The sequence below is a fragment of the Rutilus rutilus genome (genome assembly GCF_951802725.1).
Source record: "Rutilus rutilus genome assembly, chromosome: 6".
Classification (NCBI taxonomy): Eukaryota; Metazoa; Chordata; class Actinopteri; order Cypriniformes; family Leuciscidae; genus Rutilus; species Rutilus rutilus.
In genome coordinates this window covers 19,384,302-19,518,189 of record NC_140214.1, presented here as the reverse complement: position 1 = coordinate 19,518,189, position 133,888 = coordinate 19,384,302, and the positions used below count along the sequence as shown (strand labels likewise).

General features: G+C 37.0%; 6 protein-coding genes across 8 annotated transcripts; 3 read left to right on the top strand and 3 right to left on the bottom strand.

The window, feature by feature from the left end:
• Positions 1-1,864: 1,864 nt before the first annotated feature.
• Positions 1,865-21,037, bottom strand: paxip1 (PAX interacting (with transcription-activation domain) protein 1). Of its 2 annotated transcripts, XM_084411331.1 has the most exons (21): positions 20,875-21,037; positions 20,115-20,249; positions 19,912-19,955; positions 19,683-19,746; positions 19,469-19,579; positions 15,594-16,223; positions 13,673-14,528; positions 13,419-13,513; positions 11,485-11,577; positions 11,170-11,307; positions 9,669-9,790; positions 9,272-9,456; positions 9,112-9,155; positions 8,880-8,947; positions 8,021-8,123; positions 7,425-7,593; positions 5,105-5,205; positions 4,769-4,903; positions 3,775-3,850; positions 2,440-2,500; positions 1,865-2,175 (listed from the first exon to the last, which is right to left on the bottom strand). In XM_084411331.1, the coding sequence occupies exons 1-21, from the start codon at positions 20,953-20,955 to the stop codon at positions 2,160-2,162; spliced, it is 3,327 nt and encodes a 1,108-aa protein (XP_084267457.1). In that variant the 5' UTR covers positions 20,956-21,037; the 3' UTR covers positions 1,865-2,159. The 2 variants fall into 2 exon arrangements, with proteins under 2 accessions (XP_084267457.1, XP_084267456.1); XM_084411330.1 differs by lacking the exon at positions 1,865-2,175 and having other exon boundaries at positions 2,234-2,500.
• A 13,231-nt stretch (positions 21,038-34,268) lies between these two features.
• htr5aa (5-hydroxytryptamine (serotonin) receptor 5A-a) lies at positions 34,269-36,913 on the top strand (the record flags this gene model as incomplete). Its single annotated transcript, XM_084411329.1, has 2 exons — positions 34,269-34,967; positions 36,262-36,913. The coding sequence occupies 2 exons, from the start codon at positions 34,269-34,271 to the stop codon at positions 36,595-36,597; spliced, it is 1,035 nt and encodes a 344-aa protein (XP_084267455.1). The 3' UTR covers positions 36,598-36,913.
• Positions 36,914-57,908: 20,995 nt separating this feature from the next.
• Positions 57,909-61,956, top strand: en2b (engrailed homeobox 2b). Its single transcript, XM_084411851.1, has 2 exons — positions 57,909-58,769; positions 60,617-61,956. Exons 1-2 carry the CDS (start codon positions 58,298-58,300, stop codon positions 60,928-60,930), a joined length of 786 nt encoding a protein of 261 aa, XP_084267977.1. The 5' UTR covers positions 57,909-58,297; the 3' UTR covers positions 60,931-61,956.
• Positions 61,957-65,940: 3,984 nt separating this feature from the next.
• cnpy1 (canopy FGF signaling regulator 1) lies at positions 65,941-76,013 on the bottom strand. The gene is made up of 6 exons (XM_084410508.1): positions 75,746-76,013; positions 74,509-74,617; positions 71,991-72,106; positions 68,310-68,519; positions 67,579-67,675; positions 65,941-66,453 (listed from the first exon to the last, which is right to left on the bottom strand). The coding sequence occupies exons 2-6, from the start codon at positions 74,606-74,608 to the stop codon at positions 66,413-66,415; spliced, it is 564 nt and encodes a 187-aa protein (XP_084266634.1). The 5' UTR covers positions 74,609-74,617; positions 75,746-76,013; the 3' UTR covers positions 65,941-66,412.
• A 1,743-nt stretch (positions 76,014-77,756) lies between these two features.
• Positions 77,757-106,098, top strand: rbm33b (RNA binding motif protein 33b). 2 transcript variants are annotated; one of them, XM_084410506.1, is made up of 12 exons: positions 77,757-77,925; positions 78,021-78,097; positions 78,397-78,445; positions 82,279-82,352; positions 82,714-82,894; positions 92,128-92,245; positions 92,872-93,140; positions 95,716-95,964; positions 96,563-97,171; positions 100,652-100,807; positions 105,675-105,709; positions 105,831-106,098. In XM_084410506.1, exons 2-12 carry the CDS (start codon positions 78,036-78,038, stop codon positions 105,907-105,909), a joined length of 1,881 nt encoding a protein of 626 aa, XP_084266632.1. In that variant the 5' UTR covers positions 77,757-77,925; positions 78,021-78,035; the 3' UTR covers positions 105,910-106,098. The 2 variants fall into 2 exon arrangements, with proteins under 2 accessions (XP_084266632.1, XP_084266633.1); XM_084410507.1 differs by having other exon boundaries at positions 77,759-77,925; positions 92,878-93,140.
• Positions 106,099-109,660: 3,562 nt separating this feature from the next.
• shhb (sonic hedgehog signaling molecule b) lies at positions 109,661-114,106 on the bottom strand. The gene is made up of 3 exons (XM_084410176.1): positions 113,639-114,106; positions 111,737-111,998; positions 109,661-110,920 (listed from the first exon to the last, which is right to left on the bottom strand). Exons 1-3 carry the CDS (start codon positions 113,945-113,947, stop codon positions 110,241-110,243), a joined length of 1,251 nt encoding a protein of 416 aa, XP_084266302.1. The 5' UTR covers positions 113,948-114,106; the 3' UTR covers positions 109,661-110,240.
• Between the last annotated feature and the right edge of the window lie 19,782 nt (positions 114,107-133,888).

Here is a 133,888-nt window from a genome sequence, read left to right as displayed (position 1 = left end):
TTTCAGACCTTTAAGTAACAATTTAAGAAAGGCTATATTGAGATATCAGATAAACTGAAGTGGGGATCTTAAACAAAAGTCTTTAAAAATGGGTTTCAAAAGCCATTTTCGAACTATGCCTATGCCCTTTAGCAGTCATTTCATTATATGAGACGTGAAAGCAATTAATACCTGATTGATGTAAGAGTCATATCTATTATGTGGACAGCAAAACTCCTCTGAGACAAATGATTGGCACATCTATTAATTTGGACTTCTTTGTGCTTAGATATGCATTACTTTTAATGCCAAGTTCAATTCAGTCTTCAAGAATTAATTTAGCATACCTGGTCAGACACATGGTGCAGTTGATCATCAGCTGAGTTGACTGTTTTATTGTTGCCATTCACATACTAAGCACCATGAAATTCACTCAAGGGCATTTGAAATGAATATTAATTTGTATAAATGAATTTTCCGATTTGATCACAGTTTCTCCAAATGGTCATATAGGCACAAACAATCCAATGTCTAATTAGATGTGAAAACACTGTCTGGACAAAGGAGCGCTGCATTTTCATTCCAGGTCCTCCTTTAAATTTGTAATTAGCCAGCTTTAATGAAAGATAATTAGTTCATATGCAAATTTTAGAATGACTGAATCCCTAAGCTTTGCACCATCTAATTAGCATGTAATTTGTATATTATAATACATTTACCATTAAGAAGTGAGGAGACCAAATGCTACAATGCTACAGAGAGGAGGAGAACAAGAGTAATTAAAGCGCAAGTCCTTTTAGCATTTAAGATTAATTATTGTGTCTCCTGATGTTTTATGGTACAAGAGCATCAACATCATAAATCTTCGAGGACATTAACAAACCAACAAGGAACTTGTGTAAGTTAATCAAAGATCTGGTCACTAATTTGCATTTTTAATTCATCGCAATTAACGAGTGTCAGTTGGATAGGAAATTAAGAAGGCTGCAATAGCGGGTCGCTTTCTTTAATGTGCCTCTAGAAAAGGAAGCTCATATTTATGCTTCTCAATATTCTGCTAGAGCTGAATTTACTGCAACATAAGCAGATATTAAGCATCAAACCGATAGTTTAAAAAACATTTTGTCGCCATGGAAACATGAATGATGAATGTTGAGCTAAACAGATAAAAAATATTTCACAACACTCAATTAAAGGCTAAAGAACCATTTCAATGGATTCATGAATGAAACAATTTAGTACAAGTTTGCAAAAGAATATGTAGTTGTATGCATTCCCTGATGCAGTATATTAGACGCCAAAACAAAAGCATTTTGAAGACACTTCGGGTGCAGGTATCGATCTATATTTCCAGACTCCAGGGAGGGTGATCCCCAGCTCTGAGCGAACCACCTATTGTTTCCCCTATTGCATTTCTGGCACATGACCTTGGCTGGTAAGTTTTAATTTATCCCATTTTAGAGGGCATTACTGCCAACTCCTCTCCACAACCCAGCTCAGGAGCTAGGGGATCACCCCAGGCGAACTGTCTGACAGCACACAATTGCCTTCCACCGGTAAGTACTCCAACACTTCATTAGCATTTAATTGAATTTCGTCTATCAGGAATAATGCTTTTAAGAGCAGAATGCCTCAATGAGAACAGAGCACCCTGTGTACTCTCAAAAGCATCGGTCAGGAGAGATGATTGGAAGCCGTTGTGTAAATATGCTTTTTTTTTCTTTTTTTTGTTTAGATAGAATAAAAGATCTGTGATTTAGGAAACTTTATTTTAACCTAGGTTATCTTTTAGAGTTGATATTAACAAATACTAGTCAATGTTCAAGAAGGCTCCAGAAAAGTGTATAAGAATCAAAACAGTCAGATAAATTGACAGACTCATTGGTTAAAAATCACAATCAAATTCAGATTTTATTCCAAAACCATAAAAGGGGCAAACATGTATCACAGTAAAAACAGCTTTGCCTTGATTTAAACAATCATTACAAATAACAGTAATTTATTTAGATTCACTGTTACTTTGTTTACAAAATTGGTAACAAATTATTTATTAATCAAGTAATAAAATACAAACATTGAAATATAACATAACTGTACACTAAAATTTAACAAGTAACCTTTAGCATCAATCCAGAGCAGGGCACCAGCAGTCAAATAATATTCATGTCCTAACAAGGACATCATGTGAATTTATATGTGAGATTGTTAAGGAGCAAAACATACATCCATAATTATTTACAAAAAAAAAAAAAAGATGTTGCAAATGTCTAACTAAATGCCATCATATAACATCAGAAATGATGAGTTTCACAAAGTTTAAGAGCACAAATTCCAATTCACTGAGAGACGTCCGACATCACTGAAAGTAAATACTTGTGGTTCAGTGAATAACAAGAAACCGCTCAAAAGTGATTGTTGCTTATTTGTCTGTTAAATTTAGCTTCTATTTTAAAAGGATATGATTCATAATCCAAGGTTTGAGTCAACACCCCTGTCAATATAAGCTCAGCAGTGTACACATCTGAAATAAAGAAAAGAAATCATTAGATTCTGCTTGATGACTCATGAACAGTCTTTTAAATCTATACACATACTATAGCATGTCATTTTCATACTACAGTGGTTTTATACTCTACAGCAGGGGTCGGCAACCTAACGCGGAGGGTTAATCGCTGGCACACAAGCAAATGCGAGAGAAGTGTATGTATTTCATTCAGATAAAGTAGTCTACCTGCACACAGATCTACATTTTGATGTAATAATTCCTCATAGTAAAAAAAGCTTATTTTATTAAGTTAGGAGTAGAGATGCACCGATTGATCGGCTGGTGACCGGAATTGGCCGATTTTCACGTGATCGGCAACCGGCCGGTCAGTCTGACATATGCCGATTTTATGCCGGTCAAATGCACTCGGGCTCCCCATGATTAACATCGCGCAACATCAGCATCACACGTGCACACGGAACGCACATGTAGGAAACCTCGTGAATTATGGCCGTTTCACGCATATTTTTTCCGCCGTGCATGTTAATCAATGAGTGCATTCACACCGCGAGCAGGAGCAGCGCGTGAGCGCCCAACAGGAGCGTCGCGTGAGCAGCAGGGTTTCGCCGCCGAGTCTATTTTGTCTGCGCTGCTCACGCTCAATTAAAGTGAAAGCACACTTTTGATGGACAAAATAAATATGATTTCAAACAAAAGTGCCCAAAATGCACAGAATGTGCATGTCTAGTGTATTTTAACAAGAACTGGATTAGGTTATGTCAGAAAAGAAAATGAAGACTCAAAAATATTTATATAAAATTTACCCATTTAAACTTGTTTTTATTATTCAGTTTGGGTAAAAGGATATGGTATTTTATAAAAAAATAAATATAGAAAATAAATATTTGTGTGGGCTGTAAAGTGGTTAGAAAAAATGAAATCGGAATCGGCTAAAATCGGTATCGGCAGGTCAAACTCAATGGGAAATCGGAATCGGCCGAGAAAATCTCTAGTTAGGAGTTATAAATACTATTAAATTGTCTATCTAAATCTAAAACAAATTTCAAGAGAAATATTAAAATTTCTGTACTATTTCTGTGTAAGCCATTATGACAATGTAAAATGTTTGTGTATTTATATGAGTGTGTATATATATATATATATATAGGCTATGTGTGTGTTGTGGCACAGTGATGAACTCGGAAACTTAAAAATGGCACTTTATGACAAAAAGGTTGCCGACCCCTGCTCTACAGTGATAAATGTAAATACTAAGATGGGAATTGGACATCAAGGATATGCACTCTTACCAATGTTCTTCAGGAAGTACTCTCGACACATATGCCAGTCATTTTCACAGGTTATCAGAATGATCTCCGGTAAGTTCTAGATCAAACATGGATGAATCCAGAGAGCAATAGTCAGTTACTATTTTACACATACAAACATCAACCGAACAAACTAGTTTTCAATAATGTCTCACATGCACTTCCAGCATGCTAATTTAAAGTTATATAACAGGCCATAGTTATGAGACGTGTCAAAAACTTTTGGTAACACCTTACAATAACTAATAATTATGGCATTTAATAAATATTGTATACACTACTGTTCAAAAGTTCGGGTAAAATGTTATGTTTCTGAAAGTCTCTTACACTCACAAAGGCAGCAATTATTTGATCAAACATATAGTAAAATATTACAATTTATAAGACTTTTCTATTTTAATACATTTTAAACTTGTTTATTTCTGTGATGGTAAAGCAAAATTGTCCGCATCATTACTCCAGACTTCAGTGTCACATGATCCTTCAGAAATCATTCTAATATGCTGATTTGCTGCTCAAGAAACATTTATTATTGTCAATGTTGAAAACAGTTGTGCCGCTTAATGTTTTTATGGTGAATTTCTTCAGGATTCTTTTATAAACAGAAAGTTCAAAAGAAATCTAAATCTTTTGTAACATGATAGATGTCTTTACTGTTGCTTTTGAACAATTTAATGCATTCTTGCTGAATACAAGTATTCATTTCTTTCAAAAAAGGAAAATCTTTTGGAAGTGTATATTAAGTGCTGCCATAATCATGGATACTCCTCTTAAATGTACGTAGTACGTACTTTCAATTTCACATTGTGAGCAATTATTTCAAACACCAAACAAAACAAAAAGAGCACAAAATCTAGAAAACAGCTCTGTTGTGTAGGCTGTAAATAGATGTTCATTAAGTCTGACACAGCATCCTCATCAATACAACAGCCTCGTACACCCCTGTATTGAGGATCTGATTAGCGTAGTAGCGTACCTTGTTTTGCTTGTGCTCCATGATCTTGCGGAAGGAGGGCTGCTTGGAGAGCACTTTCCCTCCGGCACTCTCCACTATAACTTTCATTGTGCTGAGGCTCGGACAGATTCCTGGAGTTATATAGAAATACTTCCCCTGTTAAAAGAAGAGTGAGACGACTGAACACACACCCATCAGTGAAACACATTCTCTGTGATATCCAATTAGGCCACATGTCAGTGCTGAAATGAATAGTTGTTTGGCTTATTGTTATGCACAGTCATAAACAAGTGAACCTGCACAGAATACACTGGGGATGTGATAGTGGATGGACTTTGTGTCCTCAAAGCTCCTCACCTTGAACAGCGGAGCTGCATGAGCTCTCTTCAGTGACTCCTCCAGACTAAAACAGAACAACACCTCTGCCTCTGCATCTCGCAGCATGTAGCTCTGCTCATCTGCAAACAAATCAAATTATCACTAGGGATGCACAATACATCTATGCCTGCTAATATAATGTTCTTAAATGCATAGTTCACCCAAAAATTCAAATTCTGTAAATTACTCAACCACGTTGTTCCACAAATGTACGACTTACTTTCTTCTGCAGAACACCGAAAATATATTTTGAACAGTTTTGGTGACCATTTACTTCAAATGTATGGACAAAAACACTGAGACATTTCTCAAAATACAAGAAATAAAGTCATACATAGGGCTGGGCGATATGGCTGAAAACTGTATCACGATATAAGTGTTTCATATCGGTCGATATCGATAATTATTGAATTTTTTTATAACATATTTAAAATAAGGACAGTTCCAGGAGACAAATATATTACAATTAAAGATTTTTTATTTTAAACTTAACCTACCTCTGATTATAATCCCATCAGTTATAAAGACAGAAATGTCAACACGACCATGGAAAACTCAAAAGTCTAAAATCACAATGAACACTTAACAATTATCTCTTAACATTAAGGTGCAAAATGAAAGAATACGTAAGAAATGCTTTATAAAGGGGTGGGCGATATGGCAAAAATATAATATTACGATTTCTTTCTATAAATTCTATAAATCTATTTTCTATAAATTATACATTGATACTTATTAAAGCTATTAATAAAGTTATTAGTCAAGAGCAGTGAGTGATTTTCTCTTTACATTTTGTTGTTTTATTAACATTAAAGGGATAGTTCTCCTAAAAATTCTAATTTTCATAATTTACTCTCTCACGTTGTTTTAAACTCGAATAAGTTTCTTTCTTCTGTTGAAAATAAAAGTTATTTGGAAGAGTGTGGGTAACCAAACAGTTGATGTACCCCAGTGACTTCCATAGTATATTTTTCTCCTATGGAAGTCAATGGGGACCAGCTACTGTTTGGATACCCACATTCTTCAAAATATTAATATTAGAAAATATTAGAAGGCAATTAATACAGGTTTGGAACAACATTAGAGTGCGTAAATAATGAGATAATTTTTATTTTTGGGTGAACTATCCCTTTAAGGACAAGCGGCAGCGTGTTTACTATTACTACTGTCCCTTTAAGAGCTGCGCGCGACACGTCTATTATACACGGATTTGACAAGCAGATTTTCTCTCAATTTTCTCAAGTTTGCTTTCACTTTAGACATATCCGACTAGTTTATGTAAACCTTGTGTGTATATAACAGTATTAGCAAAATAAGACTCGAAAGATAACTTAGTATTCAGGCGCTGGTAGACAGGCTTTTAGTGCATGTGAGCTTCACATGTATGCGCTGAGAAACGCACACGCTAGAACAGCGCATAAGCACGCGAATAACAGAGAAACTGAGGACGGTCTTGCATAATCTGCAGACGACATTGGTCTGACTACGGTCAGACTTTAAGTCAGGCGAGCTGACTTTTTCTGTTTTATCTAGTTACTAGAGAGTGAGTGCCTTTGTTCATGCAATCAAACTTGCTTTGCTGGTTTCTTCCAACGAAAAAAAAATTATAATAATTATTGAACGTTTTATCGAACGCATTTTTTATTGATATTGATTACGTGTCTATCGCGATACATATCGTTATCGTTTTATCGCCCAGCTCTAGTCATACAGGTTTGGAACCACATGCGGGTGAGTAAATGATGACACGCTGTCAGTTTTTGTGAACTATACTTTTAAATGACAGCCACTGGTGTGACAAACAATATTGTAGGCAGAACGTATCAGGCCTTATTTTTAAAGTACTAAATAAAGGTGCAAACCTAAAAGGTAACAGTATATTCAAAGCTATTTATTGTTTCAAAGTATATTCAATGTTTTAATGCATTTGTTGTAACATTCTAGATTGGAGCTTATGGAAAATACATGACAAGACTGATGATTCCAATATTCATTTGCAAAAAAAACTTCTCTGGTGTCAAAGTTGGCAGTAATACCAAAAATGATAGATACCAAACAAAATTTCCAGCACATTTCTGATGGACTTTACTTTAACAAGAAGCTGAGTTGAGATTGTCATCCATTATTTCTATGGAAACTGCTTGTGAACTTTTCCAATCTATGTTTTCATTACATACCATTAATTTTTGATTTTTTAATCCAAAACCTTTCTTGCTGGGATATGAAGCAAGGCTCCTCAGAGCGTCTACACATCAGTAATAATCGATTGAAACGTAAATTAGACTCCACACAGACTCACCCACAAATTTCTGGCTTTTCCAGCTTTCCTCCAGCCATTCTGGAGTGACTATGTGCTTGACTACGGATACGGCAGTGAGGAACTTCACCGTTCTTGTCACTTTGTTAGCAACCAGATGAGTGCACTTCTGAGTGCTGTCAGCCACTTCCCCTCCAAGATCATACAATTTCTGCAGCCAAGGCGAGAGAGAGAGAGAGAGAGAGAGAGAGAGAGAGAGAGAGAGAGAGAGAGAGAGAGAGAGAGAGAGAGAGAGAGAGAGAGAGAGAGAGAGAGAGAGAGAGAGAGAGAGAGAGAGAGAGAGAGAGAGAGAGAGAGATGAAAAAAGAAAGGATAAAAGGATGCAGGGGAGGGCGAACAGAACACCATGAGGGTTACTTACTGAAGCACATCTGAATGGAGCAATTTTCAATGCTCTCGAACAGTTCAAATGGAATTAGTTCATGACCATTTTTTTACAAACATCATTTTCAGACCTTTCCAGCAGCCTTTGACACATTGTGAATAGAGAAATGTTATGGTACTTCAAACTAGGCCATTGTCATTAATTTGACTAAATGTATCCGCTATCTGCAGGAAGTGAGCATGTGTTTAGATACCTTTATGTACTGTTGAGCTTGCAGAGGTTCAAAGCCTGTGAAAAGCACGTAAGGTGTGGACTCAGGTGGAAGCTTTTTAGTAGGTGTTGGTAACTCCTCTAGCCTGCAAAATAAGAGAGACAATGTTATTTTGTCAAAGATTCAGCTCGGAAAGTTCTCCATGGTTTTTGAACTTCTTGTACTTAATGGAACTTACTTTTAATATGTTATTTATTTATTTTAGCTTTTTTGTCACCTACTCCCTAAGTATATGTCTGTCTTTAGGCGTACGCTAGCGTATATGTACCATGCGTATATGTACCATACCAAATTTCATCATCATTATGGTATGCGTGTACTGTACACACACAGCTCTGTACGCTCAGCTAGCACATGCACCTTGAATTTTTTATGCACTAATCAGTTTGTCCAAAAGCTGTTGTCTCACAGTCAAAAAAGAAATGGAGATGGAACAACAAAAACAACAAAATGCAACAAACAGACAAAAGAGACGCTAAGAGATGTTGTCTAGCTCTTGGGTGAGTGGGTTAAGAGATACGCATAACTCCAGTTTAAATAAAGAATTTCTTATTGGTCATAACTCCTGGAGAGAAATGGGGAAGACACTGGACAAAGATGAATCTTTTGATCATTCATGTGTCGAGTGCCTGTGTTCACACATTGAGTTTACTGTAAAGGCTATGAATTTGGCTGTACTCATGCACTAAGCATTCACGATAAAACTGAAGTACACTTTGGGTTTTACAGGAACATTGAGAGATACAACAGAAAATGATAGGAAGAACAGAATCACCACAATCCAGATTCTGCTATACAGCTCTACCTACAGTTCCAGCAATCTTTCACTGTTTGTACTCACTTGGGCCTCTTGTTGGGCGGCTGCAAGCCGATGTCAGCCTGTTTCTGTTTCAGCTGCAGTCGCAAGGTCTGCGTGAAGAGACAACAAAAAAAGATGACTGAGTCTGCACACATACACCTCTGCCCAGACATGCTGTTACATGTGAATCCACTGAGGACCTTCACTGCAAGACTCAAGCATCACAAACGAGAGAGAGAGCAATCAGAGTGTGTCCATGTGAGAGCCCACTCACCGCCAACGCCTCCGACGAGATCTTCACAGGAATGCGCCAAGCACCTGACCACAAAAATGAGAGCATGTTATATTCTACCTCCTCGATAGCCTGGAAATCTGCCAGCTATAGCATCAAAATAACTTACAATTACATTGCTGAAATTTGAAATAAAACGTACTCAGAAGATTGTGCACAAGATGCGGGTTGGGTGCCAGTGGTTCGGGCAAATTGAACTGAGAATATCTACTGTGCTGGATTTGCCTCAAAGCTTCAAAGTGCCCCAGAAGTATGTCACACAGCCACTGGGCGTTCACACATGGGATCCTCCACTCCTTTGCCTTCTCGTATTTCAGCCCACTCGGCCTGATGGCATTGACAGGGGCATATTAACAATAATTACTAAAAACAAACAGATTGAGTTTCCAGAGAGATATAAAACAATTACTTTTGGTTTAGTTTATATAAAAAAAACTCTACTTTAGATTTTCTACACAAATAAACTTTTAACAGTTGCTAGAAGAAAAAAGTGAGCAACAAGTTGGAAGCAGGCAACAGGAGACTGCATTGGTTCTTACTCTTTACAGATGAGCACAGTGTTGCTTCGACACAGATAGCCTGTGTATCTTGCTCCTGCTAGATAGGCCATGAGCTTCAAATCATCACGGTCACTGTCCACGAATCCAGTCACAGAAATAACCTGAGTTACGACAAGAAACACAAAATCAGATAATGACACTGAAGTTCATGTAAAAGCTACTCAAATGCATGATAAACTGGATAATGGTATATGATTAACATAGGACTGGGTATTTGATTATATTTTATTTGTTTTTTGTATTGATTCAATATCAATGAGTATGGTTCACACACTAAAATGTGTGAACGTTCATGCCCTGGATTAGTATTTTATTATTATTTTCAATAACACAAGTATTTTTATTTAAAATACTAGGATTGTTTAAAATCAGGACATTATTGTTATGGATGTATTGGTCAATAATCAATATTGGCTGATGTTTTTTTTTTTTTTTTTTTACAGCTTATGATCAGGGCTAATTGTATCCTGCTAATCAAAAGGGGGCAGTAAAACAAATAGTACTACAACTCATACTGAGTGTGAAGAAATGTCTTGTGTAGAATTTAAGGCTGTCGAAGTTAAAGCGATAATGTAATAACACAATCTCACTTTAGCACAGTTTAAAAAAAAACAATTGCCGGCATTAGCTCCGGATCTATTTGACCCTATGAATCACAAGTAGTTCAAGTGAGGGTTGCCCACTCCATGGTTTCAAATTCTGTCAATTTCACCACAAAATTCAAGCAATAAATGTCACTTTGACGGTCTTAAATGCGGTGTGAAAAGATCGGTATATTTTCGGCGTTTTTAGTCACAAAATGTTTACATACATATGTTATTTGAGTGTGTGAATTATATCTGAAAACAAATAGCAGTTAAATATAATAGTTTAGGTTTTGCTATTAATTTTAACCTTTCATATAATATAAATGTACAAAATGAGAAGGTTCCCTGTATAGTTTACAGCATTAGTTGGGAGATATGTACTACCTAAAATACATAAAAATGAATCAATATTGAATTGAACTCTGTAATACCATTTACCGTGATATTTTCAGAGATGGTTATCGTAGCATTCGACAGCATAACAAAAGCCTGAGACATAACCACCAAACTATCAGCAGACGTAATTTTGAATAATCGGATATCAGTATAGAGCAGATATTTTGTATCGTGTATCCCTAATTATCAATAATTATTAATAATAATAACAACAACAACAACAACAATAATAAGATATAGGGATTATTTAAAAAACATGCACATATTTTAATTAACCCCAATATATAAATATGATTCATTACTTTAATTAACCCAAATATGTTAATATTATTAATAATAACAATAACAATTACTTCCAAGTAATGACAGTCAGGTATAGTTTAAAAGACTGATGTAATGTAATGAATACACTGCAATTAATCTATAATTTTGATATTTTTACCCAGGCCTAATTTAATATGATTCTGAACCCTTGAAATGAAAGGGCTGGTTCTTACATGTTGCGAGCAGGGCTTGGCCCCTGGAGGGAAGCTGAAGGGAAGATGAAGAGTCCTGTGAGGGGGGACCATCTTCTTCTTCTTGAGGACAGTGTTAAGCCAGTGAGCAGTCACACAACGCTTTCCCTCTCTCAGAGCCTGGCGCAGGAAAAACAGTTTAATAACAGATCATTAGTAAATGTCACGACTGAGTAGCCTAAAAAAAGCACACATAACATTCAGGATGTATTCCCACCAATTAAACCATGAAGTATAAAAGATGGTGGGGATGATGTATAATGTATGTTTCTTTTCAAAGCAAGCTTTTATGTTTACCTGGAGATAGGTGTTGCTGACTTGACTCTCACAAAGTAAATGAGTGCAGCGGCTAAGAGCAGAGTCTACAGTGCCTCCATTTGCCTGAATGATCTGTTTGCAAAATAACAATGTCTTAATTAGATTCTGCCACAAAAACAAAAACAAAAATATCTAAAAGGGTGTTAAGCGATGGGTCGATGCACCTTCTTACAGATGTTCTAAAATACCATTTCATCATGTGCTACTCACATTTAGAATCTAAGAATTTAAGAAACTGATTAATTTTAATAAATTTACAGACACTTGAAAACATCCAATTTGAATTAATTCCTCCCACTAAATGAAGTTTGTTGCACTGGAACTGGGCGGAACTGCTTCATCACCTGTTCTCTGTTATTTTCTGTATATTTAGAAGCACTTTACATTAGGGTTGTGCCGAAGGACGATAGTATCGTGTATCGACGATAGTCAGATATCGCTGATGGCAGATGCCTTTGACGATATCAATACGATAATTGGCTCGTTTTCCCATTACTGTATTAAATTATTATTATATTAATTATTATTATTATTATTATTATTATAAAGCTAGTATTGTTATTAAACTAATATTAGGAACTACAATTCATTTGCCTTGCCTAAATAACGCCATCACCACATAGCCTAACACATCACCGACACGCACGTATGAGGACTCCTCTAAGGAAATGTTTTTAAAACAGACTAAAAAACTACATCCCACATCAAAATTGAATTGCAAGGTGATCCATTCACAAATTGTCAAGTCACAGTGCTTGTTTTAACAGACGCATCATTCTTACACAGATCCGAGATGAAAACGACATCGTTGTTCGTCAGTATTTTGTTTCCATAGCACATTAACAAAACATTTAATAACACTAATAACACTAAAAACAATACAATTTCAAAATATTAATAATAATAATAATAATAATAATAATATCACTAAAATGATATAGGCCTAATAACAGTCTTTAGTTCACGAACACAACACAACCTTTTTTCCACTGTCATTAATGTAGGTCCACAAGAGAAACATTAAGCCAGTAAATTAAGATAGTTGCTATACCGTTATATCCATTGTCGTCTCTGAGAGAATGCGCTGCTAAATGCAGCGACAGATGCCGAAAGCTCAGTCCGTTTCTGCTTTCACTTTCAGGGAATGAGTGCGTTTACATGCACGTTCTTAACCCGATTATGCTGAATAAACTGACAATGCATGAGGTCATGTAAACGCATTAACCCGTTTTCCTTTATCAGAGTCGAGTCATAAGTTGAAGTATAAACCGATCGACTCAGCTAGATTTTTGCCCCTTTTCTCCTGGCATTTAAAACACATTAACCCGCGTTCTTTGGGCTTATTGAAGTGTGCATATGTGAAGTGCATCCAGACATAGAGAGAACTGGTAGGAGGACATATATCACAAACTCCGACTCTTTCTTGACCCAAGAAATTATTCAAACGTGTTCCCATCTCGTGCAGAAGTACAGTCAAAATGCTGCCTCTGTAACAGCATGAGAGGATAATGTGTGTCCGTAAATTTCCCGCTGACATGTTGAAATACTCATGTACAATATACTCAATGATTAGGATCTTTTTTTACCTCACTATACCAGGAAATAACCTGGTTTAGTCTATTAATAAACACTCCACCTTTGCTAACAAAATAGAAAGAAGATTCTCATAAAACAAGCAAATTAATGAGTAAATAAGCAAGTTAATAATTAAATAAGTAAGCCCCGCCCCCCCCCCCACGATAATATTGTGTATCACCGATCTCACAGGCGATATGACAATATGAAAATGGAGCATATCGCCCAACACTTTACATATCACTCTAAACTGTTTTCTAAACAAAAAAAAATAAACAAAAGTTTACAGTTTGGTGTAACTAATTTAGTATTAGCTGAGGTGTGGTGGAGTCACTTGCCCTTTTCCATGTGGCCAGTAACTGTTTATCAGCCATCTGTTCTGGATAGTCAGCAATAGCAAAGATACAGCCAACCAGGAATCCCTCTTCAGGGACTGAAAAAAAAAAATGCATGAAGCTAAATTTATCTGCCATCTTCTCAGTTCATTAAGAAAAAATGTTTAGGCTAGCTAAAATTTGCTGAGACTCAGCATACATCTCAATAGCATATGTATTGTATGTATTTTGTTCACACAAAAAAACAGTGTACTTACTGTCTTGGCCTGGCTCATGCCCAAAGAGTTGGTGCAGCTGTGTAGGCATCACTGGAGGTTGCAGCATGGTCTGGGTCTGATGTGGAGTAACCTGTTGGTTCTGATGCTGCAGAGGCTGCTGGTTCTGCAGATGCTGCTGTTGCATTTGCTGCTGTTGTTGCAGCTGTTGCATGTGCTGCTGTTGGAGTTGTTGTTGTAGGAAATGTTGTTGCTGCTGCTGCAAATGCTGTTGGTGCATCTGCTGCTGGTTTTGCTGCTGCTGCTGCTGTTGTTGTTGTTGTTGTTGCTTCTGCTGCTGCTGTTGTTGTAACTGCAACTGGAGTCTATGCTGCTGTTGCAACTGCTGCAATTGCTGCTGCAATGCATGTTGTTGCTGCTGCTGCTGCAAGGGTGGCCTCTGGAGCTGCTGTGGTCGCATTTGTTGCTGTGGGAATGTGTGTTGCTGCTGCTGCTGCTGTTGTTGTGCATACATCTGCTGATGCATCTGTTGCTGTAAGAACTGATGGGATTGCTGAGGCATTTGAGGAAAGCCCTGCTGCTGCTGCGACTGCGGTTGCTGCTGCTGCTGCGGTTGCTGCTGCTGTTGTTGTTGCGGTTGCTGTTGCTGATGGTGGTGCATCTGCATGACCTGCGGCAGCATTATAGGATGCTGTTGTGCCATCTGTTGTGGGTGCTGTTGTTGATGTTGTGGTAGCTGATGTGACTGCTGCTGCTGCATTAACTGTTGTGCTTCAGGTGGTAGTTGCTGCTGGGTTGTACCTGGATTAAACAGAATCTGGTTGGGAACACCAGACTGGCCTTGGTTTCCCAGGTGCTCCACCACACCTTTAGAGGAGGATGAAAGACCCTGGAGGATCTAAAATTACACACAATTAATTACACACAGAAAATATAAATATAAATCATACCAGCTTCATAAATGTAAAGAAAAGAATCAAACTGAAGAAAAAAAAAAAAACCTTCTTTACATTATTTAATAAAAGTTTTATTACTGAATTAATATTTAATTAAGTAATAAAATAAGCACAAATTACAAATATTTATAAATACAATAGAACAAAGTTACAAATAAAGTAAGGTCTAATTGTAGTACTCAGGTTCAGAAATGTATTAAGTGTAAAATAACACTACACACTGTTCACCGTATAAAATAAATATAGATTTATCTTTCTTAAAGCTGTGATTTGTTGTTTGATTAATGTCATAGAGAGCACGCATTCAATATACTGGCACACATCCGTTTTTTTTTTCTCAACTGTTTACGTACACTTAAGACATAACCGACTGTGTTTAATAGAATGCTTGCAGAGGCGGGTATTTTGAGATAATTTTGTGTCCATTCAAGCACAAGGAGACGTGAAAGAACTCAATTCTGTATTCACGCACTGTCATAAACTTTTTTTTATGAACTTGCATGAAATTCTTTTGACAAAATACATCATTAAATATAACTGGACCTGTGCACGATTTGAGTGTGCACACAGAAAACAGCGTGTGAGTACCGAATTGAGTTATCTTTCTCCTCTTGTACTTAAAAGGTTTAAAAATGGTGAAATGTTTAAATAGGCGAGACTACGATCCGTTACACCCAATTGCCAGCAAATAAATAAGTGTGCTGGTTTCAGAGTAAGGTCATTTACATGCGTGCCGATCACCAAGCCACTCTGAGTCTCACTGAAACACTGTATTTTGAACTTTATGTGTAAATGGCACACTTCAGTCTGAAACCGGTAGCACATACATTTACTTAAATAGGGTAAGTAAGCCTGCGTGATTTGCCAATTGTACTAAGCCATTTCACAAAATCGATTTTTTATATATCGTGCAGCCGAAATAGTGTACTTAACAGAATCTCTACCAATGGATACATCTTTACTGTCACAGAGTACACACGGTCATAGCGCTCAAAACTATTTCTTACATTGGAGGGTCGCGAGGCTTGTTGCGTATCTGCATTGTTAGTAATGTTCCTCAGTGTCCTGGGAGTTGGATTCCATCCACCCATTACCTCAGATCTCTCCACCCCTAGAGGCACACCTCCACCTGTGCCGACCAGCCGAGCATCTGGCGGCCCAAAGCCTCCAGGTACAGGTGGGACATTGGCACACAGATTGATCAAACCCGTTTCTTTGCCAGGCTGTAGTCGACGCTTGGCAGGGCCAGGCTGTGGCACCTCAGCTGGGGTCCAGTTCAGGTTGCGGTCTTCCTTCTCTGGGGACGAGTCATCAGAGTCATCGAACATCAACTCTGATTTGTGCTCATGCTTTGGTGAGGTTGAACGACTACGCCTGCCTACTGGGGAAGCATCACGAGATGATGTAGGGCTGGACCTTCGGCTGTGAGGTGAGCGTCTGTCACTGTAGCTGCCTTCAGAACCTGAGCTTCTCTCATTTTCATACTCGCTGCCATCCTCTTCCGGTGCCTCATATAATGTAAGCCGTGGGTGATATAAATTCTCATCTTTCCTGCTCTTTTCTTTTACAGAGTCCAAAATCCATTCTGGGGTTACTATCTTAATGTTGCTATGCCGCAAAGCACACTCATACTTGGCCTGGAAAAGACAAGAAAAAACAAAACAAATGAAGAGCAAATTTCAGTTGTACTGTAAAATATATTATATTATTTTTTAAATATTCAATTTTATTTTACAGTGAAATATTACAATAGTAATATTCTTCATTTTGTTTAACCCTTTTTTCTGCACCCCCCATTTTGGCAAGTGGGCCATAAATGACATACCCAAAATAAAAAAAAGTTGCCGCTGATAAGTTATTCTGAATAGACATAACTAACTTTTTAAAAAAGCCAACAGTTTCCAGTTAAAGATTTAGAATTAGTCAGATTGTTATTAATATGGAGATCAAACATAAAAACAAATATAAAAATATTTAGAATGTTTTTAAATGTAAAATATTATGTGGCTGTGGTGTAGCAACTTAGAAATACAATGAAGTTGAAGTCACAAGTCTGCTCATGCTTCACTTCAAATCTAAGGATGTTATCTCTAAATATAATTTTTATGTACAGTACCTAGTAATTTTTTTTTAGTACCACCTCAGTTGAGGTTCCAAGCGAGCCGTACTGATACTAAAATTTGATGTATAAAAACTGCAGATCACTGATTGACCAAAGAGAATCGTCACTACCAGCGTTATTGGATTTGAGTCATTTGAATTTGGCGCAACTATAACGATCAGTCTATGATCCAACCCACTTTAAAGCGGTACTAAACTGCAGTGGAAAAGCAAACTAAGCCAAAGTAAAGTGAGCCGAGGAGAGCCATACCATGCAATGGAAAAGCTCCATATGCCTGCTTTGGAGATAACTGCCCCGGAAATATTTATGTTTCTATTGTTCTCACTCGAGAACTCTTTCATACCTCTGCCGGGTATGAGACCTTATCTTCATTACTCTTATTATTCTTTTGCTTTTTATTCAGAGGCTATAAGCTGTTATTCTGGTATTATGGCTTCCCATTCACACTGCTTTGATCCCAATATACAGGGTTCGACATTAAACCTTTTCACGTGCTTGTCCAAATCTGTCATTCACTTTTCTGAGAAAAAAAGTTGCAAAATATAATTTATTCTGAAGCAATATTTTCATCAGTGTTCAGTCAGCTTTGATATATATTTAAATGCATTTATGGCATTTCCCCCCCTAATCTTATTAAATGTATGCTTCATCATTCATTTTAAATTCTTAAATTTGATCAATAAATTAAATTAGAATAATAAGACACCATAGGGATGTTACTCTACTGGTAGGGCTGATCAAATTAAAGAATCTATGTTACATTACATAATGTAATAGAATCAGAATCATTCTCTCATTCTATTGATTCCCTAGGTCTTTTTTTGTTTTTGACGTTTTAATCAGGCTACTTGTCCGGTTGGGCAAGTAAAATTCTCTTCTAATCGTCCCTTCAAAAAAAAAAACGTTAATGTCGAGCCCAGATTTATCCACCTATCATAAAAAACTTTTTTTTATGAACTTGCATGAAATTCTTTTGACAAAATACATCATTTAATATAACTGGACCTGTGCAGCAGGTGCATTAAAGCCACAATTAGCATCAAGCTACATAAGACAATTTATACCATTAATTCAAAACTCCCTTTAAAACACCAACGAGTGTTTGCAAAAATTCCAACTGCGATTTATTTAATATGGATTTTGGTCATATGTTGTTGAAACTTGAAATATGTTATTTATAGCCTTTTATAAGCTGTAATAATAGATTATTAGTGAAACAGATTTGGCAAATGCTCCACAAGTGTTTGTGTTCCACAACTCGAGGGTAAGTAAATGATGGCAGAATTAAATTTTTTGGGTGAACTATCCCTTTAATAAAGGTTATAGATCCAATTAAAAAAAAAAAAACTTTAACCATCGGCGTCACAGAAACAGGGGCGACCCATAATCTGCAGTGAAGGAATGTCAGATGTGATATTTCAAAGAATGGATCTGACCTCTAGCTATTTTCTCATCATTCAATAAAATACGCGTTATATTTGTTGCCGAATATATCGTTTCCCAGGTTACCATCGACAATGGCATTTTCTTCCATCTCTTTGTGTTGTCTCTTTATTTCTAAAGGTTGAAGAATATGAACATTATGAAAAGTTCATTTCTGAATTCTAAGGAAATTCATACAGGCTCGGAACAACTTGAGGGTGAGTAAATGATGACAGAATTTTCATTTTCACCCAAACTATTTTACCCATTGTTCACCCAAACTATCCCTTTAAGGCTAGAGCACCCAGGAACCGGGCATGGGCTCTGTAACCCATTATCTGCATTTTCAGTTAATTGCCAGTTTACAAAAAAAAAAAAAAAAAAAACACTGTTAACAATCTCCGTTTCCAAGTCCTCATTAACCAACGCGACAAAGTCAGGTTTGTTAAAATTCTTGCAGTGGGCGGTGGAAACTTGCGGGTTTGGCTGTGTGGGCCATGAGATGGAAGAGGATGGGAATCACTGGCTATGGCGTACAGTCGACAGAAAATAGGCTATAGTCTGTGAGGCAGCCCTAAAAAATAACAATAATTTTTTTTTTTTTTTTTTAAACATTATTATATAGTCATATAGATATAAAAACAAAATGAACAACAAGAACAACTTAAAAAGCTGTTTTCTGAAATAATTTATGATAAATTACAGCATGATAATGATAAGATTTTGTGTTTGACAGATACACTAATGCCTACTGAATCCACAACCCCAAAAGTCAAAGGAAACAAAGAGATCACATCACTGCAATTACAATATTTTCATGATACTTATCAAAGTACACAGAATATTTCTCAATATTATGAGATTAATCAAAAAGGTTTCAGCATTGCTCACTAGATATTACCTTTTATAGTTTCCTATAAAGGGCAGGCTTTGAAAACCTAGACCGTGAAGATAGGGCAATAAAACTGACCCTTTTTGAATACACCACTCAGACCTCAAAAACAGAGCCAATAAAACCAGACCAGCAATCCAGTCCCATCCCTCAACTGATCCAAGAGAAAACAACCCACAGATGTAAACCTAGACAGTGTCTTGCAGATAGCAGCTGTTAAAGGCACTCTATTAGTCGTAAACTTTAACTGAGCTGCTGAATCTCACACACCTCCCCCACTTTACTATGGAGAGTGTGGACCATAAGACTGTTGATGCACGATGCACACTGTGCCCTATATATTTAGCATTAGTAAACACACACCCTCAATCTGAGTGACATCTAACTAATAATAGCAAACATTACTTGTTATTTGCATTAAGACAAGATGACAGACATGCGCTTACCCCCTTTGGTTCAGGCACAACAAGATGGGTGCACTTCTTGTTGAAGTGGAGCTGACAGTCACCTCCATAGAACGTGATAAAGGCCCAAAGTGTGTTGAGATCCTCTGCCAGCTATAAACAAAGACAAGATTAGTAAACACTAAAATCAACCCTGCAGCCTGATAATGGCAGACAATAATATGTAGATTTTGATGAATATGCATGCATTACTTACATGTGGCAGACAAGCTGTGACACCAAAGAACACTTGTCCTGACTCTGGAGAAAATCCTGTAACTCTGATTTATTAATCGTCAAGATAAAAAAAATTAAACGGTATGATATTCCTCTTTAACTCATTATCAGTTCCAAGGTTGCATGAAGTTGATGGTGACATGTGAACATGGGTGCAAAAACAACAGTAGAACTGAAGATTATCAAACCAGTGAATCTTTAAAGGATACGGTAGCAGGTCTCCACATTTGACAGACAGGATCACCCAGCTTGGCTGAAACATAAATGAATATGCATGTTAAACATTGCAGCACAATTGTATTAGCAACAGTAAGTGATCACATACAATTATAGGCAGGAGATCTGTCCAGAATGTTGCCAACTAAAAATGTCTGACTTCTAAACCCTTCAGTGCAATATTATGTCTGTTTACCTTCACAACAGGCAAGTCAAAGACCTCTCTGGACTCCCCGACCTCTGGATTGTCCCCATCTTCTGCTATAATGTGGGTGGCGAGGGCATTGTAAGACACTTCTTTTCCTTTCCCAGCTTTCAGAAGTTGCACAACCTATAAGCAAATGTCAACAGGCGATCATCACCATGTCAGTCGTAAAACAGATCATTCATAAAAACAAACTCATAATCTGCTTGCTGCAACTGTTAATATATGGACCAGGAACCGTACATACAATCGTGCAAAAACTAACTGTTACACATAATGCCAAAAGATGAGACACTATGATAAACACAGAAGAGGGCTACAGATGCTAGCGTTATAGCGTTTCCTTGACCTCCCATTTAAGATACAAGCTAGCCTTGACAAATATTGTATACACACAGTTCAAGGGCATGATTATTAATTCACTTGCAAGTAAATCGCTGATACAACTAAAAGATTAGTTCAACGTGGGAAGTGTCGCATTGTTGTCACTGATGATGGCTAACATGCTGAAGAAAGGACTTTCGCTAACAGCAGATAAAGGAGTAACGTTACACCATACATACAAAAGAGGGAGTCCTGAATAAATAAACCCTAATATACTCAAGAGTTACATTAAATACAGCTTGTCCAAATGTATCCTCTACTTTTCGCCATGTTATGAGTGTTTATGTGGGTTAGCCTTTATGCTAACACCAGTCAGTAAGACACTATTAGCCAAAAGGCTAAATGAATGTCTTATTACAGTTAATACCTTCTGATCAATGTCTCCCACCACATAGAATTTCACGTCCTTGAAAAGCTCTTCCGGTACTTTTAAGTCGTCTTCCGACATTGTTTTAACTGCTTTAAATTATTTTACAGCGGAAAGTAAGCATTGTGTGGCTGTCAGATTAGCGTACAACTGGCCTCATAGGAAAGAGGAACAGAAGCGCCAAAGAGGATTCGGCGGGCTCTGGGCGCTTACATGTTTTTCATGGGGGGAGATCAATCACTTTACGCAATTACGTCTGGTAAATATATAAAATGCAAGAATAAATTGTACACATTCCATTATTCACTTGCTTATCTTGTTTCGCAAATTGGTTGGTAGACTTAAAATATTTAGTTTTATAAAATCAAATGTACTGTAAATTTCATAACACCCCTATATTTGTCGCATTTGTGGACGGCGCGTCATTTCCTGAGCGCTTATTTACATCAATAAAAGCGCCAAATATGAAACACTTGTGTCTCTGTATTGTGAGCGTTTCATTTTGTTGCACCAAAACATTTTATTTAGGAAGAAATGTAACTTAATGATCGATTCAAATATAAAAGTATCAGTGTGTTGCAACACAGTTCTACACTTTCCTGTATTTGTTTGTTTAACTTGATGTAACTAATATTTTATCATTTTATAGAGCTAACTTATTCAGTTACAGGTCAAACATTTTTAAAGGGCTGTTAATAAGACCTAATATGATGTAACAAGGATGACACATAACCTAATGAAACTTCAAATCGAGTAAAATATTATGTCCACAAAAAATAAAATAAAGAGAGAATAAGTTAAGCATTAAACCTTTTATTTCAATGTATATGCACTGGCTGGCTCCTGGACATGTCAGTCAGAAGACATATTTATGGATAAAGAAAATGAAAAGAAAAATATCTATTAAAAATAAATGTATGTTAAGAAAAATAGCTTATGTTACTATAATGTGTAAATAGCCTGTTACAATAGTTGCAAGGAAAAATGTTGTCCTTTTTCTACTCCCAGTTTCTTTGTGAGTCCAAAACCAAAAAGTCAGCTAAGAGCTACTTTTTCATTCATTCTCCCTTTCTGTAGGCCTACTGTTATGGCTTTGTGAGAACACTTTTGTAAAAAAAAAAAAAAAACCTTTCTCAATTTGAAATGCTCGAAAAGCAGCACAATTATACATTAATGTCGCCTAGATATAACAACAATGTGAGGGTTAGGTTTAGAAACAGCGTACATTTTGAAGCTTATAAGAAAAAAATGTATTGGTGCTTCACTAATATAGCTTCAGCTTGAAGTCTGTGTGCTTGTTTGTTTGCCTTTCACGTTGAAATATCTGCCTCGGTGAATGTGATTTCCCCTGCGTAAAGACTGCAGAAATCTACAATCATGACAAATAAAGGACACAGGGTACAATAAAAAAACATAGACGAGAAAACATATCAGTTTATGTCATTGGGATGTGATATGGTAACCCTTGTATCAATGTGGTCTGCGCCGGTGGCGACTTGAGAAACTGCAGTAGTGCGGTCAGTCACTCCTCTCTTGCACGAGATCCTGACACTCACTCAGGATATTGTTTTCTACCGACTGGGGTGACACTGCCGTCGCTGAAGCAAAATTGTTGTTTCCCAAGGTAAGTGGGAAGGGGACAAAAACAATAAACGGATGTGGAGAGATGCCGCTTGTGTAAATCTGACAGAGCAACGTAATATAGGCTATATGCTACCAATGAATGATGCTGAATTGGCTGAGAAATAACAGTTGAAGTAGCCTAAAATGAATGTCACGTGGAAGTTAGTCTTTCTAATTCGTTAGTGGGCTAAATTGAATTGCATTACGAAATTATAGTGCGAACCATTTACGACTGGCTATTTAAACACTTTGTGGAACTTAATTGTAATCTTAAATGTCTTAAAAATTATTTCTACCAATGAAAAGACAGCGCCAGTGGTCAAGTAAAAAGTGATAGCCTATATTTTAATGACCTATTTCTATGTTTATGACAAGGTCCTATTTCATAGTCGTAATTTCTTTGCACGAACCAATAATGACATGAAATATTTTACAAATGCTTCTGTGAGTCGCGCGATCAGAATTCAGATTTTTTTGCATGAGCATGTACTTAACTTGCATCTGCATATGTTAATTGCTGGGCTGCTTGACAAGTAACATTGATGCTTAGCAGCATATGTAAATCAATGCACAAAAGTAGCCTACCTTCACCGAGCAGTTCAGTGCTGTACCTTTTGATGCAGCTACTTTGGCTAGATCACGGATTTAAAGTGTATGATCATGCACTCATATTGCAAATTGAAACGTTTTTCAAATGAACAGTACAACAAATAATGGTTCTTTATTGGCATTGATAGTCCATGAACCTTTCCTTGGAACCTTACCAGTCCACAAAAGGTTCTTTATAGTGGGAAAAGTATCTTTAAAAGAACTGTGTGAACATGTTTCTTTTCAGAACTGTTCACTGGAAGGTTGTTTTGGAAACCAAAAATTGTTCTTCTATTGCATTGCTATACCTTTATTGGAACCTTTAATTTTAAGAGTGTACACTCAGAAAAAGCTGTTTCATTCTATATGGAGTAGGTCATCTCCTCATGGTCACTGCCATATTGAGATCATGGCAACTTGGCAAGCAGTGTCATGCGTTAAAAATAATAATACATAATAATAATAATATCAGTAATATTGTTTTCTTAAGTGCTTTCACCCAGTGCTCATGGCTGATGGTTTATGAAGAATAAACTTAAAAGTACATATAAACAAAACAGCACATCAAACAATAACAAATATAATGTACATACTACACAAGAACTGAACTGAACTTAGACATGACAGCATGTGCACAATCCACCAGACAGTCCAGACAGGAGTACTTGTGGAAATAGAAAAAGTCCAAACAACCTGTCCCCAATGGAGTGATTAAACAAACTGTGACGACCCGCAGCTCCCATGCCACAGATCAAGGAAAAAAATTAATCCAACACACAGCGACCACAGGGAAGAACTCATGTCCTTCCGATCACAGTGCAGTGCAGCAGCCAGACCTCACAAACCACCAACAACGCACAAAAACGAATTGGGATTGAATCCAATAATGTCTGTCATATAAATGTGTATAGCAGGAGACAGAAAAAAACATGAAGTGGCAAAACAAACTTAATGCATCAACAGCAATAGTGTCAAAAGTTAAAAGGCCAGTGGTTTTCAACCTCTCCTGCAGGGACCCCCTGACAGGCCATGTTTCTGTTTTAACCCTGAAATGGCACACCTGATTCAATTAATGAGTAGTTTTTAGAGTTGGAAGAGTAGGAATTAGTCAATTAATCAATTAGTCAACTACTCATTAAGCCTTAAATTAACTGAATCAGGTGTGCCATTTCAGGGTTAAAACAGAAACATGGCCTGTCAGGGGGTCCCTGCAGGAGAGGTTGAAAACCACTGTAATAGGCTACCCTTTTCACAAGATGTAAAATAAGTCTATGATGTCCCTAGAGTGTGTATATGAAATTTTAGCTCAAAATACCCCACAGATATTTTTATATAGCATGTTAAAAGTGTCACTTTTTGAGGGTGAGCAAGAACGCACCGTTTTTGTGTCTGTCCCTTTAAATGCAAATGCAATCCCTTCACAGAGGGCGGAGCTTCGATTACCTCCTCACACAGACATGCACTGAAAATTTCAAAAACTTTTAGCCTTTTATGTTCAAACCCGAGTCAGACAATGATGGAGAGACTCAAGAAGAAGTGACAACATGTAGAATGCAACAGGACATTTCTGAATGGTTAGTTGATGAATTTATGTAGCTTATGTGTCTATCTTCTAGTCATTGATTAGCAGAGGCGGACAGAGTACACAGCTTCATTACTTGAGTAAAAGTACAGATACCCCTTGCTAAATTTTACTCAAGTACAAGTAAAAGTACTACAGTCAGATGTCTACTTAAGTAAAAATAAGTACTTGTTTTTAAAAGTACTTGAGTATCAAGAGTACATTTTCTAAATATTGCATTACTACTGCCACAGTGCTTACATTGGTAAACACAGCAAACACTTGAAGCGAAAACTATCATTAACTTGTTCAGAAAATTGAAATAGTCTGGCGAGGTGGGGCCACAGGTTGGCACATTCCCGGGATGGACCTGCTGCATCTTCATCCATTGTTTCGTCCATGGTTTCGTCTCTTATCTAAATCTGACCATGGAGTTGACTTTGGCGGAAAGCTGAAGGTGATTGCTGATAGGCTGTCCCAATCAGTGGCGCCTGCACAATCCAATCACGTTTGAGAGGGAACCAACAAATTGAGGGTTTCCGAGAATTATTATTATTTTTATTATTATTTTTTTGAAGAAGTAACGGGTACTCACGGTTATGGATAGAAATGTAGTGGAGTAAAGAGTACAATATTTGCCTCTCAAATGTACTTGAGTAAAGTCATGAGTACTCCCCAAAAATTATACTCGAGTAAAGTACAGATCCCTCAAAATTGTACTTAAGTACTGTACTCAAGTAAATGTACTCCGTTACTGTCCGGCTCTGTTGATTAGCATATTCTGTCATGATAATCTATAAATCACATTCCCTGGGGCGGGATTTATGTACATTTTAGGGTTGGTGATGTCACTTACCCGGGAGGAATGTCCTGTAGTCCCTATACCAGCCATTTGTTGTTGTCCTTAAAAAGCCATCTCTTTAAAAGAAAATATCTCCCTTTGCTTTGAACTTTGAGCGTTGTAACTTTGCAGATGTTGTTTTTGCTCAAACATCAACATTACGCACCAACTAAAGTTGGAAAAGTGAAATCATAATCAACCACCCCTTTAAAACTTACTGAGTGCACCTTGAAAATTGAGAACTATAAGGAAGGGCAATTGGTTTGGCATGTTACATATGCACACAACAACAACAACAACAACAAAGTGTGATTTCTGTGTGGTTTACAAGTACTTGCCAAAACAGTGTAAAGGAGCATTGTGTTACTGAGCAAGTCTGTAAAAGCAGTTAAAAGAACCCTTGTCACCTATTTGAAGGAATCCGCTGTGAAGAGAAGTACCAGTGTGATTAGGATGAGCCCTCTGACGCTGCTCTGTTTTAACTGCCATTAAAGTAATGATTCAAAGAAGAGGACATTAGCTATGTGAGAGCGGATGACACATTTGTTGGATGTCTCATATTTGATTATAGGAAATTATGTGGTTTATGAAAGTCCTAACTTCCCACACATGCATATCATTTCTAAAAGACTGTCTAATACAGCAGTGTGACACTAAAGGCCAATTCACACCGCACCGACAGACAGCAACAGACCCTTCAACGGGGTTTGTCTGATCAGTGTGTTACCCCTGTCGCGGTTGGTCGGCTTTCGTTTTCGGCGAATCAAAATTTTCCAGGTCTTGGAATGTTTGAGAAGTGACGTACTGTAATTGGCTATTGGTAATCGCCTGTCAGTGCAGTGTGAATTAGCCTTGAGCTGGTGTTTGATTTAGGCCACAGACCAAAGAAAAATAATAATAATTATACGCACACGTTCAAGCTTGAGGTGTTCTGAATATTTTAATGTTTCACATACATCAAGCATAGCCTATATTATCCATATACTTATCCTTAAGGCATGGGAAGACTGAAGCTATTTTGGTCACCAATATGCATGTATTTCACCTTTTCTGTTTGAAATGTTTATTGTTTCTGCTTATGAATTTCCCCAAGCCATACATGAATGCTTAATCAGTTTGGCCAGCGTTCACACAGACGTTGTTCAAAAACTCGATTAAGTTTTCGAACAGATTTGATACAGATACTTGAACAGATTCCAGTGGCAGATTCATTATGGAGTCACAAAGCATGATTAAACTAATGTCATGAAGGAATACTTGTTTTAAAATATTGATGTAAGCACCTGTAGTAAAATATGGATTTAAGCTTTTCGCTCACATTAAATATGAATAAATTATCAAAGACTTCATTAGATTTTGCTCCCAGCAAGATATCAAAATGCAAATACTTTGATCATTAAAACAGAGCAGTGGAAGTAGGGATCAGTTAAGAGTCCACAATCCACCCAGAATCCAATTTGTGAAGGAGAAGTGTTACAAGCAGTGCTATAATGGTTGCACAAAATAGTATGTTTCTGAAGCTTCAGACTCAAGAGTATTTGACACTTCTTATACTGATCATGGGCAGATGGGGAAAAAGATCTTCCTTCATTGAGAAAATAACTACAGAACCATATATGTACCTCTCTGCCATTGGGCTATAATGTTTTTACCAAGTTGTTACACAGAATTTGCATGTCAGCAACTTTGACATGTTTTCAGATATTTATTCTACAATGTCAACTGACACGAAGCTGTGGTAAATGTATTTTTCTAGGTCATCTAGAAAATTATTTACACAGCTCTCTGGAATATTCTGATTGGACAATCGCGGTCAGATTCAAGATGTCCTCCCTGCAGCCTGTAGTGCGATGATGAAGACTACTGTTTTAAAGGTGCGTTCGTGCCATGTTGTAATTGCCGTAATTATGTTATTTCAACTTGTAAAAAGTGTTCATGTCCTTGTAGAGTTCGTAATTACAGCTTGTAAGATGGGAATTTTCGGAGAGCCCCTATTTGTACCACATAACCACTGCAGATTAATTTAGGCGTTGATAGTGTTGCCATAGAAATGCACAATTTCAGCTCAGAATAGAATGTCACCTGTTGTAATCTCAAAACTACGGTAATTATGCTGCCTTCATGTGCTATCAAAATGTCCTACTTCCCACTTTACGAGCTCATTGCATTCAAGCGCTCTGTTGTCGGAAAGAACAGGAATCATGGAGGACACCAGGTTTATTCTTGCATATTTATTGGGAAAATCTCATTAAAGCCAAAATGATATTTAGCTTCTCATTAATTGACAACCGAATGAACATTCACCGTGCTATCTAGATCAGTAATGAGCAACTTAAAGGGATAGTTCACCCAAAAATGAAAATTCAGTCAGTAATTACTCACCCTCATGTTGTTCCAACCGCGTAAGACCTTCGTTCATCTTTGGAACACAAATTAAGATATTTTTGATGAAATCTGAGCCTTGTCTCACTCCTCCATAGGCTGCTAGGTGGCCCAAACTTGCTGGCCCAGAAAAGTTATTAAAGAGATCGTTAATATAGTCCAAGTGGCTACAGTGGCTCAATCTTAAGTATATCAAGCGACGAGAATACTTTTTGTGCGCAAAAACAAACAAAAATAACGACTTTATTCTACTATTCATTTCCTTCTCTCTGGACCTCTAGTTGGTTCGCGTAGTGTTTTTGCGCAGCGCGTCTGTGTTACACGTCACCACGTAGGCTCACTATTGGCCGACGCTGGTCATGTGTGTGATGCGTGATGACGTGCAACACAGACGCGCAGCGCAAAAACACTACGAGGCCCAGAGAGAAGGAAATGAATAGTGGAATAAAGTCGTTATTTTTGTTTGTTTTTGCGCACAAAAAGTATTCTCGTCGCTTGATATACTTAAGATTGAGCCACTGGAGTCACTTGGACTATATTAACGATCTCTTTAATAACTTTTCTGGGCCAGCAAGTTTGGGCCACCTAGCAGCCTACGGAGGAGTGAGACAAGGCTCAGATTTCATCAAAAATATCTTAATTTGTGTTCCGAAGATGAACGAAGGTTTTACGCGATTGGAACAACATGAGGGTGAGTAATTACTGACAGAATTTTCATTTTTGGGTGAACTATCCCTTTAAATCCTGGAGGAGCCGGGCCATTGTCCTGCAGAGTTTAGCTCCAACCCTGACAAAAAATCACCTGCCTGTAGCTTTTTAGCAATTCTGAAGACATTGTTCATGTGTTTCTGATTTGGGTTGGAACTCTGCTGGACAGTGGCTCTCCAACACTGAAGTTGCCCATCCCTGATCTATATAGTAAGCTTGCTGGCAACTCTGGAATTTTGAGTCAAATACAGGCTATTTTTGCTGTGTATAAAACATATAATACGCTCCAAATTATGTTTCATGATATATGTAAATATGCACTACTTTAAAGACACGACAAGGCGATGTAACTGTTGTGGAAAAATCTAATAAAGAATACCAGTCACAGTAGCAATCGTTCTTTCCTCCGCTATGTTTATGGCCCGCCCAACTCTGGAACTTGGGTATCAAAATTATCTCTGAGCTTCCCAGTGGTAAATACGAGTTGAGAGGGGGTTCATGTGCAATTTTTAACTAGAAAACTCATATTTACAATTGTAAGGGGATTTACAGTCAAAGACCCAGAACCAGATATGATGATGAATGAGGACCCGTTGTCAGAATTATAATAAATTGAAGAAAAGTTTTACTGAAGATGCAGTTTCATCAGCAGAAGTCAGCTTCAAGACTCACATGGAGTTCGTAGGCCGCCCCGCTTACAGTTGCAGAGATCACAGCAGTTATACCCTTGACTAAGGTCTAAGCTACGTCCTTGCTTCAGGTTGAATGATTCTCAATGGCTAAGAAATAGATAAACAATCATTTTCCACACATAAACAGATAGACTGAAGCATATCTCCATCGATTTTGCAGCTGACACTCTGACCGTCGTGACCTTTCAGGTCGCAGATTTGGGTTGCTGGGCGCCAACATGTTGAGGAAAACAAGTCAGTCAATCCTTTACCCTGTAACCAAAAAGACTAACACACACACAGACACACAGCTTCTTCAAGGTTGGATTTGGCCAGGCTCTAACTATAAACAGGAGAGTGTTCTCACAACATCAAGATAATACGTTCTTTCTCTCAAGGACACTTTAATCTAATGCAGTAAAGTACAGCTTTTAGCTAAGAAATGGTCAAACTATTGGTTCCATTGACCCTTGTGACCTAGTTGTCAGGGTACCCCAGAAAACAGATGTATGTATTGACGTTGAAGATGTTGAAGACCTTTCTCAAACAAAACGACTCCATATTTCATTTCTAGAAGCCGGGCTAAATAAGCAAGCACTGTTACTGTATTCAGATATCAAATACAGACATTAGATAATACATGAAAAGAACATTTCAGTAATCACACTGGTAACTTTTATAACAAAATAAAATCTCTTTATAAAAAGAGAAGTCATTCAAACATCAACAATTTGATATTTAGAAGGAAAAATATTGATTAATACTTTGATTATAATCACCCATCAAATACATTGAAGCAGCAGTGGATACCAGAATCCACCCCCTTCACAATAATTCTGATAGCACATGAAGAGAGCATTATAGGCCATGGCGTGGACACAGCATAAATCCAATACTGTCTGGGTTATGTCTTTCCTGTGTTCGAATTTTACCCTGAGTTGGTTTTGCTCTGGACCATACCATGATGGTTGAACAAACTCACGGTTATTAGTTTCAAGTTGACAAAGCCAAACCAATTCAATCAGGCTTTGTTGATACCATGACGATGATCATCAACTTTCTCTGTCAACAGTAGTGAACAGCAAATCACTTGCCTTGAAACATATAGAAACTCCAAATCAATTCTCACAAGAGAATCATTCATCGCAAGAGATTTTCTCTCTTCTGCCAAAGATTACGAGATTGAAGATTATGAAGTACATAAATGCATTACACAAAAAGAATATAATATCTTGCTATTATATGCAAGTGAAATTTGTGAAGTTAGTTTATATACTTGATGATATATATATATATATCATCAAATATATAAACTAACTTCACAAATTTCACTTGCATATAATAGCAAGATATTTTCTTCTTTTTGTATATATATATACAGTGCTATGCATAAGTTTAGGCAACCATGCTAAAGTTGACTAAAAAGAGGAATAAAAAATCATATTTTGCAAATTTAACTTAATGCCTTATTTTAAAAAATTAGGAAAAATCCAACCTTTAAGGACACCAATTTTCTTTGTGAATGAATAATGTATCGTAAATAAATAAATGTTCTTCCTTAAAAAACAGGGTGCATAAGTTTGGGCACCACTATGTTAAATTCCCATAGAGGCAGGCAGATTTTTATTTTTAAGTATTTTTTTTTTTTTTTTTTTAGGATACTATGCATCCTGATAAAGTTCCCTTGGCCTTTGGAATTAAAATAGCCCCACATCATCACATAGCCTTCACTATACCTAGAGATTGGCATGGAGTACTTTCCATAAGATCATCTCTCAATGCAAATCAAACTAGCTATTAGGCTAACTGAAATAAAACCATGCCAATCTCTAGGTATGGTGAAGGCTATGTGATGATGTGGGGCTATTTTAATTCCAAAGGCCAAGGGAACTTTATCAGGATAAATAGTATCCTAAAAAAAAAAAAAAAAAAATACTTAAAAATAAAAATCTGCCTGCCTCTATGGGAATTTAACATAGTGGTGCCCAAACTTATGCACCCTGTTTTTTAAGGAAGAACATTTATTTATTTACGATACATTATTCATTCACAAAGAAAATTGGTGTCCTTAAAGGTTGGATTTTTCCTAAATTTTTAAAATAAGGCATTAAGTTAAATTTGCAAAATATGATTTTTTATTCCTCTTTTTAGTCAACTTTAGCATGGTTGCCTAAACTTATGCATAGCACTGTATATGTATGTATGTATGTATGTGTGTATATATATATATATATATATGTATGTAAACGATTCCAAATCGTATTTATATTACATATCTATATATTTATGTTCATTTAAACTACATATTTAATAATAGCCTAGTTGTTAAACTAAAATTACTCGTGTATTTGGGTATATCATGTGTATTAGGGGTATCATTATTATTCATATAAAATAATTATAATAAATAATCATCTTTTTTCATCTTTTCAATTTTGTATTTAAAAATCTTTTACCATGTAGTGACCTTTAATTTGGAGCAAGAGAAACTGGGGAGTGACTTTATTTCATCAGAGATGTGTCACTTTGCTCACAGCTGATTAGTCCAGTTTTGGTTTGAGATTTCTTACCTAGAACATAACCTGCCCCGGAGCAGGTTAGCCGCGGAATGTAAGTTACTATGGTGATGAACACCGCTAAAAGCCGAGCCACTTTCATGGTGCCTAAAAAAAACAGGTTTGGCGCAAACTAAACTGAAAGATACCTTGCTATCCACCTAAACCTGCTTCATGGTATAGGCCTCTGTTTTCTGTTTCCTTAGTTCCTTGTTCCCACTTCTGGTTAGTCTACTTGGTTACTCATTGTTTGATTAGTGTTCACACCTTCACTGCATTGATTGGTTTGGTCTGTGTATTTTAGTTTTCCTCAGTTCATTCTTTGTCTGTCTATGTTAGATATCATTGGGTTGTTCTGTTCAAGTATTTGCCAGTTCTACCAGAAAGACTCGGGAGAATTATTTCAGTAAACCGTACATTTATTGACAGCTCAGCAAGCTGATAATATACAAAGTCATTTGGCGTAGGCCCCGTCCGTAGTGCATAATCCGAGGGTATCGGATCTGCAATTCCTGCCTGAAGACGAAGGCAGGGGCGCAGCCGACCCCCCCGGGAGGTATGGACAGGACCATCCTGGTGGTGGTGGGGAGGATGGGGGTAATCGTCGCTTCAGTATCTGCGAACTCAAACATGTGTAAGTACCGAGCTTTTATACAATGAGCATAAGAATATGATTGGATAGAAGTGAAGGCAATAGGTGACGTAGTAATTGAGTCTTCCCGGCAGAACTTATGCTAAAGCTTTAATTTCTAGTATCCTGAGTGTCTTGTTATTTTGATTTTCTGTTTTATTAAAGAATTATATAATAATTATATGTTATGTTCACAGTCAAAGTTTATTTTATTTTTTTGTGTGTGTGTAAGTTTATTTTTCATAAAATATATTTCCGTATATTTCCAACAGCTCATATACCTACAGGATTTTAAATATTTTCTCCAACAACTTATAAAAAATTGAAAAAATTGTTGCACTCTAAATTGACAAAAAAAAAAATAATAATTCCTCAGGTGAGTAGAGCCAAGGGAATATGGAAACCGAGCAAGAAGGTGGCTGGCCGCACACTGGATTCAGTACAGACTACAGAAGTCTATAAAAAAAAAATATATATATATATATATATTTTATGGATTGCATTGTGCAAAAATATGTCATGTATGCTAGCTTCTGTAGTCTGTACTGAATCCAGTGTGTGGCCAGCCACCTTCTTGCTCGTTCTTCAACAACTTATATGCATATAGAATGGTGCATAAAACCAATTCATAAGTAAAAAGGGGTTTAAATAATAAATCTGCTCCATAGTGAATTCCAAGTGATCAAGAGCTCAGTGTATTCCATTTAAACCTTATGCACGATTTCCACCAGTAGTGGGCACTCGTGCAACGTAAGAAATTACTCACATCCGAGTCCACGAGACGGAAGGAAGTTAGCGAGTGATTCACTGCCTATGTTCAGTTCCTGTGTTAGGTTTTGTAATTCTTTTGTAGTCCTTTTGCTGATTGGTTCCCCCTGTTCACTAGTCTTGATTTCTCCCAGGTGTGTCTTGTTGTATTGTTAGCCTTGTGTATTTATACCCCTGTGTTTCCTGTGTTCTTTGTCAGGTCTTGTCCTTTTATGGCTTCATGTTGGTGGTTGTCTCTGTTCCGTTCCATTCCGCTCACAGAAAATGTGAATTTTGACTGTTTCCAATTTTTGTAACTTTTTATTAATAAAACTTGCATACTGCACATGGATCCAGCTCTACCTTATTTCTGAGTTCTCCCAGCAGGACAGTTGTAGCCTACGTTTTATGAACAGTACCTGTTCTGGCTGGTGCAATCTCTTTTAAAGTCACCAAGAAATTAAAATTGACAATTGCTCCTATTTTTTTATTTATTTTTTTACAAATTCATCTGCCCTTATATTTTTAATCAAAATAACTTTCCTCTTGCAGCGACATCTCTTCTCTGATGACGTGTTTACTGGTGCAAAGGCAGGAAACCTGTCACTCACTTGACATCACAGAAATAACAAATGACAACTATCCAATCAATTCCAGAGGTACAAATTTAAGTCCCGCCCTAAAAATGTTTTTACGTCACAAAATGGAAGAAAAGACTGTTGCAACTTCCGTTTCATGCTGACTTTAAGCTTTAATATTTATCACTTTAATTCAAAAAAGGTCAAATATATATTAAAAAATATGACAAATAACAGCTTTATGGTGATTTTGACTGGCTGACAGTACATTACCCCTACATGTCTAAATGGTAAATTGTATAATTTCATAGCAGATTCTACAAGCAAACAATTCAGTTTCCGATGTTGATTAAGCATCACTATTTTTTTTCACAACACAGAATATGTGTAGAAGCTGATTTTTTTACAATCTCTATTTTCTTACTTTTTCTACAGCTGTTGCAGTCCAGTGAAGTTCTTTCTCGCTATTTTGTAAGTGGTGTAAAGTGGACAAAAGCGCACTCAATAACATGGCTGATGTCAGCCATAACAGCTCCTTTAATCAAAGCTCAGAATATGGAAATGTCTACTGCCCACAGACAGTGTTCAGCGTCTTGACGTTCACACTGCTGGCAATGCTTGTGGTGGCTACATTTTTCTGGAACATGCTCGTCCTAGTCACAATCCTCCGAGTCAGAACATTCCACCGTGTGCCCCACAACCTGGTGGCATCCATGGCCATATCTGATGTTATGGTGGCTGCTTTGGTGATGCCTCTCAGTCTGGTCCATGAGCTCAACGGTCGGAGATGGAAGTTGGGCCGAGCTCTCTGCCAAGTCTGGATATCTTTCGACGTCCTGTGCTGTACGGCCAGCATTTGGAACGTGACCGCAATAGCCCTTGACCGTTACTGGTCCATAACGCGCCACCTGGAATACACGCTGAAGACCCGAAAGAAGATCTCTAATGGGATGATTGGCTTGACCTGGCTGCTCTCGTCTGTTATTTCCCTCTCCCCTCTGTTTGGCTGGGGTGAGACCTATTCAGAGATGGACATGGAGTGCCAGGTGAGCCAGGAGCCGTCTTACACCATCTTTTCCACATTCGGGGCCTTCTATCTGCCTCTCTGTGTTGTGCTGTTTGTCTACTGGAAGATATACAAAGCTGCTAAGTTCCGCATTGGATCAAAGAGGACCAACACCATCACTCCAGTTGCAGAGGCTGGAGAGGTATAAATTATACTGTATGTTGTGAAATGCTTTTTCTTAATGCAGCAATAATTTAGGATCTTTATCTGCACACACCAATGTTTTAATTTTGTACAGACTGAACTGCACACAGAACTTCTTTCTCAATATTTAAAAATTCCAGAACGTATTCTATTGATTCAGATCAAACTGTTCATATTCCTCTTCATTATTCTACAGAACGTCACTAGACAGCAATTCAATAGGCAATTGAACCTGAATGTCCCATTAGCTTGCTCTATTACTTTGAAAAGCATGGTATAATCTCTGAGCATGTCACAACACTGTGGCGAATAGTAATCCTGACACCTTTCTTAGATAAGTTCCACATTATTTTCCATTCCATTACAATCCTGTTCTACTTCATTGGGTTTAGGAGTGATTGTCTAAGGTTTGACACAGAAACTTTAAGGGTTTAAAAGCTTATGCTTAAATGGCTATTCTCATGGCCATTCTAATACTGCAGAAGTCCTATGCAATTTCACATTATGTTATCTAGACCCTAGAAGAAATGGCACACAAAACCTACTTGAATGCATGAGTGAGGTCAGCATTTCATGCATTGGATTGGTTTTCTTTGAAGACTATTTTTATCTATATTCTCACTGTAATTAAATCATTTAAGAATTCAACACTATTCAAATATCTGGGATCGGTGCAGTTAATAGTTTTATTCAGCGAGGATGTATTAAATTGATAAAAAGTGACAGCATACCATTTGCTTTGTTATAAAAACTCTACTAATAGAAACTAATTTCTATTAAATGCTGTTCTTTTGATCTTTCTATTCATCAAAGAATCGCCAAAAAATGTGTCACGCTTTCCACAAAAATATTAAGCTGCACAACACTGATAATAAGAAATGTTTCTTGATCATTAAATGAGCATATTAGAATGATTAGAAGGATCATGTAACTCTAAAGACTGAAAATGTGCCATCACATAAATTGCATTTTAATATATTAAAATAGAAAACAAACATTTTAAATTGTAATAATATTTCACAATATTACTGCATATCTTCTGCATACCTTGGTGAACAAGAGATTTCTTTTATTAATTAAAAAAAATCTTACAGACCCCAAACTTTTGAACATTAGTGTAAATATTTAAAAATGTAATATGTAAATTACGTTCATATTCAATTAAATTCACATATATGCTGTATGAGGACACATGGAATATTGAGGACTAGGTTGAAATCTATGTACTGTGGTTTATTTGATCATAATCTATGCTCCTGACTGATCCACTCGAGACACATGTGTTCCCTCAGGTAAAAGAGGCCTCCAGGCAACAGCCTCAGATGGTGTTCACGGTCCGCCATGCAACTGTGACATTTCAGACTGACAGTGAGACGTGGCGAGAACAGAAGGAGAAGCGAGCGGCTCTGATGGTGGGCATCCTCATCGGAGTGTTCGTCCTGTGCTGGATCCCTTTCTTCCTCACCGAGCTCATCACTCCGCTGTGCTCCTGTCACATTCCACCGATATGGAAGAGTGTCTTCCTCTGGCTGGGCTACTCCAACTCCTTCTTCAACCCGCTCATTTACACAGCCTTCAACAAGAACTATAATAACGCTTTCAGGAATCTCTTCTCCCGCCAGCGCTGAGAGATAGCAGAAATCTTGGCCTCGCCACAAATGCCATGTAGTTTAAACCACCCATTTGGGGAAGTGTGGTTATCTGAGCTCTTCAAAAAGCACAGATTTATAAACGGAATGATGTCTGGGCTTTTAATGCCAGGAAAAGTGACCAATTGTGTCTAACAGTGAAGAACACTCTGAAATGTCAGTCTGTTCCCTGCATTAAATGAATATAGACAGCTTCTGGCTTTTGACAGTCAGTTTACATTTACAGTATGACATTACATTCATTAGTTTCAACTGAACTCATTTTAAAACATTATGTGACTTCAGTAGAATGAGTATAAATTGAGTATCTTCATAACACTTTTTTTTTTTTTTTATGTATACTTTTATTCAGCAAGGGTGCTTTAAATCAAAAGTGACAGTAAAGGATCTTAATTATCCAAAATATTTCTATTTCAAATAAATGCTGGTCTTTTGATAGAATCCTGTAAATAAGTAACAGTTTCCACAAAAATATTAAGCTGCACAACTGTTTTAAACATTAATAATCAAGAAATGATTCTTGAGCAGCAAATCAGCATAGAGTGATTTCTGAAGGATCATGTGACACTAAAGACTGGAGTAATGATGCTGAAAATTCAACTTTGCCATCAGGAATAAATTACATTTTAATATATAATAAAATAGAAAATGTTTATTTCACAATATTACTGTTTTTACTGTATTTTTGATCCAATAAATGCCCCCTTGCATTAAAAACATTAAAACTTTTGTACAGACCTCAAACTTTTGAACAGTATATATAAAACTGTTAAAGTAGACATATATAATGTAAGACAGTGAGCGAGAACTATATTTATGTTTTTATATTAACTTGAATAAAAACATGTATTTATTTATTTTGGGGTATCGAATTCAAACTTTCCATTGAATTGTTACGTTTTATGGGATTTAATGAGAGACCCAGGACTATGTGGTAATTGGCATCCCTTTGGTAATTGATGATTTTAACTAAGATCTGTTTTAGGATTTGGTTACATTTTAATTTACAAGCACATTGCACCTTTTGTTTAGGCTATATAATTTTGGACACATTAACCTTTTATGTTATTCATTGTAGATTATTAATAATAATAATAATAATACACACTTGTATAGCGCTTTTCTGGACACTCAAAGACGCTTCACATGGGGAATAAAACAAAAACAAAACAAAAGGGTTTTTTAAGGAAAAGCTAGTTTGAACAGGTGGGTTTTGAGTACTGATTTGAAGTTTGGTAGTGAGTCGGAGTTTCTAATGGATGTAGGGAGTGAGTTCCAGAGGGTGGGGGCGGCGATAGCGAAGGCTCGATCCCCCAAGGTCCGGCGGTTAGTGCGGACGATCGGGGTAAAGGCCAATTTATACTTCTGCGTCGGGTGCGCGTAGAAGGTACGGCGTAGCATACGCATTGACGTGTACCATACGTCGTACCCTTCGCCGTACCCTGACGCACCTCCTCAAAAATGTAACTAAAGGCCTCATTAAGGCCTCATTATACTTCTGCGTCGGACCTACGCCGGAGCCTATACGCCGTAGGCAACGTGTTTTAATTTATACTTCTGTGTCGTTGTCCGCGTTGACGCGCACCTAGGGAGCATGTGAAACCCCGAGGGAGGGGTTCTGGCAGACCAATCACAGCGCTTGTGTCCGCGTAGAATTGACGCGTTGTTACATTTTTTGAGAGGTGCACGTCAGGATACGCCGTAGGGTACGCGCGCTACACACAGCCTACGACGTAGCTACGGCGACAGTTCGACGCAGAAGTATAAATAGGCCTTTATACTTCTGCGTCGGACCTACGCCGGAGCCTATACGCCGTAGGCAACGTGTTGGTTTTAATTTATACTTCTGTGTCGTTGTCCGTGTTGACGCGCACCTAGGGAGCATGTGAAACCCCGAGGGAGGGGTTCTGGCAGACCAATCACAGCGCTTGTGTCCGCGTAGAATTGACGCGTTGTTACATTTTTGGAGAGGTGCACGTCAGGGTACGCCGTAGGGTACGCGCGCTACACACAGCCTACGACGTAGCTACGGCGGCAGTTCGACGCAGAAGTATAAATAGGCCTTACGCGTCGCGGCGACGCGGACCGCAAGATCTGTGATTGGTCGGCTGGATAGCATCGCGTTTCCTCCTACACTCTGCACCGCCCGCCCGCCATTTTTAAATTCCGAAGATCAGTGAAGAGCCATGGAAAAAGACCAAGTGACTGAGAGATTGCTTGAAGAAGTGCGGAAATACAGCCATCTGTATGACTCCTTCAGTCGCCATTGCTCGTAGAAACCTGGTAGGAAGTCCGTAGAGAAGGCTATTGCAGTAGTCAAGTCTTGAAGTTATGAATGCGTGAATGAGGATTTTAGCTGTTGACAGGGTAAGGGAGGGGCGAAAGCGGGCAATGTTGCGGAGGTGGAAGAAGGATAGTTTAGTGATATGGTTGATGTGTGTTCGGTATGAGAGGGTGGAGTCCATTATGATACCAAGGTTTCGGACAGAGAGGGAGGGGGTGACATTATGTCCGTCGATTAGGAGAGTAAAGTTCTGAATAGAAGAGAGGAGAGATTTTGGGCCGGTGATAAGGAGTTCTGTTTTATTGCTGTTGAGTTTAAGAAAGTTATTGTCCATCCAGGTTTTAATGTCGGAAATGCAATTGGTAATGGTGGAGAGGATAGCCGGGGTGATGGATTTGGTGGACATGTAGAGTTGGGTATCATCGGCGTAACAGTGAAAATGGAGTCCATGGTGGCGGATGATCAGACCGAGGGGAAGCATGTAGATGGTGAAGAGGAGGGGGCCGAGCACGGAACCTTGGGGGACACCATGGTCAACCATGGACACCATGGATCCATATTATTGTTCCCAATTACAATGCAGCCATATTCAGACACAAATGAGTGGTACAGATGTATTTCTGTTACCGTTGTGTGTTAATCTGAAAGATATAGCTTGTTAAAATTAATAAAATAAGTTTGACATACTGTCTCTGTTTTGATTGAATATGGAAATTATTTTACAGCTCCACTGATAATATTTATGAACTGTTATTTGATTCTCATGTTCTCATCAATTTTAGCTGATGACCAAGCCAGAACCTTTCCAACTGTGAAGTGAGTAGCTGTGTAATTTAGACTTTGACTGAAGTCATCTCTGCTTTTAGAATTTTAAAATGGTGGATCAACAGCACTTATTTCCCCTGTAATGTCTGTGCAAATTATATTGGGCCACTTGACATCTGTAAAGAGCCTGGATTTTCATTCAGTCCCATCTGTGTCTGAAGCTCCCACTTGTAAATGAAGTGCTCATCATTACGGGCGGAAATAGCAATGTAAATACAAGCAATCTTGATCAAAATACTACAGAACAGATGAAGGGCTATAGATATTGTCTAATATTTGGGCCTTAAAGAAAATAATTCAGCCATTGAAAGGTATTCAGATCTAATACTATGCCCTCATTCACCTTCAATAAAGATGCTTCTGGCTGTGAGTATTCATATTAAGATATGTGCATGGGAATCAACTGTATCTTATTTAGCTGTTCGGTCTATCTTGCTGCACTTACACATTAGAGAATGTGTTTTGAAATCCATGAGACAAGAGATTGACAGACCAAAGGCTCAGATGGCTGCAAATGGAGCTTTGTAGAGTGCTTTTGAGATTGCAACACACTGCGACAAAAAAAAGAGACGTTTTTAGGGCTAATTGAAGTGAAGTGTCAGGTAAGAAAATTGTTGGTGGCGTGGGAGACATGAATAATGGATGTGACACCTGCCTAAATGGCACCTTCCCCTTTAGCAGAGATGGAAGGGATGGTAAAACATCTGACTCACTGAGGAAATAAACAGATACATGATCCTTTTTTTGCAGGTATTCAGGTATGAAATAATAATTTGATCAGTGTGTGGCTCAAATATTCGAATGCCCTCATTATTTTCTACCTGAGGAGGGAAAAAACAAGCAGATCAGAATGAAATGAGCTGCATGTAAAATACGGATCTATTTTTGAACCACTGGTGTGGGATAATATTTATTGGCAAAATCTTGTTCCTTTACCAAGGACAGATGCATCTAAACAATTTGTCTTTTAGTGGATGACAGAACACATCTTTTTTTTTTTCTTTTTTTTTTTTCAGAGAGCTCTGTCGTGATTTCAGATCAGTGAGCTGGGACTCATGGAATTCAGAAATGAACTTTTTTAATAATGTTCAGATTCTTCAGCCTTTAGAAAGAGACAACACAAAGAGATGGAAGAAAATGGCATTGTTGATGGTAACCTGGGAAACGACATCTTCGCCAACAAATATAAATATTTTATTGAATGATGAGAAAAAAGCTAGAGGTCAGATCCATTCTTTGAAATATCACATCTGAGATTCCTTCACTGAAGATTATGGGTCGCCACTTTTTCTGTGACGCCTATGGCTAAATGTTTTTTTTTTTTTTTAATGGGATCTATAACCTTTATTAAAGGAATAGTTCACCGAAAAATGAAAATGCTGCCATCATTTACTCACCCTCGAGTTGTTCCAAACCTGTATGATTTCTTTCTTCTGCTGAACACCAAAGAAGATTTTTAGAAGAATGTATAGGTAACCAAACAGTAGTCACCCAACTGACTTTCAGAAATTCATACAGGTTTGGAACAACTTGAGGGTGGTGAAATGATGGCAGAATTGTCCTTTTAGTGTGAACTATCCCTTAAATTCAGGTTTTGCACATATTTTCTGTGTTTTGCATTGATTTTTCTTTTACAATATAATCTGACTGCATAAAAATCTTGAAACAGACCGCAACTGAATTGCTTATTGCTATATAAAGACATTCAATAATACAGGTTAGTCATGCATAAACATTTGAGACTTTTTATTGTCACACAGCAAGGCATGTTTTACACGATGCTCAATAAAAATATCACAGGAATCATAAAGAGCAGAACTGGAAGTAGTGCAAAAAGTAGTGCATAATATAATTTTGTTTCTGACACAAAACTCATATTCTATTGTGTTCTATGAGGTTTATTAAACTGGATCTGGTTTGAATATATCATTCCCGATAGTGACAGTTGCATCAGCTGAATGTGTTTTTTGGGAAATTTCTGCACTTAAATTGCTGTTCAATTATATTCTGATTTGGCTGTGTTTGTGTATTATTTAAAATGGCATTACAATATTGGTGCAAAGATAAATGCAAAACGAGACATAATGCTAGATTTTCTCATTTTCTCAATTACATGTGTATGAGATGGAAAATACCAGTAAGAAACTAAAAAATAGATTACACAAAAAAGCATTTCGGTCGAGAGGAATCAAGCAATGCAGACTTTTTTTTTTTTTTGTTCTCAATCTAACTGCAATGTCATTAATATATTGCAAAGTGTTATCTCCCTGCAGATATTAAGCAATTAATTTTTCAATTATTATCAAAGCATTCTTTCACAATAATTTTTGATATTATATAGCTTGATTAATGAGAAAGATTGTCTAGGTTTTAAATTCAAACAAGAACAATGTAATTGATAATTTTTTACTCCCATCTATTGCTCAACTGCCACTTGATTGAATTTTTAACTACTCTGCAGAACTTTAATAAGTAAATGATGTATAATTGTGTGACAATCACAAAATTGATTCCCTGTGAATGTACCCATAAATGCAACATTCATCGACTCGCTATCAATAACTTTGACTGGGACATGACTGTAAATGTGCAATGGACACATTCTGACTATTAATGTATGTATCTTTGATTGTTTTTTATTTGCAAGGCCTTTATTACAACTTTGTTTGGCTGCTGTGTTATGCAAACCTGCCCCCTGGTGTACATACATGGGAAACACATTGCCTGAGGATTAAAGAGTCTCTATTCGTCAAGAATACAGCACAGCCAGCAAAGTGGTTATGTGCAGTTCAATACATAGTATTATCTAAAGAAAAACATACATATATGCACTATGATGTTGAAAACCGATTTTGCTGCTTCATATTTTTGTTATAGCCTATATTTCTTTCAGGATTCCTTGATAAATAGAAAGATCAAAAGAACAGCATTTCTTTGAAATCTAAATCTTTTGTAACGTCTTGAATAATTAAAAAAATAAAAATAAAAAATCTGTTTTACAGACTATTGAATGGTAGGCCTATCATGTTTTCCACAAAAAGGATCATGTGTAACCGAAGAGTGGAGAAATGCCTTGTAAAATATATATGTAGCTAGGTGTTTAAAACCAACAAACAAAATCAAAATCGTACAATTACTGAGATATTATAAGCCTTGTGACAACTTACCCATAGGACAATCAGCCCTGGTCACACCTACGGTAGAATTTTTTCTGTGGAAACTTTGAATAGAGATAACTCTGAGCATGGTGAACCTTCATACACTGAAGGTGGAATATACCAGCATGTTCTGTAAACGTTAATCAGCCTGATGCCCCAAAGCTGTTGTGTAATTATCACCTGTTGTCTCCTTTTTGTCCAGGTGAGGGCACACTAGACAGCAAAACAACACACTCCCTCCATTACGTGAAACAATAAGCCTATCACAGACTTGATCAACTGCTTACGGCAATATTATAAGTGCACATACATGGCATGGCCTACCGTTTATGTTTGGTAGAGGTATATTTCCTATTTTTATCTCAACGAGTCCATATAATCATACGAATAGTTGTCACATGATCAAAGACATCAACATTAACAGACCTTGACAAACTCTGAAACGCATCCAATCGGAAGCATAATTAGATCATTTAATTGACAGCTAGATTCAGTGCAGGGATGGGACCTTGTGACCTGAGAGAATTAGGTTTTGACATCCCTTTACCTGACTGTCTGACACAGCGTGACAGACTGATTAAGACCAATTTTACCCATGTGGTCACATTTTGCCACTTGCTTTTCAGGTGTAGCCATCACATCTGTGAACAAGCTTTGATTTCTGGAATACAGGCCACATTTTACAATTGGTGTGAAGGTTTTCATTAATTTATAGGCAAACATCCTGAGAAAATTTCAGAATCTTTCATTTTATATCGTGAAACGGGCAGTTGATGTCATATTCCACTTAAACAGGATCCTTGGGAAATCGAATCTAGCTCCAGAGCCTCCATCAGCACAAATTAGTCATGATTAAAGTTTAACATCTAACGAAGGACAGATCAAATCACTTGGCAACACAGCAGAATATAACACACTATGACATGATGAATTAATTCTGATTCAGATTAGGCTATAGGCCTATACTCATTGAGAGGTGTTATACAACTCTGACGGCCAATAATAGGCCTATGCTGATATTTCAAGCAGAATAGTAGCCTAGCCTATATGATGAAATCATTACTGCCAAAAGCCATTTGCTCACACTTTCCATGACAGAGTTGATCTGTTTTGGCTTGTGAAGCAAAGTTGTTAATTCAATATATTTTGATTTCAATGACGACATTCATATTACAGAATTTGGAAGCAATCCTTGCTCGGTTCAGCTGCTTTGGTATTGAAATAGGCCTATGTAAATATGTTTAATAAGTAGGCCTATAGCCTTATTAAGGTGCGGTCAAATTGGCGATATTTCAGCGAAATTTCGCGGGCAAAATAGGCCCGTAATGATCACTGATGTAGGCTAGTCCTTGTGATGTAGCCCATAAAACACTGCGCATACAGAAGTCACTTTCAACCCAAATTCTCGCGGGACCCATTTAAACATGAACGAAATCTTCATGGAGAACTTTTCCGTCCTCAAGCAAAACTCTTGAATGCGCGGATTCCTATTGAAATGACTGGATTTCGCTCGCTAAACTTCGCAGACCGCCTCTCTATGGAATACTCGATTCTGATTGGTCAATCGTGCAATCCCACGTTCTGACATTTCCTAATATTCATGGTCGTCAAAGCGACGGCTTATAGACCTTAGGCGCTACTCTCTCCTATCACAAGAAGAGATTGAATTATTAAGAAACCATAAATGTAAAAAAATATATATCACTAATTCACAACTTTACTATTTATTTGGCAAAAAATAAAGTTATTTCAGAGTAACGTACAAATATCCCTATACAAAACAAAATCAAAGTATTGTCTACAGTTTCACAGAGGATGACCAACTAGCCCTTGACTGCATTTCACCTTCTCACTTAGGCGACTTCTTTACAGGCTTACCTTATCAAATTACTGTGGATTCCTCCTGCCAGAAAGTATTTATGTAATCAATACAGATATATTGTCATTGGTCTCTCTCCCCCTCACTTAAGTTACTCTCATTCTATTTTTCTCCCTCCCTCCTTTTCTCTATCTTGTTAGAGCACATACAGAGAAGCTGGCATACATCCAGCTCTCTTAGTGTGCCCAGACTGCTGCTGGGATGAGCGCAGTAACCTTCAAGGAAATGTATTCCGGTGTCATTGGCCGGACTCCGTGCTTCTGTTTGCAGATAGAATACAGAGGTTCCCATTCTCCGGCATCATGGGAACTCCTTCCATCCCTTGCATCTGTGCCTGCACCCACCACCAACCAATTATGAGCGAAAACAAAAAGCATGGCGAAGAAATGAGGCACTGCACCCTCTGAGGAATGAGTCTCTTCATTTCAATATCAGAGCCAGAGGATGAGCAAGTTGGCACATTCAGACCAGGAGGCCAGCATTCAGTATTCTGCCTATTATCGAATATTATCTCGGTCAACCAGATCACTAAATGTTGATTTAAACTCTTGATATGCTGCCATCAGCTTTATGTTGAAAGTGTGACAAGCTGGACATGATATTAATATTTATGATAATTAAAAAAGATCTTAAATAATTAACATTTTGGAATCTTTACCATCATCCTGTATTACTTAATTACTTTGCTTTTGGCATCACCGACTGCTAAACAGAAGAGAGATTTATGATATTCTGACATCATTTAAATCAGAAAGGAATGCAGCAAAATTGGACTTGGAATGAAACCACTTTCATCCCTAAAGCATTTATGCATAAAATATTCATTTCTTGGCATTCATGTGATATTGCTATGAATAACTAGACACAAAGCAATAAAAACAAGTGGCATATCAGGGGATTTGACAAACAACAATTACATCAAATTGACTTTAATTAAAAACTGATGAAAATATCATGTGATGTACGACTGTGTGTGTGTGTGTGTCTGTTGATTTTCCTTGAACAGAAGTGAAAGCTATCTTACCCAAAGAAGAATTGCACATCTCAGTATTTATTTATTTATCCATTACTTTATTTATTTAAAAATGCCATTTTTATATTTTTCTGTAGTGCTGACCTAATGTTTTGTAGAACGTTTACATCTGTGCATTTCATTGTGCAAACATCATGCTTGTCAATAAATTTGAATAATATTTTATTCAGGAACTGTGGTGCTATGGAAATGACATGTGTGTCTGATTGTCATTGCTGTGAAACACCATCGCCCACATACCTCCCATTTTCCCTGTCCCGTCCCTCACAGGCCAGACACTGTTCTATCTATTTGCACACTGTCAGTCTCAAAAGCAAGTGGCCCTCTCCTTCTCCTTCTGGGCAAGTCCCTCCTGAGAGGCGGCCATTCCTGCCTGCTGGGATACTGACAGTTAACCTTTCGCTCAGAGATTTCTGGGAGCTCTGCCAGATTTTCCCACCCTGAATAGCTTTTTAAGAAAAAGCTGCAAACTTAACAGATCCCACATCCCGAGCTGTACTACCTCTGCTACATTAGCTTATACCTACAGAGCCTGTTACAAACCTCTGGTGGAGTGAACAAAGCTCATGACCTCTCCATGTGCAGCGTCTTGTTGTTCTTTAAACTTCTAAATACCCCACGCAAGGTATTCCACATCTGAGGTCATCATAGTTGACGTCATTGGCAAATTATACAGTTGCATGAAACAAGACTGAACATTGCACATGGTATTGAGGTAATGAAAAAATATAAGTACGCTCATCTCTTTTCTCCTACACACAGAATCAGTACAATAGCATTACAATGTCAATGGACACAAATGAATATCCTGTCATTTATGGCATACATCATAAGACATCTCTGAACTTTTGATCCTCTCCAAGTCTTGAGAGATCTATTGTTAACCCAAAGACTTAGTGAACAATAGTGTTTGACACGGGGAATCTGGGGTACAGTACGGGTGTCTCTCGTCCAATCTGGTAATTAAGTGGGGTGAGAGCCAGGAGGGGCTCAGCAGGGGCGATGCCTGGATGGTAGGGGTGCTTAAGTCACTGCAGGGTATGTAGGAGATCACAGAGAGCCAGAGACAGACACCCCACCAGGATACCAGGCTGCCTTTTGACATGCCAGGAGTGTGGAGGTGTCACCATGCTTGTGTGCAGATTTGGGATTGTGTCTCTAATTCATGGAGCCGAATGAAATGAGTTCCGCCACTATATACTATACTATACTATACTATACTATACTATACTATACTATACTATACTATACTATACTATACTATACTATACTATACTATACTATACAATAATGGGGCAAAGGAGTGAGAATAGTTTGGTCTTACCATTGTAAAATTCTCAAATTTTGTTATATATTGTTAGTTGAAAGGCTCTTACATAGCAAAACACAGGATAATGAATCTGTACTAATTACCAATGCTTGCAGAGTTGTCTTAAATTTCTCACAATACAGCTGTGAAAAAGTACACAGCATGAGCCACAGCTAATTAATTAAAATAATATTACAGAGATTACTATCCACAGCAATTATGAGCCATTAGGTCAGTTTAGCAATGCAATTCTCAGTCAGCCCTAATGATAGCAAACCATTAAGTCCATTGTTCATAGGCCATTTATATATATATATTACTGAGAGCCTCTTTCGCTTTCCTCTTTTTTTTTTGTAAGACTCTGTAAGGCAAGTTTACATTTGCCACAACAAAGAGCTTTTAAAAATCTGAAAACCTGTCCTGCACATAAATATAAAAAACTGTAATTGGATATGAAAACATTCTCCCTTTGTATAAAATGAAAACGAATTTATCAAACATCATTTAGGGAAAAATTATACAGGGTCTTTAGGTTCAACAGTTTTTGAAAATTAAATCAAGGGCTTGCTCCCCAAAGAAATTGAGATCATATCATTACGACTATTATACTTTAATAATATGACATTAATTGAAAACCAAAGAGTGACCTGCTGGAACACACTTTTTCTCAGCAGTGCCTCTTACAAAAAATGCCCCTTGGGTTCATTTACAGTAGTACTTACATTGGGAGCTAATAAGTAGAGTTAAATGAAAAAACGGGACAAGGTTTTTAATTAGGGCAGTCATCCCTAAGAACAACATACTTCAAGTTGATGAGTGAGATTTTCATACCCATACTGCAAGGTATTATGCTGGTTTTGACCTACAAAAATGACTCAATATAAGGTCAAGGTCGAGAATCATCATGTCCTGCTGAGTGTCAAAATTAGAATGATTTGGAAGAACATAGAGCAAGTTGTCCTAATTTGACACACAATTACAATCAAAAGCCATTTAATCAATTTAAAACTATTTTAAACAGCATTTTGCTAATTATTATGCATGTAAGCTTTAATTAGTTAATATTAATTGAGAGGCTACTTGTAAAAATCCATTTGCCACAATGAAGGATCAAATGAACAATTAAAAGAAAAAGAAGATGAGGAATGGTAAAAGGACATTAAAGATATAGGTACACTTTAAAGATTGATTAAACACACACACACACACACACACACACACACACACACACACACACACACAAACACACACAGTATACCAATAACAACACTTTCTACACTTAAATCATTTGAACAGCGGGCAACTTTTTGTCACTAAAACATTTGCAGAGGGCCATTACCCAAATCCTCAATTGAGAGGGTTCTTAAGGAGCTTAAGGGTCTTGAATCTCATAAGAGAGCAGTCTAAAGAGGCGCGTTCAGCTCCGCTGAGCCTTTAATAAGTGAGATACATCCCTGTCCCTCTGTGCACCTCTCTTTAGCTCACATTTCAGTCAGGACTTCAGCGGATGGCACTACTGAAAGTAGGGTGAAAAGGTCTCCTTTTCTTTGTACACAGATGATTTTTTGGTCAGTTCAGTGTCATTCCAAACTGCATAAAACAAAGTAAATGTAGTTGCTGTACACACAGCTGAGGTCACTGATCTTTTGCTATAAAGACGCGATTATATTCAACCGTTTAGGTATACGTTTAAATGTTATTAATTCAAATTTTCAAAACCTTCTACATTCGTATTACAGAATGGAACTAATTTAGCAGCAATTTACCCAAGTTTGACATGTTTTGACATCATGTTAATCTAACAGGTGAAATTAATAGAAATGGGTCTGTCTTTATAATTTCACGAGGATTACAGGCAGAGAATTTACATTAATTGCCTATTAGTGCTTTCACAAGTTTCTTTCTTTTTCTTTTTTTCTCCCGGACGGCAAAAACACGAGCTCATATTCAGAACACGGCGTAATTTGAGATTTGGGGTTTACAGATGAGAACATCGACACATATGGTCTTGAACCACCAATGAACATGGCTACATCCCTAAATGCATAATGTCATTTTACAACAAAGGAAAATGAAGCCGACGCACCGCTGATGCGTTTCCCTGCAGCTGGCAAATATCATGCTTACTGAAGTCACCGAAGTTACGCTGTGTAATCACGCTAATTAGGCTGAAAAGCTAAATTTTACATTTGTCCTCTTTTAAAACTAAATGAAACTTTATATCAAAAGTTAAAAATGATAAACATTCAATGAAATTATTTAAAATGTGGAGTATTTAGATGAAATAGGCTATGATGTGGATTGGAAAGACTTTTTTTGAAGATTTTTATTTAACCTATAGAGTAAAAAAAAAAAAAACAATAAAGATTACAACTAGAACAAAAAAAGAAAGAAGAAAAGAACTGATTCCATATGAAACCATTTTTATATAGCCTATAGGCCATGGGGGGAAAAGTTGGTGTGAAATTTTTAAAATAGCCTATATTTCCATATAATAGCCAGAATTCGATAAGTTGATCGCAAGAAACATTAAGCAAGAACATTTTAAATATAAAGAACCAGGAAAATCAAGAACTCAACAATAGTTATTGGTTTGAAGATGGTTCCTTGAACACAAAGCGCAGGGGAAAAAAACACTGAACAACTTTACATAAATAAGTTTTGTTGATTTAATGAGACGATTCACAAAAAAAAAGAAAGTCTGTTCCACAAGTAGATCATTCTCTTATGGATTCCCACCATAAAAACAAACATAGCAGAATCTAGCTGTCAACTTTTGGATGAATAAATCAGCGATGTGGAACTTTTGCTCCAAAACCTGTCATCAACATTGTTTTACAGGGTTATTTTACATCTGAGTGATAAGTTTAATTTCATTCGCAAGCTTAATATCCAATTTAAATGCATATGGTATTACAAGTGACACCGTTTTGCATACACTTTAAACATTAGGTGTAATGAGGTTTTTGTGATCTCGGAAAATTTGATAAAAGTTTAAATAAATATTAATCGTGAATGAGATGAAAATGTATTTCCTGTAGGCTAATTTTGGCACTTTGGCGACAGGTAGGCCTGATCAAACGGCTTCATATCTTTGATGAATTATTTAAAAAAAGAGAATCAGAAGTAATTATTAAACTCACCCAAAAAAACAAATAGCCTATTGCAAGGAAAACAATTATTGGTCTGTTGTCGCTCTTTGTTTTGCCTGTTGTAGGTGTTTCAATAATCCTTCCCAAGAGATGCCCAATGAGTTTGTTTTTTTTTTGTTTTTTTTTTATTAAAACTTGAAAATCAAACAGACACAAAAAGACATAACTGAAGACACGGCCAGCGTTGTCATAATGCAAAATTACAACTAAAAAGCATTTCCTATTTAATACGATTTTATCCTCATGATGCAGTTCTATCCTGTGTGTTTGCTGGTTTGTTCTCAGCCTCAGCTCCGCCTTTTGTAGGCTATTAGCACAAGGGTCTTTTACAGTACAGCAGTTTATCCGTCAAAGTTTGAAAATTTCTGACTAAAACGGCTGAATAGAGCTCTTCCAGCCATGCAGCAGAGTTTTACGGAGACATGTTAAGACTACTGGGATTACTTTAATGGTGGTTTGTGATGTCACAGTGCAACATCCAATTAAAGCTCGTCCCCAATGACATTCTGACAGTGCCAAACCTTGCATGGCATCCTAGGTAAATTAGGTGAAATGTGGTTAATTTACCATTTTTTTATATACGGTATAAAATAATTACAAGCCTCTATATTACAACACATTATTTTGCTGGATATAATGATTATGTGGGTTCTGTCAGCGACGTTAACGACGAGCAAAAGAGCTGCATATTAACCATTATCAAAAAGCATTGAATAACTAAACTTGCATCAATAGTTTAACAGAAGAAAAACCACAATATATTATGCCACATCTTTTTTTATTTCAGGAGAATTATTATTACGTCAAACATGAGAGGACATCATGAATAATGTAATCTACAGTTCAAGTATAGCGAGCTGACCCCAACGACATGACCTCTCTATTCTCAAAGTTTCACTTGCATAATGATATTTTGCCAATTTAGTTTACAAATAAGAAAAAAAAAAGAAAAGAAAAAAATCATTTTATATGGGTTATAAGCTATACAACTTTTTTGTTCATGTAACAACCATGTAAAAAAAAAAAAAAAAAAATGATAAACAGAAAATAAAAACTTACGAACTTTTGAAGCAACTCAGTCGGTTTGTTCTGGTGGTCACAGATGAAATCGAAATGTTTGTCAGAGGCTTCGTGTCATAGAATGACACTGGTGTGATGTTGTATGAATGACATGACCATGTCATTTCCTCCCCATTGAGACTCGCTGAGTCCTTTCACCAATATTATTAGCATCTGGGTCAGTCATTATTGTAGTCTATACAGAACAAAACGAACGAGGGGGTGAAGGAGACAGAGCATTTCCTCTCCTTGTGAGCTTTTCTGAATATTGATCTGAAATACATTAATATAGATGTTCGAGTTGTAGTCTATATAGGCTAGCATAAGATGCATTTGTATCCCGCATCAAGATCAAATGACTGTCAAGGCGTATAGTGGATATCCGAAAACGTCCGTAATAATATAGCTTAAATGTCACATATTTTTATGACTTTAAACTTGGGTAATAGAGAACGTAACAAAAACACAGCTTTTGACTGGCTGGAACTTTCTATTTTATGTGCTCACAAAGCGTTACCGCTATTGTGCAGCAGTCGGTTATGCCTGACCTCAGATTCACAATGACAAACTTTTACAAAACAATAACGAGAAAGGATTTCGAGGCGCCCAGTTTTACTCTTACGGTCTTTTCACGCTGCCCTTTCTCTCCGTCGTGCTCTTTATTTCTCCAAAATAGGCTACATGCACACGAGGGGGGGGGAAAAATAAAAAATAAAAATCGAAAAGATTCTGAGGGAAAACAAAGGGCAATACTTGCACGGATAATGGTGAAGTGAAAGAAACATTTCAGTTTCAAAAACTATACAATATTATTTTACGTTGGTTATGTTTCGTTATTCTTTATTCGTTATGATGTTTTCATAAATTCAAGGGTGCGCGCAAGACTTTGAACTTTTAGGAAAAACTCAAATATTTAGAACAAGATATCATAAAAACTCAATAGCCTATGTCAATATATATATATAAGCTCTCTCTCTCTCTCTCTCTCTCTCTCTATATATATATAGGCCTATATATATATATATATATATATATATATCATATGTATAACATTTTTTAGAATAAGATATCATAATAAACTCAATAGGCTATGTGAAAATAATATATAGCCTATAAATTGAGTTTTATGGAGAAAAAAATAATATCTATATTTTTTTTTCATAAAACTCAATATAGGCTATATATTTCACATAACCTATTGAGTTTATTATGATATCTTTTTCTCAAAAATGTTTATACATATTATGTAGACCCACATGTAGCCTACCATTTAGATTTCTATACAAAGCACATGCCTTAAACATTGTACCGGAGGTCTATAGTAGGCTGTTTCGTTTTGTTATTGCAGAACTACTTTTGACAAATTATTACAATCTATGGATGCGGTTAATTAAACGAAACCATGCAACAGAAGTTAGACACATAGCTGATTTTAAAATGATATTTCATTTTTTATTCAGCCCAATTTTCTTGACGTGCATATGTCAAACCCCAATATGAAATTATTTCTTGAAAAAAATCAGTTTAAATCATTCTCAGCTTGTTTTAACTGACCTCTTAAACTACGGTCTGACGAACAATTAGCAAAACAGTGTCTTTCTATTTCATCTGTGATTGGCGGCTCAGGCAAGTCCAAGTGTGCTGCAACAAACAGCATATTGAAGAGATTTTAGTTCGTTTTCATGTTTATTGCAAATGCTCTCATAATTTCGGCTAACCTGAAATTGATCTCAAGATATTTGTGGATCTTTAAGGCATGCAAATGTTCAGTAGGTCACTTGAGGGTGAGGAATAAATATGGCTTATGCGATGTTAGCATAGGCTATCCTATAAACTAAGATTATTAGGTAGAAAGTTTGACACGGCATAACCTTTCATTGCTGAAAATAAATAGCCTAAACCAAAACAGCATTGAGAACTGTGCGCAAAGTGATCGTTTTCGACATTGGTGATGTGAGATTTGGAGAACTAAATGAACCGCATCCGATGTACACCTGTTGCACAAGTCGCTTATATCTGAGGGACCCGAACAGCTGTCCCCTTCCACGTCATCCCGCGAGGCTTAAGACATCTGAAGTTGGCCAGCTAACTGAGAATCGACTGTGCATGGCTTCCATTTGGGATTTGTTATTTAATGTGAGTTGCCTATAAAGTGCTTTGTAAGTTATTTGTTTACAACAAAGTTGTAATCGTTTTTTCATAAATTCAAACTTATCCCAAGAGCCCGGAACATGTGAAAACAAGTTAGTTCATAAAAGTTTGATCTATATGATGCAGGCCAACTAATGAAGCCACTTATAGCGTCATACGTCTAACTATGGGACATCCGATATTCGATGTGCTATTAATCATCAATAGCAATCGATTCGGTAATATTTCAAAACACAAAATTATTCACATTAGAATAAACACTCACTTAAACTTGTTAATTTGATGAGCCACTTTTTTTGTGTGTGTTGAATTGGGGATTTTAGACCGTCTTTACCCAACCTACATACATGCATAGGCCTACACACACACACACACACACACACACACACACACACACATATAGCCTATATAAGGTCATTACATTGTTTGGAGCATAAGAAACAAACTGAAAACATTTTTGGAAAAATATATTTTATTTAATATTGTATTCCTAAGGACACCAGGACCCATTTATTAATAAAACTAAAAGACATGAAACATGAAAAGACATGAATAGGCAAAAACATTGAAACATGAATAGGTTTGTTTTTTCATTCATCAATCCATTTTTAGGTTTCAAGTAAAAAAAAAAAAATCCAAACTGTGAATAAAGAAGATTCTCAGCTGTTATAAAATATATAACAATGATCTGATATACAATTTTACTGCTATATTCGTGTAAACATTGTCATAAATGCCATTCCCATTCTATGCAATGCACACTGTATCTAATTTGCATAATATTCTCTTGGGGCAATAATGGGGAAAAAAACCTGTAATAATGGGAGTAATTTGGAATGTTTTCATATATCTCATATTTCATAATGCCAAATATACAAAATGCCTTATAAACATAAGTCCTGGTGTCCTCTACTGAGGTCATGATGCCCTGTTTCGTACAGCCTAACAGAAAGTATATTCTGATTTAAAACCCCATAACGTTTTCCTGAGATGTTGATTTCTGACAAACAAGTTGAAAATAAGTCAGATTTAAATGATAATTACAAAATATGATCATATTTCCATAAGTGTGCTACATTTGACCATTCAGTTATTTTTATAGACCAAGGAGAGGGAGTAGTCATGGTTACACCTCCAAACATTTGGTATCACTGCAGAGCCCTGAATGTGCTCTTTACAGGACATCCATCCATGACTTAAAACCGTGACTTGTATGTTGTCAGAGAAATTATAATGTCCTCTACAGAGAAAAAACTCCATTGCTGGGTCTCAGGAGGATGTGATGAACAGATTTAAAAGCTCAATACAAACATTAAAACCAGTGGAAATACCGGAACATAACAATAGAATTATATGAATATGTATCAGAAGTTCACAGTCTGAAACAGGAAATGGTCAGTAACCTTTATCTTCATCCTCTGAGTCCCTCAAGGTTTTCCCCCCTATTTCTTCAGTTTGTTTTCAAAAGGCCAACAGGAAGCAGGGGGATCCCGTGTGACCCCAGCATTGTTCTAGGCCCGATATCACATCCATTGACTGGGTCACATCTGTGCTGATCTGAGCTCTATGATCTGTGAGCTGGCAAAAGCCCTTGCACGCATTCACAAATCCCTCTTTGCTTCTGCGACCTTTTGTAATGGGGAAAAACAGAAACTAGACTTTCGTAAATGTTTCGGAAACCCCAAAAAGGACCGCATTCTAAAGACAACGCTTATCAAAGCTACAATTAAACTAAAGCGTACTATTCTACTTACTATTCAAGTATAGGCTACTATATATTTGTTCGACTTTTAATAGGCATTATTAAATTAGATTAATTACAATTAATTAATTACACTAAAGACACATGAAGATTTAAAGTATGTTCATGTTAAAGTCTCGAGGACTCAACCCTGAATATTAACTGGAGATGCTGCATTTAATAGTCTTCGAATAAGCTTTTATTCTCTGTTTTGTGAAATGGAAAAAAAAATTTTAGCGGGCTGTAGGCTAGCCACCACCAAGACAACGCGATTCAAGAGTGTTAATCCTCAAGGCTTTCTCTAGGATAAAAAAGGTGCATCAAATTACTCAGAGCCGCAATATAACAGCTTTTAAAAGTGTTGTGTTTCTGTAACAATCTTTGTTATGACTGGCCTGGGAAAGCGACAAATGTCACATTTTAGGCTTACCATTTTACTTTCAAAAATGACTTAAAACCTCAATTTAGAAGTAAACATTCTTCATTTATCAGCGTTTTCCTGTCTTTACAAAACAAACATAGTTTTAATACCTTATAAACATCATATTTAACTCGTATAGCCTATTGTCAGTAAACGAAAACTAAATTTGAATGCACATGTAGCCTACAACTTAACAGGGAAATAACCAAGAACAGTTCACCCTTATTATTTTTCATATGGTTTTACATTACTGACTTTATTCTTGACAAAATTTGAAAATATTTGAAAACAAGTATTGGAGGGGGTATTTATGTTCATAAATTGGAGAGAGCGCGAGAAGGCAATAACAGCTAGTTATTGCCACTTACAACACGCATGCACATAACATGCATTAGGGTATTATCATAACTGAAATTTTTTTTAAAAAAATTTCAAACGTGCCTCATAGCCCAGAGTCTGTGTGTACATAATATAATATAAAGAATTTTAACAAAACATAGCCTATTTACTCAAAACACACTACAGCAAATACAAGTTTTTGCAAGTGCCCTATAACAGGTCTCTGCATAACTTAAAATAGGTTTAAAAATGTAATAAGATTAATAAAATACTTGCAATTATGCTAACTGAAGATCTTATCAGTATAGCATAGCCACATGGGCTAAACAAAATGAGCGCAATATCTATTCATTCATCCAATGTACACAAAGTACCCAGAAATTAAAGGCTACACTTTTGATCTTTAAGTGTTATGCATCAACTAGGCTATATAAAAGTCTCTTTTATTCTAACGCCTTCTCTTTGGTGGCCAATGATGACCTCACAGATAATGCTCACCGTGATCGAACACCTAACATTCAGACGTCACACCAAGTCAGCAACTTCTTCTGATGCACACACGATTCTAAACAAGAAGTATTATGTCAATTTTCCATTCAAAGACTGAGTGTTGCATTCATGTTTTCATAAATGTATCTGTTATCACATGAATGATTGTGTCATGTAAACTGTCTATGTAGCCTACATTGAACAGTGTGTAGGCCTAGATAGACTTGACATAGATTTATCTAAACTTACTGTGATGAAATAAAGCCGAGGGTCCCGTAAAGTAAAAAATGAAAACGAAAAGCTAGTCCACAATTCTCCAGGGACGAAAAGAAAAAGGTGAGCACGAGAGTGAGGGAATATAGGCTACCTTAGCTCTACTAATACTCTGTAGGCTATAGCTTAGCTAAATACCACAATATGGGCCATGCGTCTTTTTGTTAGTCAATTTGATTTTCAACACGGCCAACAACCTGTCCTGAAACTTCCCAATAAGCTCACTTCCAAAGTGGTCGCTGGTTTCATTTTGACTCTCCAGGACACAACGCACGCTCCAGAGATCACTGTTGGTTTGCTTCGCTAGTTTCTTTTGAAGCGCCACAGCTATTTAGCCTACTCCTATTTAAAACTACTGGAGTGAATTTCTTTTCGTCATTATGTTCCACGAAACAGATGAAATAAAGCGATTGATTTAACGAAATATTTTGGACACGAATAGCCTACCCTTGTTTAAAAGATACAAGAACATTAACAAACGCCAGACCAATAGGGACGTTGCACAGCCTACTAACATTTCAAATGATGGCGGTTTGTTTTAGGCTATATTGATAACGAGAAATATAAAGCCTAATGTAGGCCTAAAACTTTAATTCTGACAAAATAAACGGACGGTCAATCAAAATATTTGTTTTAAGTGATGATGGATGAGCGTAATTAAATTTAATTAGACTTAAATACACAGTTATAGGTAGGATACTTATATAGGCTAGGACTAGGCTTCTGACTTTACCGTGATGCACAGCAATTCATAATGTAGAATAATGTGGCTACGAAATTATGAAATTGGACAGAGTGTGACCTACTACCACCGAATTACGTGTAGAACTGAACACACCCCTCCCCCAGTGCGATCTAAACGATAGTTTCACGAGACTGCTCAAAAAGATAGCGATTCCACACACAGGCAAATAAACGTGTGGTCAAATAATTCGTTGCTCGGGACTGGAGTTAGTGATTTGAAAATGCAAAATATTGGAATGCTAACCATTTCTGGGCAATAAAGTAGCTACTATCGCTTTAAGTATTGAGAATAAGGCGAGGTTGGATGCTGTCATTTACTCGAGAGTCACTGGGTCATGTGATAAAATTTCGCTCCATTTATTGGACAAAGGCACGTGTCTAGGATACCGGACTGCGACGTCACCCGGGGGACTCGTATTAAAAATAAGAACAAAAATCCGTAGTGAAAGTATTCCAGAGCCAGTTTGCGTTTCCTTGTTTACTAGAGCAGGTCTACTGCTTTGATACTGCATATATTAAATTGCCTGTATGTTTTATAAAGTAGATATAAAGACAACTGCAAGGGGCACACTGTGGGATTAATTTTTAAAACTATGTTTTTTCTTTCTACGCACACAAGGCGGTTTCGTCGTACTTAACCGACAAAAGAATCTGAAAAAAGGATTTGTCCTTTTTTCCTGTTTGTTTCTCTTTGCAGTGAGACAAAAAAAAAAAAAAGGAAAATATAGGCTACAACAAAAACTGGAACACAAACATACGTGTGTGTGTGTGTGTGCGCGCGAGAGAGAAAGGGGTTAAAAAGAACATTTGGAGAGTTTCACTATGGAAGAAAATGATCAAAGCAACAGAGATGTGGAGCGTCAGGATTCGGGCGATGAGTCCAATAGGGCTATTCTACCCCTGTTGCAGGCTCCTGGAAACCTACTCCCTCACAGAATCACCAACTTTTACATCGACAACATTTTAAGACCAGACTTTGGTCGCAGGAAAGAAGGAACCAGACGCGACGAAATTAATATAGTTGAAAGAGAGAACCGTTGTCCATCGGCTCCCGGATCAGGACAGGTAGGAGCTCCAGTGTCCGGGGAAGGAACCTCGAGCCCTCACCCAGTAAGCGCGTCTAAAAAAACTGATATTACTGCAGACGCATCTCTGAAAGCCCGTGCAGAGACTGTAGATCAATGTTTAAGCTCAGATTCGGATTGCTCCCAAAGTAACGCTGGGCAGACGAACAAACCAATGCTTTGGCCTGCTTGGGTATATTGCACAAGATATTCAGACAGACCTTCATCAGGTAAGAATATATTTTATTATTTATTTTTTGTTCAAAGTTATTTTTATGTAGCCTTCTCAAAAAGTGCGCACCTGTTTTGTCTCGAAAGTGAACAAATAACAATAAAAAAAGTTTTGTTTGTAAACTATTACAGACATTTTGTCGATTAAAATGGGGCACTTAAACGAAGAGCAAATGTTCTTTATGTAGCCTATGTGAAACGGCCCGCCAAGAGTCAGGGAGTTCTCTTTTGTAGAATCTATTCTCTTTTAAATAAACAGGAATAACTCCATTTTTATTATGATTTCAAATCTAATATTTACAAACATTTTAAATAGACACAAAAATATTTGCTGCAGTAGTCTATGTGTAGGCTACAACTATTTTATTTTATTACTAGCCTACTATTATAGTAGGCTATTTGTTTTTCACCGTAATTATCATCCGAATTATGATTATTATTATTTATTATTTTAGAGGCGTAGTTTTATGTAATCACTTGAAAACCCTAAAAACAACAATGTTAGTTTCATGGTGCAATATAGCCATTCGTTTATGTTCGACTTAACATTTCTTGAGTTGTTAAATAAAAGGGAGAAATAGGCCTAATAAAATAATACAGTATTAAGATAGGTAGTTATGGTAAATTAGTGCCTTTATTTATTTATTTTAAATATAACGGGTAGTTTTGCGCCATTGTTACTTCGATGTCTTTGTTGATATTTAATTAGCATATTTTTGACAATGGAGTTGGACGCACCACGGAAGCTAAATGCTAAATCAGATCTCTTCAAAACTAGCTCCTGAAATAAATATAGCCGAGGTATTATTACCGCACTAACCGGCACAAGATAGATCCAAATTTCGTATGATTTTAGACAATATTAATAATTTTCTTTTTGATTTTCGATCAACTAATTTCAAATGAAGTTCAAATGGCGCACAAAACGGCCTTCCGAAAAAGTAGCAAAGCAAGTTGTCACGGCGAAACTTATCTTATTAATAGGCCTATTCTACAATAATCTGGCACGAATAATCTTAAAACATTTCAAATATGCAATCCGGAAACACAATTTGACCAAAGTTTTTAGACAACGAAACCGACTACTCATAGCCTAGGCCTACTTAGTGGTGAATATTTGGACAGGTCACACTAACTTGGTGTAGCCTATAACCCTCTTGGCATGTTGAGAGTATAGGCTATAGCCTACGTTTAATGCGAAGGCTATACTTAAATAGATTTTCGATCATACGACGTGAAAAGATTAATATTATATCATGGCAGTCGAAATATACGATATAGAAATCAGTTTAAGCTTAATAAAAGGTGCAAAAAAAATAGGGTGCGAGCAAGGGCTCATCTCATAGGCTGCAGATCAATCTATTGTCAGCATTCATGCCACGCGGAACGCGGGTGTATTGGAGTAGCCTAGCTTATCCAATAATTAACTAAAAATGGAATATATGGAGTGGGGAAGCTACTAGCATTAAACGAAAGGTGCTACTCTTGTAGCAAGTTTATAAAAAACGTTCTCTTATAAACGTAGTTCCTATGGCAACAGAGAGAGGGAAAAACCTCTTTCACCCCTCCTTTTCTGGCAGTCACCCCCACCCTCACCACTACACCATGCTCCCATAGTAAAACTAGAGCAGACTCCTTGAAACATTCGATCTGAAAGAATAGGCATACTTGCTCCCATTATAACTTTAAACAACACTTTATTATTAGACAGCATTATGTATTATTGCAGCCTATTTTTTAGGCTATTAGGCAATTAGGCTACTGATAATAGGCTAATACATCATTAATATGTGCATTTTACGGCACGATCGAAACGTAATCTCTTTCATTATATTCTGAAATGCAGGACCAAGATCCCGCAAACCAAAGAAGAAAAATCCAACCAAGGAAGACAAGCGTCCAAGAACAGCCTTCACTGCGGAGCAACTCCAGAGACTCAAGAATGAATTCCAGAATAACCGTTACCTGACGGAGCAAAGGAGGCAAGCTTTGGCCCAGGAACTCGGCCTCAACGAGTCTCAAATCAAAATCTGGTTCCAGAACAAAAGAGCGAAGATTAAAAAAGCTACGGGGAGCAAAAACTCACTTGCATTACACCTGATGGCACAGGGACTATACAATCACGCCACAAATAAGGACGACAAATCAGACAGCGATTAACGTGAAGGACAGGACATCTAAAATGCAATAATTCTAAACAAGGGCCAGTGTACAAAATACCAGCATTAAACGAATGAAAACTATATGTATGAGATCATATGATTCTGCAATATTATATGTATATATACTTTATGTGTACGGTGGTGTAAAACCTTTTCAATTAATATCACTGCTGTACACTGACTGAAACTTCAGATAGTGCGCAAGGAAAAGGACGCTTCTTTATTTAAAAAAGGGGAGCGATTTGATTGACACTTGACGTTGAGCCACATGTGAACGTGTTTAATCCATGCTGAAGTCCAAAGATTTTTCCTGCTGCATTCAGGCAACTGTGATTTAAAATAAATGGTAAAAAAAAAAAAAAAAAAAAAAAATGTTTTATCTGACCTAGATGTTTGTTTCCATGTATATTTTTATTAGTCCTGAATGAATGTTTTACTTTGACTTGAGTTGTTATGACATAAGACAACATTGCATAACATCATATCATGCTTAAAATAATTCAGTATATTGTATTTAAAAGATCTATGGTCTAAAATATATCCGTCAAGGATGGTAGCCTACACATCAAATGTCCTCACATTTTCAGGAAATAGTTCAGACGTCTGAATGCATATGAGTCAGCAAACCTCAAAACTACTTCTAATCCAAGTACTTGACTTAATTTGCTGTCTGTTCATTTAGCTGGGAATGTTCAATAAAAGTTCTCTCATATTCTTTTCCCAAATGGATATCCGGCAAGTTTTTCGTTTGATGGAGCATCCCTGACTTTTATTTTTATTTTAAGCTTCGCATGGAATTTTAATCATTACTTGGCTGAAAAATAAAAATAAATTCCTAAGTAAAATAAGTTGAATATTACCATTTAAAATGTTGACAGCGGTGAATATATTAAGAAAGTCTGCAACTGTCGTTTTTTCTTCTTTTTCGTTCTTTTACTTAAAAAAAGGCTAATTTACATATTGTGAAAACGAAGGATCATCATCAGCATTGTCAGCCTCCACAATACGTTTCAATAACGTTTTGTAAATTAAACACTCTTGATTTAGAAAAAAAGAAGATCTGAACTTTAGCAAAGCGCGAGAGTAAGAATTTTAAACAACCATATCTCTAAAAGATAAATAATCTGCAGTAGGCCCTATATGCATGTATGAAAAGTAAAGAGACCATTTCATTTCTTCCCCCCCATCTTTATTTCATATCAGTTTCAATATTTAGTGTAGCATTAAACAGAGGTAGATCATTTGTAGCCTACATCGTTTATTTGTGTAAGAGTTTCAAAAGAGAACTGGAAGGCACTACAATTTATTGTAGAAGCTTTTAAATGTTTTCAAATGGAAAGAAATATCTGAAAAGAAGTCAAGTAGCAGGCATTAACTACATTGCATTAATGACCAAAAGCATAAACTTAACTTTAAATGGTGATTTGTACTTTTCACTAAATCAAATTCAGATGCTAAAAGTAGGCGGGGCATATAGACCACGAGGTTCTTTACCCATCTCTAAATGTTAAGGTAAAATAGACCTAGGGCCTACAGTGGGATGCAACAATGAGTATACCTGTACAACCAAAAGAGTTGTCCTTGATTCTCCAATAATTTGTTTGAATCGCTCTGCACAAGCACGAATAAAATTCACGTTGGCACAACTCAACTGCGTATCCAACACGATGATGCTATCGGTAGCCTACAACATTTTAGAAAAGTAAACGATGAAAACTTTTAGCAATTAGTCTTTAAAAAGTTTGCAAAATTATGTAGTCTAAAACAAAAAAGTAAAAGTTCGTATGATGGTATAGCATAAAGTTTATAGCGCAAAACATAGTGAAACCCGAAAAAAGTTTTGATATAGATTATTATGGGACATGATACACATCTGGTTTTGCCCCATATTTGTTTAGTTGCAACAAAATATCTAAACTATAGGCTACTGTCTAAAAAGCCAACTTTAGTCCAAATGTCGACACTTGGGGGAGTTCAAATGCTGCTACATGTAACTTCAGTCATACAATTCATAAAAGTATAATATATAAATATAAAAGCCTAACTATTCAGACAAAAAAAAAAAAAAAAAAAAAACCTTCGAGGAGAACTCTTATAGGCCTATAATAGTTTAACACAGACTTTAAAAACTGTGACACGTTTTGGTTCAACAACGTCTAATTTAGACTTCAAGAATTCAATGATCACCTCTTAAATGACAAAGTTACCCAAAGCGTCCAAAAAGTAAATCTATGCATAATTTTGTGCAAATAGGCCTATGCTCCAAAGTAAAATTTATTTGAAATGCTATCGGTATTGATTTAAACTCTGCAAATAACGCACGGGGTTTCGTTGGTATGGTTGCGTTTGTAAACCTTACAATAAACTTTACACATATAATTCAGTGTTAGGCTACCTGATGTCACGAAAACATTTCAAGAAAAGTCGTATTAGTAAAAAAGGTCCTACACAAAAGGCGAGCTATCTCTGAGAACCATTCCCAGCATTGACCTGTTCATCAATGCCAGAGAATCTCATCTGCATTTCTATTCTTGCCAAGCTTGTATGTGGAAGTAACGCCCAACGGCCACTGACTTGATGAGCTTCACTGGGAAGAAAAAGGCAGTTGCCGCTCAGACGCGCAGCGAGGCTCCTGAATAAAGTCTGTGGCCGGGAGACCCCGTTGAAGGTCAAAGCCTCCTGTCACAGCTGCAGGTGGCTCGTTTCACTTCGCCTACATTTCATCACCTCTGAAATCTGCACGGATATTTCTTAAAGGGATGGCATTAATTGGTTTCATTTCAAACACCAACAGAACGTTTCTGCAACCCAAGTTGAGATGAAATGGTGTGAGGAGATTAGAAGATCTCACATCCAGCTCTGCATCTAGGATGCAGGAAAATCTCAGGATCTCTCTCACCCTTCCTCAAGCTGTTTTGTCCAAAAAGTCATACCACCAACTTTTGGCTGCTTGTCTGGACAGACAGAATATGAAGCTCAAAAGGCCAGCTTAAAAGTGTGAGGTCCATCCCAGTTCCCAATATAGATATAACAGTACCTCAGAGGCCCTGCTTTGGATATTAATTCTTCAAAGATTTGTCTTTGATAACACACAATTTTCCTCTCCCTAAACAGGTCTTTCCAAAGTCTGAACGGCTTGGGTTCCTGGGGCCAGTCACTCTTTAAAAAACAAACAAAAAAACACAGACCAGTGCAGCTGATCTCCCTTGTCTGCGTATCACAGAAAGGCCTATCTTGTTCCCATTCCAAAGAAGTCATATATCTATAGTTTTTGAATGCATCCTAGTCAAACTTGAATATGCAATGAAGAGCTGGGGCTTTGTGGCGGAAATATAATTAAGGCAGTGAAAGATGTAGAGGGTGAAGAATGGGGATGACATCAGGCCAATTTCACACTTGGCACTCGGATGGCCAAGCCAAAGCCAGGCTCTTGCCACGCAACACAGATCAAAGCACACTGCCAGTTCAGAAAAAGCAAAAAAGGATTTAAGTATGCTAATCTCCAGGACAAATATATTTTAATCTTGTTAGAATACAAGTTAACGCCACAGCTCAGCGGTTGAACTTTATAGCGAATTTAAGGGAGAGATCAAATTTCACTTACATTTTTTTCAATGTGTAGAACTTCTGGTCCATTCTGACTTGGGGGTAATTTTACAAAATGGTTAATCATCCAGTTGATGTGATCAGCAAAAAAACCCATTGCGTTCAGTGAGGACGTCTCCACTCTAGGGCAGGCAAGTCATTCAAGCTAGCAAAGCATTTTGATTGCATGGGAAATTGATGTTTACTTGTCCAGTTCCCTTTGTTTGGAGTCATAGCCCACTGCACCTTAGTAACACTTGATCTGTCAAACTTAAGCTCAAAGCACATACACAGAACTGGATAAACACAATTGAAGTAAGCTACTTTGTAAGGTCACAACCAACTTTTTAAGCGGCAAGCAGTTTCTTGAAGGGGGCCAGTTACATCCACATCAAATTTAAGTTTAGCATGAAAAAAAGAGAAAGAAAAACTAATGATCTGAACATTTTAAATCTTCCAAGAACAGCAAAATTCATCTGACGGTTAATAGTCTTCAACCACCAGATAACTTTGAACTTTCCATTTGATGCCGTTTCTTTACAAATTTCACAAGCTGATCTAGCATTTTTGGGACCCAAAACTTTTTTTCTTTTTTTTTTAAGCCTTTTAGCCATTTAATCCCGAGGTTACTAGTAATTAAATAAAATTTTATTTAGAATTTTAGCATTAAATTAAAATGTAGAAATATAATTTATTTTATAAATTATATTCTTTGGTTTTCAAAAAAAGTTTTCAAAGTTCTTTTCTTAAGATTATTAAATCTAGGCTGACTAAAAACTGACTGATTTTGCTTAAATTCGCAGAATTACAGTTTTATAAATTGTAGAAAACAGTACAATAATTGCATTATTCATTCACGTAAACTGATCAAATACAAAACACCCAAGTATTATATTTCCCAAAAGAAACCGAAATCATTGCAGATTCCTGAACATTTTCTTCTGATATCTATCATTTTCCGACTGTGCGTAGGGAGCAGACTTGTGTTAAACAATGCAACATTATCAGAGAAAGCAGGGAGTATTGTCATTTTCCCCCTCAGTGATTTGGCTGACACCCATATCCAGGCTAACTCACAGAGCTAAGCAATCATGGCGTCTCTTGCTCCTTTACTCTCCCAAAACAGGACCTGCCCCTGTGCTGCTGCCACAGTGGCGCATGCGTAGTTCTGCATGGAGGGAGCTGTGAGGGAAGGGTGCGAAAGGCATGCCATCATGCTTACCCAGCGGCCATGTTCAAAAGCTCGACTAGGACAGACATGGGACATCAGAACCAAACAAGCAGACTGTGCTGTGAAATGATTTGGGATGATAAAGCTTATGGGTTTACTGTCACACCTAACCTGCCAGTTAACAATTCTTCAGACAAATCATTCTGAATTAGGAAAAGTGTGCCAAGTATAAAAACAAATGACTCATTTCACCACTGTATTTGAAACATTTTATTTCCTTTTATCAAGAATGAACCCATCACAAATTACACCAGAATACCATAGTGACTGCTATGTCAAGTCCACTGAAACTAGATAGAGGTTAAAAATATTTGATAATGGAATTAAACATATAAATGACATGCCATTAGAAGGCAATCAGTTTAACAAATTTAGTTTTCACACACATATTAAATGTGTGTGTGTGTGTGTGTGTGTGTGTGTGTGTGTGTATGTATAAAAAGGTGATTTCAGGTATAAATACAGGTAATTTAGGTTTACAGGTAAAGTGGAAGAGGGTGTCCACTACTCAGCAGTGAAAACTCATTCATTTGTAATAAATTTTATTATAATACTAATATAAAATCATTTTTATTATCAAAATTTTCCATACTTAAGGAACATTTTTGTGTCTCCATTTTTGGTCCGTGTTTTGTAGTGTTCTTCAGCAGACACTGATGTGAAACTAAAGTTCACCGTGCTGAAAAACAGAGCTCTTGCAGTGACCTGGATATGCAAAGAAAACAACAAGGCATAAAATTAATGAAGCAATTACATACACGTTTACTTAGCTATCTAAATGGGGATATTCCATAGGCGTAATGGTTTTTATACTATAAAAACTGTATATTATATCCCCTTTACACTAACCCTACCCCTAAAACTACCCATCACACAAAACTTTCTGCATTTAAAAAAAAAAAAACCTGTTACTTTATACCAGATTTACAAAAGAGGATGTCCCTAAAGGGAGGTTTTGGTCATTTCTGGGTATAAATGTCCCAAAAATATAGTTAAGTAGACACACTTCTGAAATACTATTTCAGAGTGACTTCTTATTCTTATAAAACTACTTGCATAACCAGATCAACATTACTCCAAGATTTAAAATCTGGATTTAAATTTGGCAGGTGCAAGGCTGATTTTTTACATTTTTTATAACAGCATCTAAAAATGATGCATTACATTTAAATTTACTAAATGCATTGAAGCAATAAATTAATATTAGATACATAGCCTAGCTAAGAAAACGAAATTTCAGCATAGTGCATATCAATTTAACATGAATTTCTGTACACTTTCCCATTCTTTAGCTAACAATAATAGTGATATTTCAGATAGCTACATATTTTAAAAAAATCGCCTTCTACATTTAGTTTCATTCTAGCAAAATGTCTTTTTACACTATTCCACTTAGACTCTAAGTACTTTTAGTAGATTTAGATTTAAAATCTAGTAGATTTTAGTTTTTATGAAGTTTGTGAATTGCAGATTTTACAGGAAATCAGTGAATATTGTGTGGAAAAGCCTACATTTAGATAATACATCTCATAGGGTTAAAAGTCTGCAATCTGATTTAAAAATAAAATAAAAAATAAATACAAAAAACAGTTGTGAAATAATCGTTTAAACAAAAAAATTTAATAAGTTCAATGTCAAGCACACAGAGAAAAAAACAAAAAAACACTTTACACACTGCATTAATATTTGCATGCAGAAAATCACAAAGTGTAAAGCAAAATCTGGAAAACAATGCACAATGCAAAGCAAGTCACCAGTATGGTTCAGGTTTTCTGCATTAACATGCTTAATAGTGAACAAAAGAAGGTATATCACATCATACATAAATACCTGATACTTTACTGCACAATGTCTTAGCCACACGGTCTGCCTCACTGGCGAAGAGAGAGATGATATCATCTTCCAACTCTTCCACAATGCTTTCACACTGCAATATACATTTCAAAAATATAGTTAGCATTCTATGAGCATGTTGACAGAAAGGAAGCAGAAATCATTCACAACAGTAAAAACACATGAACAGGCAGCCATCTTTAGTGCTATAGTGTTAGCAAGGTCTGCCATCTTGGACGGTTCACGGGGCAACTTGCAGGCAAATGGTATGAAGTCATTTTACTCTGGTCTATAATTTCAGTCATCTTGTATATAAAAAATAAAATAAAAAACCAAAATGAAACAATTCCAAAATGAAAGCTTATACATCGCATGTCCTATAGACCTTGATTATTTGTATTTAATTAAAAAATAACAGCAAATATAACAAAACGTAAAATAAATAAATAAATAAAATATCAAAAAAAATTATTGTAGAGCCATCTCATTTTGTTTAGGAAAAAGACAGGTATTAATGATTCATGCAATACGTTAAGTTTTCAAAGGATTTTCAGAAAAAAAACCCTGTTTAATACAATATGATTTGTAACTGTTATAGGATAAAAAAAACTAATATTAACGTAATTTACATGGAAATTGGATGATGAACTGGGAAACGCACTTATTTTCGTTATATCAAACATAAATACAAATCTATACAATGAAAAACATATAAAATTGATACTCACAGCAAACTTCAAGGCACTGGAACTCTCTGGACCATCAAACTTAAAATTTTTGAAATCCGGAAAATTCCCGGCATCATTTCCTCTGGGTGCAAACCTCTTGTAGCTCTTCTCTTTGGTGTCCGGGTCCTCATAGAGAGCATAATCGCTCATGCTATTGCAAACTTCCTCCAGCAGTTCAGTTAAGTGAGTTTCGGACCTAGCAAGAGGAACCTATCGGAAAAAGATTTCAGAATAATAATAAATAAATAAAAATGTAGAAAAAGTTGACCAAGTTATCAAATCGGCCCTTCTTCTTTCTTTTTAAACAACAATAAAAAATAATAAAAATCTTGAAAAAAATAACAGGGCGCTGAGGTCACTTAGATGACCTTTTTCTTCCGTTCCCATTTAAACACATCCCCTGTGCCACGACGCTGACTTTTAACCTGCATCTCCAAAGTTGCAAAAGTAGATCCCCTTGCCTTGGCAACAGAACAAAAACACACTGTGGTGTCTAGACAGGTCAAGGTGCACCCTGCTCCCGCCCCTTTGGCCTCCCCCGGAAGGAGAAAGGGGAAAGGGTGACGGGGGGCGGAGAAAGTGAAAGGGCTGGAGAGCGGGGGGTAAGCAGTGGGGAGGGGAGTTGTCAACAGCAGCCAAGTGCAGGGTAAACAGTGGAGTCCCATCCTTTGGTTCTCTTGGGCAGCTCATCTCTTCCACCCTCCAATGATCAAAGCAGGAAGTCTTCCTTGTCAGGCCAGTCAAAGGCTGGCGGGGTTGGGGGCGAGGGGGTTATTGGAAAGAGGACAGGTTGCAGATGAGCTGGATTTTCTTGCGATGTAGATATATCCCTGACCCCATTGTCCCCTTTCAGACACAGTATGGACCCTTCCGGTCTCACTGATTACATTATGAGGGTGTCTCTACCCCCTCCACTCTTGTGAGGCTCTGTGACATAAAGAGGCTTCCGTGGCTCGCTGCCATCTGGTCACAAATAAGATAAAAGGTCCCATGGAAGGACAGCAACCTATCCACACATCCCCCATCTTTTTAATTAAAAAGCTGAATGCGGATGGATGGACCGCAAGATAAGACAATTTATGAACAACTATGGGTGCAAAAATCTTTGAAGGAAGGAGCCGATCGCTTGACTATCGATGCAGGGTCATGAAAAAATGCAATATTGTTCACCAGGGCTTTTAACCCGAGCATTATTAAACAATGAGGGTGTAATGTCATCCTCAGCATAAAAATGGATTGTCATATTTGAGATCTACACCAATTACACTTTTAAATTCAACTCATTAAACTTTAGGACACTTTAGGCTAACCATCAGAGAACAATAAGAGAGATTCTTTCATGCACAAAAGTCCAAAAGCAATAAAAATCTCGCCTTTGGATCTAGCAGAGGATGGCTTGTGTGCCGCATCCTCTGCCGAGTCCTTATCATGCAATCCTGAAAATGGTGGGGAATTAAATTCCTCCCCGTAACAGTCTGAAGGGTTTGAATAGAAGCTGTCAATAAAGAATTTCTGTAGGAATAAAGAGAGGGGGGGGAGCTAGGCGGCCCAGGCAGAGAAAAGGCTTCTCAGGGATGCCATCCTTCACTGAATTCCCATTGGAGAGCCAGGCATCATTGTAGTATTGGGACACAGGGCATTTTTGCTGCCTTAATTCCCTAATTTTATTTTTATTTTTTTACATCTGAACATGCACACACACACACACACACACAAAAAAGCATATAGATTAGATATAGGACCCAATCAAAAGTTTTCGTAATTATTTATACATAAAATGACCTTTTAGCAAAAGCCGTCGAAGGTTATCTTTGGTGAATCTGCAAAAAACATGGGGGCACATCGCAGGGGTTCACCTACAGCTTCTGGGCAAGTGAACCAAGCCAAGTATGAAAAGAGAAACAGGGAGGGATTTGGGGAGCTTTAATTAGCATTTATTTTTAAGTGAAGCCACTCTCAGGGAACAGTGAGCGAGTTCTGCTACACTGCTTCTGCTTTGCTTCCTTATTATTGAAGAGAGATGGGATAATCAGGAACCAAAGACCAAAGCAGTCAGATGGAAGAAGTTGACAAGGATTGTGCATCATTTTCCGGCACCTCATGGTGGTTATGTGCGATAAGTAAACATGCTTGACGTTTAACTTGGCATGGACATGTGGAGTGCAAAACGGTTTCACTCTTTACATTTATCACTTGTTTACAGCGGCAGCTTTACTGTCAGTTAAGGCTCTCTCTGGACTCGTCACATATGGCTACACGGTTCTAGAGTCTCACCCTTAGCTTTCCACTTGATCTGGAATGAAAGATTAAAACTTGATATTGACCAAAATCATGATGTTACAGCTCCCTGAGCAGCAATTTAAAGCATAATATGCAATTAAAACCCAAATTCCTGACTTCACCTCAATGAGCTGATAAATGACAAATTAAGAAAAAAGACAGATGCATGAAACAAAAAATGAAGTACCTCATTAATCAACTGTTTCAACTGCACTGAAGCAAGACACAAAATATTTAACAGGTTTTCTTTCTAATCCCTAACAATACCTGTATGTTAGTTTTTGTTTTTACCCAGACAGTGTACATGAATCCATATTAAAATTCAGGCTCGATGAAGTTCTATCATCATTTGGGGCAGAGCATTACTTGCGTTAACGTTTCGCATCATACAGGCTGACAAACATTTTACTCACAGTTGAAATAGCTTGAGAGGTGAGGGGAAAAGTCAGAACTGAACAAACACTTGTTATTAGGCAGCGGTTACAATCAAAAAGGGATTAACCCCTAATCAATAGTGGAGTCAGGGACCTAATGACAGTCCCTGGATACCAGGGGTCAGGGCTTAGAGTTCATTGGGTCTGACCTTTACATATTGACACCACTGTTGAGAAGGAAACAGTGAAAATGGCTCCCTTTACTCAAGTAAACAGAACAAGCTTTTAAACACCAGGAAATATTAAAGAGCTAAGAAAAGCAACTAAGCACTAAATAAATACACAAATCTCGAAGATAAATACAATTAAGTACTTAAGGAAAAAGGAAAACTAAGTATAATCGTAGAATACTTTCAAACATTTATTCGTCAGAGTTTTAATAAAAATAGCTCATTATAAATGTAGTGGTGGTGAAGACTACAGAAGCAAAACTGGGGCACCAGCAGGAAGGACACAAGCTCTATCCTAGGGACAGTTAAAACTTTTCACAATTTATCACCATCAATGTTGTGCTCTTGAGCAAGACAAACCCCATCTGCATTACCCTGAACGAAGAGCAAATGTTGAGGACAAAACAACTAAGCATTACTCTTTTGCAACTGATTCAGACACTATTAAAAGTTGTTTTGTTGATAATTGTAACTATTTTTGTCATTTATTTAGGATTTTCTAAACTTTATACTTAAGAAAATGTCTCCTGCATGATAATATTTACATACAGACAAGGTGATCGGTCTTCTTAAATCTATTTGCATCCTGAATAACGATTGGCCTTGTCTCTTTCATTTGTGCCTTCATCCGGCACAGTGATTGATTCTTATGTGCAGAGCACAACACAGAACCCAAGTGTAAAACCTAAATGTTTCAACAACTTTTCAGTGCAAGCACTGAAATGTCAATCAGAAAAACTAGTTCGCTTCGAAACTGGATGCAGCATTGGTTGTGAGCAATTAACACTGAATCACACCTTTTTGTCTGTAAGACTTCCGTCGGGTTTAAGTCTGAATCCACCAACATTAATCATCTTTTTTGGATCAGTTTGACTGATTGAATAGTTTAGCTCCTCTGCAATCGCCACACAGGCTAGAAAAGAAAGAAAGAAAAAAATTAATTGCAATCATTCTATAATCATTTAAACCTCAATGGTAGACAAAAAGATACAAAATAAAAAAAAGGCTTATTTTTTTTAACTAACAAAACAAACACAATATCTTGTATCTTGGAAAAATACTTCAAGTCAAAATATTTCCAGCAGGAATGAACCTTAACTTTGTATAATAGAAACTTCGTATACGCACTGCAATAAATATGTCTAAATCACAATTTTAAAGCAGTATTTATATCAGTAAATACAGCAACATTACTATGCTTGTACTACTATGCCTACTTGTACAATTAATGAACTTAGGTTATGAATCATGGCTCGTAGTTAATCTGAACTAGAATCAATTTTGTATCAATGAATAAAATTGTTTACCTGCGTGCACGTTTTTTAATGGAAAAAATAGCAATGACAAAAAAAAAACAACAATGCACTAGCTATGGTTCTGGTAAAATCTTGAGTTTGCTGGTGCTTAGTCATGCTTGCTATATTTCCATGGCAACTGTCAAACCTGGGCGGAGCTTAAAGTAGGCTTTATCTGAGCCAAGCTTTGCACCCCTTGACTTTCCAAAAAAGCTTGGTTCTAGCACAAGTTTTATTATTTCGCAATACAAGTAATATTTTATATTATGAACCAGCATGGCTTTTTTGAAATAATCTTAGTCTTTCCATGTGACCAGAATGGAATACACATCTAAATTGTACATTCACCAAACAAATTAACTTCGGAATCCTCTGAAAGTAAGAAATGAAATCTATTCGCATACAAGACAGTAGAAATAGATTGTTTCAGTGTTGGTTTCATGTTGGCCTTTCAAAAGATTTCTACATGACATTTATATTTATGATTAATCTGAAAAATTTGTCAACAAAATTAACCAATTAAACATATTCGCTTGACTAAATTTAGAACAACGGTTTAGGTTGGAAAAGAAGTAAAAAAAAAAGTGAAATAATCAAATACATGTTTCAAATTAATATGTGGAAAAGATAATACAGTAAAAGAACATCCATCGACTAAAGACTTGTACTGAAGATAATATTCATACTGTCAAGTAATTACAACTATAATCTAAATCAGCTTGGAACAAACAACTGAAACTTGCACAAAACAATAATGCAATTTAGCCCTTAAATATGACGACACTTATGTTGAGTTTTATTGTTTTAAAAAACTGCAAGTAATTTGTGAAACCAAAACATAGCTAATAAAGTAAATAATGCTGCAAGTTGTGATAAAACATACACATACATATTGTAATTAACACATTATGGAAGAGACCAAAGTATGGACTATTTTAAAAAAAGTGACCTTGATCTACTCCAATTTAAAACAATATAAAATATTACTTTATTATTTAGAGCTCACTCCAAGGACTTTGATTATATCAAAGTCAAGCTGACAAACGCACTAAAATCGTTATACAATTTTAAACAAATTTTTCCACGATGAGATAAAGGAAATCAATAGTACTCTTAATTATAACAATACATTTAACTTCATGCAGCAGATATTTTAAGTGTTTAAACAAGTGGTGTAACGTAGGTCACACATGAATAAAAACTGCTCTACTTACTGAAAGTTTAACTCAGCAGGCTTAACAGTTCATCTCAAAGTAGAGGCTATTTTTTGCAGACATACTTTTTAAACAAGCATAATCAGTTGGCAATGAGCATGTGGTTGTTTGCCGTAAAATATATATTTTTAATTAAAACATAGGGAAGGATTTGAACTGTTTACAGGGCATTTTAGTCAGTGAAAAAAAAAAAGTAAACCTGAACGAAACAACATTGTTGTACATGTTGCACAAGGAGAAACACAAATAAGTTTCACCCTGTTCAGTTTATGGCCTCACTTTGAACTTCAGAGAAGAGATTTAGTAAATTTGCTATTTAGCAAGCCATTGTTTGTCTTTCCAAAAGGTCAAAGATTTTCATGGATAAATTAAGTGAAGAATTGCTCAATAAGAATCATGGGGGGTTGGACAGAACAGAACCATTTATAAAAAATATTGCTGAATATAATTATGTGAATTAAGTAATTATGGGAAAAGACACTAAGAAAATAGAAATATGTACGGCTAGCCTAACTATTACTGCTTGATCAAACTACTTCATGATTCTGAATAAACTAGCATGTATTGCACATGCTCCCATTTATCTGCTCTAATGTCACAAAATGCTTAAAATCATGGTGATGACAGTTTAAAAGAGAGTGGAAATTAAATGTATTTAAGTAATAAATGTTTAATAGGAAAAAATAAAAACCAGCTCACTCATCACCTGCATTACAGGTCGTGTGTGTGTGTGTGTGTGTGTGTGTGTGTGTGTGTGTGTGTGTGTGTGTGTGTGTGTGTGGAAAGGCCACATAACATTAACTCACCTGAACAGTACAATGCTTCATCTTTCTTTGACTCTGTTGAACTGGGCAACATGAACACTGCCACAAGAACAAGGCAAACCTGTTTAATCCATGGTGACATGCTGGTCTCCTGAATTAGGAAAACATGGATTAATGGGAATTGCATTAATCCATTATATAGACACTCACATTCTGAGAAATTGTACTGAAAGTACATCACAAACAGAAAAAACTGTATAATTGTGTAAAATATCTAACTTTCACTCAGCTATTATACAAATATATCCAAATTGGCATACACAAGATAGCCAACGGTTTGGGTCTATCAGCTTTGCATATATTAAAGCTAGTGTCTGGTGTTCAGAGGGTCGTTTGGACAAAAATATGGGATATATTGCATGGCGTAAAACATCAGTGGTCTACTAAGGATAACAAATCTATGAAATGCCACAATTACAATTAGTACACATTTGAAATATCTTTTTAAACAAACAAGTTTCTCTGACAACAATGAGTGTCAACATTACTAAATTCTTTGAATGGAAATAACAATGGTCTAAAAAAGTATGTGGCATCTCGCTCAAGAGAGAATTAAAAAAATACACAAGCATTTTTAGTAATGGTTGGACTGGTGAACACCCAGAAAACGTAGGCTATAATGCTATAACATACCTCCACCTCACTGTATTATTTAAAATGTCAAGTTTTCAAGCTATAGCCTTCAAAAGTTTTTTTTTTTTTTTTTTTTAACATTGTTTTTAAGGTGTATTCTATGCATATTGGTCTTGAAGTTCTACAATCTGTTGACTTTACAATCTTTAAAAAAAAAAAAAAAATCTGAATGAACTGGCGCCTCCAATTGATCAACACTATAATTTTTTCGTCCATCAACTACGTAATTTCCTTTTTAAAACGAATGTGCTGCTAACCAAAACAGTGACGCATCACAATATATACCCCTCTGTCATTTAAAAGAGTTATTAGGATGCTAGTCTAAATGAGAGTCATCTTAATAGTGGCTCTGAATACTCCGAGTAAAACTTGGTGCACAAAAACTGTTCATGTGTTCTGCCAGCTGCACCTGTTTCATGTGTGTGAGAATAAATTAGCAGCTCCTCCAAAAAAAAAAACGAAAATAAAGAACTAAAATGGCTTAACGTTACATGTTTAGGACTGGATAGGGTAGTGGCCAACCTGTCATTTTACATTCATTATCTCAAGACATCATGAACAGTCGATTAAGTGTTTCCTGTCTTACCTGAGACGTGAGAACAACAAGAGGTGAGTGAGGTAACAACTTAATGGTAAAAGTTTTCGTTGCTACAAAAAAAAAAGAACAAACTGAGGCGAACTAGGGTACAAGTTAGACACGAGGTAGCGTACACAAAAGCTCAACAATCCGTCTGAAAATGAATTACAAACGCTCTTCCTATACAAAAAGCAAAGACTATCTACGTGCCGGTCCGTCGTGCTGCCACGACCAGCAACCTTGCTGGTCACAATGAGAATTGACAGCCGCGGCATCCAATGAAATCACAGAATTCTGACTTTTATCCAATGAGAGCAAAGAGTGCCTAGACATCAAATACCCGGATGAGAAAGTTCCCAGACGCCACTCGACTAGATATCAATAGTCAAGTGTCAATCAAGCATTGGTAGCAATCATCTGTTTTTAGTACCTGTTAGTTATGTGAATAATTCCATGAAAGAAACTAATATTCGGTTTTCAGTAAAAAAAAAAAAAAAAAAAACACCTAAAATACTTAATTTGTTGCAGTTAATTAACAATTGCATGTGCTAAAATAGTAACAAAATATAATATTGTTTTCTATTAGGTAAACAGAGACAAGATCATGGTTAAGCTGTATGGGAGGTAGTTAATAAGTTAACATAGTTCTATAAATTAATAAATTAAATCTAAATATTGTTGGAAATTATCCCTTCTTTTTTGTGAAAACTACAATAAAAAGTTTGTTTTATGTACATTTGCATGGCAATGGCATAGATGAACAAAGTTACAGAACATTTAAAATACATGAGTATATATATATATATATCCAGTACCGGTCAAAAGTTTCGAAACATTACTATTTTTAATGTTTTTGAAAGAAACTCAAAAGCCTGCATTTATTTGATCAAAACTACAGAAAAATAATATTAATAAAAATAATAATAATTATATATATATATATATATATATATATATATATGTGTGTGTGTGTGTGTGTGTGTGTGTATGTATGTATATATATATATATATATATATATATATATATATATATATATAATATATATATATTATGCTGATGTATTATCAATGTTGGAAACAGTTGTGATGTTTAATATTTTTTATTAACCTGTGAAACATTTTTCAGGATTAATTAAAGAAAATTAAAAAAAGAATTAGAACATAATTTATTTAAAAAATAAATATTGTTTAACAATATAGCCTACACTACCATTCAAAAGTTTGGGGTCAGAATTTTTTGTTTCTTTTTTTTTTTGTTGAAAGAAATTAATACTTTTATTCAGCAAGGATGTGTTAAATTGATCAAAAGTGGTAGTAAAGATTTACATTGTTAGAAAAGATTTCTATTTCAAATAAATGCTGTTCTTTTTAACTTTTTATTCATCACTGAAACCTATGAAAACGTATCACAGGTTACAATATATATATATATTAAGCAGCACAACTCTGTTTCCAACATTGATGATATCAAATCAGCATATTATGATTTCTGAAGGATCATGTGACACTGAAGACTATAAGTAATGATGCTGAAAATTCAGTTTTGCATCACATAAATACATTATATTTTAAAGTAAATTAAAGACCAGTATACACACACACACACACACACACACACAATTTTAAATGTGTGTTTTCAAAAATTGTAGTTTACATTTTTTACCCACAATCCCTTGCATATCTCCCTTTTTTATTTTCATTACTTTTCACATTTGTACATCAGGTCAGGCAGGCTGTGTATCATCTATTATGGAAAATATTCAAGGTAGGCAAATTGTCATTGGGTTCCTCGTCTAAAACCACACTATATTATTATTATTACTGTACAAGGTTTCGTAGGTGGTTCACGGTGCTCGAGTCGTTAGTCACGTAAGTGCTGAACATTGCTCTTCCGTGTTTCTTGACACTTTCAACTGACAAACAATAAATAAATAAATAAAGTGCAACGCTCAAAACATTAACTGGAACGAAAACGGGATTTAAAAAAAACTCTCAAAATGAGTACTGCGAGAGTGCGCATGCGCAACGGAAATTTATGTTCTGTGTCAAGCGTGTATCATTTTACTGCCAAAATATTGCACGTTTATGTTTTCTTAAACACTTGGGGCTTATATATTTCTGAAATAGACAGTATTATGTGTGCAGAAAGGCATTATTAGTAGGCCTATTCCTGCATTGCACGTTCTCTGGTACATTTTCTTGTATTAAAACCACACTTGGTGTGCCACGGCACGCACCTTAATTTTAGTTCAAACAAAAATAAACTGATTTGTTCTCTTCACAGAGAAAAATTAGGGTTATGACAAACCTGGCAGAGAGAGGTCCTTCAGAGGGAAGTATCAAGTTCCAGATAATGAACAGGTATTGCTGCTATAATTAATTTTGAGTTAAACGGGGCTTCCCCAATGGACTGTGTGTTATCCAAGCTGTGATAAAAAACATAGCCTAATGACTATCTAGAAATAAAAATGTCTAGTATTATACATGAACATGGTAGAGCATGTACACATTGATGTATGTATACATTTCAAAGTGTTTAATAATTGTGCTTTTTAGGTAAAGCTCGTTTATTTCTGAATATGGATGAATAGTTGACAGCATGATCACTATATGTTTCTTAATGGCTCTTTGGTCTTGCTGTATCTTTTTTACTTTCAAAGTGATTCAGAAGAAGGCGTTCTTGTGGATGACTGGCTGACATCCAAACAAGTGAGTGCTTACTGCACATCCAGAACACTGCTTATATTTGAATAGATTTAAGTCACTTGGACCTCTGAATCTTGTCTTGAAGATCATCATGTGAAGTGATTGCATTCTCAGAGCACAGTATGACATGCTCATAAACAGCAGTAAATATCTGTTAAGATGCCAGGTCTCAGGTGATGGTGTCACATTCTGCCTCAGGATTGTGACAGGTGGTTTCTTCACAGGGCCAGCTGTCCTATTTTTTTTGCAGCTAATGGTATATTATCTGCTAAATGTGTCCTACGGCACAAATACAAGGTGTTCTGCGGATAAAGGGACCTTGCTACTAGAAATAGCCTTAACTGAGACAGGTTTGAGGTCTCTTGAGGATTGACCAGATCTTAAGTGAATGGAACTGCAAAGTCTTCACATTGCTTTAATAACTGAGAAGACTAGCTGAATAGAAAATTGCAAAAAGATTTTTTTAGTGCATCAATATTTTTCTTGTACCTATTGAGGACTGAATCTATTCTTTGGCATTTATCTTCCGTGTTGGGCTTAACAATATACTTTAGATCAAGGATGGGCAACATCGGCCCTGGAGTGCAGGCTGTCCTGTAGAGTTTAGCTCCTCCAACCATGCTAAAAAAAATCTCACCTACCTGTAGCCTTAGTAATCCTGAAGACATTGATTAGTTTGTTCAGGTGTGTTTGATTAGGGTTGAAGCTAAACTCTGCAGGGCAGCGGCACTCCATGGGTGCTTCTCAATTTGTATTTGTGCATCCTAGTTTCTTTTCCTCGCTTCCTTTCCTCGCGTCTCAGCTCCACCCCCTGTAGGATGCGAGGGAAGGCTGCAAGGAAAGAAAATGAGGACGGAGGAATCGAATTAAAGCTTTTTTATACATTGGAGTACTTTATCACTCGAGCATCACTTCATAGCGTCATCAACTGCACTCAAAGGATCTGCACTTATGTTGTATTAGTTTGGTTATTTAAGAAATTCATAATAATATAGCAAGATAGATACCCTGTTGAAATATGTGATATGTGTGGTTTATATAAACTGCAAAGGTAAAGTATAAATGAAAATGATTGACCATGAAGTGTGAAGGGGGAGGAGAATTTATATGTGCGTCACGTTTAGTCAATAAAGCTCTACCGCAAAGGATACACCTGTGTATCATCGCTCATAACTCCTCAGGAAGCCTCCTCACTCCTCACCGTCTCACGGTGCAATTAGAGAATTGAGATGTCCTTCAAGATGGCTGAGCTTGATCGGTTTCCAGGTCATAGGATGGTGGACGGAGGAGCGAGGAGGGATATTGAGAAGCACCCCAGGGCCGACGATGCCTACCCCTGCTTCAGATTATTAACCTTCTGAGCATGCTGTATTCCACAGATGTGAGATTTATTTAAAAATGCCAATAAGTATTCAATTGGATTAATTGACAGTATTTATCATTTTGCCAATAATTGTAATAATTCAGTGAGATTTTTCACCATCATCGAGTCTGTCTGTGATTTACATGAAGAAGTAGAAAAACTGAGACAATCAAAATCCAGAAGAACTGCGGCAATGTCTCTTGACGCTTTAAGAAAACTACCTGCAAAGCTACCTGAAAAACTATATGCAAGCGTATTTGGACAAAAGCTGTTTAAAACGCAAAGGGTGGTCACCCCAAATATTGATTTGATTTAGTTAATAGAAGTTAACTGATGTATAAAATATATTTATGACATTATTTTTGAAAGCATCCTCACTTTACAGCGTTTTTACAGAAGTGCCTAAAACTTTTCACAGTACTGTAGCTGTGAAGGTAGGTTTTTTAAGCGTATTGGAGACGTTGCCACAGTTCTTCTGGATTTTTTCTGTTTCTTCATAATCCCAAATGGACTCGATGATGGTGAGATCAGGGGTCCGTTCTTCGGACGTCGCTAACTCAGTTAGCTGGATTTGATTGTTTGACGATTTGGCATGATCTTGGATTGTTTGGTTCTTCGATGCTCATCTTGGACTTGCTGTCATAGCAACATGTCCGTAAGCTAAACCTGCTCGGGAGCAGGCTTATTTCATGTAAACAAGGTTAGATTGCCTCTTTTTAAGCGGCGTTGATACTTAAAATATGTCCCAGCCACTGCTACTTTATTACAAGAGTTCCTTACTAAACCAGCAATTATAATTTAAAATAATAATATAAAATGTTGTGTAGTCTATATACTATAGACACAGCCAGTTTTACTGATTGAGAGATTTATTCGTGATGGAATAATTACTTTATAATTTTATTTGGAGTTTTACACATGCTGTACAGTTAATCTGAGCCGTGCAATAGTTTGAGTGACGGATATTATGGGAGTGGCTTGATGCAGCGCAGGCCAAGGGATGCAGATAACTTGGTCTTGACCATTTAGAAACTTTAATTAATGCTGTCACATAAATCTGCTTCAAAGATAAAATTAAATGAATTGCTAATTAGAACATTAAACAAAATTAAATGTAAAGCCTATACAAATACTAGAAATTGGGAATCATGTAAAAAAAAAAAAAAAACAGTACAGATCTATTATAACTTTTATATCCTTTTGGTTGCTTTCCTCATAAAGGTCCAGAAATTCGTCAAGTTTTTCGTCAGGTGTCTTTTTTTAAATATATGATGTCATTACGTAGCTGTCTTGCTGCCAGCCAATCACTGCATTGCTGATCATGGTTTCGAGTATCGATATTTATGTGCCCTCTTCAGGGAACACGAGAACGTGCAGTAATCTCAGACAACTTAATCCAGATATTTTAATAAAATCCACAAATTCGTTTGAAGAACCAAATTAGCCAGAGATCAGTTATCACGATTAGAAGCTCTGGCATCTGTCGAATCATCTCAGAGATGTATTAAGCGAGGGACCCCAGATGTCCTTGTGGATCATATAGACTTGTTTTGGTTGTCAGACTCTTTCACAATTTCACTGGATTATTACAATTAATGGCAAAAGGAACATTTGGAAATGTAAACTGATATTTCCTACTGACACTCTACAGCAAAATATATAACTATCTTAAAGTTTCAGTAAGCGATTCTTGAAAAACGCTGTTGAAAAGTGGATCGGACCAAGCACCAAAACACACTTGTAGTCAATCAGCCAATCACCAATCAATACACTCATGATGGGGAGGAGAGAGAGAGCTAAGTGCACAAGAAAGACATTAGCAGAATGACTACAGAAAGAGAGAGATGGCAGAGAAAGTAGGAAATGGCCATGGGAATATAACTTTAAAAAGAACTCCTAAAATATGTTTTTTCTTTTGTTTCCCCTTTTAGTGATTGCTATAACTCCTTAATCTTGTCACAATTGTGATATATTAGTTACTTGGACTATCGTGTTATGTAGGGAGCTGTTCATGAAAACGGTGTTTGTTTTTTGGGATGGAAGGGATGAACATAGTAACACAAATTGTGTTCACTCATTGATGACATCATACCCTTGGGCGGCAGGTACAGCAGATCCCGCCATAGTCGTTGCCTGTGTTGCATAGCGTGTTTGTGAATGTGGGGGTGGAGGCATCAACATAGGGGTGTGATTGTTGTGGTGATTTCAAACATCATCAGCGTTTTACCAGAAATTGCTTACTGCACCTTTAAAACCATTTTTTGTGTGAAAATACTAATGTCCCATAGACTTTTACACAGTACTGGTAGATGTGAAATATTACCACAAAATAGATTGGTAAACCAATATAATAAGATATGTCTATATTACAGAAGTTGGATAAGTTCTTGTTAGTTCAACAGCTTCCATTTTCAAATGAATGACTCATTAAGTGTTGGTTGGAACATGCTTAAATTGAAGATGTATTTATCAGGATCTCTTGGATACATCAGATGAAGAGCTGAACGATGACCTTTTGCGTACCGATGATGAGAACGAAACTATGAGGTAGGGTGAACTTTTCCTCTTCCTGTAGCAACCTGGTCTATAGGTGAACTGTTGGATAAAGGTTGATTTTTGATGCGCCCCAGAGCCTTTGTTTCGACTAAGCTCTGCTCAGAGCAAACACTGTCGAAGCACATTGCACATAATGGGAATGTTGTTTCAGAATGCCCTTATCTTGCTCCTTTTTTTTTCCATCTGGCAAATTTCCAAACAAGAATTACGATGCTGTACTTGGAGAATACTGATTTCCTGACATGGCCAATAATCTTAATACTTCATTAAAATGGACATGTATCAATAAATGTTTTTGAACATGGTTATATTTGCATTGTGGGACATTTGACAGGTTGTGTTTTCTTTTCAGATGTCACGATGAAAGTGTTTCTAAACAAAAAGTGCAGGCGATTGCAAAACCTTACCTTGTGTGCGAAACTCCACACCTTGCTGAAGACCAAACCATATGTCCTAAAGAAGAGCAAAGAGAGGTGGACCCTGGTGAAGTTTTAGACATCGAAATCAATGCTCCTTCTGGAGATGAATTTCAAGTGAGTTACCCCTTTATCTCTTTAGATAGCATTGGTTTGTCGTTTTAATTTTTTTCCTTCTCCTCCTTAAGCTCTTTCGGTGCTTTGGAATCGTCTCCCTTGAGGGAGGGAGGGAGTGACAGGGAGGTGAAATTAGATCTATTATCACTCTCTAGCAGTTTATTTGTCTGTGCCCTGACAAAGTTAGTGCTGACAGCTTGTTTGGTGGAAGGTAATGCCCCCCTGTTGTCTCCATGGCAGAACTGAGCTCTGACCTTGAGGCCCGCATCCCTGCGGAAAAGAACTCTTTGTGTTGTAGGAGAGACTCCCCGCCAATTATCAGCCTCAGATAATGCATAGGCTTCTATCAAGCCTTAAACCAAATCTGATAACGTCCTGTGTAGGTGAAAAGATTATTGACCCTTTAAAAGATATCTGTGTGACTTAAATATGGAGGGTATAACTGATACTCTTCTCTTGTTTTCCTGTCCACCAGAGAAAGAGATTATCCTTAATAATGGTGTGATACGTGTTGTGAAGTCAATGTATCATTATTTCAAGGACGTCTAAGACATTGCTGAATAAAGGCTTGCCTTTCATTGTAGGAGGAGATACAATCTTTTCATAAGTGATTGAGAGCAATACAAAATAAGGTCAAATAAGCTGTCACTGGATAACCCAGAGTGAGTAATTCAATGGTAATACTATTGAATATGTTAATTAGGTACAGGGACAGCTCTATCCAAATGTCAGCTGATTAGATGTTCAGATGATTGATCAATAAAACATAAAGCCTATGATGAAACACTGTTATGTGTTTTTAGCAGGACGTTGGTGACTACAGTGACCATCAGCAGGCCAACTTAAAGATGGATGGTTTTGTCCAGTTTACACATTAGGGCTCAACGCTAAGGTTTTTTTTTTTTTTACTGGTCCGAAGGACCTACCAAGATTTTCACTGGACCCACCGCAAAAAAAGTAATAAATAAATAAACTAAGTTAAAATAGTTATTGTTTTCTTTGTGTTTGACCCATTAAACCTTAATAAATAATGTTTTGACACCAGATTTTAGATACCAGTGAAATTTCACAATTCTCAATTCCAATTTTGATATCACAGCAAAAACTACTTTCCTAACCAATATACATTTCATAAATTAATAAAGAAAAGCAAACAGTCAGTAATAAAATAAGAAAGAATAATAGCAATAGCACAAATAAATACAATAGAACATAAAACATACAAATGAATTTAAATAGTGCTTCTCAGGTAGGTCTAAAGTCTCACACACCGTGCAAACACACCATATTTAGTTCTCTTTAGTGTCTTCTTGCACTTGAATATTTATACTGGCAAGGCTTAAAAATGTGCAAATGATAAACTTTTGTGATGTTGCAGCACTGGTCCAATCAGGCAACTATCATTGACGCTGGCCCCGGGCCATCGGGCAGTACTTATTGTCGAGCCCTGCTCGTGCAGGAGTAAAAAGAGTTATTTTATGTTTTGGTATTTCAAAAGAGAAGGTGAATTTAAAGTACACAGGCGGCAGGCCTACAAATGACAAAATTGATAATTTGCCGAAAAAAGAAAAAAAAATGGATCCAAAGTTTGTGGTCTAGTCAGTAATTTTTTTTTTGTTGTTGTTGAAAGAAATTGTATTCAACAAGCATGCATTAAATGTATCAAAAGTGACAAAGACTTTTACATTGTTACAAAAGATTTTTATTTCAAAATTTCTTTGCATTCATCAAAGAATCCTGAAAAAAAAGCATTACAGTTTCCACAAAAATATTAAGCGGCACAACTGTTTTCAACTTTGAGAATCAAAAGAAAAGTTTCTTGAGGACCAAATCAGCATATTAGATTGATCCGTGAAGGATCATGTGACACTGAAAACTGGAATAATGATGCTGAAAATTCAGTTTTGTCATCAGAGGGATACATTACATTTTAAATTATATTAAAATACAAAACAGGCAATTTAAATTGTAATCTTACTTCACAATATTACTATTTTTACTGTATTTTTGTTCAAATGAGTGCAGTCTTGATGACCCTTGCAAGAGGCTTCTTTAAAAAGCATAAAAAAATGTTACTGACCCCAAACTTTTGAATGGTAGTAGTGTTGTTGTTGTTGTTTTTTTGTTTTGTTTTTTGCAAAGGATTGTATTTCACACTTGAAATCTGCATGTTAAAGGTGCAAAGTAATATCTCCACTTAATAAAGTTTAAACCTATTGAAATTACCTACCTTGTGGTGGCCGCCATATTGAGCATCACATGACAAGCTTGCTAACTTTATCTTTGTAACCCCATATTAGCTGACACTTTCATTAGTAATGGGTCTCAAGTACACCTGTGGGTAAATAAGGTATTTTTGTTATGATATTGACAAGCAAAAACTTTTAGCGCTTTTGCCAGTATAAAGTCCAAGTCCACTGTTGTAACAAACCAAAAATGTTGGATATGCTAACAGTTTCCTTGTAGGATACAGAAACTTGGTATCCATCTTGTTATCTGCCAGCCTAACCATTTAGTTTGCTAAATAGATGCTGATATCTTAAATCTTCAGCTAATTGGATCCGTCTGTCACCTTTGACCTACCGCTCTATGTAATGGCAAGAGGCTGTTAGCCTAGACTGTAAACATAAACATACACCTGCAGTACAGATGGTGTCTGCTGTTAGGTTTACAGTCTCTGTGCATAGAGTGTTAGCCTCCAATTGTGGCTCTGAGCTGCATTGTTTGTGTCAGGAGTAGAGACACAAAAGGGACCGGGGGGCTTTTTTTTTTTAAGTTAAGAAGGGGTTGTGCTTGTGGGGGCTGGGATTCCCATCGGCACTCTGGTCACTTCTCAGTTTCGATATGCAAGCTGACATAATTTTAGCTCTGGAGCCTATTCAGCAGTTTGCTTTAATGCTTGGTCATGCGCTATTCTAGCGTTACGGAGTAAGGTAATCCAATAGAAAGTTATGTTGTTTCCTGTTAATTTTGTTATTATTTTGTAAAAAATAAATCAGGGCTTCATTTTTTTTTTTTTTGAGTGCTTTGTTGGCCAAAACTGTAAAAAAAACTCATAGCGTTGTCATTTTGGAAGCGATAAAGAGAACCTAACCTTTACAACTTTCAGATGTAGGAAACAGAAAATGAATAAATGGTTTTAAAACAACCATTTCACTCGCACCATTCGACTCTTGATCTAGTGCACACCATGCACTGTACATTTCCAAGTATAAAAACCTTAGGGGCAGCTCTAGCAAAGCTCAATTGACATTTCAGTTTATGTTACAAATGTAATTTGCATTTTGTCAGAAGTTATGACCCTGTGCAGCACCCTATTTCCATTAAAAGGATGTGCTCCCTACCTACTGATTGGAGATGTCACCCGAAACCATTCTGTTACGCAGAGCAGTGAAATTGATTGTGACACATAGTGTGAAGGAAATAATTGCTGATTCATAGCCTGTTGAGAGGGAAGACAGGTTAAAATGGAGGGTTCGATATGATGCTTGTTGTATAGATTTCACAACCGCCATTGCTGACCGTTAGTGCGGCAATGGCTCGGGTTTTCAGTGCTGGTCAAGTTCTTCAGCAGTTTATGTACAGTTTTGTCACCGTTCATTTTATGGCAGCGGTGATCTGTGAGCGATCTACATCACATCAGGATGTTTTCTATAGGTTCTTTTTCTTCATGTTTTGTGGTTGAGAATAATGCAGAGTGGAACCGATCGACTTGAAGCAGGACTGCTTTGGTAAACAGGGATCTTATGCTTTGGAATGAAAGACCTTGGGGTTAATAGAGAGACAAGAGTATGGGGGATTGATACACACTCCATACTAACATAATCAACACACCCCCAGTCCCAGCAGACCAGCACTCAATGGGAATTTATGAATTTATTAAACATAAAATGCTTATCCTGCCAACTATTTGCATGTATTAACTTTAGTACATGTAATTGTGCAATTTCATTGGGAACTGCAAGAATGAGCGTATGTATGTATGTATGTATGCATGTATAGTTTAAAAAAATGCTTTGGTCTTTTTGTCATGCAAGTACGTGAGCTTGGTGAGTTTGCTTTACGAAATTATTTCAATCATCAAGGGTTGTTGCTCCTCTTACTGTTGTTGATATTTGGATTATGCAAAATAACTTGGCAGGTTTCCACTTTGAGTCGATCATGCGAAATTAGCTTTGTGTTTTGCTTTGGATTTAGCATCTCTCATGTGGTAAAAACATCTTTGCATTAGACAATTACTGTAAAGCCCTATATAATATATAATTAATGCAAAAGACAGTGGTTGCACATTCTGATAGCGCTGCGGTATTGTTCTAAACATGTCCTTCTAATTGTTTAATTGATGATGAAGAGAACCCTTTCCCTCTTCCTCTCGACTCCATGACGAATGCTGAATGAAGCGTTGCTGGTGTCGGATCGGCTGAAACTGCTCATTTAACATGTCAGGAGTGAGTAGAGTGTGTGTAAATTATGCATAGCTCCACATTAGCATAATGTCATCTGTAAAAAGCTGACTGGAGTTGCAGATGTCTTCATTCGCTCTAACGTAAACTCCTCTATAGTGTCTCAAAACGGCACACCTGATGCTGATTTTTATATCTTATAAGGGTGCCTTTTGAGATGGCCTTATAAATATTGCTACACATTAACATGCATATTAAATGGACAGATATGTAATAATACAATATCTCCGTTTTTAATATTTTGCATTTGTTTTTGTTTTATTTTATTTAGAAAAAGTGAAGCCACAGAAGGTTATGAAATATAATTTGAATGATAAAATAATATAAATACGAAATGCATGCTTAAGTTAGTATAAATGAATCTATTTTTCGAATCATGCTCTGTTCATTTTATTGGCTGTTGCTCTTTGAGCTGTTCCCCTCTGACACATTTGTATTTGTCTGTAAAAATGTTTCAGGTGGTTGCTCACACCAGAGGTTTTAAGTATTAAGGCCCTCTCTTTGTCTTTCCCTTTCTGTCTCTCTTTCCATGTTCCTCTCATCCCCTGCTCTTTCTGTCCTGAAGTCACGGTAATCTGTGATCATGGCATTAATAGACACAGACAGGCGGAGGCGAGGTATCACAGCCCCTCCTTCCTCTCTCTGCAGAACGAGTGGCAGCCCTATTGTCTGCTGGCGTCGTTGGAGTAAAGTCCTGAATTGCCCGGCTTTATTCAAATGATATCACATTTGATAAAGTCATCTCTCAAAGAAGAACATCATATAGCTCTGACCCTATTGTAACAGGTATACAGTATCATTAAACTCTGCTTTTAGAAGATGTGATCAAACGTGGTCTTTTTGCTCTCGCTCGCACCCCTCGGGCAAGTACGTTCCACCCACAGACCAAACCCTTCAGAGTCCTGAGTCACACCCTAGCTCTCTCTCTCTTTCTGAGCCCCCACAACACTTCGAGCCAATCGGCACCTTCCCCAGGACCAGAAGAGCCCTCTTTCGGCAAGGTCAGTCTCAGGCCTGCAGCCGCTTTCTGCCTGAGGGCTTCGCAAATTTACTTTCATTTCATCAAGCTGTTATTGCTGTGAATGGAATAATGAGCTGATAAATATTGCTGTGGATTTAGATTTTTGGTTTGCCATTTCGTCTCAACATTTATTGACTTTTTCTAAATTAGGGGTATTAATAATATTAATATTAATAATGCAGTTTAATAAATTAATTGACATTATTATTATTTATACAATATGTATGTTTATTTTATTGTGTTATTATTGATAATAATAATAATAATAATGCTATTTTTAAATATTTTAATGATTTATTATTCCAGAATACATCATACTTTAATAATAATAGTAATAATAATTCATTATTATTATAAATATAAATCATTATTATTGTTGTTTTTGTCAATAATACAAATTCCCAAATACATTAATAATAATAATAATAATAATAATGTTAAAATATTTATTATTTTATTATTGTCAATAATAATACAATTCCAGATTACATTATGTATTTTAATAATAATATTCTCAAATATTCTAGTCATTACAGTAAATTACTGATTACTGATAAGCTCCTTTTTAAGTGGAATGTTCTTTAATAGCTTGTAAGTCCATTTCCTGTCTTTAATGGAAGTTAAGGTGTCTGTACCAAAATAAGTGTCAAATAGGCATTATCCTTTTCTATTGCAGTGCCCTTGATGTCTATACAAAGCCTGGCCCGGCCTGCTGTGGTTCCCTTGAGCATCCAAGGGAGTAGCAGCTGCTCGCTCAGTGTGTGTGTGTGTGTGTGTGTGTGCGCTCACAGACGGTGCTCTGTATATGTTTTCTACTGCTATTAATCATGAGTGCCCTGGCTAAACACTGTTTGAGTTGAATCTGTAAACATTGATAGGCGTCCTTGTGCAACTGGAAAGGTTTGATATGGGCTTTAGGCACATGTTTATTTCATTTCTAGGGAGGAGGGGGACTTAATGCTCAATAGGATGTGAGGTCACGGGCTTGGTACATATGCCCCAGCATCAACATTTCTATTCAGTTGAAGTCTAATATGTCAAAATATCATTCCTAAATATCTTCTCCTCAAATTAGTTCTGCTCTACACATTAGATGTCAAGAAATGAGTTTATATCAATTAACCTGAACCTGTAATCCTGTTTTCTTTTAATCAATCAACTTGCTACTTTCCATGAAGTCCAAAATCATTGGTCATAAATGGCTTCATAAATGTGCACATTTGACATGATTGCATGGGCTGATTTTTTTTTAGAAAAGGAGGAGAAAATTATCGTCCGTTTCTAGCTGCAAGGTCTGGGTGTTTGACCAAGCACACTTGTCTGCTCTTCAAAAATTGTTTTCCAAGCCGGTTATGTTCATGTGCTCTGGGTTCCCATGATGTGGTGGTGTGTATTTTTCCACTCACAAATGTGAATCTCAATCGAGTGCTGCACTTCAGAGAGCAACTCAGCCTAAACCAATCAGCAGTGTCGTCGAGCCAAGGCTTGGTATGATGCCGTTTAGAATGCAAGTGACAAAATGCCCCCCGGAAACTTCCATTTGCCAGTGGGCATCTTATTAATCACGATTATCATACCATTATCATACAATCACACCCTAATCGTACATGCAGGGTCCCATCTGTGGTGTGCGCGTGTGTGTGCATGGAATATTTTCTGTGTAGAAAGGTGCTTAAATATTAATCCTGTCTATCATTTTAAACTTCATTTTACAACTGCATTGAGTATTCCATTGAATCGAAATGGATGAATTGCCTCCAGTGAAAGATCTAATTAATTCCATTAATTGCAGCAGAGAATGGGTTGGCTGCTGTTTGTTTGCACTGGCTGAATGACAGCTCTGATAGTGAGTGAGGCAGATAAAGGCTCTTTGCTATGGATCAGTGGATTGCCCGCAAGTTTTTAATTCAGTGATGTCAGAAGTCACTTAAATGGCTGTTTGTGAAAAGGAAAATATCAGACCGCTGTCTTGTTAAAACGCATCACAAATAATCCAGGTCATAGAAGTTCAGTTTAGACAATGATGCACTTTCTATTCAGCTCCGTTTTGATTTTGGCTGCAGGTATATATATATATATTTTTTTTTTGCATATTATAATATTTAGATTATTAAATGGTTACCTATCCTGCAATAAATTATGCTGAAAACTCCGAAATTATTTTTTAAGTGAATAATTTTGCCCTCGTTTGACCTTCTTCAGCAGTAGCCCTACAGCACTTTTTAATTTAGAGTGCACTGAATACAAACATCCCTCTTATGACTCTCTGATTCCACAACAGCATCTCTCCTTCAGGAAAGAGGCCCAGCGGCATGACCGTCTTCCCTCTCTGTCGGTGCGGTTTCAATGGCAATTCTAATACTGAGAGTGGAAGACAACAGGCAGAGCATGATTCTAATGAAACATCCTCCCATTGTCCTCTTAATCATCTCCGTTATTGAATGCAGTGCAATCCACACCTGGCTCCAACCCTGGAGAGATTCGGCTGCCTCTATCTCTCCCTCTCCCTCCTGCTCCGTTGCTCTCTCTTTCTCTCTCTCTCTCTCTGTAAATGCAGGATTAGCCATTGAAAGAGCATGCTTGGTTATCAAATTCATACAAACGGCTTTTGCTTTTGTGTAGTGCTTTTAATTAAATCCTACTGGGGGGCTGGAACTGACCTTTTGAGTGGAGAACTGATTAAGTGCACAATGGCCAGTTATTTCTGAACCACAGTCTGTTGCATAGAGCTACTGATTAACTTTCTGTTTAGGATGACTTGGCTTGAATCTCATTCACACACAGGCCAAGGAGAGGAGAAAAAAAAAGGAGTAATCAATTCTGGTTTGGAATGTAGATTAAGAACGATAGCATCAGGTAATTAACACGGGTAAGAGTGGCATTTTTGTATGTGAAGTACAGTGAAAAGGGCTTATTTGAGAACCGAGATGGATATTTAAGAGGATAAATGTGAAATCAGGGTGGTTAGCTTTTATTTGAAAGGATTCATTTGATTTATATGATTTATATTGAGGAAATATGATTGTTATCATGCCCCTGAAAAGCTCGGTGCAATTATGTCAGATGTGCGTAATTATAATGGCAAGGGTGCCAGCAAAGTTTCCTCTAACATTTTAAATCTCTCCTTAAATGTGAGCATACTAAAGACAATCATTGTATATATTGTCTTGCCAAAAAAACAAAAAAAAAACATAAAAGGACATTTACCATTATTTTACTCTTCAATGCCACATGATCTCTTAGAAATCAGTCTAAATGCTGATTTGGTGCATTATGAAACTTTTTTTTTTTTTTTTGATAAATTTATTTATTTGCAAATAGAAATATTTTGTAGCATTATAAATGTCTTTTATGTCTTAATGTCACTTTTTCAACGATTTAATGCATCCTGTTTAAATAAAATAATTAATCTATTTGAAAACAATATATATATATACTGTTTCTCTATTTTATTTATTTATAATATTAAAAAAAAAATCTATTATTTTAAATATAAATTCTTATTTTATCCTTTATTTTCCTCTTCCTTAATTTGCTTTAGAGGTGATAAAATGACAAAGAAACCTGCAGAATAATTTCGTTTTATTTTCTTCATAGTGTCTTAAAGTAAATGCCAGAGATTTAAAGATATTGATGTACTACTGTCATTTATTTTTTCATGCACTGTGGTCTACATGGATTGTTTATTCAAATAAAATGTCAGAATATGTGTTTTTCGGTGCTCAGTTGTTGGTGTTTGTCTGTATTAGGTTGGATCTGACTTGCGAGAGGTTCTCTCTCCTCGACCCTCTGGGCGTCATCTTAAACACTCCTGCAAGGGACAGCTTGCCCCAGCGGAGACACTCACCAGACCCTGTCGCAGTCCTGGTGAGACCACATATCCCAACTGCATACAGTGCTCCAGACGGTTGAGCAAACACATCCGGTCTCGGAAGGTGTAGCCTATGCTTAGATGTGCACACTCTTTTTTCTTTTCTTTTTTTCTAACCAAACCATCTGTTACTGTGCTGCTCTTACAGTTGGGACACTTTAGGACCCTGTAACCTAGATGTATACACTACACTAGTGTTTAAAAGTTTGGGGTCAGTATGATTTAAAAAATATATATATTTAGCAAGGGCACATTAAATTAATGAAACGTATCAAAGACATTTATAATATTACAAAAGATTTCTATTTCAAATAAATTTTGTTCTTTTAAATTTACTATTCATCAAAGAATCTTAAAAAAAAGTATCATGGGTCCAACAAAAATACTAAGCAGCGCAGAATGTGAATTAGATATATGCATTTACAATGTTTTGAATTACATAGAAATGTCTATTTGCCTCTTTGACCTTTGCTCCATCCTCAGCACCTGCTGTATGCAGTCAGACACCCAAGGTGGAAACAGAAGTAGAGATGTCACATTAGATCAGCGGAAATATGGCAATATGGCACCCGCATGTTCACTTCCCCTCTTTTTTTGTCTTTGTTTCACCCCTCCTTCAAAGAGCCAGTGTTCCCAGGACAGCATATGTTTGATCAACAACACTCTGCTTCAGTCTTGGACACTAATCCGCTCCTCGCTGGACCTGCTCCCATGGGCTCCATTCATCCTCCAGGATATGAGAGTGACCCCTGGAGGCCCAGTCCAGCTTTGCAGGGTCCCACGGATCTGTCAAAGCCTGGGTCTCCCCATCGTGGCCACTACTCTCTCCCGAAAAATCCATCAGCTCTGTCTGGCTGTCCCTTTTCTGCTCCCTCTGGACCACAAGCACAGGTAATATTAAAGGATGTAGCATAACGACCACTCAAATCTATGAGACGACTCTGGCAATTGTGATTTGACAGGGTTAATGTACGACTTATAGAGGCTATTTAACCTCTTGTGATGCTTAAGGTATTTTGCCCCATAAACACTCTTTAGATCCTTTACTTTATCTGTAGGTGTAGTGTACTTCCCCTAATTAAATACCAAGTGCCTATTTGCCCTGTTTATAAGTTCTGTTGGAGCTGTGGCCTAGAGGTTAGTTCACATTACTTCCACTTATTAAGCTGTGGTGCTTATACATGCACCATGAGTTTGAATTTGGTTTGTGTGAAAAATGGCATAAAAAACCCCTGCTAATATCATGTAAATACAATTTTTAATGTCTACTCTAAATACATGAATGCACTTGTATAAATTTGGATGAATAAGGGTAAGCCTGTTTGTTCTCATGGACAGATGGACCCATAGGCTACGCTGCCCTCTAGTGTTTTTAGGCAGTTTTGGGCAATTACTCTGTTTCCAGTTTGGCTTCATTAGGCTGAGGCTGAGCTGGATCATTCCTAAATCAAGGTCATTACATTTTGCTTTCTGTTGGCCTTTTTCTTAAACGTATCTATACACACACTTTTAAGATGACCCCAGTATTATGTGTCATCCTTGAATCTTTATTTATTTGTACACCATTGAGTTGTGGATCTGGCCATGTTTATATGATATTTGATTCTCACATTGAGTCTTGTAGCTAATTTTACAGATTTTATTTCTATTTTAATCGTCAAGTTTCTTTGTCAAAGTAAGCCGTAATTCAATTGAATTGTCATCAAACAACAGCTCTTAGATTGGAAGTAGGCTACTATGCCCTTAGTTTTAAACTCTACCTCTGCATGTCAATCAAAGAAAAAACATCCTCAGTGTGGCCAATCACAAAGCAAATCACAGTGTCAATCTGCCCACATCAGTAGTGCCAGGGAATTTTGTTGCTTAAAGCTGAAACTCATTTAGTTTAAATTTTAGTTAGATGTATAAAGCATTAAATGACTACAAATTTGAGTTTTTTAATGCTGCACTTGACTAAGATGTTTAGGAAGAGATTCTGTAAAGGAATATAGTTTTTGATCTTTTTTGACGTTGCTGTTAAAAAGTTTGGGGTCATCATTTATTTGTTAAAAAATATAGTAAAAACAGCAATACTGTAAAATATTTAGGGCTGGGGGAATTAACGCGTTAATCTTTGCGATTAATTTGAGATGTTTAACGCATTAAATAAAAATAACGCAATTGACGCAGCACCTTTTTTTGCCTGGTTTTAATGACTTCCTGTTGCGGCTTCAATTGAAAAGGCCGAAAATATGCCGTCCCGCCCCTCCGTGGTCGGCGATCATGTTTCATTTTCGCGCAGCTTGTTTAGTAACTTCACGAGCTGGTCTTTTCCGCTCCGTGTGTGCGCCGCGCTCTGCGTTCCGCGTTCCGTGTGTGTCGGCACGCTGCGCTCTCTGCTCAATGTTCCGCTCCGTGTTTGCGCTGCGCGTTCTGCTCTGTCGTTAATGGCCCAAACGCTCCAATCATGTACCGATCACGCACTGGAAAAGCAAAGTTCGCTCAAATAACGTGAAATTTCTCAGTAGTAGACTTCTGTTTGCTGAGCTGGTATAGCCATGCTGGCCAAAAATGGTAAAATTACCTGCTCTGATCACATGCTCTGGTAATAATAGCTTTGTATGACTATACTTTATTTTGATAATTAGTCAAAAAATAAATCTGTATGTTGCATAGAACTGAATGAAGAATAATATATTGATATATTGATGTTTAATATTTTAACATAGGGCTATTTTTTGTCCAATTTGTGGGGACATTTTTCTTTTCTTTTTTACCCTTTTTTTGTGTGTTGTTTAATTTAATTAGTGATTCTATGTTTAAATATTGATAATTACAAGTTTGGGGGAAATGCGATTAATTGCGATTAATCACAGCAAATTGTGCGATTAATTAGTTTTTTTTTTTTTATATAGATTCCCAGCCCTAAAAATATAAAAAATGTATATGTAATAATAATAATAATAATAATTATTATTATTATATATATATTTGGTTTAAGGTAATCTGTTCATGTGATGGCAAAGCACATCAATTATTTCAGTCTTCAGAGTCACATGATCCTTCACAAACCATTCTAATACGCTGATTTGTCATTCAAAAACATTTCTTATTATTATCAATGTTAAAAACATTTGTACTGCATAATTTCTTTGTGGAAACTGTTCAATTTTCTTCAGGATTCTTTGATGAATAGAACATTCAAATGAACAACATTTATTTAAGATGGAAATCTTTTCTCACATTATAAATGTCTCTAATGACACTTTTGATCATTTTATTGCATTTAATGCAACTTTTGAAATGTAGTGTGCTTCTAAGATGTATATTTTTTTGGTAACGGTCATCTTCCCATTAATTCACTCATCGTTTCTCTACATGTAAAATTTTGATATAACTTTACTAATCCAGCAAGCCTCACTGGCTGAGCTTGTATTACCAACTGCAGCACATATCCATCTCTAATAACGGCCTCCATCCTACTCAGAAACCTGCTGTGCTGGTAAGAGCTGTTGCCAGGATGGTGCAGAGTGCCAAGCCAATGGCTGTTGCCAGGGGGATGCCCATTGCTGCAAGGCAGCCAGCAAGTGCCAAGTCTAAGATATCTGCCAAAACTCCACCAGCACCAGGGGTGGTGGGAAGAAATGTGGGTCAGAAGGTCAAGGTGAAGCCCCAAACTCCTCCAGCTACTCAAAAACGTCCCGCAAAGCCGCTAAACATGACAAACAACAAAGAGGTCAGTGTGATGTTTGTGACAGTCACAACTTTATTAAATGAAAACCTTGTTGAATAAGACATTAGCTGTGTTGTACTGTTTAGCATCATTTCACAGTTTTTGAATCAATGTGTTTGAAGGCTAGGAGTCTCTCTCTCATTTTCTCTGGACTTTGATATAAATGTGTGTGGTAATAGAGCCTTTCACCCCCATGCTCAAGGTCAGGCAGTCTGTGTGAAAGCTGTTCATTAGACCAATTATTACCTCTAACAATGCAGTCAGGAGGAAATCAATAGCCACTGTCAGGGCTGTTTCAAAGCCTTGCTCTGAAAATCAATCAGTCTAGCTTCTATCTGCATTCTCCTCCTTCAGTCATGTTCAGACAGCAGACATTTGCCAATATCAGCAAGGATTTTTGTTTGAAAAAATGCTTTAATTATATTTAGCAGAATGTCTGCGCCTAAAGCAATAACAGCAGAGCAAGTTACATCTTATAATGATTTTCTTTTTAATGAAGTGTTCATTATGAAAAAAAAGTACTAATAAATGTTTAAGCTTGCTGTGATTATAGCATTGAGTTGTTTATTTGCTTAACTGGTGTGTTTTATTTTATCCTCAGCATGATGAGGTGTTCTACAGGCAGAGGCTCCAGAAGCAGATGCGACTGAGGGAGCAGGTTATCAAACATAAGGAATGGATGCGATCTTTGAGGGCCATAAACAAGAAGCATCTGCTTCTGGAGCGCCTCCAAACTGATAGTTCCACTGGACACTGGAACAACAACCAAAATCAACAGAAACAGCCGTGCATTCTGAATTCTTGCCCTCGAAAGGTTTCGCACCAGCAGCCCTTCCATAATCCCCCTCGCTGTCTCGTTCCGGAGCGCCAACCGGAATTCCAGTCTCTGCCTCCACAGCAGCACCAGTACCAGCTTTTAGCACCCGCACTTCAGCCACCATGGCAACGAGCTCCACCGGCTCGAGGGAATCCATCAAGCCGTGCAACAGAGATGCAGCATAATCAGCCTCATCAGCGGGGCACAGACAGGGTGATGTTACAGGGGATGGAGCAAATCCCAAATCAGATGAACCAACATTACAGTAATGACGAGGCCCATGCAGCAGATCCACAGGTAGTTCGGCAAGGAGGCAAGAGGATATTGGAGCAGACAACTTCTGAGGGGCCTGTTCCCAACAAAATTACAGTGGTCAAACACTTCAGCCCAGATGTAAGTACTATACTTCCACATGAATTACCACATATAACTGCTACTTAGGAATTAATTAGTCAAAATCTCAAATAACTCTCACAAGTGCTGTGACATGATTCGAGATTTACAGATATTGGCCTTATTATAGGCTGTTACAATACAGTTTATTTTGAAGTGTCTGGTTACTGATTACTTACAGAACCGATTTTAAATATTTATTATTATATTACAGTGACACAATAATAACTAAATAAACATTAAACCACAAAAAGTATGCATTATGAATGTTTTGATGATGATAATGATGATATATTTATTGTTTTTGTTGTTAACAACAATAATTTACAATGCATGTTTTTATTTTAATGTGATTATTATTATCATTGTTATTATTATCATTCATGATGTTATTACTATAATTATTATTGTTATTATAACTATTATTAAAATATTGATAATGCATATGTTTTTATTTCTGTAGTCTAATCATTTTTATTTAGCTTATCATGCTGTACTGTATGTCCAGCATTTCTGTAACAAAAGCATAAATGGCTGTTATGTAAAGTTAATTAAGTTAATTTTTGCAAACAACACATTCAAATATTAAACATGTTTACATGTTCAGTGAATTAAATAAAATCCGTAATTTCCAAACTGAATTAAGAAATAAAATCAAATAAATTTAATATATTAAGTATTGAAATAATCGCTCTCCTCCTCTTCCAGTTTTAACTTTTTTTCAACTTTTTAGCATGTTAATACATTTTGGTGCCGTTTCCACAGTATGAATTGTATGTCCATATATTATTGTATGACAACATGCACATGCATGCATAAACAAAAATGTCCCTTCTACCATTCCTCCTTCCAAAACAATCTCCTTAATTCACCCCATATATGAATTCAATCTTCCCCAGGCATGCAACATCACACAACGTTCTCCTTTCATTTCTGTCTTTCCTGTGTAGCCGCCCTTTCTCTCCCTTCTTTCCTTTCCATAACCTGTCCTGAGACGAGAGGCACGCAAGCTTTGGAGGCCGATGAAGATAACAGGGTGTCAGTCTTAATAGAGGTTGTGGTGGTGAGAGAGGGAGGGGGAGGGGGGTTCTTTGCGGAGAAATATCTGCGGACAGCCGAATCGATGAGGTTGCATTTGACAGAGTGGTGCGGGCCTGCTGAAAGACAGATCAGCAAGATGCTACCCAGGGACATTGTTCCGCTGTCAGTCTCATCCGCGCTGACAATGTTATCTCTCTCCCTCTCTCCAGTATCAAGTATCTTTCAGGTGTTCAGAGTTGGATGTCACCCCCTGAAGACGTTCAATTAATCTTTGGTGTGTGTTTGCTGGCATTAAATGTGTGTGTGTGTGTGTGGGCACATTCTCTTAATACCTGTAAATAGAGAGTTGCTAGTATGGCGGATTTGGATTGAAGAGCTTAGCCACAGATAAGGGAAATTAATTTTTCATCAGGAATAATAGCAGGCGTGCCAACAGGGAACACAAAGCAGGAGTGAAGGCGAGTGGGGAATTTGTCAAGTGTTGTCACCCCGGGATAATACTGCTTAGTCTGTGATTGGTGTAATGGAGGGCTGTGATTTCTATGGAGGGGGATTAATCACTTAACACTGTGCTGAGAGCAGCGGAATACAGATAGCGCTGTTTCACTGCGTCAGGTTGTGCTTCTTTGATTCGGGATGTCCTTGGGACATGTTTATAGCATAATATGGTCTAAAGTCGTATTCACACTCAATGCATCAAAACAGTGTGCTCCAGAGCAAGTAAACCCCTTTAACTAAGTATCAGCGAATTTACTGGCCAATAATGTCTAATTTCACTGGTCCTCATACATTCGGAGTTATAATTATTTTGGATGAAAACCTCTGTTCAGTGGAACTTCTAACCATTTGCATTTCTCACTGATGTGCCACTCTTCTCTCCTCTATTGGTCATTCAACTCAAACTGGGCCCTTAAACTTCAGCTTTGAACTTAAACTTCCAACTTGGAAAACTGCTGAACTCCTTGGCTCAAAAGTGGTTTCACTGGTTAATTTATCCCACCCAAATCAGCTAAAAGATTAAATTTAGAGATAAGAGATAAAAAAAATTAAAGAAGCTATGCGTTTGTATGGATTAACACTGGGGACAAAACATTTTTTTTCCTTTAGTTCACACCATTTGGAGGCGCTAACATACTTAAACTGTTTTGCATTATACAGTTTGTATTGCATGAATAAACTACGGTTCAGGAGTTTGGGGTCAGTAAGATTTTTTTTTATGACGAGTGATGAGAAAAATCATAAGAAATGTTTCTTTAGCACCAAATCAGCATATTAGAATGATTTCAATTTTTTGTAATCGAATTAATTGCATGATATGGCAAATATATCAATATTTGCTAAGAAAAAAAAGAAAAGATTTTCCCCCAAATTAACTAATTCAAAGACATTACATTATAGTGGCAGCAAAGTTAATAGTTCATAGTTAATTACAAGAACCTTGCATTTTGTTCCATTCTGTTGTGCTTCATCGAACTGTTGTTAAATGTGTCTTGTGTGGGCGGCTGTTTACACATTCTGTATTGGCTGCTCTCAGTAGGTGTTGTTTGGCAGTAGTAGTAGCTGAAGAAGAAATTGATGGTGGTTAAAACCTGAATTGCTCTAATTATTCAAATTATTTGCTCTAATATTGTTTTTTGGTATTTTTATTCTGTGTTTGTGTTATGTATATATTGACAACCCTAATACATTGTCTGATAATACCACAGACTGTCTCATAGACCATGTGGGAAAAATCAATTATGTCCAGGTCTGTTGTCCTGCAGGAAATGTTGTGATGCTCTGACTAACATCATAACATAGTCTGTGGGAGTTCCATTGTTGTACATCACTGTAGGCCAGTTGTTCTGACTGTAGGCCTGGGGATGCCCACTGCTTTCACAGCAGTGTAGTGGTCAGGTGTGACATTGAGGCCCAGCCAGCCGAGAGAGGTGCGGAACTTGAAGCAGAGAGAGTCGCAGGGAATCCTGATTTGTTTATGCTCATTAAGCTCTGAGGTGGGAGGTGGGACACTCGACAGGATGACAGGAAGGTGGATGCAGCATGGGAAGGTCAGGAAGACACGTGGAAGTGGACTAAAAATACACAGAGTGTTCAAGTCCATCCTTAGGCCTGCATTCCACCATTAGTGGTGAAAAAAGTGCATTTATGTAATTGTTTATTTCAGAAATGTTGAATTTCCTCTTAAATGTGTTTTTATATAGTTTTAGTCAAGTGGAATGTTTCTGTTGATTTTTCTATCAGAATAAAACTTTGGATAAGAAAAACTTTTCACACAAAACAAATGAAAATGACATGTTTAAGACACTATTTTAAGAATATTATGTTGGTACAGATGTATTTGATGCATGTGATCCTGTACATTTTTAACATTCCTATTCTTTTGTTGTTGTTGTTGTTGTAGACTATAAATGGAGTACAAGTTCTGATCTCTCTTCACAGATGAGTGAAGAGACTAAAGCGGTGACTGATACAAAGGCCAGAATTGTCACCCTCAGTATGCCTGATTCATTTCCACCTTCATTTCTACAATACGGGCTTAAGCTAAACCATCCCAATGAGAAGAGAGGATCTGGCCCTAACCAGCCCCATGACAAGGTAAATGTGTCTCGGCCCTTATCCTGTTGTAAACGTGGGCAAGTGCTGCACTTTATTCTTCGTCCTTCTGGCTCCTTATTTCTGTTAAGTATGCCTGTGGAACTTAATCTCGTGTTTTAAGGGGAATTTTAAGGTGCTGTCACATTCGCAAAATTTTGGCAATATTTTGCAGGCCAAAGAGGTCAATTGTCCATTTTCGATAGTTTATTGATACATGAAGCCCAGAAGTCACACTCAAACCAAACAGTTTTCTCTTGGTCAATGCAGCAAATTTGCGTTACCAAACTGAACACTTGCTGAACACAATTTATTCACTCTTTTGTGTGGATTCCTATTGAAATAACTGGATTTTGCAGCACCTTTAATCAGGGTAGACGCCATATTTAATTTGATGCCAGTGAAAGGTCTTTTGGATTGTGTGTTTGACAAAACATAAACATTGTCTTTCCAAAAAAATCTGGAAAAAATTGTTTGTAAAATTTTGATGTCTTGGTGACCTAAGACAATAGACCTTAGTCAGGGTAGCGTCATATTTAATAGTTTTGACAGGAATGAAAGCGCGGCTGTGAGGGAATGTGCAGTGGATACTGTTGTTCATCAGCATGCCAAATGTCTAATGAAACATATTACAAAAAAAAAAACTCATAACAGTTTTGAAAGTTGTGAGTTTTGAAAATGACATGTGACCTAACGCACGGTAATGAAAAACCTGGAAAAGTCATGGAATTTTAATATGCAATTTTCAGGTCTGGAAAAGTTTTGGAAAAATAAATAAACCCAGAAAGTTTTGGAAAAGTCACGGAAATTTGTTCACAAATATCTGTAAAATAGAATATGTTTTGTTGATAATATTGGTTAAACAAATGACAATACTTGGCATTCGGGCAATCAGTCACGTGACGTTTGCGTGGAGTAACATCTGGCACAGTCGCAGCTTGTACTTATGATTAAAACAAATTGCAAGCAAACAAATAGCATTAATAGTTATTCATTTTAGTAATGCTATGATATGATACATTTGAACATGGATTTTTATTGTTTTACATTAATACATAGACTTTCATGGAACATTAGGTCATGAATGTTTGCCGGGAAAGTCATGGAAATTTAGTGGTAAAAATGTGTATGAATCCTGTTTATGCAGTGCATGCCATTGTAATAACACAATCTCGTTTTCATCTTCAAAAAAATCAGTATGGCGCCTACTCCCTGACTAAGGTCTTTAAGATCCATTGACCACACTGTATGTCCTTTCCTTACAGCCTCATTTCCATTAGTGTAAAATTCAATATGGCATCTAACCTCACAAAGGTCTATTCTTTTGTTAGTCAATAGAGTAAAAAACATTGAGGCATCTCATTCGTATTGAAATATCAGCAGACGCCAGAAGGGCAAACTAAATTGGTCGTCCCGGCGTGCGCCTGGCGCTCGCTGCAGGTTGTTGTTCAGGGGCGAGGTATAGTCGAAGAGGGCCAGATGGGCAGTGCCCACTTGGTGCCTGGCAAACAGACGAGCGGTAGAGCGGGAAGAGGGGGGAGAGGATGGGCAAGGCTGCAGACCTGGTGTCAGTTGAAGGGCTTTCTTCATCAACCGCTGGGGTCCATCTGAAAAACCTGCTGATGTCAGTAAGACCCATTCAGGTAGGTCAAATCCCCGCTCCCCTCCCAACTCCACCACTCACTGTCAGGCCCGTCTACTCACCCTGGAAAGCTGATACGATCAGTGCAATTTACTGTGAAACAGCTTAACCCCTTTGTGAAAGTTAGTGCGCTTAATGACACGCTGTCAGTACAGTATCGTAAGATTGGCACTGCATTCTTCTGCCCTTGGTGTTTGTCTCCTTGTCTTCTAAAATTTGTCCAATTTTTAAATGCTCTTTTATTTCTTATTTTGTAAATTCTGTTTTATCTCTACCTTAATTGACGTATTTTGTTAAAACTTTAGGTTCAATTTGTAATATGTTAGGTATCACGCACTAACCATGAACAATACTTTTACAGCATTTAGTAACCTTGGTTATTGTTGATCTCTGCATACTAATATATTAGTTATTGTATGATCAACAAACATGAATTAACAATGACCAATAGTACACTATCAATCAAAAATTTTGGGTCAGTAAGTTTTTATATATATATATATATATATATATATATATATATATATATATATATATACTGTACATACATACATACGTATATATATATATATATATATATATATATATATATATATATATATATATATATATACATACATACATACATACACACACACACACACACACACACACACATATATATATATATATATGAATACATTTTTTTAAGTCGAATGCAACAAATACAGAAAAAAGTATAATTGTTAAATATTATTACAATTTAAAATAGCTGTTTTCTATTTTAATATATTTAAATCCTGTGATGGCAAAGCTGATTTTTCAGTAGCTATTGTGTCATGATCCTTCAGAAATCATTCTAATATATGCTGTGAATGAGCATTTCTTATTATTGTCAGTGTTAAAAAAAGTTGTACTGTTGGTTTTGTGTAAACTCATAATTTTTTTAGGATTCGTGAACAAAAAGTTCAAAAGAAAAGCCTTTATTTGAAATAATAGAAATCTTTTGCCACATTGTAAACGTCTGACACTTTAGATTAATTTAATGCATCCTTGCTGAATAAGTATTAATTTGTAAAAAAAAAAAATAACACTCACTGACCTCAAACTTTTAAATGGTAGGCTAGTGTATATTTATAAATTAGAATCACCCTTTATTAATTAAATGCTGTTATTGTTGTTCATTGTAAGAAGTAAGAACAAAAAGTAAGAAAGACAAGTGAGGAAAGACAGGTACGATGTAGCCACACGTGAGATTAAACTCGAAAGAAGCAGAGACAGAAACAATGTCACTATCAGAATGAAACAATAATACATTTTTAGAAAGGAAGTTGATGTGGAGACCGTCTGATAAAGTTTCTCGTTTGACCTGACAGTGTGTAGCATCTTCTCTACTGGATCTGACTTCTGCTTGTGTTTTGAGAAAACAGAATAAATGTTTGGCTTTGCTATGTAATTCTTCGTAATGCACAAGCCCCTCAGATGACTGAGCAGGAAGTAGGAAGCTCTGAGGATGAAGTATTCCCCCATAGTTCCCCATCCTTACTGCAGCCAATCACCTGCTGTTGCCTGGTCTGTTGATGTGCCTGTCAGCACAGTATGACTCTATCCCTGGTGTACGCGGATCTAAAGGCTTGACGGGGTTGAGAGGCGTTCGGCTGTCATGTCGTGCATTACTGCACAGAGAGTGAGAGGTGATTGTTCACTCGCTGACACAGAGGCATCATAGCACTGCCTTGAGCAATGCTTGCATGGCAGTCATCTGAATCACAGCTTTCATATGTGTTTTGTATGTAGGAGTAGGTGTGTTTTCTTTCTTCCAGATTAAGCCATTTTGTCCCCCCTGTGGCTGTCACTATGCATTATATTTGGTTAGCTGATAAACTACTTGGCTGTTCGTTTAATTAAATAAAAATATAATTATAAAATGAGGATTAAGAAATTAGTTTTGAATGAAAGTAGAAATTACGCTATCACTTATCATGGTGTTATTACATAAGATGGTAATCCTATCATTACTAGGATTAGTGTTCATAATGTTCTTTTTCACTTATCTTAACATTTTGTGATTGGAATAGTCATTATGAATTGAAGGCATATTGCCGTTCCCGATGCTGCGTATCCTAGTTAATTTCATAATTTCATAAAGCTCCGCTAGAGGGCAGTCTTAGTCGACTTGTTGAGGTCTAGGTAAGGCTGAATACAGAAAGGTCAAGACGGACAATTTACTATGCTATTAGTTATGGGTGTGGATATTTGATGAGTTACTTTAAAACAATTATTTTGAATTGTTTGTTTATTGTAAACCTTTTCAGAGCTGAAATTAATTTTAAAATATTTCTTACAAACTATAGTAAAGCAAGTGACCTGAAAATTTCTGAATGGCACTTAAAAAAAAAAACTTTCAGCTGCACTGCATTTATTTGATTGAAAATACAGTAAAAACAGCAATACTGTGAAATAATAGTTTAAAAATACTTTTTATTTCTATTTTTATACTTTTCTAATATGCTTATTTGGTGCTCTAGAAACATTTATTATTATTATCAATGTTGAAAAGTTTTATATAAATATATATATATATATATATATATATATATATATATTTATATAATATGTATATATTATATTATATATGCTATATATTTTCAATCTTTGATAAATAGAAAATTCAAAGAACAGCATAAATTTTTCATAACATTATCAAAGTCTCTGCTGTCTCTTTTGATCAATTTAATCCATCCTTTCTAAAGTATTCCTTTATTTTGAAAAATAAAGTAAAAATTTGAGTTTTAGAGTAGCCAATGTATTTAGCATTCACTTGTTTGAATCCATTGTAGATGTGATCAATGAAACAATCTGTGCGTGATTCATTTAGCAACATCCGTGGTGACAGGATGGGATCTACACAAAAGTCGTTTTCAAGTATTTGCTAGATGTTAAGATCTATACCACCCACAGCGTCCTGCAGTGACCAAACGGCTACCTGGAATGTTAAAACGAGCGGCTATTACATGCAACATTGATTCTCAGTGGCTTCTAATGAGCTGGCGGTTTTATGATGTCACAAGCATTACAACAACACCACTGACCCTGACAAGCAGCAGGCCCACTGTCACCCTATTAAAATGGACCGAGTACACTACTGGAAGGGGATAATGGGCGCCAGCCCGACATCATTACTTTTTAATGAGTGTCCCACAGGGGTCATACCTTTGATCTGACCTTTATAACCTTCTTTTGACACAGGTGGCTGTCAGGGGAAACGAACGCAGTGCTTTCATGTAAGTAGACTCCATATTAGTTTCCCAGCATGTTCTCGTTTCAATCATATTTGTTTATGTGGTATTGGGTACTATATACCATGATGCTCTTTTTTTTCTCCTTTTGTCCTGGATATTATAGACCCTTAAGTTCCGGTGTGAGAACAGAGCCTGTTACTGCTCAAACCTGTGTCAACTTCATAGTAAGACTGAACCGCTAAATCTCTCGGAGACCAACATTATCCAACAACATGTTGAGTAGAATATTTTCAGTTTTCTCCCAGTTTTGGCAACATTTTTGTTAGGATGTGATATTTGCCTTTTTTTGTGATTGTTGAAGACAGTGGTTTGGCAATTGTTTACATTTTGCTCCTGGTTTTCCATTAAAAACAAACACTACTTGCATGGTCCTGGGTGGCTGTTCATCTAATTTAGCAGAAAATGCAAGATATAAGATACAGTTATATTGAGTAACTTTTGTGCAGTCACTCTTACTTATGCATTATTCCTCATAAATGTTTTAAAATGTAGTGACGCTATGTGTCTGTGGAAATCGCAGATAAAAATGACCTATAAAAACAAAGGTGCATCGTGATGTAGAGAATAGCCTGTTGAAAACTGCCAGTAATGGCAAAACGCCTGTTTTCTATTTCCCCCCCAACAATATTAGCTAAAGCACTGAATTTGAGACAGGCACAGTGGTGTTTTTCATCTAGGGACCCCACAAGATCATTTAAAATCCAAAAATCCTGATTGGTTGATAGACAAAAGTTTATGAACATGTACGTTTATGTAGATACTGTGTCAGTTGTTCTCTGATGAAAGTTTCCAAAAGTTTTGACCGAATACAAATTCAAAGTCTTTTGAAATAAGTATGTATTTGTCTAATAAAGTAGAGTCGCCCCCTTTCAACAAGGGACCACGAATGCAGACAGAAAGATTGAAGAAATATGTCAATGGTGGTGAGATAATTACAGCCACCAATTTGAAAAACAATAGTTCTATATGATCAGGACCCAACAATTGAATATCATATGTTTTTTATCTTTCTGATAAAAGCCTGCCTATGCCACATTGTTTGACTCATGCAGCTGTCTAGCACCATCTAGTGGCCAAATTGATTGATCTTTTTTCAGTCCATTAATCAATTGTGCTTTAATTTTTACATTTTTAGAGCATTTGAAGATATTTTAAGCAGTTGCAATTTTGTTTATAACTTCTCTAAATATATTCAAGCAGGCTGTTAATAATTAGTTTAGATTTTTAAATAGTTATGTTTGATGAGCTTCATGCTCTGTGTATCAATAAATTATTTCTTAGGTGATTGTGGTTTGAAAATTGTAGGCTAAGTTCTTGTTTAATCCTATTCCTTAGACATTTTGAGAATTCGGTTTTTAATAAATTCAGTTATGTTTTCAAACACTGATGGAGCTGTTGATTTAACTTCACAAAAAAAAGAACGAACGAACGAATACCTTCCATCTGAAATCACACAGACCACTGAAAGAATACGTGGTTCACTGCTTCTTAGATACAACAAGACCGCCTCATCTATTGTGCTCCGCCTTTTGCTTGCAACAAATGTTTCATTCTGAAATATTTTCCAAGACTCTAACGTCTTGTCTTAGGGAATGTCAACATTTGCAGAGAGTGGCCCTGCTCTAATCCGGCAGACTGTGGGATAGAGGGAGGATTAGGGGCTAGTTTGTTTTCCTGGTCCCCTGGAATGTTCCTTTAGCAGTGCTTTTGTACCTGGGCCGGGCCCAAGGTCATCCCTCTGTCTCCACGCAGCTCCTTTTGTGTCTTCCAGCAAGTCTCAACCACACAGAGTCAACACCGCTCCCTCCTCAAAAGCAGAATGTGAGTGGAATTTCAATCCTTCTCGCAACACTCTTTAAATGTTACTTACTTTTCTCATTAAGCAATTTGAGTCCCCCTCCCCACCACTACCACCGATGTTGTTTGACTAAAATGTTGAGGGGAAAAGATCAGCATACCAGTGTATCTCCCAGCCTGTCTGCATCATTCATCACAGGTTTTGTGCCTGGTGTCTGATTGAAGTCTGATGGATTAACTGACTCAGGTGGGCAGTGTTATTGAGCTAGTCACTGCTTGAACTTGTGCCAAAGTTGAGCTTCGTTGCTTTCAATTATTTTAGAGCTTTACGTGAATGAGCCTTTTCACATCTCTACGTAAGCTCTTGTATAATGAGTTGAATGGCCTTTGAATCATCTCCATTCCCACATAATGCCTTGCATGTTATCAGAAATCGACCAATATGTGCAGTTAAAACGGTGGTGTTTTTTTTTCTTCACTAAGCCTTTTTGTGGCTATTTTCTGAACTAAAACAGTCTCAGACTTCTTGATATTTCTTCCAAGATTGTTCAGGACTTTTTAGGAATATGTTGGTCATGTTGAGCTTGATTTTACTATACCAGGGAGCCTTCAAAGTTATTGATTTTTTTTTTTTTTTTAAGGCATATTTGGTGCTGCCCTAACATCTGTCAGGCTAACTGCCATGGAAATGCACTAACAATCATGTCAAAGGTTACATAAGGATTAACATTTCAATTAGGCTAACTGCTTTATTCTTGTTATGCACAAGGTGTTCTTTTGTTTTTTTTCTTTTAGCTACAGATCTGCATAGTAGTTAATGTATCTATCGTGTTGGCTTTTTCATTCAATATGCAAACTTGACCAACCCAAAGGAGTGTATACACTCTTAAAAATAATGGTTATTTATCGGCACATCCACTGAACCTTTCCACAAAAGGGTCTTTAGTGGAGGTTCTTTAGATTATTAAAATGTTTTACACAAAGGAAACCAACTGTTCACTGTAAGGTTCTCTGGGAAACCAAAAATGGTTGTTCTGTGGCATCCCTACAATATTCCCTTTTGGAACCTTTCTTTTAAAAAGTGTAATAGTAGCCTATGTGTGAGTATTATTATTAATATAGGCCCACTTCATGTTGGGTGGTGACTTTAAATATTAAAAAAAGCTTCAAATGCAATGTCTCAAAACATTTCAAACCTAAGGATAAACTTCCTCTGTTGCTCGAGAAAAGATGCGCTGATGTTGCCTGTCGTCATAGGGAAACCTGGAGCACACAGTGTGTCAGAGCCGTAAAGACCCAGTAGATGTCGCACTACATACGCCTTACACACAAGCATTATGTGCAAAATGCATATTTTGTAGGTAGTCTATAGCCTATCGAATTCCTGTTATAGTGCAACAGAAATTATTGGTTATCAGAATGGTGACTACACTAATTATAAGGCTTTGAAATTGTTGATTGGGTTTTTACCTTAAGAAATTAATAGACATAGGCCAAGGCTATTTGTGAAATTAGTCTTTTTAAATAAGCCTATACTGCAGCATTTACGGGTTTGCAGTCCTATTCGAGATTTTGCTTTTCCAAAAATATGAGCCCAAACCGAACTTAATGCGCTTGTTTATTGAACCCCTCAAACAAAAAAACACAGATTAGTCAGTGGAAAAATAAAACATACGTCTAACGTTAATCGAAATTCTGCATTGTCTTTTCAATTCCTAAAACATTTAAAAGTGAAAAATAATTTACCACTGTTTGCGCGGGAGCGAATTATGGAGAGGTTGATGAAGGGAGGGGACCTATTTTTACATACAAGTAAACAGCGTTTTCAAGCGATTTAGTAAAGTTAGATTACAAGTTAGTCAGAGCAAAGTGCACGAAGTAGTCGGCAGCGAACTAAAGTCGCGCTCCCCCCAGGGGTAACCATAGCAACAGAAGGCTGCTCGAGCGGTTTCCTTTTCACTTTGTTAAATATAGTAGGCTAGCCTATAGGCTATTTCAAGAAAATAACACAAATATTAGCATTTTTAGTTTTAGTTGTTTAAAATATCTTTAAAATATTTAATGGTATAAGATAACTTTAGCGTAAAAAGACATTTTAACCCCAAATTAAAAGTCATAGGCCTGAAGGTCGTTTAATAATTTACACTTCGTACCATGAATTTATTTTGAGTACTTTTGTCAAGAAATGTACATTTAAACCAAAAACTGTTAGTGGAACAGTGGTCAAAACAATGACACGTGACATAATCGGCATAATAACATGAACAGTTCGTTGATACATCGCAACTGTTTAAATAAATTTACCACGCTTCCGTACTTTGCACTATTTCAAATAACGAAATATGATTCTGTAAATACTTTTAGATCCGTCAAAAATCTAATAATATACAAATCTGTGTATAAAAATATAATTTTTGAGCGCCATCCTATGCATAGCCTATCCAATATAACAGAACAGTCGGTTGCACACTCACTGCACAGTCCTGTAATTTCAATGCTTTCTCTTATTTCCTATAATCTCTTGTATGTTTCACAAAATGCACAAAAAACGGTCACATGCTTGAATTGGCGTTTAGCCTACGTTTTCAGAAACAGATAATCCAATACAAATAAATTATTGAGTGAACACTTTAAGGCTTTTCTTACAGAAAATAAAGATAGGCTACATTTGAGTCTGATGTCCACATAGTGATACACTGTAGCTATAGCTGCAGTCTCAACTTAAATCTGAAATCCCGAGTGGATGGAAAGAGTCTCTGTCCAGCAGCCACGATCCGATGTGAAACAGCATATTTGAGTACCAGTGGATGCCGTCCTCCTGAAAAGTGACGTTTGAATCACGAGCCGGAAAAAGCCACGTCATCAGCTTGTGACTTAACCTGACCGGTACAAAAGCCCAATGTGCCCATGTGTGGCTCTCAATAACCGCGTAGCACGAAGCCAGCACCTGATTCACTATTATAGTTCCGTGGGCTGTGACTGGCGCGTAAGAGCCCTCGTGCTCTTCATTGTAAATCCTCTTCACGGTAACGCTCTTGAGGGTCTTGCGTGTGCCATCCGACACCAAAACCTTATCTCCAGGCTTCACGTTGCTGGCAAATGTTGCTGTTACACCCAAACTAGCTGAAGCGTTCCCGATGAAGACTAGGTGCGCGGCTGTGAGGGTGAGCTTTGTAAAAGGCTCTGACGTCTCGATGACGACGAATTGCCTTCTCGTTTTCGGATCGTGGTCCATGAACATAATGAAGTCGCTAAATAAGACATTTCCTCTCTCGTCGGATGCTAAAACCCGGTCTCCCACTTTAAGATCTCTGATATGTTTCCTCCTCCCGTCTGCAAGTGTCACTGTACCCGATCCAGGAAAGCATCCCCCTGATTTAGCAGCGACCGAATTTTCTGCGATAAAAGTAAAAATAGACAATTTAGGAATGTATTTGTAAAGCTTCAAAAAAAAAAAAAAAAAAAAGAAGAAGATGAAAAAAAAAATCATTGAAAACGGTTTTGATATGGAAATAAATCCAAACTCGTGTAGACTAAAGAAGCAAGGGTTGAAACGCTTGTCTTGTGATTCTGGCTCCTGAATTAACACAACAGTGATCAGACATTGTCATTTAAATTGAGCCTACAGACTTTGCTTTTCCTTGATCCCTTTAGTTTTGTATAACTGTTTGCACAGGTGCAGAGATCCCAACGTGCCAATTCGCGCAGTAAAAATTTAACTTAATGCAGTTAAATGCTTACAATTAGCAGCATTTAACACTTCTTGTAGGCTAAGGGTTTGTCATTATTTCAGTTATTTCAGCTGCTTTCGGTTAGAAAACAATTAATTTATTGATGTGTTAACGATAATTGGTTTCATATTAGGATATTTTTTTCCATATTCACAAATTATTACCCTGTAAAAATGAAAAGATGTATGGCACCATTTGGAATTTTTGATATAAGATCTCAAAATAACTTGGAAATATTAATTTCCTTGAGTAGCCTATACAGGCTGTTTGAGGTAACAGAGTGCCAAGAGGTTCTCCAATGTGGCAATCTGAGGAACCCCAAATGATCATCTTTTCAGGCTATTTGCTGAAGTTCTTGGATATGTTTTTCAAATTATACACATTAGCACAGAAATAGACTGAGATATTTAAATTATGCATCTATATAGCATAAGCTGCATGTATTATGTCAGCTATAGGCCTATGGTGGCATTGCTCTCACCTGCTTTGACGGAGCAGTGTATGTGGGCTTTAGATTCGTAATAGACCCAGTCGAATCCTGCCTCCACTGCAAGCCTAGATAGCATCCCATACTTGCTTTTATCCCTGTCTGAGGTAGTTATGTCCACTGCGCGTCCCTCGTAGTGCAAAGATTCTTCGGAATGGTGACCATCCTCATCCCAGCCTTCAGTGACGCGCAGTTTCACGCCCGGCCAATGGTTCATAACGGATATCGCCAACGAATTTAACTTGTCCTTACAGCGCTGAATGAGTGAGAGAGGAAGGTTGTCAATACTCACAATACACAAGTGTATACACAATACACTTTTAAAGTGTCAGAAGATTTACTGAATGTTTAGAGATAAAAATATGAATAAATAAAAAGTAGGCTATGCTCAAATGGGTCTTTCGGTCCTCCTCTCCAAGTCATCACAGCAACTTATCCAAAATGTATTTATTTATTTTTGCATACGACTAGCCTATACAGTGACCTTTATGTTGTTTCTGTGTGTTTAAAACAAATGTTATTACAAAATGCTAAATATACATCTAAAAAGGAATTACTGGTCAATTGATGCAATCATTTCAGAATTAGATTGATTTTAAATAACTGCCAGTCAGCCACAGTTAACATCAGTTTGTGCGAAGGAGAGATCGTTTATTGCCATAGGTCAAGAGCGCAGACTCCAGACCGACCGATCGATAACCGAGAGGAGTTGAAAATTCAAGTTCTTTCTCTCAGCATGTGCAGCAGTAATCAATTACAGAGACGTTGCCACCAATGAGTCGCTTAAATGCTGATGCTGCTGAAATTAAATGCTAGTATCTTCTATGGCACTGTGGACATGTGCATTTTTGTACTGGGGCAAGTTGCTTACTTTGATGCTGGAGATTGCGAGAGAAAACGTTTTGTAATTGGCTTCAAGTAATTATCCTAAAACATTTTAATCAGAGAAAGCAGTCGAGCAGCTGAGTGGAATGCAACAAAACGCGCTCGCCACAGGAGCCGGTATTATCCATACTACGCGCAACATCAGTGGCAAAGATCACGTCTGACCCACATTTTCTATTAAGTAGACAATAAAAGCAGGTCATGAGATTTATTCATAAACAGACACGCAGAAGTGATCTTGAGGGAACGAATTAATTGAGCGGACAGACCAGAGGAAAAAAAAGATTACGCAATGCTTACGATGTATGGAGGCGGGGTGTTTCGTGCATTTAATTATGTTATGAACTGGCATAAGCCTTGCTTGATAAGAAAAGAAAAGAAAAACTTATGCTCAGCAAATGTTTTTGACCACTAACACTAAATTATCCAACGGTGCTTATTTTGCACTAATGTCAAAGATAGACTATCATGCTCATTTCCAGGGCAACGAATACTCACTTTGATTTAATATGAATATTTAAGTAAAAAAAAATAAAAAAATAAAAATAAAGCTTGCGCGTTCCATGTAAAGTCATGTTCATATTGAGAATATCACTTAAGCCCAGCTGCCTGGTGAAAATGTTATAGCCTACACTGCTGTGTCGGATTGTCAACAGTTAAAGTTTTAGTTTTACCGCGCGCTGTCAAAGTGTCTGGAAACCTAAATAAAGGTTCTGATACAAATTTGTACAGCCTGATGCAATATAAGAACTTATTAAAGTTACACCAATAACTTTTTATTCTCTAGTTATGCAATAAAACATCCCTGCTCTGTTCTGGTGCGTTAAAGAACACAAAAACCAATTTGCTGATCTAAAGAATCCATAATGCAACATCAATGTGTGTTTTTTTTAACAATCTCCAAAAAGCCATATCGGAAATTCAATTTTTTTTTTTTTTAACAGCCAAAAATTTAGATCCATTATTTATGATAGTGTGCGTTTGGGTAATTACGCACGCATGAGTCCATACCTTGGTCATCAGTCTGTCAGCGTTTGTGTTTTCCTCGTCTTTAAAGATGATATCGGGATTATAATTCGGAATCAGCTCATTAAATCTCTCTGAATCCTTTGTGATTTTGCCTTCGTATTTGCCGCTGGCCCCAAGCGTTTTCTCGGCGACGTTGGGAATGAATTGCTTGTAAGACAACGGGGTTAATTTCTTTGGGTGTCTTCGGTTTCCATACCCTCTACCAGGACCACAGGCTAATCCAAAAGGCGTCAGAAGCAGGCTGATAAAACACAGACAAGCGATTTGCTTCAGATGCAGCCTTACGTCCATGACGTTAAATGATCTCTTCGGATCTCTAAAGTTTAGTCACTCACAGGGTCTTCTCGCGCGTGCCGGATGGATGCTACCCAACGACCACTACCGAAGCAGGTGCAATAACGACCGCTCTCGATAGCCACTGACTGAGCACATTGGAGGTTGGCTGTCACTGCTAAGTGGGAGACGAAAGAGCGACTTAGTTTGACGGGAGGTAGGGTCAGACGCTTATGAGTAGAGGCAGTCTACCCATATGAATTACAGAGCAAATCTATGGCAGGGGGAGGGAGTCTATTGACTTGACGGAGTGCCGTCCAACTATGATGCCATCCGCGCAAAGACTGTCTCCATACCTCCCTCATTTCTGCTGAAATGACACAAACGTATTCTCACGTTGCCATGGTAAACTCTAGTTTTAATGTCAATGAAATTGTTATTAGAAGTGGTTTCAAATAACAAATGGTTATAAAAATGATATTTTAAAGAAACAAAAATATAATCAGAATTGCATTATTTTAAATCAGCCCTTTAAAATACCTTTTACCCCTCTTTTCAAAACAGTGTGTCATAAATCAAGGTCACTGCATCCTGCTTCTTAACAGATTATTATGGTTGTTTGATTACAGGTTAATGTACAAAAGTTGACATACTTGGACATGGTCATGATTTTAAGAAGAATTGTTTAGATCTGAAAAATAAAAAAAAATTCTTGTGCTGTCTCTTCATTCCTTTATAACAGGGGTTCTCAAACCTGGAGGGCCACTGTCCTGCACAGTTTAGCTCCAACCCTGATCAAACACACCTGAGCAAGCTAATCAATGTCTTCAGGATCACATAGAAACTCACAGCAAGGTGTGTTTGATCAGGGTTGGAGCTAAACTGTGCAGGACAGTGGCCCTCCAGGACCGAGTTTGAGAAACCCTGCTTTATAATGACTGTCTAATTTTATTATTATTATTATTATTATTATTATTATTTAGTCAGACTTCTCTTCAAGGCTGGTGTAGACTTCATGAAGTCCCAGCACAGCGAAGTGTAAGTCACTCGCAGTTCCAAAAGCCAAGCAACACTGTTGGCCGTTTTCTGTTTGTCTTTGGTAGGGAATAATCAGGGCATCCAAAGTCTAATCATTTATTCCTGTCCTAAAGTTTAGATCCTGCATACCATCTTAGACTGTGGGCTAACCCACTCCTCCTATTTACTATTTTGCCTTTATAAACTATGTCTACCTCATTATGCTAATAGAGAATCTTGTAATAAAGTACAAGTTGCCATCATCAAGATGATCATAAAGCACTTTTGACTGCTGAAAAGTTTCTTGTGTGTTGAGTTTGATTGTTAATATGCGCTGTTGTCTGTGCTGATTTAGTAAAAATATCAGCATCTTATATTCTTTGTGACTCTTATTGAAGGGGTTTTGTTTTGTGGAGGGGGTTTGTTTCCTTATAGGCAAAATGAATAAATGGTGCATCTCTGAATTTATAACACCTACCTGGTTTGGCCTTTCAAGAGCTTCTGAAAATTGGCATGTGAGTGAGCAAAAACTCACCCTCTTGCCACTCTGTGTGGTTTGACCCACAGATGACTCAGCCACACTAAACGCTAAACCTTCATTTGCTAAAACAAAATTTATTTATGTGACATGAATATATAGCTATACACAATTTTGTATACAAAAATAAGGATTTGTTAACAGGATATCTCAGACTATGACATTCGTTCTGCAACAGGTGTCCCATGATAGAGTAAAGTGGCCATTTAATCTCTTCAGTCAGAAATATATATAAATATATATACAAATAAATAATTTAGATTTTTTTATGATGTTTAGATGTTCAGCTTAAAAGATAAACCAACATTTTGTTTAGAATCCAGTACACAGCCAGACACATTTATACTCTTCAGTGAACTCTTTACACAAAATATATAGTCCTGCAATCACTCTTAAAAGGCTGAGGTGACCTTAACTCAAAAAAAATTCAATTTGTGAGATGAAACCATTCTTGTTTTTGATTTAGATGGGATGATGGTGGAACAGGATGTCCTTGCATCATTTGGCTGTTCTGGCAACAAGTGCTGTCAATCCTGAAAGCTCTCAATGAGACATGCTTTAATGAGCAGACTGTCTCTTCAATGTTAGGACTGAATTCTCAGCTCCCTCTGATAAAGACAAACTTTTTCACATTGCAGTAAGTACAGACATTCACATTAACAAGTGAGGCTAAGTAGGCCAGTCCATTAAATCGGACAATATTTTATTACATATTACCTGTTTGGCCAATCAGTTCTGTTAATTAGGGCATACTCACACTAGGCATTGTTGCCAGTACATGCGTACTACGCCCGAGCCTACCTCTTCAAGCAGGCCATGCAGGGCATGGTATGGCGAGATCACACTTGTCAAACGAACCAGACTTTTGGGGTCAAATGTGCTCGGGCACAGTTCAGATCGCCTAGTGTCAGTACACCCTTCGTCCCTTGTGTCAGAATTGAATAAATACTGGATTCATTTAATATAATTTCATATATGTGCAAACTTATGAACAGAACTGTGTGTGTATGTGTGTATATATATATATATACATATATACAGTGCCCTCCACAATTATTGAACCCCCTGGTAAATATGATCAAAATTGGCTGTAAAAAATAAATCTGCATCGATTATCCTTGTGATCTTTCATTCAAAAAATGTGAAAAATTCTAACCTTTCATTGAAGTAAAAGAATTGAAAGTGGGGGGAAATCACATTATGAAATAAATGTTTTTCTCCAAAACACGTTGGCCACAATTATTGAAACCCTTTTATTAAATACTTTTTGCAATCTCCTTTTGCCAAGATAACAGCTCTGAGTCTTCTTCTATAATGCCTGATGAGTTTGGAGAATAACTGACAAGACATCAGAGACCATTCCTCCGTACAGAATCTCTCCAGATCCTTCAGATTCCCAGATCCATGTTGGTGCTTCTCCTCTTCAGTTCAGCCCACTCATCAGGTCAGGGGACTGAGACGGTCATGGCAGAAGCTTCATTTTGTGCTCCACAACAAATTTTTGTTTTGATTTTGATGTTTGTTTTGGATCGTTGTCCTGATGGAAGATCCAACCACGGCATATTATAAGATTTCTAGCAGAAGGCGTCAGGTTTTGATTTTTTATCTGTTGATATTTGATAGAATCCACAATGCCATGTATCTGAACAAGAAGTCCAGGACCTCCAGCAGAAAAATATGCCCACAACATTAAAGATCCAATGGTATATTAAATTGTACACATGGGGTACTTTTTATCCTTGTGTTCACCAAACCCATCTAGTGTGTTTGCTGCCAAAAAGCTCTGTTTTAGTCTCATCTGACCACAGAACCCTGTGTTGTTTGAAGATCCAGTCGTGTCTGACAATTAAATTTGCTGGAATTTGTTTTTGGATGAGCGAGGAGGTTTTTTTTAAACCCTCCCAAACAACATGTGGGGATGTAGGGGTTGTTTGATAAATTTTTTTTTTAGGCTTTCTGACCCTAAGACTCAACTAATCTCTGCAATTCTCCATCTGTGATCCTTGGAGAGTCTTTGGCCACTCAAACTTTCATACTCGCCGTGCATTAAGACAGTATAGACACACGTCCTTTTCCTGGCAGATTCATAACATCTTTAGTTGGTTATAACTTCTTAATTATTGCCCTGATGGTCAAAATGGGGATTTTCAATTCTTTAGCTATTGTCTTACAGCCACTTTCTAGTTTGTGATGCTCAACAATCTTTTGCTACGCATCAGAACTATATTCTGTGGTTTTACTCATTGTGATGGATGATTAAGGGGATTTGGCCTTTGTGTTTCCTCATATTTAAACTTCTGTGAAACACGAAGTCATAGCTGGACAGTTTCATGTTCCTAGTCACCCTGGTGTGCTAAAAAAGGTAAATATTAATGGGAATATACTTCAGAGATATTTTACTCGTAAAAAATTCTAGGGGTTTCAATAATTGTGGCCAACATGTTTTGGAGAAAAACATTTATTTCATAATGTGATTTCCCCCCACTTTCAATTCTTTTACATCAATGAAAGGTTAGAATTTTGCACATTTTTTGAATGAAAGATCACAAGGATAATCGATGCAGATTTATTTTTTACAGCCAATTTTGATCATATTTACCAGGGGGTTCAATAATTGTGGAGGGCACTGTATATATATACTGTATGGCCAAAAGTTTACATACACCTTGCAGAATCTCCAAAATGTTAACTATTGTAACAGTATAAGAAGGATAATACAAAATGCATATCATTTTTTATTTAGTACTGTCCTGAATAAGATATTTTACATAGAATACATTTACATATAGTCCACAATACAAAATAAAAGTTGCATTTATAAAAATGACCCCATTCAAAAGTTTACATACATTTGATTCTTAATACTGTCGTGTTAATGGATGATCCACAACTTTTCTGTTTTCTTTTTTGATGGTTGTTCACCCTTTCCAGCAGTGACTGTATGATTTTGAGATCCATCTTTTCATACTGAGGACAACTGAGGGACTCATCATACATGACTATTACAGAGGGTGAAAACAATCACTGATGCTCCAGAAGGAAACTTGATGCATTAAGAGCCGGGGGTGAAAACCTTTGAACAGGATGAAGATGTGTACAATTTTCTTATTTTGTTTAAAGATCTTTTCTTTTTCTTTTTCTTTTTTTTTTTTTTTTTAGTACTGCCCCTCATAAGCTACAGAAGATGCTTGTTTCACAGAAGACAAAAATAAGTACAATTTACCCTGATCTTCAAATTCAAAAAGTTTACACCACCTGGTTCTAAATGCATCATGTTTCCTTCTGGAGCTTCAGTGAATGTTTTCACCTTTTGTAATAGTATATTGTAATTTGAATTATCGTATCGTATATCGTAATTATTGTATTATTTGTATCTCAAAGTCATACATTCACTGCTGGAAAGGGTTCAAATATGCAAAAGATGCTGGAAAACTGAAGAATTTGCAGGACCTGGAGGATTTTTATGAAGAACATTAGGCAGTTTAACTGCTCAGGACAAACAACGAACTCATGAACAACCATCACAAAACATAAAAACAGTTGATGATCATCCAGGTAACAATTCACAGCATTAAGATTCAAGGGTATGCCAACTTTTGAATTATTAATTATTCAGTTATTTTTTTGTTTTGTGGACTATATGTCAACATCTGTTATGTTAAACAGCTTATTCAGGACAGTACGAAATAAAAAATAGCATGCACTTTTTATGATCCCTTTTTATGATCCCTCTTATTTATATATATATATATAAATAAGAGGCAAATTTTGTAACATATAGTCCACAAAACAAAATATATATATATATGAAGAGTTCAGATGCAAAAGCTTCTAAGTGCCATCTGAAATTTTCTTCTAGAATGATCATTTTTATCAAGCTCGTTTATTTAAATTCAGTAATTTCACTTAAATGGCAATGAATCATTGCCATTTAAGTGAAATTACTGAACTTAAATATACTAAATATATTTTTTATTTACAACATATATTAAATATATGTTGACTACTGGATATATATATATGCTATGTTGTTGCTTGCAATGCAAATTGCATTGCGCTGTATAGTATTTTAATTTTTCTGCATCACAATATGAACAAGGATTAGCAGTTTGCTATAATAACTGTTGAAACCACTATAAGTTGAGTATTCAACCCTCTGGCCTTTGAAAATGCTGGATTTTTTTAGCCCTGCCTCAGTTTTAGTTGTTTCATGGTTTATGTAAATTCTCAGTGCCGACCATCCATCTGGTCAGGTCTGAAAGACATACTTGAAACCAGTCTTTTTAGTCCTTTAAAATACCTGTGGACAGATGGGTCACTGGACCAGTTAAGCTGTTTCAGATAGGTATGGTTTATTCTTGTCGGCCAAAAGGCCATTCACATCCACAGGAAATACCTGGCTTTACTAATGGGAGGCCTCCGTTTTAAGTTTTGACGGACCCTTGTAAATGTTATGGCCTTCCAATATCTGGTTGTGAGACTTGTAGTGGTTTCTGAAAATGGTTACAGAGTTATACAGGGACCTCTTGAATGTTGCAGAGCAATGTGACAAAGCAATGTCATTCTCATAGTAATGCTCGAAGATTTTCATCCTCATTTTGCAAGGTTGCGTGACTTGAACCCATGCATGATTTCTTTCTTAACTATCTGAAGTTTTGATCAGTTGCTTTCTTTTTATTCCATCATCTACAAATATTCAGTACCTACCACATTTAAATGAACAGTCCACTATCTTTGTCAGGTAGGGATAAGGAGGGGCCATTGTGAAAGAGTTTTGGGACAGTTAACAGTAGGGATGCGCCATATATCTGTACCATATCAATTATTGGCCAGTGTTGACTGACAGAGTGACTGATCAATTTTAGATATTTATTTGTGCATGCTCATTTCAGCTATTTATGCTTTTAGATTACCTTTGCTGTCATCTAACCCTCACTTAAAGTTAATCTTTAAAAAAGATTAATAATTTAATAAGACTATTAAATGTCATCTTTAGCAAATCTTAAAGTGAATATCCATATTTCATACCGTACAATAAAATTATATATTAATTTGGTTAAATAATTTATAAGTGTTGCCTATTCACTTTTAGCATTCAAAATTATTTGTTTTAGTTTTTAATGCTTTACTTTTGAATAATTTTAGTCTTTTACTTTAGTGTTTTACTATTGAATTATTTAGACAAAATATGTATTATTTTGCCCATTATCAGTTAATATAACTGCATTGTATTCCAGCAAAAAATGTGTATGAATTTCTAGAAGTTACGAAGCAGTATCATTTTACATTTTCAGCTGTTAGATGTAAAAATAAATACATTTTTAAAGTAATTTTAATGGAAAATATAAATTTATTTCAGACACAGATAACCCCCATTGCAAATCTGGTTTATTTGCCAGATTTACAGACTTTCAGCTGTTTGTAATGAACAAATCAAACAAAAGTAATTGAAATAGCTCAACACAACAAATGCTTCAAGTGGTTTCCCCAAATTCAACTGAAAATGCAACTTCTCAAAATGATCCAACCCTCTGAATAGAATCCTTCACAACAGCACAAATCTGCAAAACAGGTGTTGTCTCAAACACACCTGATGCAACTAATCAAGGGCTTCATTAGTTGCTCCAGAACACATAAAATATTTGAACTGGCTAGGTTTGTTGAGTGTCATGTTTGACTGCATGTTAGAAATATGGTCAAAAGAATGGTCCAAAAAGTTAAGAGAAGATATCACCACCCTTCACAAACAAAGAACGGGATACAAAAAGATAGCAAAGGTACAAAATGTTCCTAGAGACACCGTTGGAAGCATAGTTCACAAGTTCAAAGTTAAAGGAACAGTGGTTACACTACCTGGCCAGGGTAGAAAAAGGAAGCTTTCAACGGCTGCAACCAGATTTCTGAGAAGGCAGAACCCAGAAAAACCCTTGGGTGACGGCAGAAGACCTGCAGCAAGACTTGGTGGCAACAGGCACTGAGGTTTCAGCTTGCACAGTAAGGCGTGTACTAAACTCATGCCAGTGATAATGACATGCAGCGTGTGGAAGGCAAGATGGATTCATTAAAGTATCAGGTAATCCAAGGAGAAAACGTTGTGCTGTCAGTGAGTAAGCTGAAGCTTGGGCGTCATTGGACCTTCCAACTGGACAATGAAAGCACACCTCAAATTCCACCAAAGCTTGGTTTCAGAAGAAGTCCTGGAAGATTCTACAGTGACCATCACAGTCACCTGACTTGAACACCATAGAAAATCTCTGGTGGGATTTGAAGAAGGAGGTTGCGGCACGCAAACCCAAGAATATTACTGAGCTGGAGGCCATTGCTCATGAGGAATAGGCTAAAATTCCTCAGAAACGCTGCCAGAAGCTCGTGTCTGGTTCTACATCTCGTTTGCAACAGGTCATAACAGCAAAAGGGTGTTCTACTAAGTTCTGAAGATGCTTGCCATGAAGGGGTTGAATAATTTTGAGACTGCAGAAGTCATTAAAAGTTGCATTTTTAGTTGAATTTGGGGAAACCACTTGAAACATTTGTAGTGTTGAGCTATTTCAATTACTTTGTTTTTGTTTGTTGCAAACAGCTGAAAGTCTGTATATTTTGCCAATAAACCTGATTTGCAATGGGGGTTGAATAATTTTGATTACAACTGTACAAGATTTTGTCATGAAGCCAGTGAAAAAATTGGCACGGTATGTAAAAATCTGAATTTCTGACCTAACTAGCATAAAAATCATTAACTAATGAGTTCCTAATAAGTGATTTCCTCCAGAATTGCAGTATGTTTGTGAAATGGAAGCACTGAAACTGAATTTCTGTTGGTGAATCAGCATAATATCAATTCATTTATTCACCTGGCACACAGGCTCACTGTTCTCTCTGCCAAAGCGGGTCTTACCACTAATGAATGCTCTAATGCCAATAAAGCCCTCTAATTCACTCATCTTCCTACCAGCATCGCCCGGGTGACTCAGTAACATAAAGTATGGGCAGAGATGACCTGGAACTGCTGCGTTATCCTACCATTTTCTTAGTCCTAAATTAGATTTGCTTTGTAACTTTATTTGCATGTTTTCATAAGAACACAAGAATAATGATGAAATACGAGTTACATTTTTGGATGTGATCATATATGACTATTATATGATTGACACAATACAAAAACAATTATGAGGCCGTCTTTATCTATGTCAGGATTTTTGCATAAAGAAATTTTCCTTCTTGAGGAAAAATATATATATTCCACGCCGCCTCCTGTTTCCATCCTTTCATGGTTTATTAAATGAAGAATACAATCAAATACTAGGATTGAGGTGCTATCTGAGAATTTCCTCTCCGCCCCTCAGGCCTGAGGTTCCTGGAGTTTAAGTTTGTACAGGAAAGCAGTTACCATATTCACATGTCTCAGTAATTGAGAACACTGCTTGGCAGCCCATAGTGGACTTTTAGACAAATGTGTCCAATACTCCCTAATTAGTTGGTGAGACAACGGGCAATCTATACTTAGAATGTGAACCGAATGAAAACCTCAAGAAACAGTAGGCCTCTTTGCCGCAAATTTTGTCTTTTTTTTACGCTCAACAATGAACAGAGGTTTTGTTCCACTGGATATGCTGTCGCTCCCTTCCTGCAATAATTATCAGGACCTTTTGATAAATAAACTTGACCCCAGTGTCCTTCACATTCAGTGCGTATTGTACAGCACTTGCTTTCAGACCTTCCTTTGCTAAATTAAATGGAGACAGAGGTGAGCTCACTATACTGTAAAAAAAAAGTTTAGCCTTAAGTACAATCAACTTGGATGTTAAAGTAATTTCAAATTAAGTTACATTAAACTGACTTAAAAAATAAGCTGAATCTTGTATAACATAAAAACAGTTGAAAATTGCTTAACTTATTTTGATTAGTTATAGCCATGTAAAACATATTGACATAACTTATTGATCATATCATTTTTTACAGTGTAGATTCGGTCTATGGTAAAGGCACAGAGAAAGTTTTAATTGAATTGACACTTGTTCTTGTTCCTTTACCTCCATTAAATTTGAGAATCATGTTAATTTTGTGTGTTTAAAAAAAAAAATGTTTTAATTTTTTTACCTAACCTTCCATGGTATTCTAATAATTCACAGAGCAGATAGGATGGATGAGCAAGTAAATACGGTGGTCTGTTTCATTTATAGAAGAGTAGACTTTCCATTAGCTGCCATTTTTATCAATCAGTACCTCGGGTGTGAAGTGGATCAATGGTCTGTCGCTATGGCAACTGGCACAAAGTGATGGGTAATTCCACAAGGTGAGGGGAAGGATCCTGTGAGGTGGCAAAGACAGACAGGATCGATAAGGCCCAAGATAATGAGTGTGAATGCTCAATCCTGCCAGCCCTGAATCCTGTCTCTCTCAAGATAGCTGCTTCAAATTGTGACAGACAAATAAACGCAAATTATCTAATGTTGTTTTTAAAAAACATTTTAGTATGTATATTCTGATATTGATGATCCTTCAGAAATCATTCTAAATTGTTGATTTGATGCTCAAGAAACATTATTATCATTGTTGAAAACAGATGTGATACATTCTGTGATGCATTCTGTTCACAATTCTTTGATGAATAGAAAGTTCAAAAGAACAGTATTTGAAATAGAACTGAGGCCCTAATCCAAAGTGTGTTGTGAGTTGGTATTGATAAATCCCAAATGTATATAGGTTTCTGGTTGAAAAACTTTTCTTTCGGTGTACGCTTTTACTTTTGGCAAAGAAAATTAGCTACAGATCTCCTGACCTCTCCAGATTAATACTGTGTTTTCAGTCTAATTACAAGCAACTATGAAAGAAGATTACAACTGGAGGAGGAATGCTAGAAATTCTCCCGTTTGAGGTTAAACCAATGCGTTAAGCCTTTGCGGTGTGATGCTTTTGCTTTTTTTACACCAACAGTGAATTCAGTTGAGGTTTGCTACCAAAGATGTCATGCATTTTAGCACATGCAGTTTGATTGAACAGTACCTGCCTACCTGTACGGTTACTGGATACCACAAACTTACAGTTTAGGTTTTCACCACATGCTAATACTGTAAATAAATTAACTAGTGCGGTCAGTCGATTTAATTTTTTTTTTACTAATTAATCTCACATTTTTCTTAAATTAATCGCACCTAACATTGAAGTTTTTAATACATTTTTATATTATAATAATTTCACATTTAATCTTCAGATTAATGTAGAAAGAACATTAAGACAGCAGCCTATATTTGAAATATTTATTTATTTAAATACATTTTTATTTTTATTTATTACTTTTATTATCCTTAAAGAGATAGTTCACCCAAAAATGAAAATTCTGTCATTAATTACTCACCCTCATGTCATCCTAAACCCGTAAGACTTTCGTTCATCTTCGGAACATAAATTAAGATCTTTTTGATGAAATCTGAGAGCTTTCTGTACTGTCCATTTGCTATGCAACTGCTTCAAAAAGTTCGATCAGTTCGAAAAGAGATAAAAAAATGAACCCATATGAATTGAGCAGTTTAGTCCAAATTTTCTGAAGAGACACGATCCCTTTATATGATTAAATTATTGAATTAAGGCTTTGATTCACTTATAAACATTCATTAACTCACACATCAGTTGTGGTAAATGGAAGCTCAAGCATGTTCGCTTAAATTGCGAGAACCAATTAGGTTCATTCTCGTGTTTACGCAGTATGTTTGAGCTTCCACGAGGACCAATGAGGTTCATTCTCATGTGTTACGTTTGAGCTTCCACAAGAACCAATGAGGTTTGTTCTTGTGCGTCAAGCAGGTTCGGTTGGGCTTCTGATTATGTTTGCTGATCAATGTTTTAATGTGAATAAGCATTCAACCAACTGAGAGGACTTGCACCACTGGCCAGAGCGGTCCACATACACCTTTAACACCTTTACACCCCAAACAGGGCAAAGCAAATGGAGCCTAAATAACGTTGACAAACCTTTGGGGGCATAACCAGGCCTGGATCGCAGAAACACCTTCACCAGACCTGGGGCAAACTCCATGCAAATCCCACTCACAGAAAGAGCCTGCAGATCCCCCACACTTTTGAGAGAAGCTAATGCTAACCAAAGCGCCAATTTGACAGTCAGAATCCGGTCAGGAACTGACTTCAAAGGTTCAAAGGAGGTTCCAATAACCCCTCCAAAACAACCAACAAATTCCAGGTGGGGACACTAACAGGACGCGCAGGCCTCAATCATCTAACTCCACGCATAAATGAAGGGACCAGACGGAGTCTAACTAAGGGGACCTTGTCTGACTCCCGACATGCAGCGATAGCCACGAAGTAAACCCTCAAAGTAATCGCAGCTGCTCTGGCTGCAAACTTATCATGCAGGAATTCCAGCACTGAACCAACTGGGCAGCTGACTGGATCCACTGCGCCAACATACACCTTTACTGGTGTACGACTTGAGCTGTACACCAAGACTCAAAGACGTATCACTTAGAAAAACAGCCATCTAGTAGAAGGCGCACAAGCGTTTTCAATGGTCTCCCAAACATTAAAAATCCGGCCATGGATGAGCAAAGGCATCTATCCCCAGAGGCGCCGGATGAGACAGGGAGAACCACAGGGGGTGCGGAGTCGAGTCTTGCAACACAAAGAGGTCCACCTACCGCCTCACCGAAAAGGCTCCAAATCTGCAGCATCCACTCCCCGACCTGTCAACAGGAAGTTCTCCTGCAAGGTTTAAGGCTCCTGGAACGTGAACTGCTGTCAGTGAAGGGAACCTGTCTTGAGCCCAAAGGAGGAGGCGGCACGCATGCTTGTTCAGGGTGCATGACCGCGAACCTCTCTGGCGATTTATGTGGGACACCACTGCCACGTTGTCCATCCTGACAATAAAATGACAGCCTGTCAGGGCCGGAAGGAAGTGATCCAGAGCCAGAGAGACGGCTCGCAACTCTAGGCAGTTTATGTGCCACAAGAGCAGCTCGCCCGTCCAAACGCCGTTTTAAGCCGGTCTGTCCTCGAAGGCAGCACCCCAACCAGTCAGGGAGGCGTCTGTCGTGATAACCTGACGGCAGCAGACCGTGCCCATCTTGACGCAAAAAGAGAGGGTCTTTCCATGTCCAGAGAGCAAGAAGGCAACTGTGCGATACTCTTAGCAGACGGAAAGCTGACCAAGAAGGGTGAATGCCCCTGAGTTTCATCAAGCAGTGGCCTCATATGAAGCAGACCCAAATGCAGCACAGGAGAAGCTTCTGCCATGAGCTCCAGAAGTCTGTGACGTGCCCACCACGACATGATGGCCAAGCCTGAAACGGGCCAAGCACGCACGGAGACTAGAAACTCGAGCAGGGGCCAAGCAGGCCTGCATTGAGAGAGAATCGAGCAGGACACCAAAGAAAATGGTCCGCTGAGAAGGTGTTAAGACGCTCTTCTGAGCATTCAGCCTGAGACCAAGAGACCGGAGGTGGTGGAGAAGGACGTCCCTGTGATGACACACTAACTCTCTGGATTGAGCCATAATGAGACTTTTGTCTAGGTAATTTAGTACACGAATGCCCTAGAGACTCAATGGGGCCGCAGCTGCATCCATGCGCTTGGAAGCGTCCATGGAGCCAAAGCCATTCAGACGACAAATTCAGACGGTGTAGGTTCCATATGGGGCGCAGACCCCTGTCCTTCTTCGGAACAAAGTAGCGGCTGAAAAGGCAGCAGTTCTATCGCTCACTTCAGCAGGAGCGACATCACTTCCAGCTGTAGAACAGAAGCCTCTAGGGCACTGTTCGTAACCATGGGATGAACCCTGTCAAAGCAAGGAGGATTGCAATAGAACTGGAGAGTTTATCCAAATTGGATCATGTGGTGAACCAGTGCGAAACACCTGGCAGAAGCCTGCACGCTTCTGGTAAGGTCACTGAGCTGACCGCTTTTCCAAATAAACCTAACTGGGAGATAGGGGCGTCCAGTAGGAAGACTTTCTCCTTTTCACGAATGTCAGTGAGATTCAACCAAAGATTCGATATGTGGCAACAGCCACCAAACCCACCATTGTGCACCCAACCGCATGTGCAGTGTGCTTAGTCGCACACAGTGGCAGGTCAGTAGCTCTGCAGAGCTCCTTGACTGATTCCGGTGACAGGCCCCCGCCCTCGTCTATTTCCTTAAGGACGTCCGCTTGGTAGGCCTGAAGAATGGCCTAGGCATGAAGCGCCAAATCTGCCTGGCCAGCCGCCATGTAGGATTTGGAAGTGGTCCTACAGGGCTTAGAAGGGACCTTAGACTTTAGACTTCCGAGACGGAGAGGAATTTTTTTTTAAAGTTTTTCGTAATGTGTGTGGCCAACGTGTCCTTAAAGGAGTAGTTCACTTTAAAATGAAGCCATCCTAGGTGTATATGACTTTTTTCTTTCAGACGAATACAATCGGAGTTATATTAATAAACACCCTGACGCTTCCGAGCTTTTTAATGGCAGTGAATTTCAACTGTCAGTATGAACCTCAAAAAAGTTGTGGTTGTATTGTATTCGTTTGAAAGAAGAAAGTCATATGCACCTAGGATGGCTTGAGGGTGAGTAAATCATGGGGTAATTTTCATTTTAAAGTAAACTACTCCTCCTACTCCGTAAACTACTACTGCTTCCAGGATCTTGAGATCTCGTAATGATGATCACTGAAAAATGGCAACTTCCTTCCAATGGGGTGTGAATTAGATTGGCCACGCAGAAAACGCTCGTAGAGCTTGGAGGACTGAAAATAGCGAGGCTAGTAGGCATTCAATGTTGAGCTTCTCAGTAGCACGGGTTATCACGTCCATGAGCTCAGTGTAGGCCGCAGAAGGCCTCGCTTTTTAGCCTCTAGGCGGGAGAGTGTCAGCCGCGAGCCCAAAATCCTCTTAATCAGATGCCGCGGTGAAAAAAATAGAGCATGCAACAGGCTGAGGCATTTCACACACTTACCGTGCGGGTCGTCGCTTGCAATGAAGCGAGAGCACTGTGGCTGGCAACGACGCAGATCCTTTGTGCTTCACCGAGAGGTGAACGAAGCAAGTTCCACTATATGTGTTCGCCGAAGCACAAAGAGAGAACATCCAAAACTAAATAGTTTAACTAGCATGGGCCAGCTAAACCGCTTCTTCGCCATTAAAATAAGTCTTTATTAATCCATTATCCGCCCCGTAATCATAATTTAGTATGAAAAGGATTAAAAATGCTTGCTGTAATTACTGCCTCTAGTGTTCATTTCTGTTGGAAACTGCAGTGATATGTATGTGTTGGTACATATTTTGCGTTTTTCAGAAATGTTGCCACAGGTACTTTTTTCCAATGAGCCTGTTTTGCAGCGCTCTCAGATTTAATCAAAAAGATCTTAATTTGTGTTCCGAAGATGAACAAAAGTCTTTCGGGTTTGGAACGACATGAGGGTGAGTAAATAATGACAGAATTTTCATTTTTGGGTGAACTATCCCTTTAATTACAGACAGAAGCAGGTTGGCTGCTGTCACTTTAAGACCTGCCACACATGATGTGAATCTGACACTCCAATTTTCTCACAAATCTTTACGTTCATTTAACTCATTTAAGACTGTGCTTGCGAGGATACTCGACAAAATGGGCATTTTGGCATAATTTTGTGTGTGTTTGTCCTTTCAAGTGCTGTCTGAAGCAGCTTTCTGTGTGCATGTCGTGTGTGTGTCACACAGACAGAAGATTCACAGAAGTGCACCAGTACTGTGTTCTCTTTTCTGTCTGATCACTCTTGCATGAATAAGAGTGTGGTCACATATAAATGTAATGCCAGCCAAAGGACGACAGAAAAAACAGATGCTGCATTAAATATTTTATGCTTTAAAATGAAAAAAATAATTGCATGCATTTTTTTTAACAGCCCTAAAATCAACAGTCACAGAAACTTCCATTTAAAGATTTTAAACAGAGTTCTCTTATATTGTCATCCACCACAACTTTAGAGCCATGTTGAGTCTTGCCTCTGTCTATCTGGGTCAGAAGGCAGAATTGTAGCCTAAGAAATTACAATCAAACTATCTTAAGGAAGAAAGAGGGATAGTTAATGTCAAGGGACATGGTTTTCTCCTCAATTACTGAATTTATTAATGATGGTTATTTCATTAAGAAAAATGAAAAATTATTATTATGCATGCACATTTGCTTAGTGTATTTTAAAATAAGCTTAATTTGTGCAATATTCACCAATTCACCACGCCTGGGGTCAAGGGCCTCATCAAACTTCCAGGGAGCTGCAGGATAACTTAAAAAATATATATATTAAATAATAAAAAAGTATTTAATAAATTATTAATAATTAAAATAACATTTATTTCCCCCCCATCTTACTAACTTTTGTAATAATGTTCTTATTGAGGAACATTTGGTTGGACAGAAGCAGCCTTATAACCTATAATTTGGGTTGGTTGTGTTGGACAATGGGTGATCTTTGGGTCAAGAAGGTTGAGAATCTGACTTATGATGTTATGTAAGGTATAATATTTGCATGGTGAGATGCCTGCCTAGAGATCACTTTTCCTTGGAATAATTTCATGTGGTAGTGAGCTACTTACTGTTTTGCAGAGTCAAGCCAACAAAAACAACAGCAAAGCAAAATTATATAGCAAAGTTAATATAATTATTTTATGGGTTCAGAAGGAAAACATAAGGAAAAACTGAGTGTGCATGTTTAAAGATGTGTCAGGGATGATTCATTCCAAAACGCTCCCGATAAACATCTTCACAGTGTGAAACATTTCCTTGATATATTGTATTGTGGTCTAGTAATAATGGTGAAAAATCATTTAGGATCAAACAATATAGTTCCTAAAGGGTGTCTAATGTTTAGACTGCTGAACAAAAAGTGTTACAGAAAGGATGTTTTCAATGTTCAAGAGGGAATCTCAGGGGATCGATGGTTGTGGTTTTCAGACGTGACCTCAGGGCTACAAGATAAGAATGTAATAAATGATAAAGAATGCAGTTAAAAGCTTCTGTCTTCTTAACTGCATAAATAAGCCTGCCTCCAAAATAACTGCTGAATTTGTCAGAAGCACGATCATGTCCCCTATTTATTGTTCGAATGCACGTCTTAAAAAGAGAAGTGACAAAGCAATCTGAGCAACATAATTTAAAACTGCACAATGTACCAAAGTCAACATGATTTGGATACAATCTCCTTTGTAATATTTGCATGATTTGTCTCAGGCTGTTAGAAAAGGGACTATGCATGATATTAAAACATGTTACAATGGCGAATTGTTAAAGGGAATTGCTTAGTTGGGATCACATTTTGCACAAAGCTACTTAAAACGTGATTAGACGAGGCGGCCTCATTCGCAGACGCAGTTATAATTGCAACATGCTCACAATAGCTTGGCTGAGTAGCGAGCCGTGCTTTAAAAACATTGTGTTTTGAGCACACTAGGGCTAATTAGCTTAATTTTCAGCTGGACTTTATGATCTTGATGTGACTTTTTGATCTTGTTATCAAAAATATAATGCATTGGCCACTCATTTTGATCTTTGTGGTTTTGACCATGTGAACGGCTCAGTGAGGCACAACGTTAAAATACGTGCTCTGACATCAGCAGGAATTTGAAGTCATTAAAAGAACTTGTGAAAAGGAGTAGTGCGAAGCCCATGAACAGAACGACTGACAAAAGAGGATTTTAGGGGAAATGTGTACAAGAATTAGTCCTAATTCTTGCTTACTGATCACTAATAAGATTTGTTTCTATTTCATAATCTTTTTTCTAGCCATATTCCCATGGATCAGAGTGCAGAGTGCATACTCTAAACTGGATGACCTCTCACCTCCACAGAGGAATGGATGTAAAGCACTAACAGCTGAAGAACATCAGGTACACTACTAGTCTCACCAAGACTGCATTTATTTGATCAAAAATACAGTAAAAACAATAATATTGTAAAATAACTGTTTTCTATTTCAATATATTTTAAAATGTCATTCATTCCTGTGATGGCAAAGCTGAATTCTCAGCATCATTACTTCAGTCTTCAGTGTCACATGATCCTTCAGAAATCATTCTATTATGCTGATTTCATGCTCAAGGCACATTTCTTATTATTATCCATATTGAAAACTGTTGTGCTGCTTAAAATTTTTGTGGAAATTGTGATACAGGTTTTTTTTGTTTTTTTTTTCAGGATTTGACGAATAAAAAATCGAATCTTTATTACAAATCTTTTGTAACGTAAAAGTCATCCATGTCACATTTGATCAGTTTAATCAATCATTGCTGAATAAAATTTAAAATTTACTTTTGAACAGTTGTGCATATTTAAACATTTGTATTTAATAATTATTGTACTTTTAAAGTACACTTACTTTGCTAAGACAACATCAGCTTTGTTCTTCAGGTCTGTGTTGATTCTTTTTGGGAGTCACTGGTCAAAATCAATAATTCTCTGTTGATAAGTAACTGAAAGTGTATTATCTGCTACTTGTGACATCAAAAGTACTGTTCTGTAAAGAAGTTGTCATCTTGAGTGAGTTTAAGAGGGGTGTATTTGTAGTCTCAGAAAAGTAGTTTTAAAAGCTGTGGACCATCGGTGCTATAGGACTGGCAACTTTGCCCAATCCTCATCACTGTCTCTGGGCACCAAAGCTACAGAAGGCCGTAAAATATTAATCAAAACTGTCCGATCAATAACTTCTCAAAGGCTAATAAGTGCTGTCATATTTTTTTGATATGTAGAGCCCTCCATCATTTAGAGCGTGCCGAGATTTATTGAAAATCCATTGTGAGGACGAGAGCATGAGGTAATGCTGCACTTAGTAAATGAAGTAAAACCAAAGTCTACTATTAAAATTTATGATTTGTATTTAATCCACAGAAGTCGCATCACGTCTGTTCATTTGAACTCTTTCAACCTGGTCTGCTTACCTCCGTTCGGTCGCCGGCATCCATCTGATTGCGCATGTTTTATTCACTTGCGGTGTGTTTCACTCTCGGTCCTGTCATCATGAAACAAACTGTGAATGCATTTATGTCATTTTCTGTCCATTAGTGTCATATGCCATATCATATGGAACAGAAATGGAGGCTTAACTTTGGCACTGAGCCTGGTCTCGCTGTCCATTATATAGCTTATGAATATCACAATAGTACTGATGCTAATATCTTATCAATATTAAATACAGTATAAAATGACATCTTAGAATTTGGACCCGTTTTTAGTTTGTTTTAAGCATTCTAGTTTAATCTGTTATTTTATTAGTCTTACCTGTTATTGTAGTATTTCACAAGAGATTGATACATCAGTATTGATTTTATTTTACTCTATTCTTTCCTCAAGTAAAAGAAAGCCATAGTGAACCTAATTAATATCTCTAGACAGATGTAATATTTAACTTTTTATGGATCTTGATAATTACCCACAATATCCTGTTCCAGTCTCTCAGTCACTTGACTTGATCCATCAGTCATTTGAAGTGTCTCATAACACTCGCTCATAGTTCATCTGCACTCGTGTCACAGGACCATTCAGGTGTCAGGCTTTTTTTTTTTTGGGTGGGGGTCACCTTGTGGATGGGAATCAATTTGGATCAGTAAAAGTAATAAAAAATAACAGCCTATGAAGGAAAAGAGTTGTATAGCAAGGGTAGTGTTACCTTCAAAAACAGTGTAAGTTGTGATACACTAATGTTCAAAGGTTTGGGGTCGGTATGATGTTTTGTTTGTTTGTCTGTTTTTTGAAAGAAAGAGAGGAATTAACAGTTTCTTTCAGCCAGAACGCATCAAATTGATCAAAATTAACAGTAAAGACTTTTATAATGTTACCAAGGATTTCTACTTCAAATAAATGGTTGTCTTTCAAACTTTCTATTCATCAAATAATCCTGAGAAGGAAAAAAAAAAGTATCATTTTCCACAAAAAAATTAAGCAGCACAACCGATATATGCAGCAAATCAGCATATTAGAATGATTTCTGAAGGATCATGTGACACTGAAGACTGGAGTAATGATGCTGAAAACTCTTTGCTATCCTTCTTTGCCATCACTAGAATAAATTATATTTTAAAATATATTCAAATATATTAGAGTTATTTTAAATTGTGATAATATTTCACAGTATTACTGTTTTTACTCTATTTTTGATCAAATAAATGCAACCTTGGTGAGCACAAGAGTTTTCTTTCAAAAACATATGAACAATCTTACTGACCCCCAAACTTTTGAACGGCAGTGTAAACCTGTTAATTTAGTCAGTATTAACCTTTAAATGATTTTATTGCGATTTTAATTGCACGTGTTGCTCTAGATTTTGATGTTCATAGTGTTTCTTTGATATACTTTGTGATTTTTATTACAGTCTGGCAATGGTAATGTGAACAGACAGAAAAAAGAATGTAAGGATTAGGTGTCTCTCTCTTAGATCTGCTATCTGTCATCG

Coding starts and splice junctions, on each gene's coding strand:
- paxip1 (XM_084411330.1), bottom strand. CDS start 20,955: ATGTCGGAAGACGACTTAAAAGTACCGGAAGAGCTTTTCAAGGACGTG. Junction 9,791..11,169: donor CCAAGCCCTGCTCGCAACAT/GTAAGAACCAGC, acceptor GTCGTAACTCAG/GTTATTTCTGTGACTGGATT. Junction 2,501..3,774: donor GTACTTCCTGAAGAACATTG/GTAAGAGTGCAT, acceptor TCTTTATTTCAG/ATGTGTACACTGCTGAGCTT.
- en2b (XM_084411851.1), top strand. CDS start 58,298: ATGGAAGAAAATGATCAAAGCAACAGAGATGTGGAGCGTCAGGATTCG. Junction 58,770..60,616: donor TTCAGACAGACCTTCATCAG/GTAAGAATATAT, acceptor TCTGAAATGCAG/GACCAAGATCCCGCAAACCA.
- cnpy1 (XM_084410508.1), bottom strand. CDS start 74,608: ATGTCACCATGGATTAAACAGGTTTGCCTTGTTCTTGTGGCAGTGTTC. Junction 68,520..71,990: donor GAAGTCTTACAGACAAAAAG/GTGTGATTCAGT, acceptor TTTTTCCGATAG/GTTCCTCTTGCTAGGTCCGA. Junction 67,676..68,309: donor CCAGTGCCTTGAAGTTTGCT/GTGAGTATCAAT, acceptor TGTATATTGCAG/TGTGAAAGCATTGTGGAAGA.
- rbm33b (XM_084410506.1), top strand. CDS start 78,036: ATGACAAACCTGGCAGAGAGAGGTCCTTCAGAGGGAAGTATCAAGTTC. Junction 82,895..92,127: donor CTTCTGGAGATGAATTTCAA/GTGAGTTACCCC, acceptor TGTCTGTATTAG/GTTGGATCTGACTTGCGAGA. Junction 92,246..92,871: donor CAGACCCTGTCGCAGTCCTG/GTGAGACCACAT, acceptor CCTCCTTCAAAG/AGCCAGTGTTCCCAGGACAG.
- shhb (XM_084410176.1), bottom strand. CDS start 113,947: ATGGACGTAAGGCTGCATCTGAAGCAAATCGCTTGTCTGTGTTTTATC. Junction 111,999..113,638: donor CTGACAGACTGATGACCAAG/GTATGGACTCAT, acceptor TCACTCATTCAG/CGCTGTAAGGACAAGTTAAA. Junction 110,921..111,736: donor ACACTGCTCCGTCAAAGCAG/GTGAGAGCAATG, acceptor CTTTTATCGCAG/AAAATTCGGTCGCTGCTAAA.